Source organism: Mytilus trossulus, chromosome 8 (assembly GCF_036588685.1).
Source record: "Mytilus trossulus isolate FHL-02 chromosome 8, PNRI_Mtr1.1.1.hap1, whole genome shotgun sequence".
Lineage (NCBI taxonomy): Eukaryota > Metazoa > Mollusca > Bivalvia > Mytilida > Mytilidae > Mytilus > Mytilus trossulus.
In genome coordinates, this window is record NC_086380.1 from 68,683,779 (window position 1) to 68,810,974 (window position 127,196).

Consider the following 127,196-nt stretch of genomic DNA (forward strand, 5'->3'; position numbering starts at 1 on the left):
TATCTGAAATAATACCGCTTGTTTTCTTGTTAACTGGTTTGATTATTTTTTCATTTGGCATGTCTTAGCCTTTTTTTTTTATTATACATGTATGTTTAGTTATTGCACAGAGGAAATTTGGCTCGTTTTTATAAGCTGTACGATAACCTGTTGTCGCTTACGCCAACTGAATTGCTCAAACTTCAAACAAATTTGAAATCACATGATGTTGTTTGCACTGGGGAGGAGGGGTAGGGTGACATTTCTATGAATGGTAAGGATGATGCGATGGAAAAGGTTGCTGGTTGATATGTTTTAAGGTAGAAAAATTAAGTTGAGATGTATGAAAAAATCTGACACTTAACTATATTTCGATATTTTATATAGCTTGAACAAAAGAAGATTAACTCAGCTAGCTGAGTATTGGCATTTTTTTTTTAATTCTTTAAATATTCAGACCATTTTTTTCCTATAATTTTTTACATTTTAGTAACAATTTATTTTTTAATCTTTATTTTTTGGTATAATTTTTCTCTTTCTTTTTTTCTAAACCTGTGTTCTGAAATTTCTTGTACATTATTCCCTATTTTGTAAACTTGATTTCTTTATATATTTTAAACACATCTTACTGATACAAAGAGTTATTTCTTTTTAACCACGACGTTTTTCGTTTAAAAGACTTATCAGTGCGGCTCGAAAAAAACCCAGTTGGAAGGCAAAATCAATAACGGGTACCAAAATATCAAAAATATAGAAGACATTGTGCAAAATACTGCTTTGAGAGCCAACGACCTTTGGTAAGAGAACCGATAACCCTAGAGAACTGACAACCCTAGTCAAAAAAAGACTAGAGTCGAAATCATAACCTCAGTTTTAAACATGCTAGTTATAAAAGTAGTTTAGCTGTATAGACCACTAGACCACCGATGTCCCTGATTTAAAAAGAAAACAATTAGAGTATCTTCAGAATCAATAGCAATAACAGAACACGTGGTGTTTATATTCTATAACCATTTTATTCAAACGTATATCACTAAGTTTCTTCTTGTCAACAGATGATCTTGAACCTGAAAATAGAAAATATTTATAAATTATTTAAGTTCAAAATTAATATTCTTATAAAATAACACATGTATAGTGCTTACTCATCATTATAATAGTGTATTGAAGGATAATGAAAACATTGCGTGGAAAGCTCAAAATTCGGCAACACAAACCCCAGCAAACATCGAGGGCGGTATTGAACTCAATTGCTCCGGTAGAGTAACAAGAAGCTGCACCACCAATGACATCCGTCGTATACAAGTATCGAGGGATTTGATTTATAGAACGATTTCTAATTTTATGATTCCGAACATGTGAACATCAAGATGAAAATTCTTATTTATATCAAGTAGGCTTGAGGGAACGACCATTTCACTTCAAATAATCATTTTTTTTTTAATTGAACACTTAAAAACATACCACCTTTTTAAAATTAAATAGTCGTTCCCTTAGCTCTTTTGACTGAGAAACCTTTGTTAACTCTCTCGTGCGATGATGAACTTACTATGTAGATTTGGCTTTGTCGTTTATGTCAATTTTAGTTTTATAGCTCATCAAGATTACAACTCTACATAGATCGTCGTTTAACTTTTAATTAATGTCCGAGTTTCAGCGCTCCTGATGAAATTAAATCCAGAAAAATGCTTCGAAAGCATGGAATTTAAAAAAAGGTTACATTTACTTGTTTGAATTAGTAGCTATTTCATTAAGTGTAAATATATAACGTTACACTTCATCAGAAATATCAAGCCTTTGTAAAACGCGACCAAATTTGATTATTAATAAATAACATTAAGAAGGAATGGCGCATGAAGCACATTACGATAAAAAAGAGTCTTACTTTTTTTTTTATCCTTGTGCTTGGTTCTGATTGTTGGTTAGTAGTTGCATAATGTACTGTAAGATCAGGATAGTCACTACAAAACCTGTAAAAAAGCGCTATCTATGTGAATTGATATAGGGGAATTATGGTATATTACATTTATATATTTAGCTATGAATATATCCTGAGAAATTGACAATATGGCAGAAGAAAAATGTTGCGTTTGAACACCCTTTTTCGTGTAAATTTTTTTATTAACAAGTCGTAAGATTATATTTGTTAAACTGAAATTCAACTTAACTCGATATAAAGGTATAGTTTGCCTCATTTTAAAAAAAACTTTATGTCGAATAACTTTGAAGACAATTAAACGATTTTCAGTAAGGTTCATGAAGTATGAAGCTTATTTAATACTGTATAATATGTATATACAAAAAGTAGTGTCTTACCGAATATGCCATTGCCTCCAAAACCAAGAAAACCGTTGTTTTGAACGCCTTGATCTCTCACGACAAGAACTCTATTCCCATTATTCCCTGCGTGAGATGCAACCGGAACCGGAATTGGATAAGGGTGTGGTACTATCATTTGGTTATAAACACCTGATGCGTATTTATTATATCCTTGGCTATATCCACCTGGTGTATATCTATTATATCCACCATAGTTACTATAACTGTTGGCATTTCTGTTAAATGTTCCAGTGTTGTGAGAACCGACGTAACTTCCGGTGTATTGATAGTTATTTCCGTAGTTGAAGCCATTTCCATAGTTAGCGCCATATGTCATGGCAACGCACACGAGTACAAGAATAGCTTGCGTTTTGACCATGTTGTCTTTGGGTTATAATAAGTTGAAAGACTGTAGTGTGTTGTATGATGATATCTGCAATAACAAATTAAGAAAACAATGACTAAGCTGAATTTTAAATTGACCAAAGCAGGAACATACATATTGATAAAGTGTTCGCAAAGTTAAGGATGTGGTCAATTGAAATTCGAAAAAAAATATCAGAAATTTAGAATTGATACACTTAACTATAAATTAAAAAAGAACTAGTCAAGGAAATATATCAACTTAAAATGTTGATAAGTTATTGAACTCCATTTCAAGATATTTCTTTTTTTTTTGAATGGCGGTAAGGGCCGTTTCTGACTTTTACCTTTTGATATTGGCACATGTGTGTCTCAAATCGTAAGAAAATGAAATCCTTAATCTAATTAAATATTTGTAAATGACCTTTTATAATTTCCCAATTGCTGTTTGAAATATCTGTCAGATTCTCGCCCTTTTTATTATTATTATCGAATTGTATTAAGTAACTCACAAACACATCATATATTTGTTTTAGAGTGAATTGGTCTAGTTTAGAACCTATAAATTAATTTAAAAAGGCGTGTAATCCTATATGAAAGGATGAAATCAATAAATATCAATAAACAGAACATTGCAACTGTTACAAAATATATTACCTTTGGTGACTTTTGGGTACCTTTGGCTAGCTTTGGCTATTGAGTGTTTGAGATCGAAACCGTCTACGACTCTGTATTTATAATTCTGTACAGGAAATGTGGTCAGTGACGTAATTGATACTGGTCTGAATTGATCGGAAACTGCACCGGGAAACATGACTTGTTAAACGTATCTCCTGGCAAAATTATCAAATGGAAATGACATAATCATTATTTTGGGTTTGAAATGTCATTCGAACTGGAAAAAAGTAGAATAATTTATAGATGTATACAAATTTACTTGTTAATGTACCTTACTTTTCTAATAATAAAGATTTTATCATAACACATTTTCAATGGAAGTGCAAAATAAATAACATGTGTTTACCATTCAGACATAATCAGTACTTAAACATTACTGAAAAAATCAGTCCTGGACTAGACTAAGTACTAACAAAATCAGTACTCAATTCATAGAATATTAGTATAATAACAGTTATTGTATACTAATGAACAATACTGAATTAATAGAAAGTAATAACATTATAAGTTTTTACTTTCCTACAAACAATAATGTTATGAACCCACTTTATAAGGGGCCCGTAGGTGCCTCGTGTGAAGAGAGTGCCTTACTGTTTGAACGTTATGAACCCTTTTATAAGGGGTCCGTATGTGCCTCGTGTGAAGAGAGTGCCAAACTGTTTGAACGTTATGAACCCCTTTGTAAGGGGTCCGTAGGTGCCTCGTGTGAAGAGAGTGCCAAACTGTTTGAACGTTATGAACCCCTTTATGATATGGTTCCGTAGGTGCCTCGTGTGAAGAGAGTGCCCTACTGTTTGAACGTTATGAACCCCTTTATGAGAGGTCCGTAGGTACCTCGTGTGAGGAGAGTGCCCTACTGGTGAACGTTATGACCCCCTTTATGAGGGGTCCGTAGGTACCTCGTGTGAGGAGAGTGCCCTACTGGTGAACGTTATGACCCCCTTTATGAGGGGTCCGTAGGTACCTCGTGTGAGGAGAGTGCTCTACTGGTAAACGTTATGACCCCCTTTATGAGGGGTCCGTAGGTACCTCGTGTGAGGAGAGTGCCCTACTGGTCAACGTTATGACCCCCTTTATGAGGGGTCCGTAGGTACCTCGTGTGAGGAGAGTGCCCTACTGGTGAACGTTATGACCCCCTTTATGAGGGATCTGTAGGTACCTCGTGTGAGGAGAGTGCCCTACTGGTGAACGTTATGACCCCCTTTATGAGGGGTCCGTAGGTACCTCGTGTGAGGAGAGTGCTCTACTGGTAAACGTTATGACCCCCTTTATGAGGGGTCCGTAGGTACCTCGTGTGAGGAGAGTGCCCTACTGGTCAACGTTATGACCCCCTTTATGAGGGGTCCGTAGGTACCTCGTGTGAGGAGAGTGCCCTACTGGTGAACGTTATGACCCCCTTTATGAGGGATCTGTAGGTACCTCGTGTGAGGAGAGTGCCCTACTGGTGAACGTTATGACCCCCTTTATGAGGGGTCCGTAGGTACCTCGTGTGAGGAGAGTGCCCTACTGGTGAACGTGATGACCCCCTTTATGAGGGGTCCGTAGGTACCTCGTGTGAGGAGAGTGCTCTACTGGTAAACGTTATGACCCCCTTTATGAGGGGTCCGTAGGTACCTCGTGTGAGGAGAGTGCCCTACTGGTCAACGTTATGACCCCTTTTATGAGGGGTCCGTAGGTACCTCGTGTGAGGAGAGTGCCCTACTGGTGAACGTTATGACCCCCTTTATGAGGGATCTGTAGGTGCCTCGTGTGAAGAGATTGCCAAATTGTTTGAACGTTTTGAACCCCTTTATTAGGGGTCCGAAAGGTGGCATTTTGCACGGCTTAAAATCTGTTCATATCAAAAATACCCTTACTTTCCTGCGGCATCATCATGAAAGACCTCTCTTCTAGGATTTACCTATTGTATTATTTGTTTTAAATATGTTCTCGTCCTGAACACACATGACATGCTTCTAGACATAGTATTTCTTAAATTTTGTTTTTGGGGTCCATCAGAAATATTGCAGTCCCGATCATCCATTGGCAGCCCTATGACATATAATTTTATCTTCAAACTAACATTCTCAATTGTTTTTTCCTGAACAATAGCTCCGTTAATTATGTAGTTTGAGACACAACTGTTATATCCTAGTTGTCACGTGTTAGCCAGCCCACCATGGGTGCGTGAGATCGATGGTTCGACCTAGGCTAGGTAATATAAAAGATTTAAAAAGTAGGATATTCTGCTGCCTCCATGAGTTCGCAGACCTTAAAACATATATTATTATGCTTTTGTTATGACACGCTTGTGTTATTACCACAAACACAAAATCTCCATAAACATCACATATCACTTCCCAAATGGCACAATCTCTTGTTCTAATCATTTATAAAGTGCAACGACATATGTCTTTTCTTTTTGTAGTTGAGTTATTTTTTCGTTCGTCACAACTGTCCTCCGTTTTCACCAACTTTTTAAGGAAAAGAGGTAATAATTATGAGGAAAATAAACAAAAGAGAATTAGATAGTAAAAGGAATCTGAGTAAAATATGAACGCATAAAACAGGTCGTTCGGTATTGTTTTAATCTGTGTTTTAGATTAAAACATTTTTTTAAGAGTTCAAATTCGATAACACTATTATAACAACTGTCAAGAGTAAAGAACTGATTCTATTCAACCGTAAAATCCTTATTAAAACGGGTCGACGTCCGTTTGGCTATGCAGAATAAGAATACATGTCTAGTCGAAATATGGACGTTCATTCAAATATATTTAGTTGGGATCTTGCCATCGTCTCATTATCCTTAACATAAAACTCTAAACAGCCAATAATGGTGTCCACAAGTGGACTGTTGCAATACAAGAGGGGTAAAAGATACCAGAGGAACAGGCAAACTCATAAATCGAAAATAAACTGATAAAGCCATGGGTAAAAATAAAAAAGACAAACAGACAAATAAAAGTACACAAGAAACAACATGGAAAACTAAAGACTTAGCAACACGAACCCCAACCAAAAACTGGGGTGATCTCAGATGCTCCGCCACAGTTCTATTTGCCACTACTTATTAAGCCAATAGTTATTTAACATATATAAATATCAACCAATTAAAGACAGTTTATCAAAATGCAATTTCGGAATAATTTTGTTTGGCTTGTTTCTTTACAGTTGGTTTCTGTACAGTTCCGAACACCTATACTACTTAAAAGCTTTGAATCTTGGTCTTACGGCTTTATTTTCTTTCTGTGTGCCTCGATTTTTTTTCTGTTTGGGATATTCGTGCATTTTATTTTCATTCTACAGACTGGATTTTTCTCATTTTTGTTTTTTTGTTTTTTCCTGCCCCCCCCCCCCTTTTTTTTTTTTGGCTATACCGAGAAATAGAGACAAAGGTAAATACCCTTGGCAGCATGATCATAGACTTGTGCTTTTCAAACGATCGACATAATGTAAATAGAAACTGAATCTAATATAACAAGCGGGTTGCTTGCTGTGGCCATGTAGTTTAACTTCGTTTTCAAATAGGAACGCGGGCAGCCTGTATGTTAAATAGTGGGGATGTGGTATGTAGGAGGTGGAAGGTGAAATCGGGGAAAAAGAAGTGAAACACAGTGGGACGTGGGGGGGGGGGTTAAAAAAGGGGATTTGGGAATCTGTATCCCCTTTTTAACATAAAAGTAGGATGTATATAGATATAGGAAGATGTGGTGTGAGTGCCAATGAGACAACTCTCCATCCAAATAACAATTTAAAAATTAAACCATTATAGGTTAAAGTACGGCCTTCAACAATATGTTTGTTTACTTTTCCGTTTTCAGTTAAATGGAAAAGAACAAGATGGAAAGGTAAAACTTGGTGCAGTGAATGTGCCACAATTTGGAAATCGGAAACAAAATTGTGGTTTTACGGTATTTCTATAATTTTCAGGATGGTCACAGAATATAAATAGTGATGATATCTAAACCAAAACCAACAACAGAGAATCAAATTAGGAATCAGATCTCCCAGGTCAGTGTGTAAACGAATGAAGGGGTATAGTGTATAAGTAATGTTGGGATATTAGATAAATATAAAATACCGGAATTTTAAAGTGAAAAATTTTCCTTTTCTGAAACATATGTTTTTCTTACTGCTGCTGCATGGGTACTTCCCAATTTAATGTATGTAGTAGCTTTTAACTTCTATTTATTGTCCAAAAACACAAACATTGAAGGATGAAATCCATAAAATAGTAAATAATAGTTCATAAAAATAACAAAGCCCATACGCATGGTGGGAACAAAGCTCTGTGTCATCAACATATGTGGCTAAAACATAAAGAGCAAACACTTCTATATTCTATATTGGCCTTATTTTAAAAGCAAAGCAATAAGTTTTATTCTCTCTCTGTACATTGACTGTCTAATGCTGCTCTATAAATCATTTAATTCTCTTCAGAAACTCGTCTTTATGGTGAAATATCTCCTAACATATGATACCTTTTGAGGCAAAAAAATTAAGAATAAAATTAATATATAGTAATCATTAATATTTATGATTGATATGTGTACAGGTAAATTGGCGCAAATGAGTTCCGAATATTGGCGCAATTGATACATTTTGAAAATAAAATTTGGCGCAAATACCCCTGAAAAACAGTAATTGTCGCAAAAGGACTGCTGCTGATAAAACAAAAGAAAAAAAAGTACATACGGTTCTATGATACTATGAATTTAAGAAAATATTGAAATACTTTTTTTTATTCTAGTGTGAAACAGCTTCACTGCTCATTTGTTTTAAGAAATTACCCACATTTTAGAGGGCATCGGATATATGAGCGAACACTTTTTTTTTTGGTTAGGGCTATTTGACTGATACTCTAGAACGGAAACCATTACATTTGATTTTTTTGGAGGTACATATGACTTTTTTCTTCACTACCAATAAATGTCAAATATATTTTAATATTCTCTAAAATATTTGAGATATAGACAATAATTGATATTATGTAAGCCAGTTGGGCCTATCAAGGATAAGATATAGTTTAGGTGGTCGGTTTTTTTCTTTCTTTTTAGATTAATCTCTCTTAAATCTCCTTTTTACAATTTACTACTGCATGGTACCTTAATAATATTACAATATCTACAAACCAAATATATGTATAATCAAATAAACCTAATGTCACCATTTCTACTGTTTGTTATCTTAAGTATCCAAATTATTACAAAAATGTAAAATAATTTCCCCCCTATTTGGTTTTAAACAGGTATGAAATTGATAAATGTCCAATTTGTGCAGTACAGTAACAGATTCGGGGGAGATACAGACGAAAAATATATCATGTGAAAATCATGATACAGAAGGAAATTCCCATATGCACGATCAGAACTCAAGAATTTTACAGAATAAATATTTCTTACAAAATACGAAAAAAAAAGAACCACCCAATTCCCTCCTATCCCTTATAAAAACCCTCAAATATCATTGTGACGGATAGTTTTGTTTGTTCTATTTAACTGTTTTTATTTTTGAAAAAGGATGTTTGAACACTTAATTGGTGTTTTAAAAAAAAATGGGCAATATATGTCATGCCTTCTCGCACGACGTCGTACGTTCAATTTCTTTTCCTGTGCAATATGATATTCACCTCATTATGCTGCTTGCTGAGCAATTTTTATGACTACTTTAATAGTTATTAAATTGCTTTAAATTCTGTATCAAATTTATATTAAAAGTTACATACATGTATCTTCAATATTGATTACAATAAATACTTGCTTTCATATTATAAAAATATCCGGTTTGTTGTTTTTGTTTGTTTGTTTAAAGATCTGAGAAAAAGAAGTAATAAACAATTAACTAAAAAATGTCACGTAGTGTCTTCTAATGTGTCGTCTGAAATCATAATGTATGTTATTGATCCGTCTTAATGTTTATTTGGCATGCCATACTCGATAGAAGTGCGGACGTGAAAGAAAGCACCCTCCGCGTAAACGTCAACGCATATTACATTCCAAGGAGACTACAATTTGAAGATTTCGCCATAATTAATAAAACATCATCATTAAAACGTGTATCTTTAATAGACAGAAGTTGTATGAAAAGAAATATTGGCACCGACATAAATCTGTTGGATGTAGAAATTATCTTCAAACTAGGTGTTTATTTAGAATAGACCATTCCACGGATATTACATGCTTGTAACCAAAGAAAATAAACAATTCAACTTTGTCTAGTTTTCCAGACTGAAATAGTTTGGAATAAATTATGGTATAATCAGAGACATATAATTAAGGAATACCATTATTATGTCTTAATGTGGAATGTTTTAACAGAGACATAATCTTTTAAAAAAACAACAACCTGAAACTCATTAAAAAGTTATGTATATTTATAACAAGCTACGGGTAAATAACTTAAATATTTTGAGGTATTTGTCTTTTATTTCAAACAAATGTCCACAAATTATTTGTGACTTTATATCATTTGACTTTCTGCACGCCATTTACAGATGCTTACATAGCGCGCAGTGTCCATTTATCAATGCTTACAAAATGCTACTTGTCATTTCATCCATCATTGATTTTTTTTTATGTTTTACATTGTTGATAAAGAGATAAAACCTGCGTTTTTGCGAAGTTTGGTACACTTTTTAGTTTTCAAACATCTATTTTACCGCTTACATCACTGAGAAAAAAATTCTCAACTGAGAAAAAAAAATACTCAGCTGAGAATATTCTGAACGTTGAGAATATTTTTTTATGGTGGATAAAAAAGTTCTCATTCTAAGCTGAGTAAAATAATTAATTCTGAGAATATTTTTTTTCTCAGAAAAAAAGTTTTATGGCGCCGGGGCCAGGTATTATAAAACAAAATAAAACTGGACAACATAACCACCAAACACACGATTAATAATAAAAAAAGCAACTATTAAACCAAAAAAATAAACAAACAACGACAATGTACAATACAGTTTTAGATAGCACATAAGTTCATATATGTTATTTATTAATTTAATTAGTTATTGAAATAATAATTACTTTCTGTGTAAGATATGTTTATTTTTTTTAGTTATCTGCTAAAAACAGCGGCTGCATTTAATTTGAATATAGCTAGTAAACTTCAATTTATTGTACATTCATGTGTTTTACATTTTTTTTTCAAATTTATTACGGTCTGACAATACATATTTGAATTATTTGAGGCATTAACGTGATAGAACTTTAAAAACCGTGTGTAAGGAAAATACCACTGGTAAGATGCGATTGGATGAACTTTAAAAACCGTGTGTAAGGAAAAATACCAAGAGCTGGAAAGATGCGATTGGAGAATGATATGAAGAACTGCAATACAATCGATATTCCTTCGTGTTCGGGTTTTAAATACGTGCAGATGCAATTTGTTTTAGAAATCAATAGACGGATGTATTTAACCTTATCAGATTACGAAACAAAAGTCATAATTGAATAATGAGTGAGAGGCTGATGGTCATACATTTCTGTAATTATTTAGATAACTTAACTCAATCCTGTTTATATATGTAAAAAAAAAAGATGTGGTATGATTGCCAATGAGACAATTCTCCACAAAAGATAAAAATGACACAGAAATTAACAACAATAGGTCACCGTACGGCCTTCAACATTGAGCAAAGCCCATACCGCATAGTTAGCTATAAAAGGCTCCTGACAATGTAAAACAATTCGAACGAGGAAACTAACGGCCCTATAAATGAATATGTTTGTCTAATGATTTTATTTCTTTATTTTTTCCCTTATTTTTCTCTTATTTTTATTTTGTTAAAATTTCACACCCTCAATACTGAAGTTTTTCTTCGTGTTCTTTTCAGCGAATTGACAATGGATACCGTCTACAAAATTATCATTCTCGGACTTCTCTGCAACTTTCCATACTGTTATGCTTATTTCAATGGTTACAACGGTGAGAGGAGTTATAATGGAAACGGTGTTTATGGAAGAATAACACCATATGATTATCCTGTACCATCAACTGGATATCTTGCGACCACAGATAATAGATATAACGGATTTCAGGGTGGACTTGCTGGACAGAACGGAATCTTTGGTAAACTGATGTGCTTCATCTTTTTTATTTCCTTCTGGCACCTAGAGCTCGTAGTCCAAATAATTATGACGTCTTGAAAATTTTATTTGTTTTGCCTTGACGCTTAGTCGCAGTAAGGCGTCAAAGCAAAAATGAAAAGTACGTCGCATTGAGGCGTCAAAGCAAAAAAAAAAAGCCTTTCAAGACGTCATTATTTTTTGAACTACCGAAGTTGTTCACGACACTCTCACAATCCGAAAGTCAGGTGCAATGTATTCCGTACATTTATTGCGCCTAAAGCAAATTGTTTATATATTGGGTATATACTATATGGAGGTCCAAGGAATAATTTGTATTTACTATAAAATCCTATGTAATATTTTCTGTGTACTCTTTTACAAAACAGTATGAAATGATGAATGGCAAATATTGGCTTAATACATATTTTGAAATGGGGTTCCCGAAAGGATTTTTGTGGGGTTATACATGTGTTTTATTAATGTTTTGTCTTTCAGTGGAAATACCTTATTTTTCTATTTTAACAATCCGGATATGTATTTGTTTTGCCACTGGACGTACACGGCCGTCAATCAATCAATCATTTATAATGAGCATGCAAGTAACCTCCATATATAGAAGAGAATCGCTGAGGATCTGGGGTGGAGGCTATAGGGTTTTACAGAATATAGAATTATTGGTAAAAAATGTAAATAAATGGGTAAAACAGAATAAAAAAATATATATGCCTTCCCCCGATAAAACCACAAACAGAGAATACAGTTGCTGAAATATAAAGAAAAGAGAAAAATGGTCTAAGGACACCATCCATACCCGTATTGGTTTTTTTTAGTTGATCTGTTAAAATGGTAATTATGGGTGTTCTTTGTTGCATTTGGTTTCATCCGTTTGCCAAAAAAAAAGAGCAATAAATAAACACTTCGTACCTTTTTTTTTAATTCATGATAATCAATTTTATTGATGATTATTTATCAATTATTATTTAATTTTAATATTTCAGGGCTCATCATAGCAGTTGTGGTTGTACAGTATGTGTTGAAACTGATACCTCAATTCCAAGGATAAAAACGGTAAGTTTTTGAATATATAGATGATATTTCTACTTATAATACATATTTAGGTTTAAAAATTTGTTTAATTTAAAATCATTTATTTTGGATTATCATGATTATCGCAGGTAATGTTTCGCGATTCAACGGTTCAATATTTACTACAGTAAAACAACAACAATTTATCAATAAAATACTAATTTGAAGGGAAATGGATATAAAAATCATGTTACAAAATAAAGAATTTTTAACTATATTAAATTTGTCAGTTTTTTTTTTGCTCTGCATTCCAAACGAATCTACTTAAAATGATGTTTCAATTCAAAGTACACACGAAACATGCGAAACATTTGTAATTAAAACGGTTAATTTCATTAACCTAGCATAACATCCGTCATAACAATATATTTTCCTACAGAAATTATCCAATGGTAGAAGCAGAATTCCTCCATTTGATCCGTCATCGTGACAGCCAAAGGCACAGGGAAGACATTGATATAGAAATAAATCATACACATCTAAACAATCGGAAACCCTCGGCAGATTTCGCTATCCAGATCATCAGAGTTATGCCGAATGCACAAGTTTCCTGATTGTGCGCATTTAATCATTAATGTTTTATCTTGGGAATAAACGGAATTTATTAAAACCAGAGTTATTCATTTTTGACGAATATGTTGTCTTAACAAAAAAGTAAGCATGTGATGTGTTTTTTTTCCAACGAAGAACCATGTAAACACATTTTGTGAATATTCCATTAATTTAAAAGGCTATCGATCTGGACAATCAGTTGTTTGTAGCTGTTTCTTATTTCGTCTATATTCACGATAAAGGTTGGTCGTTAGTGGTTTGGATGTTCTGTTAATTTTTCGACATTTTAAGTAATCCATGTTTTCCTCTTTTTTTTTAAAAAAAGTATCTGCCCATCAAAAGTCCCGCTTAACCCATGGTCAAAATATATAGCGAGAAAGTGACCGATATAAACTAGTCTTTTTGTTTTGAACTGTTATTAAATCACACTATTTTTACCAATAACATACATGAACATTTTTTTATTAAACGATGTCCTTCAGGTCGATGTTTCAATCAGTAGACCATAAGGTCAAAGTTCTAATAAAAAAAGACCCCAAGCTTGATGTGTTTGTACTATAGATTACCAGGAATATATTTGACAAATGTCGGATCTCTTTTGCAAACTATATCGAAGGGTAATTGTTGACCATTTGTGATATTCGGCAGGTGTCTTTGGAAGGGTGGGATAAAACAAATGTTCACCATGCACCTGCAAAGAATTGGGACTGATTAAAATTGCCAAAGACAGATTTCAAAAATGTGTATTCTTGCCATACATACATGAAAATAGGGACAGGCGAAAATCAATATTTTGTCTTAAAAAAAGCATCCTTCTCTTTAAAAAATAAAATGATCGTTCCCATTATGTATGTTAAACATTGCATTGGAGACTACCGTATTGTAGCTAAATAGCAGTTTGTTTATGTAATTTATACGTATTTCTCGTTTCTCGTCTTTTATATAGAATATAGACCGTTGTTTTTCCCGTTTGAATGGTTTTACTATAAGACATGTCACGGTACTTATCTATCCAAAATTGATGTAATCTTTGTTATTCTCATAGGATTTTGTCTAATGTTTAGTCCGTTTCTGTGTGTGTTACATTATAATGTTTTGTCGTTGTTCTCCTCTTATATTTAATGCGTTTCACTCAGTTTTAGTTTGTTACCCCGAATTTGTTTTTCGTCCATAGATTTATGAGTTTTGAACAGCGGTATACTACTGTTCCCTTTATTGAACTATAATGGTTTACTTTTATGAATTGTTATTTGGATGGAAAGTTGTCTCATAGGCACTCACACCACATCTTCCTTTATTTATAAAGTATACCGATTTATCTATGTACGTACTACGTACATTGACTTCAGTGTTACTGTTTAAAAGCCAGCTAGGTACATGTAGGCCAATGCAATATTGAGAAACGTGCTAAGTTTAATGTGTATATGCACAACACGACATTTTTGAGTTCGAAATTACCAGAATATTTTCACTCTCAGTTATAAAACTGTTTTATCAAAACTAGTCACTCTTAAGGTACTTTGTGTCGGCTTGAATCAATGACATAATAAAAGTATATTCTCCAGGCAAATAATATTCATTTACAAGATTAGAACAAGATTCAATTTGCAGGTTAAAACTGTGTAAGTACAAGAATTAACGTAAATCAAAGTGTAATATTTATAATAATTTCCCACAATTATAAGCATTGTAATGAAATTACAAAAATGTATATATGTACTTATATACATGACTTGTATAATAAAATGATAGGGAGATTGTGACTATGATTTCTAACCATCCGCCAAAGTCCAAATGACATTTATGTGAACCATGTAGTTCACTGTACAGCATTCATGAGAGAGCAAAGTCAATAAACATGTATACGTTCGGAATTAAAGTATTTTTCCCTCAGACACCAAACATAGGTAATTGTGTACTCTTGCGAATATGTGTAGGTAAATATGTCAGAAAGGTTATAAATTTTAGAAAGGTCATGAATGTTAAAAAGGTTACACATGTCGGATATGGTATACATTTTAAGGAAGATTGTATACTTCATTGACATATTAATTTTGGAAATACTTTCCGAACATGTGATGTACGTTAATTTAGAATGATGTTTTGGAATCTAGGAAGGTGGGCGAGTAGTATGATTTTATGCCAATACTACAAAACTCCCCGTGATTTTTCCTGACCTATTTAAGGTCTTGAGAATTAAAAACAATACACGTTGCCAATAAAAGTTTATGAAAATAGAACTTAGTACATATTAAACAAGATATATATATATAATTCATGTGGTGTACCATTTAGTTTCTAACGCAAATCCTATGAATTAAAATATAAAAAAATATCACTGATTTTATATATTTTTATATATATTCACATTATACACGTACCTGTTCTATGTATAATTGCAAATGCACTACGAAAAGTTTCATTCGGAGCACATCCATGATACATAAATGATATTTCTGCTCATGTAATGCATATGTGTATGTAATTTAAATCATTCATCTTTGATTGTCAAAGGTGTAGGGTCACAAGGCGTCAATATTGAAAAAAATCAATAAATTATCATTTAAAGGGATAACATTATGAAAATCATAGTGAATACTTATTCGTATTTGAGGCTGAAGTTGAAAGTGTGTGTAACTATTAATTTTCTTTTTAAATACTTTTTTCAGACTTTCCAGACTTTTAAATGCTTTAGATTAACTTTTTATTTCATTTTATTTTTATTTTTCCAATGCTTTTACTACTTTCTTGTTTCAATTAGTTTAATCTTTTTAGAAATACATGGTATTAAAATACTTAAAATTATTACTTTATGCATGTTTCAAACAAGAAAGTCAATTTTTACATACAAATAATGATTTTTATTTAATTTCCACAGGTAAATTTACCTTTGACCAAATTAGACACAAATGACTAAAACAACATATTTTGCAATGAAAAAATGTATTGTTCTTCCACTAATCCCCCATGTAGGAATAGCCAGAATAGTAAAATACAAAATGTAGGAATAGCCAGAAGACACCGTGAATACAAAATAAACAATTTCGCCAACATTGAGCAAAGAGTGATTAAAAGGTATGGTCATAGTAATGGACTTTGAGTCTTTAAAAATCTTTTATTTTTGCTGATTAAAGTAAAATTGGGTGGTTTTTGTTTAAAACTTAACCTTGTCTATGAACACAAATATTTTTGTTAGAAGATTTAATATTTATGTGCATGTTTCAATTAAAAAGCCCCTTTTGTTGAAGAAAATAATGTTGCCAATATCATCCAAAGAAAAAATGAGAAACTTTTGATATTCCTTTACATGTGTTGCGAATCAATTGTTAACAGCAAACAGTTGAATTATTTAAAATGAAATACTTAGTTTATTTCATTGGTATGTTTGAATGAAATCAATGATTTCACTACTATAACAGTCTAAATTTTAACACAACGTGATCCTTGTATGTCCAATTCTATTGGTGTTTGTTGCATTCCTCTCAATTTAACCATTCCTATTTTAAACTATAATAATTTGTCAGTTTATTTTTTTTTAAAGAAACTGCTACCCTATATCCCTGTAAATGAATCTGTTTGAATTAATTTTCCTATTTATGTACATGTGTAACATTTAATTTTGTGTTTTAAACGGTTAGTTTCATTAATCTAGAATACCATGTATCATAATAATAAATTTTTTATACAGAAATTATCCAATGGTAGAAGCAGAATTCTTCAAATTGATTCGTCATCGTGACAGCCAAAGGCACCGGGAAGACATTACCATCGAAATAGAATATACACACATAAACAGTCGGCAAACCTCGGCGGTTTTCGGCGGCCAGATCTGCAGACTAGTATGCCGAATGCACATGATTCCTGAGTCTGCGCATTTAATCATTTATGTTTTTATCTTGGGAATAAACGGAATTTATCAAAACCAGAGTTATTATTTTTTTAAATATGCTGTCTTAACAGAAAAATAAATATGTGTTGTGTTTTATGTCATGGAAAAACCATGTAAATACATTTTGTGGATATGACATTCTGTCTGGACACTATAAGTTGTTCGCGGCTGTTTCTTATTTCGTCTATATTCACGGTAAAGTTTGGTCGTTAGAGGTTTGGATGTTCTGTTCAATTGTCGACACTATAAGTTACCCATGTTTTCCTCTTTTAATTTTTTTTTTATCTGCCCATCAAAAGTCCCGCTTAACCCATGGTCACACTATATAGTGATAAAGTGACCGATATAAACTAGTCTATTTGTTTTTAACTGTTCACACTATTTTTACCAATAACATTACTTTTTTTAATTGTATCTGCCCATCAAAAGTCCCGTTTCAACCATAGTCAAAATATATATTGAGAAAGTAGAGTAATTAATTTTTCAAGAATATGTTGTCTTAACAGAAAAGTATGACATTTTATGTGTTTTATTTCAACTAGTCACGAAAAACCATTTAACTTAAATACATTTTGTGAATATTCCATTCAATATAGATTTAGGCTATCTGGAAAATCAGTTGTTTGTGACTGTTTCTTATTCACGGTAAAGTTTGGCCGTTAGTGGTTGGGGTGTTCTGTTTAATTTGTATTCCCTTTAAGTAATTCATGTTGTCCTTTTTTCTCTGCCCATCAAAAGACCCGCTTAAACCATGGTCAAAATATATATATTGAGAAAGTGACCGATATCAGATCCATATGACTTTATATAAGACATGTTCTGTTTTCCATACGTCAAGGCTTTACACATCAATTATTTATTGGCACAAACATTTGTTTTAACTCTGATAAATAGCAAACAGGCTCAAGCTAGCAGTTTCAAAGCACCATTTGTTTCCAATAAATTACATGTATACATACATTATTTTTTTAATTATTAAATGATGTCCGTAAAGTAGACCTGTAGATCGATGTTTCAATAAGTGATCAGTAAGGTCAATGTTCACGTAGAGAAGACCTCAAGCTTAATGTTTGTGTATATAGATGACCAGGAAAATTATTTTATAAATAAATTGTCGGATCATTTTTGCAAATTATATCTAATGGACGACTTTGTATTTGTGATTTTCGGCATTAGTCTGGGGAGGGGTGTGGTGAAATCAAAACCTAGCCACCTGGTAGGAATTTGGACTTACTGAAATAGCCTTAGACAGATTCAGAAATGAATATACTTGGCAAAAAATGCAGAAAAATATTGTTTACAAAATGTTCTAGCTGATGTATACAAGTACAAGTGATATTCAATATTTTGTCTGGGTTCGAACTGACAACTACTCGGCAACCGAGAACCCTAGTTGAATGTGATATTATGCATTTTAAAAGTGTTGAATTGTCGGTTGCAGTGATTTTTCTGGTTTAAGGACCATCAGCATAACCATGTTGTGTAATGTATCTCTGTTTCAAAAGTGACAACAAATTCTTTCTATATCAGGTGTAAGCACGACACTATTTTCTTATGTATGACTTTGTCACTGAATAAAATCTTTCGTAGTTGTAATGTGTTAACCAAGTTTCCCTCGGTTTTAGTTTGTTACCCTGATTTTCTTTTTTGTCCATGGATTTATGAGTTTTGAACAGCAGTATACTACTGTAGCCTTTATTTAATGCATCTTAGTTGTCAAAAGCTATATAAACATAAGGAGATATGTGCTATGATAGCTAACGAGACTACTATCCCTCAGAGACCAATGACCTGGATGTGATCATTTATATGGACCACCTTCAACAATAAACAAAACATTAATTATTTTAAACCGTATAGTAAAATTCATAACACGACACAATGTAAAACAGTTCAAAAGAGAAAATAAGTTGCAAGATTATTGATAAACCACTAAACGAAAAATATGCGAGTATTGCGGTGTAAAACATGTTTCCCAGCACCCTACATCACCCGCGCCTACAACCCTTAACAAACAGTTAGAATAAACAAATACCAATATCAATACGAAAGTAGTCGCATTTATTAAAAACTAGTTAAATGCGAATTTAAACAAATAGATAATTCGTGTATTTCCACTATAAGATATCGATATTGACACATCCAACAAAAAGTTATTGACGCCATAAACAGTCTGAGATAATCACGAGTTGGTGCAATGACAAAATTAAAGTGTAGAATAGACGGGACGAATAACGTGTAAAGCAATACATAATTAATTATTCATAACAACATTGAACATTTTTTATTCCGAGAAAAATAAAAATAAAATAAAAAAAGAAGATGTGATATGATTGCCAATGAGACAACTCTCCACAAGAGACCAAAATGACACAGAAACAATGGTATGTTAAATAGATTCAAAATTTGTGCATTGAATCGGACCCCTAACAGAGTTGATGAAACAGTTCTTTATCATGCAAAGAGCGCAGCACTTTCTACACGAAGAATCATATTCAACGTGATGATCGGACATAACCTCGCATTTATACAACCTAGAAAATGTAGCAGAATGTCCATACATGTATAAGATAAATTTATAAACATGACTAAATATGTATAAAGATATTTGTATGATTTATAACCATCCGCCAAAGTCCAAATGACATTTATGTGAACCATGTAGTTCACTGTACAGCCTTCATGAAAGAGCAAAGTCAATAAACATGTATACGCTCGGAATTAAAGTATTTTTCCCAAAGACACCAAACATATTAAGTAGTTGTGTAAAATTGTGTTGGTAAATATGTCAGAAAGGTTATAAATTTAAGAAAGGTCATAAATGTTAAAAAGGTTACACCTGTCGGAAATGGTTTACATTTTTAGGAAGATTGTATATTTCATTGACATATTAATTTTGGTAATATGTTCTAAACATGTGATTTGCGTTAATTTAGAATGCTGTTTAGGAATCTAGGACGATGGGCGTGTAGTATGATAGTGTGCCAAGACTACAAAATTCCCCGTGATTATTCCTGACCTATTTTAGATACATTCTCTGGAGAATTAAACTAATACACTTCTGTTAATAAAAGTTTATTAAAATGAAACTAAGTACACAAACAATAAATAAAGATATTATTCATTTGGTGTACCTTTGTATCTTACGCAATTCATATAGATGAATTAAGATTTAAAAAAAAATCATTTGTATAATATATATTTATATATACACATTATACATGTTCTATGTATAATTTTAAATACACTAAGAAAAATTCCATTCAAAGCCCATGCATGTTCGTTACCGTACTCAATCAACAATTTTAATGCAACATTGGATAGCGTCGCCAGTAATCTCAATATGCGATCGGATTACGAGGTGTATTTTAATATCTGCAATATCTATAGTTTTTATGATTGCCTGTATCCCCAAATATATATGATGTCATGGAGATGGATTTTATTTTCTGCTTCTAGTTCAAAAGTTCAGTATTAAAACAAAATAAAACTTCTATAAAAACATATATTCAAAATTCCTCTTCCAGAAAAAAAGAAAAAAGAGTAGGTGTTCAATATCGGATTTTGTTTTATTGCATTTTAGACCATACCTTTATTAGAACATTATATTTTAGTAAAACTTAAAATAGGTCTAGAACTAAAGTATTGATTTAATATGCAATATACATGTATATTGAAAAATCAAGCGATATAAAGAAAAGATTAGGAAACTTACAAATGTTCACCTCCCTCGGGCAAATTTGACCTAAATCTTATATATTCTAACGTTTCTACTTATGCTAGATTCCTGGCCTTCGGGTGTTTGGGTTGGAGCGTTCGTGATCAAGATAAATCTAGAAAAACTCTTCGGACGAATAAAATTTGTAGTGATGTTTTGATTTACCAAGAATAAAAAGGCATACATGTACGAACAATAACTTAAACAATGAGAGTACAGAAAGGTCCACCAGAGCACTTACAGACTCCCGCTTCTTACAAACATAAATAACCAATAACCAAATGCGAAAAACCCGAAACAAACAAAAACATATGAGACAATTTGCATCCTGAAAAGAAATCTAGACAGATACCTGTTTATTTGTATGACTATGATAAAATATGTAGTGATCACACAAACATCCCAAATCTTATGTTCAATAGTAATTAAGAAGACACAAATATGTCATCGAAACCTTCAAAACTTCCTGCGGACACTTTCATGCATACTTGGCAATAGTAGAGATGTTTTCAGTTTTTCAATGTCGTGGATAGCAATTCTCTCCCTGAGAAAGGTGTGCATTTTACTAAAAAGTAAAATCACAAAAATACTGAACTCAGAGGAAAATCAATTCGGAAAGTCCATAATCACATGGCAAAATCAAAAACAAAAAACAAAACGCATCAAAAACGAATGGACAAGAACTGTCATATTCCTGACTTGGAACAGGCATTTTCAAATGTAGAAAATGGTGGATTAAACCTGGTTCTATAGCGCTAACCCTCTCACTTTAATAACAGTCTCATCAAATTCCGCTACATTTACATGATGCGTTAAATAAACAGTCACAATTAAATAAAACATATGCATATTAGCAGAATAGGTCACTGTGTCATTCTAAAGGCAATTGAATGTTAGTTCATACAAGGAATTGTTTTGAACTACAGATTTCCGATTAAACCGTTCTTGTATTAATTCAGATGTAAAATGTGTTACTTCTCTTCCTATATAACACAACATGGTGATGTCTCAATTAAGTTAAAAAAGATATGTCAGCTATCGGATGTTAATCGTTAATATGAAAGACAAGTGCATCTCTCTAGCGGCAAAGGAAACACTCAAAATGGTTCCTTTCCATGTTCACGTTTTTTAAGCCATTTGATTGGTTGTTGAGATAGATATCTGCATATATATAAGTGACGGCTAGTATCTGGATTACTGTGTGCAAACTACCACTTACCGCAGCTCCATCTCTGTAAGTTAATAACTAATAATATTACATAGTGAGCCAAGTTAAAAACTAATAATATTACATAGTGAGCTCGGACAAAAGATAGCTAGTTTTAGGGAATTTAAAATTTGACAAAGCTGACATAAAACAAATTTTATTTGTAACTTAAAGTCAAAATTTCTAGTTCTAACATTATTCATATGATTATACCTGAGTGTTAATGAATTTCAAAATTTATTTCATATACGATAAAAACGTAGTTAATCTTAAACAAAATAAAGAGATAACGCATTTAATTTGAAAACGAATTAACTTATTTCGCATCAGCAGTTTTCGAAACTCAAACATACTAGGATTTCAAAGTATCATTTTATATTTTGGTAAGAAAACACGTTTTTGTAGTAACACATTAAAATTTCAAATCTAAATTTTTTTCTTTATTTTTTCTACTAAAATATCGAGACAAAATTCAGACATTAGATAAATTTGGATTATTTTTAAATTCGCACATATGGGCATATATTTTCAGTCAAAATCGCAGTTCAGATTTATAGTGGAAGGAAATACATAAAAAATGAAAATCTCGCTGTTAAAGAATTAACTCTTAACGTACATAAATTTAACAATTTATCTCTGAACGTGTCACTAGTTCAGTGTAGTAATCGCATTGCAATGACAATCGGATCTTACTGTTTTGAAATATTTTCAGAAGTTTAGAAAAATATGTTTTGTTAACAATCATCTGAAGATAATAAAATAGTTTGTAAATATAATTTGAAAGTTCAAAATTATTTATTCAGTATCCATGAAGAGACATTGAATGTCGAAACACGCTTCTGACGCAGAAATGAGGTATTGCTTATATAAATGTTATTATTCGCTCAATTAAAAAATGAAAATTCGGCATATCTTTCCCAATTTTTTCTCTAAACTTTTTTATATTACTTATGAATTTAATCTACTTTATTTCGTAGGTACGAACGACAATGAAAACGGAGATACAATTGTGTGTATGCGTTGCCCTGGCGGCAGTATGCATAGCCGGCGTAAGATCTGCAGGTAATTATGGCGGAGGAAGTTATGGAAGAGGTGTGTATGGACGTAGTGCATCATACGGCGGTGGTGGATACAACAGAGGATACAGCAAAGGATACGGTGGTGGTGGATACAGCAAAGGATATGGCGGAGGTGGTTACGGAAAAGGCTATGGTACATCTAGGCGCCAGGGCGGTACCTTGTATTACCCCTATTACTACCCAGTACCATACTTTGTAGGCGGAAGACGACGGGGAGGAGGAAGAGTGAGAGTTACCCCAGCCATACTTGCAAGAACAGGAGGAAGACGTAGGGGAGGAGGTGTCGGAGGAGGAGGTGGTCTTCTCGGAGGTGGTGGAGGCGGATTCGGAGGCATTTTTAGTTTGATCAGTAAGTTCCATTATACGTATATATATTTTATATTTATGATATTAGAGTAACAGAATAGAACAAATGAGCAAAATAAATATACAAAAGAGAAAAATTATCTTAAAATTATTTGAAAAAAATAGAGGAATGAAGGAACAGCGCCAATCCACGCCCTTTTAACATCCAGGAAGGAATTCCAATAGACTTTATTTGTTTTTAAGAACCGCTGTATATTAGTACTGCATTATATCACGTCGGCTGTCGGCTTATGCAAACCCTTCCGGAGCACTTGATAGCACACCCATTTGTTGGTTGGGTTCGTGTTGCCATGACAATGATAGAATTTTCAAACTTATATCCCTTTTGATATCATTCACTTTTTTTTTTATAGTATTATTGAAATGAGATCACTCCCAATCAGTTTCATTATATTCGACCAGCCAAAGTGTTTCGGGTACCTATTTAGATCAATTATACATATTTTTAAAATTTGATCGAGGTCGTACCCTCATCAGGTACTCAAGCCTTGTATATAGGTTTTATTGTTCTTCCTATATGCAGAAATAAAGTAATCAATTGTTATTACACAGCGAGGTATAAGGAGTTGGTACAGGTGGTCTTATATACATATCTGAAAAGATGTTATACATTTGTTATAACTTTTTAGAGTTATTTCTCTTCTTTCAGTTTAGCAGATGTCAGGTACTCTTTGAGATTTTTGTGTTTTTTGTATGCAATCATGGGGGTCTCTCATAAAGACTCTTAGCGGTTGCATCTCTTTTGATTATATCCCAATGCTTTCTAATTACTCTGTTCAATTTTTTAAACATTGGGTTGTATTTTGTACAAAATACCAAGGGAGCAGTTTTGCTATTGGAGCGTTGTTTATATTTTAAAGCTTCTGATCTTTTAATTGCTCTTGCCTTCGCTATCCAGTTTTTCAATTCTTTGCTTTTATAACCTCTTTCTATTAATTTCTTTTTAAAGAAATTAATTTCGGCATTAGTTTTTGATTCACCACTGGTGCATCTATTATTCTAATAGTTTCGCCTATAACCAGTCCCTTGAAAACTGATTTGGGGTGCGATGAACTTCGATGCAAATATTGATAATTTTCTGTTGTTGTTTTGTATATTTGAAAATCTAAGGTCCTCTCTTTCTTAAATTTCTCTTCATTAAAAACGGTCACATCTAAAAGTGTAATGTGACTCTCGTTAAGGGCAAAAGTAAACTTAAGGAGAGGATGTATGCTATTCGATATGTCAAAGAATTCAGTTAATTCTGCTTTAGTTCCTTTGAAAATCAAGAATGTATCATCACGGTACACTGGTCAGTGCATGATTTTGTCTTTTATCGTAAACTTGTTTAAAATCTCATTGATAATTTAAAACATCCTGATATCTGTGAGAGAAGGCGAGAACGGACTTCCCATCGGAACCCTTATTTTCTGTCGAAACAATTCATCATTGAATTCAAACTCATTACATTTTAGTATGATTCTTATAAGTTCTAACATACTTTGTTTAGGAGGAATTTTTATTTTGCAATTGCATGATCTAAGCTTATTCCAAGCTCTATCAATGGCATTAACAGTTTTGGAATGTTCCATATTTGTGTACATACTTGTTACATCAAATGATGCCATGATAAATGCAAATGGAAGCTTAAGTTCTTTTATTTTATTTATAAACGCTGTGCTGTCTTTCGTGTATGTCCATTGTTGAAAGACTATTTCCCATAATAAATAAGCAATAAAATGTGCAATTGTCTCAGTAGGACTGCCTGACATAGATATAATAGGTCTGCCGGGTATATTTACATCTTTAATAAGATTTTTGTCTTTTTCGATGTCATTTATTTGATTAATATATGTGTTTTTGGAAGCATATATAAACGACCTGGTTTGAACTCCTTGCCAGATGTCAAATAATCTAGAGAATGTTTGTCTATATGACCCATGTTGTGTAGAGGAATAATTATATCAATTATTTTGTTGTAAATATTTTTGCTGTGTGTTTCTGGCAGCTTGTGATAATGGATTTCACTTGAGAGTTGTGTCATTGCCTGTTTGATACACATATGTTTGTCTTATCTACTATCGAGGAGCATTTATCTGCCTTCTTAATAGTATTATTGAAATGGTATCACTCCCAATCCGTTCCAATATATTCGACCAGCCAAAGTGTTTCGTGTAACTATTTAGATTAATTATATATTTGTTTTAAATTTGATCGAGGCTGTACCCTCATGAGCGACTCAAGCCTTGTATATTAGGTTTTATTGTTATTATCATATCATTTAAATTTTCTTGGATTACTATTTTGATAAAAAAATTATTCATTTAAAGATTAAAGTACACGACAACTTGGTTGAAGTGCTATTATAAGCGAATGTTTTTATAAAGCTAAAAATGCAATAAGTGTATGGATAACAGCAAGTAACTTTTGAATGAGTGAAAAAAAAAATCAAAATATTTACTTCAGAAGATATATATTTAGAAAAAAAAGTGCAAGGTTCATTCCTAAAACATCGTGGTTCCTACGTTGTGATTTTGTACACTGTATTAGCATGTATCCAACAAAAATAAATCTGTTGTAAATACGTGGAGTGCAATCATCTAGGGACAACCATAACTTTACATTGTATTTTTTTCTTTTTCAGTCACGCTTTTCTTCCTTCAATTTATTCTTGGTCTCATCGGATAGACTGTATGAATCAGGTAAATTTCATCTATATCATTTCCTTACATGTATATACATATATTCCGAAGTGCATTTAAGCTTTTAGAATTACTCATTCATAGAAAAACAGAATTATTTGAAATAATATAATAGATGACCAACTGATAAAAAAAAAATTAAGATAATACAAGACCTCACTATGAAAACCAAACTATGACCTAAAAAATAAGATAAAAACACGCTTAATTCGCCGTTTCAGAATCTAATGCATCCTGGGTAATATTTTCAAAAGCGTACACCAAAGCGTTTTGATTGGTTTAAAACGTTATAAACAATGGAAATTCAACCAATGACGTAACGTTATTTTCACTTTGGGGAACGAACAATGAAATTACCCATGATGCTTTATATTCTGAAACGGCCACGGTCATATCCACATTTGTTTTTTAAAATACTCACGAATTAATTAGTAAAATTTGTGTGTATTTAGTGTTACATAATTTTAATTTTTTTATTTATGCTTATGAGATGTTACAATCTAAGTTGGATAATTGTGCATGCTGATAACTTTATAAGATATTGATATTTTTTTTAGCGTTTCATATTTGACAATGAACCAAATATATGCAGTTATTTATATGTTTCTTTTGTGTATCTATTTACAGCCAGAAATAAATCTAAGGGAAGAAACCATGGTATTAATATATTAGGAGCACACAAAGCACAGTCGTTGGGTACACACCATGTAATACTGATACAATTTTGTAAATAAAAATGCAGACCCGAATTCAGTTTGTTTATGTTTATTTCAATCAATAAAGATGGTGTCTGATGTTTATACAGCAACATGACAACAAAATTGACCTCATGACATATAGAGTATCTATGTTGTGATGTTTGAATGGTTTTACACTAGTCATTTGTGGGTAGCGTCCGATGTCTGATTGATTGATTGTCTTACTGCTTCGTAATAACACTAGGGACAGTCACACGTTCATCTAGTTTTTGTTTTAAGCCATGTACATATATAAGATTAATGCACATTCTTCCAAGCACATTTTTTTTATGAAATAAACGGTGACCAACAATATGCAGGCAAATTTATTCCTTCTTTTCGAATGATCAGCAAAAGCAAGTGTTCTTTCTCTATGAGGTCATCAGGTATGGTCGCCTTTTTCAAGCCGTCACAATAGGAAATCTGAAAGCAAGAAAATTCGACGTCATGATTGAAATTTGATCAATGAAAAACTGAGATCAAACGAACCACACGTATTGGGTTGAGGGTTTCAAGTTTTTGTTTGTGCTACAAGACTCGAGAGGAAACACAAAAGGTAGTCAGGTTCAACCCACTAGATTTTCTTAAATGTCCTGTACCGGAAATCAGGAATATGACAATTGTGATCAAAGTATCGTTTTTATGATATGTTATCGTTTGTTCCTGTTGTTTCCTTGTTTTCCTTCTATATTTGATATTGTTCCCTCGGTTTTAGTTTGTAACCCGGAATTGTTTTCTCTCAATCGATTTATGACTTTTTAACACTAGTATTATACTATTGCCTTTGTTTGAAAAAAAATGACAATTATAGATAGAAAATTAAATCAATGATTAAACGAATGGTATATATGAAGTTGCTAAATATTGTCCATGTCCTTGAATTTCGATATTTTCCAAAAGGTTTGAGATGTCGTCCGGCGCTCCTCCTTACAGATCAATCTTCGACAATGTATTCAACACCCTTCTTTAAAAACAAAAGTCCTACACCTTCTTGCGGATCAATATATATTCAATGCTACTTTTACTTGGACTAATGCATCAAAAGCGCCTCCTTACAGTTAAATCAAAGACTTATATATCATACGCCACTCCTAACGTATTAATCTCGAAAAACTGCAAAGCACGCTCCTCTCTACAGATCAGTGTATGCATAATACACCCAACGCTCCTCTCTACAGATCAATGTATGCATAATACACCCCACGCTCCTCTCTACAGATCAATGTATGCATAATACACCCAACGCTCCTCTCTACAGATCAATGTAAGCATAATACACCCAACGCTCCTCTCTACAGATCAATGTATGCATAATACACCCCACGCTCCTCTCTACAGATCAATGTATGCATAATACACCCAACGCTCCTCTCTACAGATCAATGTATGCATAATACACCCAACGCTCCTCTCTACAGATCAATGTATGCATAATACACCCAACGCTCCTCTCTACAGATCAATGTATGCATAATACACCCCATGCTCCTCTCTACAGATCAATGTATGCATAATACACCCAACACTTCTCTCTACAGATCAATGTATGCATAATACACCCAACGCTCCTCTCTACAGATCAATGTATGCATAATACACCCCACGCTCCTCTCTACAGATTAATGTATGCATAATACACCCAATGCTCCTCTCTACAGATCAATGTATGCATAATACACCCAACGCTCCTCTCTACAGATCAATGTATGCATAATACACCCCACGCTCCTCTCTACAGATTAATGTATGCATAATACACCCAACGCTCCTCTCTACAGATCAATGTATGCATAATACACCCAACGCTCCTCTCTACGGATCAATGTATGCATAATACACCCAACGCTCCTCTTTACAGACCAATGTATGCATAATACACTCCACGCTCCTCTCTACAGATCAATGTATGCATAATACACCCAACGCTCCTCTCTACAGATCAATGTATGCATAATACACCCAACGCTCCTCTCTACAGATCAATGTATGCATAATACACCCAACGCTCCTCTTTACAGACCAATGTATGCATAATACACCCCACGCTCCTCTCTACAGATCAATGTATGCATAATACACCCCACGCTCCTCTCTACAGATCAATGTATGCATAATACACCCAACGCTCCTCTCTACAGATCAATGTATGCATAATACACCCAACGCTCCTCTCTACAGATCAATGTATGCATAATACACCCAACGCTCCTCTCTACAGATCAATGTATGCATAATACACCCCACGCTCCTCTCTACAGATCAATGTATGCATAATACACCCAACGCTTCTCTCTACAGATCAATGTATGCATAATACACCCAACGCTCCTCTCTACAGATCAATGTATGCATAATACACCCCACGCTCCTCTCTACAGATTAATGTATGCATAATACACCCAACGCTCCTCTCTACAGATCAATGTATGCATAATACACCCAACGCTCCTCTCTACGGATCAATGTATGCATAATACACCCAACGCTCCTCTTTACAGACCAATGTATGCATAATACACCCCACGCTCCTCTCTACAGATCAATGTATGCATAATACACCCCACGCTCCTCTCTACAGATCAATGTATGCATAATACACCCCACGCGCCTCTCTACAGATCAATGTATGCATAATACACCCCACGCTCCTCTTTTGAGGTCTACTTATGACTAATGCGTCCCACACCTTCATTATAATTTATCAATCTAGATCTTGTTCACCAATATCCACTCTTTACATCTATAGTTATCAAAAGTACCAGGATTACAATTAAGTACGCCAGACGCGCGTTTCGTCAACATAAGACTTATCAGTGATGCTCATATCAAAATATTTATAAAGCTAAACAAGTACACAGTTGGAGGGCATTGAGGATCCAAAATTTCAAAAAGTTGCGCCAAATACGACTAAGGCAATCTTTGCCTGGGATAGGAAAATCCTTTGTTTTTCGAAAAATTCAAGGTTTTGTTTACAGGAAAATTTTAAAAATTGACCACATTATTGATATTCATGTCAACACCGAAATGTTGACAAGTATACTGGAAATACCATCGGGGACGAAACGTCCAACAGCTGTGACATCGACCCAGTGTAAATAGTTATCAAAGGTACCAGGATAACAATTTTGTATGCCAGACATGCGTTTCGTCTACATAAGACTCATAAGTGACGCTCATATCAAAATATTTATAAAGCTAAACAAGTACAAAGTTAAAGAGCATTGAGGATCCAAAATTTCAAAAAGTTGTGCCAAATACGACTAAGGCAGTCTTGGCCTTAGGATAAGAAAATCCTTGGTTTTTGAAAAAATTCAAGGTATTGTATACAGGAAATTTATAAAAATGACCACATTATTGACATTCATGTCAACCTCTAAATGTTGACTACTGAGCTGGTGATATCCTCGGGGACGAAACGTCCACCAGCAGTGGCATCGACCCAGTGGTGTGAATAGTTATCAAAGGTACCAGGATTACAATTTATATAAATGCATTCATCGTCTCATCTTTCAGGATTAATGAAAAATAATTTAGGACTGATGCACCCTTTGCCCTTCTTACAGGTCAGGGGTGGATTTATTAATCTGATGCCCCTTCTTATAGATCAAACTCGGAATAATGAATCCCACGTCCCTCATTACAGATCAATCAAGGACTGATGCACCCTTTTCCCTTCCTTGAAGAGCGATCACAGAATGATGAACCTTGCGCCCATCTTTACAGATGAATATTGGACTAATATATGCCACGCCTCTCTTTTCAGATTAATCTCGGACTTATACACCCTAAGCCTCTCTTAAGAGATCTACCCTAGACTAATAAATTCCACACTTCTCGCTTTTCAGGTTAATCATAAACTAATGCACCAACGTCTCCTCTTGAACACATCAATCTCGTCCTAATGTATTTTACATAGTCGCCATTACTACTATACTTAGTCCAGGTTTTATAAACTCATTCAAATAAAGAAGTGATTCATACTTCTATTAGTTTGACCTATTATCATTTGTTTGATTACATCACTAAATAATGATCTGGATTGGCATGATAAAGGTCATATATATTAAAATAAGAAGATATGGTATGGTGGCTAATAAAACAACTCTTCACAGGAGATCATATGACGTAGAACTTAGCAATTATAGGTTACAACATTTTTGCTGTTTCCATGGCAACGGCGGCCATTTTGAAAATTCAAAACTCAAAAGTCAAGCTTACATAAGCTAGGTAACATTTGTTTTAAGTTGTATAAAATTTGAGGCATTTTGAAGTTTTTCATATTTTTGCAGTTTCCATGGTAACGGCGGCCGTTTTAAAAATTCCAAAGTCAATCCTCCGCTGCATTTTTTGTCCATCCATAATTATATACCATCATATACCATTTAATATCTCTAGAATAAATTTAACATTAAGGTTCTGGAATGTTCTATGAAAATTCACCTCCCCCTATAAATTATGCCAAGGAGACCCCCTACTGAAATAAAATAAGTTCCAAATTGGAGCAGACAAGTGTCTCTAAATAGTCATAATAGTAATCATAATTCTATCTACTCTACATAAAGAAGCAAATTTTAGAAATGTAAAAAAAAAATTGACCCCTTCCATCTTTGAGCCCCCCTATTTATGTCAAGATGACACCCTGGTACCATGGACATTGGGTTCTGAAACCCAATGATGCAGACCCATTCACAGAAAAATTATAGAGTTTCCATCCTCTTTTCTTCCAAAAAAATGGTAGGACAGTTTAAGGGATCAGAAAGAGAAGACTAAGAATAATAGTAAGAAACGGGTCAAAAACAATAAGTCCCCAAAACTTTGTTTTGGTGACCTAATAATATCTGTCTATGGCCTACGTATTGAACATTATCATTAAATATATATACAGGGTGTTCCAAGTTTACGATAGTGACATATTCACCAAGATTGGCACATACAACCGAAGGTATCAAAAGAACAACTTTCAATTAAAAATATTTGAAATGTTGTATAAAATCTAATGCTCTGTATCGTGTCGAGTATAAACATAAATATTAAACATTCAATATCAAATTTCTACCACGAACACTACATGTTTTATATTTTTTTCGTTATATGTTATTCTTTCATCTAAATAATCTAGATTGTTAGAACAAGTAACAACTTATCAGCGTGTTGCTAAATTTCGAAGAATAGATGAAACGCCAACAGAGATAAACGGAAAACATGTGCAACTTCATTAAACGTTAATTCCAGAGACTTTGGACCTATGAGATCAGCGGCTTGTATAAATCAAAAGACATCAAGAGGCTATTCAAAACTTTCAAACATATATACATGTATATCACTAAGGAAAAGGTAATAGTATGAGTCAGAAGAATAGATTATAGATGATCAGTAATGATCATTTGAGAGAAATCCAAACATTTATTTGACAATAATTAAAACAGATCTTAAATCAGGACAACATTTTTTATCAAAGATTTTAATCGTTAAATCACAAAATTCGTTTGCATACATGCATTACAATATTTTTTAAATAAACAGAACACGTACAATATCTAACTCGATTGTCAGTATGTTCTCAAATATGCGTCAAAGTTTATACGTTAACATAGATTTATGAGTTTGACTGTCCCTTTGGTATCTTTCGCCCCTCTTTTGTAATAGTTATAACTGTAAATCTGGTTTGTCCATGATATACTTATTGGACAATTGTCGTTCAATATAAGTACAATGAGATGTTTGGTTTAATGTAGTGATACTGCAACCCAAAATATTTACAACATAATTAACAAGCTTAAGTGTCTGTAAACATGTAAAATCCTTTCTCATGTGTATTGTCGAAATGCGCATCTGGTGCAAGAAAATTGGTACCGTTAATTTTATTACTAAAACTGGGTCGATGCCTCTGCTAGTGGACTATAAGTCCCTGAGGGTATCACCAGCCCAGTAGCCAGTACTTCGGTACTGGCATGAAAATACGGATTTTTTGTGTTATTAAAATTTGCTGTTACAAAATATTAGAAATTATTATCATATATGGATGAAACTACCTCATGCAAAGCTCTGATTCCTTTCACGAATTTGGCTACACTTTTTTTTATCTTTTTGATTATAGCTCTTCATCTTTTATATAAGCTTTGGATTTAAAATATTTTGGCCAGGAGCATCAGTTAAGAGACACGTATTGTCGAAATGCGCATCTGGTGCAAGAAAAATGGTACCGTTAATTTTATTGTTCACCCAGAGTTTAAAGAAATGTGAATTAATCAAACGGTCAATATCAAATATCTGCTAGCAATACTTATTTTCTGTTAATCTTGTCGCTCCTTTTGTTATCATATTCTGAATAATGATGACGGTATGCCTTTCAACCTTTTTTTTATGTGGTCCAATCATTCTTGTAAACCACCACTTAAAACAAATCATGTTTTATCTAATTTTACCTTCATATGAAATTCGAACATTGAAGGTATTTAAATGGCTGCATACATACAGTTAATTATAAAGAGTTACTGTATAAAGTATAAAAACACCAGATCAATATATAAATTGAAATTATCTTTTGTAATTGGTATCAAATGCGTGTGTGTGTGTGTGTGTGTGTGTGTGTGTGTGTGTGTGTGTGTGTGTTTCTGTGTGTGTGGGTGTGGGTGTGGGTGCAACAAAACATGTGTTTTTAGATATGAGTCCGAAACAAAATAAAACTCCAGCTGACTCATAACAAGGTAAATGCATACGAAGTTATAATAGTTATCTGAAAATTTATATCTGAAAATCACTGATAAAGAGAGTATGACCTTAGTTTAAAGTTTAAACTCTGCGTAAAGTTTATATATCATACAAACCGACAAAGGTGTTTTATTTAACTACATTATGTTAATACTGTTTTTTGTTTTGCTGGCATCAGTTGATAGCTTTCTCCTGGATAATCCTCAAGAAAATGGAGGAACAGCGACTAACGATCAGTATCTGACATTATCCAAGTTCTATGCGGAGATGGCACTACAGCAAAAAGACACAACAAATGCACATCAAGAAACACAAAAACTTCGGCATGATATGGATAACTCATTTGCATTGCTAACTACACAACTGCAACACAAATTTGATCGTCTTGATGAAAAGTTAGAAGAAATACAAAGGCAAAACGAAACCATTTTGGATACTGTTAATTTGAAACAAATGTATACAGAGTTAGAAAGAAAGTATTTAAATCTTGAACATAATTATAACACTTTAAAGTTCGAAAATAATTTGTTGCTAAACAAGAAAGATGAAATGGAACATACACTCTTCTCCTTATTGAACGAATCTAATCATCAAGGACAAGAATTAACCGTATTGAAAACTAAATCGCTTATGGTGGACCAGAACATTAAAGATCTTAAGCATTTGGGAAATATCAAACCATTACAGGAAATAAAAACTTTACAAAAACAAGTTGAATCAATTTCGGCTCAAACAAGTTCATTAAGTATGAAGGAGCAGGCGAGGAGCCAAGACTTTATTGCGTTATACAGTAAGGTAAAGGCTCAAGGAGCGAACAGTACAAGTTCCATAACGGATTTAAACCTCCAGATGAAGACTATACAGTCAAATCATGATATATCAATTAGAAATTTAGGCAATCAAATTAAGACTTTACAGTCGGATCATAATACCACATTTTCAGATTTACTCACGAAAATAGAGACTTTACAAATGACTGACAATACGTCAACAGAACATTTAGGTGCCCAGTTGAAAATATTGCAGAAGAATCAAAGTATCCTTTTCGCCGAAATGGAGATGAAAGTGCACAACGCTTTTATTCGAGATAACAAAACACATACCCATTTACAGCGACAGATAGACAGTAACACGGAGATAGGTATTTTTCAGTTTAAGCAAACTCTCTTTTAAACATTTATTTTCTTATTTTAACACAAGAATATTTCTCAATGTCAACCAATTGTTCAAAATTATAGAACTAGAGGGGGTACATTTTGTACCTAACACTACAGGGAGATAACTTTGTAAGATCAGCTAAACGTTTTAATTACATTCTGTTGTTTAGGGAATATTAAAGCTTCTAAATGATCAACATTAATGTTTGACAAACTGCTATATGACCAGTATAATATTTCTGATAAATTGGTTTGTTCAAATGTTTTGAATTTTTTATAATTTTGTCAAAGGGTCAAAGTAAATACTTTGTCAAAATTTTATGAAAATTAAACAAACCAAATTAATTTTAGTAAAGGTGTTGTGTACCACCTTAATTCACTTTTCAACACATGTAATTTTTTGCTTGCAGTCATAGGTTGCCTTAGCTACACAACTATTCGAAATTGTTTAAGTTCTCCATTTGCGAAGTTGGTTTAAACTTCAAATTGTTTTGGTTTCGATACCAATGATGAGTTTTAAGTAGACGAATACCGCATCTGGTTCAAATTATAAGACCTGTATCTTTGATGAGTTATTACAAACACTGGGTCGCTATAGCTGTGGACGAGAGTTTCGAAAAAGATGGTATCATCTGACAAATAGTGTTTTATATTGCAATGACATATCGAATGTTTGTCGTTTAATGCTCCTGAACTATGAAGTATGGACTGTTAACGATTTTATTTCGAACGACCCTGATGAGTGTTATGCAGACGATATATAGTTATCAAAAGTACCAGGATTATAATTTTATACGCCAGACGCGCGTTTCGTCTACATAAGACTCATCAGTGACGCTCAGATCGAAATAGTGCGTCTTAGTTATAATAACCAATGTTTAGACAGATGTCTTTAATGATCTATCAATAAAGATAAAAACAACTGTAAATGTATCTTGAAAACACAAGAAACAAATTTAATTAGGTAGCTTTCACGTCTCAAACGCGGCTGTCGTTGGTTTGCATAATGGCCAGGTATTATAATACTAAATGCATGCAAATTGGTATCTACTGCTTCTCCGCTCATCACGCGACATCACCTTAATAATAATTCATTTTTTTTTATCAAGCGCCCTATTTGAAGACTATACTTTATTCAATCAGCATGGTAATGAACCCAAAAAGAGGAAAAAAACATTAAACATGAAATGTATCAGATGCAAATACTGTCATAAGTATATATGATCAAAACAAAATCTACCATAAAAAGGGTTAGTACAGAAAAACATATAAACAAAATGATAAAATATAACCATATTGTCGTCTAAAAGGTTATCGAAACAAACAAAAGCCATAAAGACGAGGTACACAATGATACATGACACTGGTCGTCCTGTGGACGATTTTATTTTGTAAAAAGTAAAATCACAAAAATACTGAACTCAGAGGAAAAACAATTTGGAAAGTCCATAATCACATGGCAAAATCAAAAAACAAAACGCATCAAAAACGAATGGACAAGAACTGTCATATTCCTGACTTGGTACAGGCATTTTCAAATGTCGAAAATGGTGGATTAAACCTGGTTCTATAGCGCTAACCCTCTCACTTTAATAACAGTCTCATCAAATTCCGTTACATTTACATGATGCGTTAAATAAACAGTCACAATCAATAAAATATCATGTCAAAACCTTAGTCAACATGTCAGTCTAGAACATAGCACGGTCTTGAATTATTATCATATTGTTCTTGTCCTGCATTTCACTTGACACTTGATGTTTAACAGCCATCCACTATGATAAATTTTTAGCACTAATTTTGACTGCATTATGTATTTTATTTTTCCTGTACTTTATTTCAGTGACAATGACTGCTCATCCTTTAACTTCTAAGACCTCGCCTGGTATAATTAAGTTTGACGACGTCAGGTCCAGTTTTGGTATTAATAACCTAGCAACGTTTAAAAGTACCGGGAAGTTTGTTGTTGAGAAGCTTGGACTTTATTTGATTTCTACATCCATATTCGCACACACCACTACAGTTCACAGTACAAAATTTACTTAAATGGCAATGTGATTTCACAGACGAGGATTGGTTATATTGCTACAGATGCACATTCTGCTGCTGTTGTTCTAGTGTTACAGTTACTTTCTAATGATAGTCTCTGGGTATCCTCTCCCGGTAGCTATTACATTGGAGGCGGGTTATGGTCAACATTAACAGTTAGTAAATTGAAATAGAACATCATGCAAATGCTGAATAATAAAAAGATATCTTAAATATGTGCAGCGTAGATTTGATCAAGGACAGATGAGTAATATCAAAAATCAATTGTTCAAACGGTAAACAGTGCAATGCAATTTCAACTTTGATATCACAGACGCTTAAGGAATATACAAAATCAATAACCATTAGAAAAACATATGAAACGCATTTGCAAATCACAGCCATGGGTATGACATATCACACTGCGATATGACTTTACTCACAAGTGGCGCATTAACACATTATTTTTCGTGTTAAACAATCCGTTTAGACTATCATTTTATGACATGGATTAATGTACTTCATTTAAGCATAATCTTTGCATATCATTCTTAATTTTGTCATTGCGTAATAAAATAATAAGATTTTTTTCAAATTAATCTCAGATCACTTTAAAAGTAAAGTTTCTTTTGTTACTTATTCTGACACTGGACTCGTCAAAAGTATAACACAATGTTGACTGCTGAAGTACTTTTTTTTTTACATGTTTACATAAATAAAGAATTTGATGCTCTTTGTCGGGTTGTTTGACATGTTCATTACATCTACATTTAGTTACATCGAGAGTACAACAACAATAGAGCTCTAAAATAAGGTGTTACAAACATTGATGAAGAAGCAATTGTTGGTGCTATAATGTTACCAATACTGAAAACTGACCAGACACCGTAAAAAAAAACTGACAAAGACAAAGCAGCTATACAACATTTTTGTATTAACATCTAATTATAAAACAGAAAATAGTATTTATTTTTTCTTGTGGTACGTGCAAACTGCAATATCCTGGTGAAACAGAAACTAAACTCATCATCAGACTTAATAATCACCGGTCATTTAATACCAGAGGTCGAATTGTCAAATCACAAGACACCTCTTAACAATAGGACATTAATTGAAAATATATAATTTCAAACAAAAGAGGTCAACCAAAATTTGGACATTAAAAGTAGAAAATAGAGAGAGAATTAGTTGATGCTTCAGATACGTAGTCTTGGAGAAATGAATTTTGAACTTGGCACCTCAATAATTTTACAAAAAGAAGACTTAAAATCTTAAATGTTTTATCATTACTTTTTCTTTTTATCAAAATCGAAACATGTATTCATTTACATAGATATAGGAAGATGTGGTATGAGTGCCAATGAGGCAACTCTCCGCCCAAATAACAATTCATAAAAGTAAACCATAAAAGGTTAAGATACGGCCTTCAACACGAAGCTTAGTGTCACACCGAACAGGAAGCTATAAAGGACCCCAAAACATGTATTTAAAAAGTATTAAATATCTGTAATATTATAAACACATTAGCACAAGTTAAGTATTTAATTCGTTTATCAGTATTTTATGAAACATTTACGTGTTAATATAAATACTGTACATTACATTGAAAATCTGACCTTTCTATGATCAACTTATCCACGTTATTGGAAAATATTTGTTTTATATAAATTAACGGAAATTTATATACCATACTAGATGTAGGAAGATGTGGTGGGGGTGCTAATGAGACAGCTTTCCATCCAAATAACAAATTTATAAAAGTAAACCATTATAGCTCAATGCACGGCCTTAAAAAAGGGAACATTGGCTCAGACCGAACAAAACTATAAAAAGGACCCCAAAATTACTAGTGTAAAACCATTCAAGTGGGAAAACCAACGGTCTAATCTAATCTATATCAAAATCGAGAAACGAGAAGCACGTATAAATTACATTAATAAACGACAACTACTGTACATTAGATTCCTGACGTAGGACAGGTGCAAACATTTGCAGAGGGATTACACGTTTTAATGATACCAAACTGTGTCCCTTTTTCTTGAAACAATAGTATTACATCACAACATAGAAAGCCACACGATAAAGTATCAATTGGAAGGCTTAGCTCAATCAAAAAACGTAAATTAACATACTATGAACGAATAAAGTTGATATTCGATACCTGAATGCAAATGCACAGTTAATACAATATTATGGACAAACATTCAAGGCAAAAAAAGCAAACCAAAAAAGTCCAAACAAAGTTCAACTTACAATCAAAACCAATATACAAGTGTCACCACAAAACAGAATAAGTTCTTTATCGCTCAGAAGCAACAAAGTCGTGAATAAATAAAGTTAGGCTATTAAAGAACTTCTATAAGTCATATACCTCCGAATATATGATATTTCAGCGACGAAATACAGACATTATAATTATGTGCAAGTTAAGCAGACAACTAATTATTCATTTATAAAAAAAAATTATACGACACTTTGAATCGCAATGATTAATTTGTATAAGAAATATATTGTATAAAAGAAAACACAAAATCATTTTAATAAACTCAAATCTTTGAACAAAGATATCGTACTTTAGAGGGAACTTTTAACACATTTACATATAAATATGCTCATCATGCATCAAAATATCAAGATTGAAATTTGTTCACTGGACGTGAGTTTCGTCTACAAAAGACTCTTTGTGATGCACATATGAAAAATATTTGAAAAGGCCAAATGAATGACCATGTTGAAGAGCATATAAATAGAACAAGTTAAACATTGAACACATTTATCTGTATTTCATCAATTTTATTTATCAATGCAAATACTAGGGACGCAATTTAAAATCATGTCCATCCGTGATCTATTAATTGGACAATGGGCGTTAAAAAGAAGATAAGATGTAACATGTATAAAGTAATTGTCAATGACAGCAGTTGAACCAAATGTTCACATTAAAATTTCAATAGACGAAAACAAATATAAAAAACAGCACCAAACGACAACCACTGAATTACAAGCTTCTCACATTCACGATGAAATGTTGCGGGTAAAACGTGTTTGATTCTTACCACATGGGTGTTAAATATATTTTTTAATTCAAGCAATTACAGATTTTCATGCAAAGGTCTTCCATTTTTTCAATTCTTGTGTTTTCTATCGTTCATGATGACTTAGTGTAAAGGTCTTGGGGACCTGTTAACACTAATTAGTACCTTATCAAAATGCAAAAATAGAATTCTGCAAAAATAGAATTCCCCAGCGAAACAAGAGTAGTTGTTCGACTCAGACACATACTTTAGTGATGAAGTATTTACTTTTTATGTCTTAACACTTCCCTGTTTTTTTCTATTTTCGTTTTTCACTATTTTCCAAAAGTGTTATTAGTCCAACTCCTCTCCGTTTTGTTGTCTACCTATCCCTTAATTTTGTTTTGTCATTTGATTAATGACTTTCTGTTTTGAATTTTCCTCGGTACTCGGTATTTGTCTTTATTATTTACGTCACTATATTCCATAAGGACACATGTAATTTTTGATTCTCAATGCTCTTTATCTTTGTACTTGTTTGGCTTTACAACTATTGTGATCGGAGCGTCACTGATGAGTCTTATGTAGACTTAACGCGCGTCTGGCGTATTAAGTCTACATCATATATGTTATGATGGTATGATACTAAACCCCTAACGGGAAGGATTGTGCCTGATGTTCATATGATGAAATCATAATCTTTCAGTCAGTTTAATTGAAGTCTGGAGCTGGCATGTCAGTTAACTGATAGTAGTCTGTTGTTATTTATGTATTATTGTCATTTTGTTTATTTTCTTTGGTTACATCTTCTGACATCAGACTCGGACTTCTGTTGAACTGAATTTTAATGTGCGTATTGTTATGCATTTACTTTTCTACAGTGATTAGAGGTATAGGGGGAGGGTTGAGATATCACAAACATGTTTAACCCCGCCGCATTTTTGCGCCTGTCCCAAGTCAGGAGCCTCTGGCCTTTGTTAGTCTTGTATTATTTTAATTTTAGTTTCTTGTGTACAATTTGGAAATTAGTATGGCGTTCATTATCACTGAACTAGTTTATATTTGTTTAGGGGCCAGCTGAAGGACGCCTCCGGGTGCGGGAATTTCTCGCTACATTGAAGACCTGTTGGTGACCTTCTGCTGTTGTTTTTTTTTTTTTTTTTATTTGGTCGGGTTGTTGTCTCTTTGACACATTCCCCATTTCCATTCTCAATTTTATAGATTAAAATCCTGAAGTCGATTTCACATAAAATCTTACGACTAAGATTGATCGTAAGTATACTGATTTGTTCATGACTTAACACCAATCTTAGTAGTATTTTTTTTGGTGAAACTGACTACTGGTACCTTTGAGAACTATAATCGAAAAATATATATAAAATTGTCAGTATACAATCAAACCAATACACAAGTATCTTCAGAAAACATAATAAGTTCTTTTTCGCCCAGAGTGCAACAAAGTCGTGAATAAAAATAGAGAGACTTTCAAAGAACCGCTATTTTCTAGATCCCTCCGAAGACATGAAACTTCAGAAATAAACATCTGTGCAAGTTATTAGACACTGAAAAATAATCATTCCTTTCTAAGTCCTGTCAAACGACACTTGGAATCAGAGTATTTGTATAATTTGAAAGACAACAGGAGAGTATTTAAAAAAAGATATTATTTGACAAAAATATCTTCCTTTAGATTGAACTTGTAACACATTTACATATGAATATGCTCATCATACATCTAGATACCAAGATTGAAATTTGTATACTGGACGTGTGATTCGTTTACAAAACACTCTTTGTGACGCACGAATAAAAAATATTAAAAACAGCAAAATAACTTACAAAGTTGAAGAGCATTGATGACTGCAAATACCAGACACAGGAAAGACAATACACTACTGTGTAAAAGCAAACTTTTTTTTTCTTTTTAGAAAAAAACCAGATCACTACAAAACCAATATCTTTAATTGAAAACGGACGTCCAATATTCTGGAGCTGATCGTTACAAAATACTTTTAAAAAGTCGATCTAAATGCTAGGCACAGCAATTTTGTAAAACAATATGTCAATAAATCACAACAATCGTTTGCATACATGTGCATTGTGTAAAATTATATGTTAAAAAAATAATAAATATAACAAGTTAGATGTAGAACTTATTTATTGGTATATTTTTTAGATATGTATCGAAGTTCAAACATACTGTTATATGTCAAGTAATCAGTTTATCCGTGATCACCTGATTGAAAAATGGTGGTTTTATATTAATAAAATGAGTTGTGGGTTTAAAAGTGTCTGTAAAAAGGTGACGCCCTGTGTAGCTTCGAGAAGAAAAGTTCGAAATTATTTTAAAAGTTTATATATCAAGGATTAACCATTAAAACATTAAATATTTTGTTCGTTAAATGGTTAGGATTTTCTTTTGAATAATCTAGGCCCCGGAAATAAGTGTCAGCTTATCAGCTTCTTGTCAAATTTTTACGAGGAGGCGAAACACAAACGATGTCATCTGAATTAAACGTGAAACATTATCTTGAATTTCTAATAACTGTACTACGAGACTGTAACCAATACGATAAGAGGATTGTTTAACATGTATAAATCGAAAAGAAGCTATTTGGTCCGAGAACACAATTATTTCGTAGTGCATTTCTTTTAGACAATAAATTCAAATTAAAAAAAATCCCACCTGCGCTTTCTGAATATTTTGTTTACAGTGTGTTGTACTACTTTTGGGACACATTATATCAAAAGTATAGAAAACTTCATCGGCTCTAACTCAAAATATGGACAATTTTATGTTAAGGGGGTCTTGAAATCTTTTGACAGCTTCCGAAGGGCTAATTTTTTACCTTTTTCAACAGGACCAAATTACTACTTTATTTCAAATTCATGACCCAAATTATTTGACAGTGTCATTCCACCCCTAGACTTGCTATTAGAGGCAAAATAAATAGAGAAATACATGTGGAAGGGGTAAACAAAAAATTGACAAGTAACACACTGTACACATTAGGGACTACCACTTAAAATAGTTTACATTAAAACAAAAATGAACATTTGAGAGAACTTCAAACATTTATGTGATGTGATCTTAAAAGTCAATACTAGATCTTAAAACAAGACAGACTTTTTTTTATCTAATTTGTTTATTACATCACATCACAACAATTGTTTTGTTACATGTATCAGGTAACGTATTTTTATCAATTATGGACTTTTGATGAGGTCAATACGTTATATATAGACATGGTCAGGTTATATAGGTGGAGGACAAAGTTTCACATATTACATTTTAATAGAACAAGTTAAACATTGAACTCATTTATCTGTATTTTATCAAATATATTTATCAAAGCAAATACTACAGACAAATTTCAAAATCATGTCCGTTCGTGATCTATTTATTGGACAATTGGCATTTGACAAGAACGCGAGATGTAAAATTAGCGTTAAGTATACAGCAGTTAAACCAAATGTGCACATTAACAAAATCATCTCAAGGTCAATTTACGAAAAAAAAACGAATATGAAACACAGCACCAAACAGCAACCACAGAATTACAAGCTACTAAATTAGTACATTCAGAATGAAATGTGCAGGGATAAAATATGTTTGGTTCTTATCACCCGATTGTAAAAAAAAATGTATAATTAAAAAATACAGACTTTCATGACTATGATGACTATCAAATGTCTTCAACTTTTTCTTTTGTTATCTTTCGGTCATGATGGTTTTGTATGAAGGGATTGAGGACCTGTTAACCGACTTAGACTATTTACCGAACTTGATATAACATGGGGAACACGGCGGGTGTGCCGCATGTGGTGAAGGGTCTGCTTAACCTTCCGTAGCACCTGATATCATCCCCATTTTTTAAGTGGGGTTCGTGTTGCTTATTCTTTAGTTTTCTATCTTGTGTCTTGTGTACTATTGTTTGTCTGTTTGTCTTTTTTTATGCTAGCCGTAGTAGTCATTTTTTATTATTTATGAGTTTAACTGTCTCTCTTGTGTCTTTCGTCCTTCTTTTGTGAACGCTAAAATTCAAATATATAATTTCCAGCGACGAAACACAGGAAAAATGTGCGAACAGACATTGACATTGCCCTTTGTATGGACAATTGTATTGCTGTTATCACTACTAAAACTGTAACATATTTACGGTACTAATACATCCTTTACTTAAACATGTTTGGCTCTGAGTGTTCCTAATGAAGCAGCATCCAGAAAAGCATTCAGACACACATATATATTTATTTGTTTTGTACTTAGACCTGCGCTTAGAAAAATAGATATGACATAATTGAAACAAAAAGTTCTGTTCTTTTGCGTGCTAAAACTCATAAAACATAGAAATGTGCATGTCTTGAGATTGGTAGTTGCTTTACATATACACATACTTCATATTTACTTATTAAGCCCTGACCCCTTCCCTCCCCCTCCCTTTTCCTTTCTCTGTTTCTATTTACTGATAGTGTCATAAGTCTCCTCCCCGTTTTTATGTATACCTATCTTTATAATTAATAGTGTTATCCATTTCAACATTAAATATTATCACGTGTATATCAGTATATAGAGTAGGTATAAGAAGTAGGCAGTCAGGGGCGCATAAATTTCTGATTAACATGTTTATGTTGTCAGAACTTGACTCCGTACGATTTGATTATTTTTGTTATTTTTGTAAACTCCTTTCAACAACTAATGATTCATACATTAGCAGTGATATGTCATGTACGGCCTTCAACAATAAGTAAGTCTAACACCGCATAATCAGCTATAAAAGGTTTTGGCATGGCAAATGAAAAACAATTACAATAACAAAACTAACGACCTAATTATGTACAAATTAGTGTACGAAAAACAAATATTATATGCGGGAACAAACTACTGAATTAATTTGTTTAGTAATTTTTTTGCCACTCATAGCTTGCTGTTAGGTTTGAGCTAAGACATTCTTGTTGACGGTCGTGCTTCGACTTATAATTGTTTACTTTTTTTACATGTTGACTTTCAAAATAAACAGTTGTCTCATTTATACTCATACCAAATCTTCTTATTCATAATTATTTGCCTTCATTTTTCAGGATGCAATGAATAAAGAAAAGAATAGGTTTCAATTGTAAATAGAAAGATATTTCGAAAGATGGCACCCCTTCAGGAAGAAGAAGAGAATTATGTAAGATTAGCTTTGTTATTGAAAGGAGTTTCACCAAGAGCCGTCCGTACTTATTTTGACAGAGAATTTCCTCCTACTCATCTACCTTCAATACTGAATACAAACTACAACACTCTTTATGACTTGAGGGTAAAGAGAGTTTTGAACCAGGCTCAGTGGAATCTATTGGTTCCAGCAAATGGTATGTTTATATGACCGCAGCATCCCCAAAACATTAAATTTAAGTTGAACATGTTTAATATAGAATGTATGTGTGATTTACATGCATCTATCTTAAGATAGATCAATAATAATTTGTATGAAGTTGCATTACTATCAGTACATATTGTCGATTATTTGAAGGCCCTGTCTACAAGGTCATGGTCAAATGACTTTCAATTAATTAACAATATTTAGTGTTTCAATTTCTGATTAAGTTAGTTTGATAAACTACTTACAATAGACAACAATATTTGACTCTGTACAATTCAGTTTAAAACCATTTAGAGGCCATACACAATAGATCATACTCCAGCCACTTCGAATTAAGTTAATAATTCATTCTAAAACTTTAAATGTAACATGTGTACCATGGTTCTAATACATTAGATGTTACAAGTGTTCTTATGAATTATGCGTTAAAAACCTTACTTTTCAAAAAGATATAAACTATATCTTAATATGATATCTCATATAGTATACAATATATAGTATATACTTTATAAGATATCTTATTTACTTTCTTAGATATCTTGAAATTGGATGAATAAAAAAAAAAATTACGCTGTACCCGATTTTGATATAATGAATGTTACAGGTGTATGTGATTCTAGTACTTTTAATGATTTTTTTATCCAGGCATAGATTACCTTAATCGTATTTGGCACACCTTTTTGGAATTTTGGATCCTCAATGCTCTTCAATTTTGTACTTGTTTGGATTTATAGATATTTTGATATGAGCGTCACTGATGAGTCTAATGTAGACAAAACGCGCCTCTGGCGTACTAAATTATAATCCTGGTACCTTTGATAACTATTTACACCACTGGGTCGATGCCACTGCTGGTGGACGTTTCGTCCCCGAGGGTATCGCCAGCCCAGTAGTCAACATTTCGGTGTTGACATGAATATCAATAATGTTGTCATTTTTATAAATTTCCCGTTTATAAAACTTTAGATTTTCTCAGAAAAACTAAGGATTTTCTTATCCCAGGCATAGATTACCGTAGTCGTATTTGGCACAACTTTTTGGAATTTTGAATCCTCAATGCTCTTCAACTTTGTACTTGTTTGGCTTTATAAATATGAGCGTCACTGATGAGTCTTATGTAGACGAAACGCGCGTCTGGCGTACTTAATTATAATCCTGGTACCTTTGATAACTATTATATGTTCCTGATTCTAACGTTACAGTTGAACCTGGTTCTTTTACTTTTGACGTTGCAGGTGTTATTAATAATGATACTCATGATGTTATAGGTGTACCTGTTTCCACAACTTTTGATGTAACATTAATGATTTGCTTGATCAGAAACTTGACTTCTCTTACTCAGCCAATCAATGGATTTGACAGATTACCACTACCAGTAGAGACAGCTCCAGGACCTGATCTAGCAAGAATTAAATGGTACAGGAATATATTAGCTCACCATGATAGTAACAAAATGGCCACTGCTGATTTCAATACAGCATGGATCAATATATCTGATGTAAGTGCTACATTATATGATTAATATCAGTAATTTTGTATGAAACATTGACAATTTATGAGGGCCAACAAAATCACTGTCAAGCGAAAAATGTAAATGTGAATCTCTTTTTTTCAAACTCATTGATGATGACTTGATCTTTTAGTTGTATTTTCCTCACAATATTCAATGAGCAAGATATAAGAATACAGTTTACTTAAGTGTTTTTGTCAATAAACTGTTATATAAATCAAATGTAAGCATACTTTATTCTATGAATGTTTACACACTCCTTACTTAGTCAGAAAAATATACATTTGAAGTCACATGGGCATTAGAAAGGGAATGTGTTTACAATACATGCCTTGTTTGTTGAATGCTAATAGTTATCAAAGGTACCTGGATTATAAATTAAAACAAAAATATGACGTCTTACCTGTAGACAGCATCTTAGACTTATGGTCGTTTCAAGAAAAATGTGAAGAAAGCAAACAGAATAACTATACTAATTTTTTTTCAAATAAAGCAGCATTACAATTTTTTACCGATTACATAAATCTTTATAGAATGAGCTTTAAAATGCCCATTGGACATCGTATTTCTCAAATTACATCATGCCAGAATACAGAATTTTCTGTGATGGTTCTAACGGCCAAGTGAAATAAACATTAACAAAACTGAACATATTGACATATCATAACATATCTGTTTAATGTATAGAAATACAAACACTGAAGTGCAAACATTTCCTTTTTTCTAATATTCATATATGTGTTCTCCATCTGTTCGTGTCCACACTTACTATATTATGCAGCTTTGTGTGCAGTTTAATGAACAATTCAGAAAATGTTAAGGACATTATGGTCATCATTTTGCTGTGAAATTTTACTTTTTTTCCTTTTAGTGTAGAATGGTTGTAAAAATGTATCATCTCGCATGAGGTTTTAAGATTTAAAGTAATATGTTTTTTCGTCTTTAAAAAACTCTAAATGCAAATATAAAATTGGTTTAAAAAAATAATTTTTATATCTATTAGTTGTCCCTGACCCTTCTGAAAATTTCACATTTTGCTTGAGTTCTATTTACTTCTTTTCCGTGAAAACATTACGTATCTAGCTACCTTAGTATAAACAAATCATATGGTAAAGTTAACAGTATGCGAGGTCCTTTTGACTGGCTTATCGACGTTTAATTGTATTTTCCCCCAATGTTTTTTTATAGACTGTAAGTCGATTAGCTGGTCAGCAAATGAATCAAGAGTGCCCAGAGTTAAAGGTGAAAATCTTAGACCAGTCAAATCAGGAAATCATGCTGGAAATCAAGCACTCACAAGAAAAGATAAAAGAACTGAGACAAACAGTGGATATATTAGGGACAGAGCACTCAGAAGTGACAGAAAATCTGAGGAAGTTACAAGATTCTCACATTACTTTACAGACTGAACACATAGAAGTCACAGGCAATCTAAGGACGTTACAAGATTCCCACAGTACTTTACCGACTGAACACATAGAAGTCACAGGCAATCTGATGACGTTACAAGATTCCCACACTACTTTACAGACTGAACACATAGAAGTCACAGGCAATCTGAGGACGTTACAAGATTCCCACACTACTTTACAGACTGAACACATAGAAGTCACAGGCAATCTGAGAACGTTACAAGATTCCCACACTACTTTACAGACTGAACACATAGAAGTCACAGGCAATCTGAGGACGTTACAAGATTCCCACACTACTTTAAAGACTGAACACATAGAAGTCACAGGCAATCTGAGGACGTTACAAGATTCCCACACTACTTTACAGACTGAACACATAGAAGTCACAGGCAATCTGAGGACGTTACAAGATTCCCACAGTACTTTACAGACTGAACACATAGAAGTCACAGGCAATCTGAGGACGTTACAAGATTCCCACAGTACTTTACAGACTGAACACATAGAAGTCACAGGCAATCAGAGGACGTTACAAGATTCCCACGCTTCTTTACAGACTGAACACTTAGAGATGACAGAAATTTTGAAAGACCCAATACCGTGGAACATCAGAGGTATATTATACTCATTTAGAAAAGAGATGTAAAGTTATAGCTAAGGGGAGTATACATATAATTCTTGCATTTTTCTTCTTTTTACACATCTAATCAAGTCTTTTTCTTGAAAAATCTTCTGTGTAGTTCGTCAACTTAATTGGTTGTGATATCCAACCAGTCTAAGCAATTGATAAGGCCATTGTGGCTACAAATATATCATAGGAGACCAAAAATACTGTGGGGATATTAACATTTGTCCTTTGTTTTTCCTCTTATAGTTGATGTGTATCCCTCAGTTTTAGTTTGTAACCCCGATTTGTTTTTTCTCAAATTATTAATGTCATTTGAACATCGGTATACTAATGTTGCCTTTTTTAAATGATAAAACAATAAACTCAATATATCTTGATTTGTTTAGAAAAATTGCGGTGATTGCCCCTGACTTGTTTATTTAACTTTTTGGTATGTCTTAGCCATTGTTTTTAATATTTTAAGACCGAGGTTGAAAACGTTTGTTTTCAATCTGCCAAAAAATTTAGAATGGAAAGTTCTATCTACCTGAAAAATTTCAGCAAAATATAAAGACCTTTTAGGAATATTTCTCCTAAAATAATAGGTGAAATCCCAGTTTTCATATTTGTTATCTTTTTTTATATAAAAGGAGGTAGGTTAGAACTGTACATTGTAAAGATGATCAGTTCAACAAGTGGTGTATCCTCTTAGAAATTTCTGAAAATCTGTTTTGAGTTCTTGTCCCTTAGATATATTAGATATTTCGTTTCTGCAGAAGTATCTAAATCGATCTAATTTCAAACCTTAAACAATTTAGCCGGAAATTAGATTTGCATGACTATTATTCCTTACATTAGAAATGTTTTCATTTAAAAACAAGTGGTAGTAAATCAGTATACAAGTATGAATTTAACAAAGCAAGTAATATATCACTGTCGGACTCAAGACGAAAAAAAATACAACTGAGATCAATTACATCTGATATATGCAGATTGTTTTTTAATTGAAAATTCCAATTTTCCGTCCAAGATCACTGATACGCTCAGCCGTAAAACGATGTATGAACATGCATTATGTTACTGTGTAATAAAAAGTTTTTTGGTCGGACAGGAAATCGCAGGATTATATGAACGGGTCACCTCGTAATGCCGCTGTCTATAATTACGTGAGCCATAATGATGATCAAATAAGAGGACAGAATAAAACCAATGTATTAAACAAAAGACTTATATGACAAACAAAAATCAAAAACAAATTCACACGGAAACCTGCTGGTAATCAACACAGGGTCTTCAAAGCCTCTACTTTTGTTTAGTTTATATAACAATAACCCCTAGCAAACGCAAACTTCTCTGCTAATGCGGTTCGGTTTAGAGAAAGCTTTCACACTTACTAAGTATTATTATTTGCAATGATGTGTAGTTGACAATATCGTACCACAATTATGAATGGACCAGTTTTAAAAGACGTAATGGACTTTGCTCAATATTTTTATTTGACAACTTGTACAGGAGTGATGATACATCTACCATATGTTGATTCTTGTAGAATAATGACACCTTGTGACAAAAAAATACATGATTTTAATAGTTCGGAGGACATTTGGACAATTGATCACTGTATCTTAACTTCTGGTTCTGGTTTTAATTACATTCTAAAACTGCTTTGGGCAAAATTGATCATGAATTGTATATATTAACTTAGTAGATGTGGTATGGTTGTTAGTCAGACACCTTTCTCCGAAAACCATGATGAATTAGATGTAAGCATCTATAAGTCCTGTAAAGCCTTCACTCATGAGCAAAACCAATACAAAATGTAAAACAGCTCAAATGAAAAAAATGACCTTGTCTGACTAATGTACAAAATATACAAATTACAAACGAATAAAGTATACGATATACTTAGAACAGCAACATACATACTAAGGCAGGGTTAAACATGTTGGTTAGGGTTTTATGAGTTTTATTTCTTTTTAACGATATTTCAGATTTAAAAAATTGCGGGAAAAGGCTGACTCGGACTTTTACATTATATTTGCATTGGTATTATAAGTTAAAAAAACAAAAAAAGAAAATTAAGAATCTTCTTAAATTTTGGTAAATGACCGTTTATGAGCTATTAAGTCTTATATGAAACTAGAGGCTCTAAAGAGCCTGTGTCGCTCACCTTGGTATATGTGAATTAAACAAAGGAAGCAGACAGTTCATGACAAAATTGTGTTTAGGTGATTGTGATGTGTTTGTACATCTTACTTTACTGAACATTCTTGCTGCTTTCAATTATCTCTATCTATAATGAACTTGTCCGTGTAGTTTCAGTGGAAAATGATAGTAAAAATTTACAAATTTTATGAAAATTGTTAAAAATTGATTATAAAGGACAATAACTTCTTAGGGGATCAATTGACCATTTTGGTCATTTTGACTTATTTTTTAGTCTTAAATTGCTGTACATTATTGCTGTTTTACAGTTTATCTCTATCTATAATAATATTCAAGGTAATAACCCAAAACAGCAACATTTCCTTAAAATTACCAATTCAGGGGCAGCAACCCAACAACGGGTTGTCCCATTCATCTTTAAATTACAGGGCAGAAAGATCTTCACCAGATAAACAATTTTACCCACTGTCAGATTTGCTCTAAATGCTTTGGTTTTTGAGTAATAACCAAAAACTGCATTTAACCTCCATGTTCTATTTTTAGCCATGGCAGCCTTCTTGGTTGGTTGGCCAGGTCAAAAAACACAATTTTTAAACTAGATACATCAATTATTATTGTGGCCAAGTTTGGATTAATTTGGTCCGGTTGTTTCAGAGGAGAAGATTTTTGTAAAAGATCATGGAGATTTACGAAAAAAGGTTAAAAATTAACTATAAAGGGCAATAACTCCTAAAGGGGTCAACTGACCATTTTGGTCATGTTGACGTATTTGTAAATCTTACTTTGCTGAACATTATTGCTGTCTACAGTTTATCTCTATCTATAATAATATTCAAGGTAATAACCAAAAACAGTAAAATTTCCTTAGAATTACCAATTTAGGGGCAGCAACCCAACAATGGGTTGTCTGATTCATCTTAATATTTCAGGGCAGATAGATCTTGACCAGATCAACATTTTACCTATGTCAGATTTGCTCTAAATGCTTTGGTTTTTGAGTTATAAGCCAAAAACTGCATTTTACCCCTATGTTCTATTTTTAGCCATGGCGGCCATCTTGGTTGGTTGGCCGGGAAACAAAACACAAATTTTAAACTAAATACATCAATGATGAGTGTGGCCAAGTTTGGATTAATTTGGCCCGGTAGTTTCAGAGGAGAAATTTTTTGTAAAAGATCATGGAGATTTACGAAAAATGGTTAAAAATTTACTATAAAGGGAAATAACTCCTAAAGGGGTCAACTGACAGTTTATCTCCATCTATAATAATATTCAAGATAATAACCAAAGACAGTAAAATTTCCTTAAAATTACCAATTTAGGGGCAGCTACCCAACAATGGGTTGTCTGATTCATCTAAAAATTTCAGGGCAGATAGATCTTAACCAGATAAACAATTTTACCCAATGTCAGATTTGCTCTAAATGCTTTGGTTTTTGAGTTATAAGCCAAAAACTGCATTTTACCCGTATGTTCTATTTTTAGACATGGCGGCCATCTTGGTTGGTTTGGCGGGCCACGCAACACATTTTTAAAATTAGATACCCAAATGATGATTGTGGCCAAGTTTGGTTTAATTTAGCCCAGTAGTTTCAGAGGAGAAGATTTTTGTAAAAGTTAACGACGACGGACGCAGGACGACGACGACGACGACGATGACGACGACGGACGACGGACGACGGACGCCAAGTGATGAGAAAAGCTCACTTGGCCTTTTGGCCAGGTGAGCTAAAAATAAATGGGTGTTATGGGGCAATATATTTTACATTGTATTGTATGGAATAACACCAAGGAGTCCGAACATTTGACAAAAATTCCAAAACCTCACCTAACTACATCCTTAAAGAGGAATTAGAAACTTGGACGGGAGATCAGAAAATGTTTATAGAAACAAATGGAGCAAAGAGTGTATTAAAATGTATCAAGGAAAAGGTTTGTGTAATTGTTACCGGGAGTTCGGGAACAGGAAAATCATCTTTGGTACATCATGTTGCTCTACGAATGCAAGAAAAAGGCTATGCTATTTTACCGATAACACACCCTAAAAACATCATCAAGTGGTACAATCCAAGTAAGAACCTTCTGTTTGTTGTGGATAACTTTTGTGGAACATATACCATAAATCCTATGAAGTTTGAAAGCTGGAAAAATTTGATGGGGAAAATCAAAACATTAGTAGAAAAGAAATCAGTTAAATTAATTCTGGCTTGTAGACTACATGTTTACAAAGATGAAAAAATGAAATCTTTATCATTTTATCAGTCCTGTGAATGCAACCTTTTGTCGGAAGATTTATGTTTATCAAAAACCGAAAAACAATCTATTGCTGAACTTTACCTGAAAACAAACGCCTCTAAGATCATTAAATTTTGTGACTTGTTTGACTGTTTTCCTCTTTTATGTCAATTATACAGCAAAACACAAATCTGAGAATGTTAGATTTCTTTGAGAATCCATTTACAGTTTACAAAGAAGAGATAGATAAATTACAGACAGAGGGAGCACATGGCAAATACTGTGCACTTGCTCTATGTGTAATGTTTAACAATCGCATTAAAGAAAAATGGCTCACAGAGGATGTCGATAAAGATATAAAAACTATCATAAAGAACACATATGAAGCTAGTAAGGTGGTGAAAGGAACATCTCGATTGGTTCTTCGTGATGCGCTGGATTCACTTACTCATACGTTTATCAGAAAGGATGGTGAAGTGTATAGAACTATTCATGACAAGCTGTTTGACTTTCTTGCTTTTTACTTTGGTAATGTTATGATTTCTTGTTTAATAAATAATGCTTCGAGTAAATTCATTCGTGAAAGGTTTGTTTTTGACAAAAAAAGAAAGAGAGATGCATTTTTAATACCTGTGTCAGAAAAATATCAGCAACTGTATATTAAAAGATTATAATGCAATTTGTATGTTACATTCTTTTTCATTGGCTAAAAGTTGCCGTCATATCCACCGTTGATCAGGCGTAACTAAGGAGGAACAACCATTTTGAAAGGATCGAATCAACAAATGTTCGATTACTACTATATAATCGAGAATAAAACAATACCTACCTCAGATTCGCCGTTTTAACGTTATTTTATCCGATTTTGAAGCGTACAGGTAATGTATCAACCTCCAGTTTGTAAGTTTTCATTCGTATGACGTCACGTTTATCCATGACGCTTTTGCGCTAAAATCATTCATGAAGATTCGCGGATTTTTTTTAATTTTTCAAATTTAGACATTTTTCCAAGTTTTATCGTATTATTTCTTTTTGAAATGCATTAGAATCGGAATAACAGTACTGTAGTTGAAGAGTTGCCACCGTCAATTTTGATTTGACGGTCGCAAATCTCCGTTTTACTGTCTCCGCTACGCGTCGCCAGTAAAACTGCATTTGCGAACGTCAAATCTACAATTGACGGTGGCAACTCTTCAACTACAGTACTGTTATTCCTTAATTGGTAGACGACTGGTTTAGAGGAAATATTGTAGATGTATTCGGTAACATCAATATGGACGATAGGATCTTAAGACAAAGAATCCTTGTACATGTAAAAGGTTTAGAAATATCACAACAGAAAAAATTAGCTAGTCTTCAGGACACAAAAAACAAAAGTACTGCATTACTGAATTGTTGTTATTATGGAGATTTAGATCATATTCAGTGGTGCTTAAATAATTGTAACATAAATGTTAATAGTTGTTCTGATGATGGAACATCACCTTTCTTCTGTATTTGTCAGAATGGAAATCCTGAAGCAGTACAGCTGTTAATAACAAATAAAGCTGACATGAATAAATGTACAGATACTGGTGAATCACCTCTGTACATTGCTTGTCAGCAAGGACATACTGAAATAGTACGTATGTTAATAAACAATAAGGCTGACATTGATAAGTGTGGAGATATTGGAGCATCACCTCTGTATGTTGCTTGTCAGAATGGACATACTGAAGTCGTACACATGTTAATAACCAATAAGGCTGACATTAATAAATGCAGATATTTTGGAGTATCACCTCTGTACTATGCTTGTCACCAAGGGCATACTGAAATCGTACAAATGTTAATAAACAATAAAGCTGATATCAATAAGTGTGATGATGAAGGAGTATCACCTCTGGCTGTTGCATGTTTCAAAGCACATAATGAAATAGTACATTTGTTAATAAGCAATAAGGCTAACATTAATAAGTGTGTAGATATCTGTCCATTGCTTGTGAAAAAGGACATACTGAAATAGTTCGTATGTTAATAGAAAATGAGGCTGATGTTGATAAGTGTGATGATTCTGGAACCTCACCTCTGTTGGCAGCGTGTAAGGAAGGACATAGGGAAGTATTACAAATGTTAATAAACAATAAATCTGACATTAATAAGTTTAATGATGATGAAGTAACACCTCTATCTTTGGCTTCGCAGAATGGACATACTGAGATCGTACAGATGTTAATAGATAATAAGGCTGATATAAATAGGTGTGCAGTCAATGGATTATCACCTCTGCACTTTGCTTGTGTGAACGGATATATTGAAGTCGTACAAATGTTAATAATTAATAGGGCTGGTATTGATAAATGTCAAGATATTGGAGCATTAACTCTGTGTGCTGCTTGTTACAAAGGACATACTGAAGTAGTACATACATTAATAATTAATAAGGCTGACATTAATAAGTGTGTAGATACTGGAGCATCTCCTCTGTCCATTGCTTGTGAAGAAGGACATACTGAAATAGTACGTATGTTAATAGAAAATGAGGCTGACATTAATAAGTGTAATGATTCTGGAATGTCACCTCTGTTCACTGCCTGCCATGAAGGACATACTGAAGTTGTACAGAAGTTAGTAAAAAATAAGGCTGAGATTAATAAGTGTCCAGATATAGGAGCATCACCTCTGTTCGCTGCTTGTAAGAGAGGACATACTGAAGTAGTCCAGGTATTTATAGAACATGAGGCTGATATTGATAAGTGTACAGATACTGGAACATCACCTTTGCTCATTGCTTGTCAGGAAGGACATACTGAAGTCGTACACATGTTAATAGAAAATAAGGCTGACATTAATAAGTGTCAAGATAATGGAGCCTCACCTTCTTCTCATTGCTTGTTTGATAGGAAATACTGATTTAGTACAGGTATTAATAGAACATAAGGCTGATATTGATAAGTGTACAGATACTGAATTATCACCTCTTTTCGTTGGTTGTCTGAAAGGACATACCGAAGTCGTGAAAATGTTAATAAACAATAAAGCTGGCATCAATAAGTGTGAAAATGAAGGAGTATCACCTCTGTTCGCTGCATGTTCCGGAGCACATAATAAAGTAGTACATGTGTTAATAAGCAATAAGGCTGACATTAATAAGTGTAACGATTATGGGGCATCGCCTTTGAACATTGCTTGTAAAAAAGGACATACTGAAGTAGTTCGTATGTTAATAGAAAATGAGGCTGACGTTAATAAGTGTGATGATTCTGGAAACTCACCTCTGTTTATTGCTTCTTTTGAAGGCAATGCTAAAGTTGTACAGATGTTAATAAAAAATAAGGCTGAGATTAATAAGTGCCAAAAAATAGGAGCATCACCTCTGTTCGTTGTCTCTAAGGAAGGCCATACTGAAATTGTACAGATGTTGATAAAAAAAATAATGCTGACATTAATAAGTGTCGAGACATTGGAGCATCACCTCTTTTCATAGCTTGTCAGGAAGGACATTCTGAAGTTGTACAGGTGTTAATAAACAATAAGGCTGACATTAATAAGTGTCGAGACATTGGAGCATCACCTCTGTTCATTGCTTGTCAGGAAGGACATAGTGAAGTAGTACAGATATTAATAGAATATGAGGCTGATATTGATAAGTGTATAAACACCTCTGTATATTGCTTGTTGCAAAGGACATACTGAAGTAGTACAGATGTTAATAAACAATAACTCTGACATTAATAAGTGTACAGATACTAGAGAGTCACATCTATACATTGCTGGTGAGAAAGGACATACTGAAGTGGTACAGATGTTAATAAACAATAAGGCAGACATTAATAAGTGTAAAGATACTGGAGAATCACATCTATACATTGCTTGTGAGAAAGGACATACTGAAGTAGTACAGATGTTAATAAACAATAAGGCAGACATTAATAAGTGTAAAGATACTGGAGCATCACCTCTGTTCATTGCCTGTTACAATGAAAACACTGAAGTTGTGCAGATGTTAATAAACAATAAGGCAGACATTAATAAGTGTAAAGATACTGGTGAATCACCTCTGTTCATTGCTTGTGAGAAAGGACATACTGAAGTAGTACAGATGTTATTAAAATATATGGCTGACATCCATAAGTGTAATGATGAAGAAGGATCACCTCTGTGCATTACTTGTCAGGAAGGACATACTGAAGTATTATAGATGTAAATAAACAATAAGGCTGACATTAATAAGTAAACATACATTGAAGAATCACCTCTGTTTATTGCTAGTGAGCAGATTGTAACGTCAAATTGACAGAATTAACACCACTAGATATTGCTAGAAGTAAAAAATCATATCAATATTGTAAATATTTACCAAATCACCAATAATTTGCATCAGAAGTTAGGCGGACATGATATATCAATAAAGTATTCTGATTTTAATACGATTAGATATAAAGAACTGCAATCATTGGATATAGGTAATAGCATATAAAAGCATACCAATATTGTTTTTTTTTATTAATATGCTAAACAGTGTAGTTATGATTTTAAGACACATTAAACTTGTTGAACATAAAAATTAATTAAAACATTTTGTTACTCAATGTCAAAAACTTGAAATATTACCATTTTGTGTAGTTAAATTTTGAAATTAAGATTCTGTCTTATAGCTGATCAAACTGCGTAAGCATGTTTTAGTAAGTTTTGATATTTCTTTTTCATAGGTCATTTTTGTCTTCTATTTTGTATGTAGCTTTATTTTCTAAAGGTAGAAATAATCCATAATCTGGACTGGCAATTAAACAGTTTACCCATTCCATCCTAAATTAAACAATTGTAGTTAAAATATATTTAAAAAAAAAATAATGCACCAATTGATATTTCATTATCACCCGCGTAACATGTTGCGGGGTACATGGAAATAAATAGCGTCCGGTCGTCCATTCGGTCTTGTTAGCGTTCACACAAGTACAAGTCTTGCTAGATTTTTATAAAACTTAAACTTATATTATAGATTAATATCAGTAATATCTCGGACTCGCGAAGTTTCATGATGGTGGCCGATCGATTTTTTAAAAGAGTAATGCCCCTTGAAAATATAAATTTATTGAAAATTGCCTTGTGTGCGCTCTCATGGTAACAATTCTTGCTAGATTTATATAAAAATTATACAAGAGGTTGATATCAGCAATATCTTGGACAAGACATATTATATAATGATGGACGATAGACTTTTTTTTTTTTAAATAAAGACCTTTAAAATACTTAATTGATGAAAATAGCCTCGTTACCACTCTCACTGGTACAATTTCTGCAAGATTTTTATAAAACTTATACTATAGGTTAATATCAGCAATATCTCAAAAAAGTTGTATAATTTTGGACAATCGACTTTTTTTAAAGAGTTATGCCCCTTGGAAATATTTAATGTAAGGAAAATAGCCTCGTTAGCGCTCTCACGAGTACAATTCAATGCAGATTTTAATAAAACTTACACAATAGGTTAGTATCAGCAACACATTTTATTATGGTGGACGATCGACTTTTTAGATATATTACTCACCTGGGCATTATGGTTCTCGGTCTGTGCGTTCGTTCGTTCGTTCCTCCGTCCGTCTGTCCTGCTTCTCATTAAAGTTTTTGATCAATGTAGATTTTTATGAAGTTGAAGTCCACAATAAAACTTGAAACTTATTACACACGTTCCCTATGATATGATCTTTCTAATTCCAATGTCAAATTAGAGTGTTGACTCCCAATCGTACGGTCCACCAAACATAGAACATGATAATGCGCGTGGGACATTCGTGTGCTATGGAAACATTCGCGTTTTAGAGAGTCAGGCCTCTTAAAAATATTAAATTTATTGAAAATGGCCGTGTTCATGTCTCACGGGTACAAATATTGCCAGATTTACATAAAACTTATAAAAAAGAGCTATGCCCCTATGAAATACTAAACCTATCGAAAATTGCCTCGTCAACCCTCTTACTGGTACCATTATTGGCAGATTTTTATTAAACTTATACTATATGTTAAAATCATCAATATCTCAAACAATTTGTGTAATTGTGGCCGACCAACTTTTAAAAAAAATACTTATGTCCCTTGGAAATATATGAATTATGTAAAATGTTTTCACAATATATTCAAGGTATGATCTTTAAAAGAAGATAAATAACGTTACTTCTTTTGACAGCCATTCTGTTGAAACCAGTGTTTATCCTACATTTGACTAGGTTACTTTGGTGAACATTTGATTGTAAACTTTTCGACAATTTCAGATCAATATTTTTTTTTCAGTCCATTCAAGAAATATTTCTATTTTCATAATTATAATGTTATTTTTATTCTCAGAACAAATATATGTTGTGTCAATGCCATTTAGACAATTTTCCACCCGAGACCATATGATAAGGATGAAAACAATAGAGCTTTCAAAAAAGTTTTAATAGTTTTTTTTCAATTTACTTTCATAAGTGTAGATCATTTAAGGAATTCGTTTTTTTAAGAAGGAAAAAAAATAACCAATTTTCATCCGATCAAGGGAAAACAACACGACCATAGATTAAAAAAAAAAAACTTACAAAGGCCACCAATGTGTCTCCCCTGCAGCAGGAAAATCTTACACCTAAAGGCAGACTTTAGCTGGCCCCTTAACAATAACATATACTAGTTCAACAACATGGAAGCCACACTAAACTCGATCACATGGAAATTAGCTTTAAAGTCAGTTTGACAGGATGAATATTTGTAAGCAAATATATCATCAAAATATCTAGATTTATAATAAAATTTGTGTATAAAATTTTGTTTCGATGTTTACGGACCGAAATGTTTGGAGATATATGTTCTCATTCTGAGTCTTTAAATATATATGTTTGAATGGTTTTACACTAGTAATTTTGGGCCCTTTATAGCTTGTTGTTCGGTGTGAGCCAAGGCTCCGTGTTGAAGGCCGTACTATAATGGTTTACTTTTTAAATTGTTATTTGGATGGAGAGTTGTCTCATTGGCACTCACACCACATCTTCCTATATCTATGTAGCTAAATATGTGACTTTATGTTCAACTAGCCCAAAGTGCAAGGTGAGATTTTCTCATCACTCGGTGTCCGTCGTAACTACAGTCGTAACTACAAGACCAAATTTTACAAACTTGATCACAATCATCATTGGGGTATATAGTTTTGAAATGTGTTAGATAACCCCGGTCGCCAACCAAGATGAGTGGTTTGGCTACAAATAGAACAAACGGTGAAACTGCAAATTTTGTCTATTATTTTGAAAACCATGATGAAATAAAACAATTGTGACAATAAAAAAAACCTTCAAAAGTCTGAGTACTATCAATTGTTCAGTGGCGTCAAAACTGTCAGGTGACTTTTTATAAGAGTCATTGTCATTAAATGACAAGTTTTACCAATCTGTCGTGTGTGCTTATTATCTTAAAAACTTTAATATTAAAATAGTGAAAAACTTTAAGTTGCAAAAAAAGTACACACGCTGAAATGCCTGCCATCTTTATTAACCAGATATTATGTTAATAGCCTTAAATATAATGCTTTACTAGAACTTAGATCGTCCAAACTGGAAATACATGTACACCTTACGATCATTCCATACACAAATATGCTCAATTTCATTATTTAGATATAGTTAACTTATTGCAAATCGAAGAAACAAACTTAACCAGGAAAACTTGACATTGATAACCATAATCTTCTGTCTTTAGACATACTTTAATTAAGGTATAAACATGCAAAAATTAATAAAATTTGCATTTACATTAAAGTCACAAGAAACGAGTGGCCGGTGAAAAACATTGATCTTCCAATTCTTGAACCAATGCACACAAACATCATAAAATTAGTCTTCTGTGCACGAAATTATCATTTTTTTCATTAAATTTCGTATAATCATCAATTTGTTTTTCAATCTGTTGACTCAGTGTTGTTGTGAAAATATGGCAGGTAGTTAAACATCATGTTTTAAACCCAAAGTTTAACGATTGCCACCCGTTTGTCAACAATCGACAAAAAATCAACAAAAATGCATGGAAATTGAGCATGTGTTTAACATGTAAATTCAGATAATAGATATAGGAAGATGTGGTGTGAGTGCCAATGAGACAACTCTCCATCCAAATAACAATTTAAAAAGTAAACCATTATAGGTTAAAGTACGGCCTTCTACACGGAGCCTTGGCTCACACCGAACAACAAGCTATAAAGGGCCCCAAAATTACAAGTGTAAAACCATTCAAATGGGAAAACCAATGGTCTAATCTATATAAAAAAAACGAGAAACGAGAAACACGTATATATTACATAAACATTCGACAACTACTGTACATCAGATTCCTGACTTAGGACAGGTGCAAACATTTGCAGCGGGATTAAACGTTTTAATGGATCCAAACCTTCTCCCTTTTTCTGAAACAATAGCATAACATCACAACATAGAAAAACATACGATAAAATATCAATTGGCAGACTTAACTCAATCAAAAACGTAGTTTATTTTCAGGACATCCATGCATATTGTGTTCACCGGATTTTTAAGAGATGGATCACACTGAAGTCACTTTGCATAAGGTAAATATGTCCAGGGAATTATTTCCTGGAAGGAAGCAATTAAAATAAAGTAAACTTCTCCTATATACATGTATGAATAAATTAAAGAATTTTCATCAGAAAAAAGTATATGTACATAAGTTTTATAATGAAAACTATCCATTGAGTTATTTGGCCGAAAACACAATTCTCTTTCTATTTTACATTCTCCAATACAGATTTACTTTTCTTTAGTTTAATTTCAACTGGATATCAGCCTGATCCCTTTTTAAACAAAAATTACTTTTTAAAATCTACTTTTTTCGCTATACAATGAGGAATACGTTTGACGAACAGTGTTTGTTCTTGAACACTTGTAACATTGTCTATAACCACACTTATGAAATTTTGGTATCCAGTTCACCATGACATTGAATGTGATGTACACAATCTAATATAAAAGCAAGAAAGTTTTTGATATTTCAGTTTATTATAGATAAATGCCATGTTAAGACAATTGACATATAATCAACTCTGCTTTAAACAACCTAAGTATAAAACTAACTGGTGATAGTAGCTATGTTCTGATATAAAGTGCAAACAATTCATTTTTTTTATAATTTCATTTCAAGAAACATGCATTATTGTCTATATGATAAAAACTACCCTGTTTTTTTTATTTACCAAGTAAAAGGATAATCCTTCAGTAAATTAATTCTACAGCATAAAAAGTTAATTTCATCTTTACACTTGTGATAATGACTTGCCTCAAATTCTTTTGATTTATACTCTACAAGGCAATTATTTCTTTGATATGAGGAAACTTTTTGAGGTTTCAATTCTCATTCTTTGAACAAAATGAAAACACATTTATATTTCCCTTCTTGCATACTCAGAGGGAATTTGATCATTGATTTAAGTCATGAACTTCATCTTATTAGAAATATTCATATGAATACTGTAAAAATCTCCAGGATACTCTATTTCCCATTAAGATTCACACTGTTCTTTTCACAATTTTTTAATTTTCTTGGTGTCTATATAATTAAGTAAGATACAGTTTTAATATTGGCCACATTTGTGTTCATTCTGAATATCTAAATGTAAGTTGTATTTTTATGATAATATATAACTTATATAACGTTTAAAACATATATAAAGGTTGAGATTGAACATGAATGTGGCAACTTCCATTTTTGACAAAAAAACATCTGAAAAGTGACATATTATGGCATAATTGATAGATTTTTCATATTTCAGCTTGAATAATAGCGTCTTAAATTACTAAATCAGTTCCGATCTTTCTTATAAACTAATTGAATCGACTGGATTAGACATTAAAGTGTTTAAAATGTGTCAAAAATCCTGCATCAGATGAACTTGAACTTTGAGGCCAAAATCTGCCTTTACCGGACCTACTCCTTTTTGTGGATTTTGGCGGGGGTAAGGCTGATCATGGCTTTAAATGTTGAACAAAGTATAAATTTCCTCTAGGCTTGTAAGTAGACTTTGGCAAACCATTAAATCAGATATCTACGAAAATACATTTTTCTCAATCCATGAAAAATTAGTACTCTAAAAAATAAGGAATCTATAGTGTATAATAAAGGAGTAGGGGCATTAAATCCTATTTTTGGCCCAAGAAAATGAAATGTTTGATAACTATTTCAAATTGGCACATAATGTTAAGATATACATATGGTCAAGAAATATAAATGAAAAACATTAAGATTTTTATCTGATGAGGTCACAATTACGTCATAATATGTACTGTTTTCACAAAAACGATGAAAAATACAGAATTTGTGATGTTTTCTTACTTTATTTCCATTGTGGAAACATCCTGCTCAGCTGAGAAACAACAAAATAATTTAACAAAAGCTTTATTATAACTATTGGCATTATCTCTCCAAATATAAAGTTGTTTCTTGGGTGCACACATATTTATTCAGTCTAAAATATACTAAAAATTTGATGAAAAAACAAGGAAAATCACGAAATTTAACAAAATATGCAAATAAGGTTATGATTTGAAGCCATGGTAACTTGTTCGATGTCAAATTTGTTTAGTTTTTCTAAGTACCTAATACTTTAGACAAGTTTTCAGTAATTTCAGAATATGTATGATAACTTTAAAATTTGCAGTAAATTTTGGGCCAAATAAGGGCCTTATTGCCCCTTCTCCTTTGGAACTTAGAATCTAGTTTAGATAAAATCAAAATTAAAAAGAAGCTAGCAAATGCATGTTAAATTAGAGAGATGTTTCATATTCGATTGAAGCTTAAAAATTGGAGAAAACATTCAGCGGTTTTAACTGTTTTTGTGTCCGCTGAAAAAAGAAATTCTCAAACAATGCCAACACTTGTACATATTTCTTCTAACATTTACAATCTCTAGTAGGTCTTGATAAAAATTAAATTGACCACATGTTATAAATAATGGAACAAAAGAGTGATGTCATGTACTATACACATTGTACATGTTTTTGAAATTCTGACACATATACAAAAATTCAGTCCAGCAGGCTTTTTACAAATTTTATAAAAAAAAAAAATGTTTTATACAATCTTTCACAAAAGGCAATAAATAATTCCAATGATTTTGATGTCAATATACAATGAAATATGAACTAATTTGATTTCTTTATCTTTTTTGAACACATTTCATATAATGCTACATTAATCAAGGGTCATATAATGACCTTATTCTTCTCCAATTTCCACCAGCCAAATGTGGCTTAAATTGGGATAACAATTATCATTATTGAGTAGTAATTAGAAAATACATGGGAAAGATCTCATGTCCTTTTATATCTGATACACAATTGTGTGCTGCAGAAAAGGGGTATGGAATCTGATGTACAGTAGTTGTCATTTGTTTATGTAATATATACGTGTTTCTCGTTTCTCGTTTTGTTTATATAGATTAGACCGTTGGTTTTCCCATTTGAATGGTTTTACACTAGTAATTTTGGGGCCCTTTATAGCTTGTTGTTCGGTGTGAGCCAAGGCTCCGTGTTGAAGGCCGTACTTTAACCTATAATGGTTTACTTTTTAAATTGTTATTTGGATGGAGAGTTGTCTCATTAGCACTCACACTACACCCTCCTATATCTATAGAAAATTCAACTTGAATATAATTGTAGTTGCTGAAATTTTAACTTCCTAAATATTCAGTAACTTTGTGTTATATTCATTGTTGTCATAGTGTTGGTACTAAAAGTTTCCAGTAATGCTTTTAAAAAATATCTCTACAACATGTATGCACCATCATTTGTGTCAGAAATTTGAACCAAAAATAAAAACAACATTCCTATGAAAAAAGAACCTTGTGAACAAGTATAGTCAGGTAGATCAGAAAACAAAGACGAAACCAAACCAGGCTTCATTTGACAATTAAATGTGTAATATATACAGCTTTGCTGTAAAACACAAAATTAATAAATAAATAAAATGAAGTATGGTAAATGAGAATAATCTGGTTACATTGCTATCTGTTAAAATGAATGAGAAAAGGTAAAAACATACTTCGAAATATTCCCCACAACAAAAATAACTTTTACTCTTAGTAATGTTGTATACAACAAGTAGATATACAACCATAAATGACCCATCACTAAAATATAAAACAACCGTTCCTACCCTCACACATCGATATTTAGAAAGGCCCTTACCAGATGAATATGTATTTATATTGGTAGAAAGACATTATATACATTTGTAAACTTCAGTGTCATGGGTAAAAAATCAATTTGCAATTGTTTAGACTGGTATCTTGATGAAATATATACATGAATAAGAACCAGAACCAGTCTACATACATTATTCTACATGAAACAACAAATAATAGCACAAATAATATAAATAGCTAGAAAAAGTATTGCACATTATAAAAGCATACTCAATAATAAAATATCAGATCTTGTTATGAAACTAACAGAGCATGAAACTTAACAACAGTATTCACTGCCAAAAATAGCACTTAAAAGATGTGTATCTTGTACACATACCAATCTCAAAAGTCAAAATACCATATTTTGTATTCATATTGGTAAAAAAGGTATCAACATTCCTAAAGCAACTTTGGAGCATGGATAGACATTTTATTACAGTGTCTTAGCTATTAATCAAAAGTAGAGAGGCACAGTTCACCTCTTCCCATTGTGTAGAACTCTCCACCTTTAGGTCACCCATAAGAATTCTGTTTTTTTTTATTGCCAGTTAGAGAAAAAAATCTTTATATAAAAAAATGAACTGATTTGTGTCATATAATTACTTGGGTAGGCTGTTTTTATAGGTGGTTTGAAAGGCAGCAGCAAACAACTGTCATTTTGACCTTATATTCCTGTCCTATATATGGGCTTCTGTTGTCTGGCGGAAAATTAATACTTTTCAATGTGACAAAGATCTTTACAGCCCAAAAAATACTATAAACCACGTAAAAATACAATATCACTTCAAAGAGAGGCTATAGTTTATACCAAAGTGACATCAAACTCGTAGGTCCATAACAAACTAACAATGGCATGGCGACATGTACCCACTAAAACCATGGCAAACTTTTTCATTTCTTTTATATTTAAACATGATAAAGTGTCCCCTTTTTTTACAAGATACCACACATACATGCCCTGTATCTTAGAACTGTGTCCCTCTTCTAAATCTTAGCTCAAACAGGATTACTTATTAATTCCTATGGTCAAATCTTAATATTAAAATTACAATTTCTATAATTGATGCGATTAAAAAGTCATAATAAAAATCATTTTATCTTTAATCAGTCACTTTAAAAAAAAAACTTCATATTTTGGCAGTGTTAGCACAAATATTGACACTTTTCAAGTTTGGTTTCATATATAAACACAAATAACATTATAAAATGTAAAATATAAATATTTCCGTATAAAAATGAAAAACTCATTTCATGTGTGTCCAGGGTCTGGATGGGGTTTACAGAACAGAGAAAATGAACCTGAAATACAGAAAAAAGGCAAAAATACAATAGAGAAAATACAGAATAGAGAATATTTTTTGGGCTAAAATGAAAAAAAATAGAAAACAAGAAAGAATGTGTCCACAGTACACTGATGCCCCTTAAATTAAATCCTACAGAATTCAAGAAACCCCATCCAGACTTTCATATCCCCCTCCCCAATAAAACTTCTATGTATTTTCAACAAAAATTGTGAAAATTTGAAAAGCACTGTTACCATTCTCCATACACATTTATACATTTTAATAGCACATTGTCAAACAACTGTCTAAAAATATGGTTCATTCACAATTTTGTTTCAAATCAAGGTTGTGAATTGTGTTGTTTTCCTGGTCATAAATGTCAGCACAACAAAGGTTCATGCTGTAGTTAATAAATTATTGCTTTTTAAACTTTATAAATACCATTTAAATGCCATTACATGCTTAAAGTTTATTAAGGACACACATTTAATATTTTAAAATTATAAAATATATTCTGGTGGATTATTATCATAATGTCATTTTCAAAGTACTATATCCAACAATTCAACTTGATAATAGCCATGAATCACATCCAATACAAAGAAATACTTTCTGGCACCAAATACTGATTAGTTATATAACGGTTATCATAACTGTTCAAAGAAGGCTACTCTAGACGAAGTTGTATTGGCTTTGGCCTGAAATAGAAGAGTTTAATTAAGATTTAAAGATCAATAAACTTTGTGATGTCGCTAAGTTTTTTTTATTAACATTTATAATGAAAAGTAAAGAAAACCCAAGACATACTGTGGGCTTAGGTGGATTTTTTTTTCAAGACCTGAAGTACTTGTTTTATGGACTTTGCTGGTATTGGTGAGCAACAAGTTTTTAAAGGTTCAACAAAATTCAATAGACAACTTTCAAGTTCGATGCATTTCCGTCAAAAACTCTGGTTTTAGTGAACATCATTCATGCGTTTAGGGGCATCATCGATTCCATTCCAATGTTGAGCGAGTGGTTGGAAAATTATATTATTATATTACATGATTTATTCGGCAAACTAAATTCTCATAATAGTTGACAATCAGCACTGCTGTTATTAGAGAATTATGCTTAAGTACCTACGAAACAAAAAATATTTCTAGTTTATCCTGAACAATGATGATCACTTAGACGCTTGATGAAGGTTAATAGTGCAGGGATACAGGCGACCCCTCTATCTGGTAAATGACGTCACAAAGGTGCGCCTAGTTTTTTCCAGTGACGGATGAACTCGAAAGTGGTCTATTGTATATACTATATGCGCAATCAAACAAGTGAAAAGCTCTATGAGCCTCACTTTTCTCTCTGTTTCTAAAGGTTGTGCAAATAAATTTAATATGTTCCTACAATACAGGGATATTGTTTACTGTATATATTATGTTTACTGAAAATAGATAGTAGATCATTGAAGTAAGTGAAAAAGTGTCACATGTTAACAGATGGAGCTTATTCCAAAAGATCAGGACTCCATAAACTATAGTTGACGAGTAAACTAAGCAATATGTCTTCCCTCTCTGAATACAAACTTTAAAAGTCTAGATGTTGTCAATGGTTGCGCTCTGCAATATTTTTTGTTGTTGATTTCTTTTATCATAACCAGAATGATGTTTTTTTTAAATGTTAAACTTTTTGTCAAATATTTTTTTAAAACTTGACTTCTTTATGATATGGGTTTTGCTCAGTGTTGAAGTGTGTACAGTGAGCTGTAAGTTATTTACACACTCTTCATTATGTCCTGGTAGATCACTCTTCATTATGTCTCTGGTAGATCACTCTTCATTATGTCTCTGGTAGATCACTCTTCATTATGTCTCTGGTAGATCACTCTTCATTATGTCTCTGGTAGATCACTCTTCATTATGTCTCTGGTAGATCACTCTTCATTATGTCTCTGGTAGATCACTCTTCATTATGTCTCTGGTAGATCACTCTTCATTATGTCTCTGGTAGATCACTCTTCATTATGTCCTGGTAGATCACTCTTCATTATGTCTCTGGTAGATCACTCTTCATTATGTCTCTGATAGATATTTGTCTTATTGCCAGTCATACCACATCTCCTTTTAATATATATACACCTTCAAATTGTAAATTTATTTACCTGTCTGAGTGTTGAATATTTACTATCTCCTCTCTGTATACCATCTTCATGTAATCTATCATAATCTGTTTCATTTTCCTCTACTTTTAGCACTTCTATTTCAGTTTTCAGTTCTCGTAGCTGGTCTTGAAGATGTTTAGATTTCTCCATGTATTCCACCCTGTATTTACAAAAATAGTTATAATCATCACATTTAAATTGATCGATGATGTTGATGGCACAACTGGCTATTCATCAGCGGTAAAAAAAATTGGTTGAGGACGCCTGAGTGCCCAAAGAGAATCACTGACTTTCAGCAAAACAACTGACAATCTGTGTCTATTGAAGTTAGAGTAGAGTTCATCCACCATGTGCAGGGTTCTAACTAATAACCTCGGTGTTGACAGGCTAGTGATATAGCAATTATACTTCTATGGCTATCAAAGTTGTCTGTTAAATAACTTCTAGTGATAAATATTTGTGAATACTTAAGTAAAATTCATCACAAAACATTTTTCTTGTGGAAGAAGCATATATACATGACATGATACATTTAGCTTCAATTAAAACATACACAAATCAGTTTCTATGTAGTAACCATCATTATTGCTGTTAAAAATATATATATATTAGTTTAAAATAAATATGAAAAACTGCAATTTTTTTTTTACCTTTCCTTCTCAATTTCAAGTGAGAGTTGATCCATATCACCAACTCCAAACAAATCTCCTCCAAGCTCAGCTTCAGTAAGATCTGTTGTTATATCTGATGTCAATTCTGGCAGTTGATATGAGGGCTGAAATATATCAATTAGATAGTAATAAGCATGATAAGGTCCATTGCTATTATTTTAAGAAATAATATACTGTGTGTAATGTATCTTTTTAAACTAACATATAAAGTTAGAAATGAATCAACTTTATTACATACATGTAGTAGGGGTGAACACAGGGGTTCCTTGATTAATATTACTCCCCTATTCTCTTACCCCCCCCCCCCACCAAGAAAAAATGGACATGTAATTCTGTCTAGCATATTCCTATTTTTATCTGCCCCTCTTCCCCAGTTCCAACCCTCTGCCTGCCACTTCCTTCCCCATACTGATTCCTATGTTCACTTATCCCTGTACAAACCCTCAATTAGGGACAACATCAAAAGCTCTATGTAGGATAAAAAACTTAATTCACATAAGTTTTTTCACTGACCCCCCCCCCCCCCCCCCCCCTCATCCCCCCTATTAACTTAATTTGGGAAAAATTGATTTACCCCCCCCCCCCCCCCCCCCCAAACTATTTGATTTAAGATTTAAGTTTTTTTATCCTACATCGATCTTTTGATGTTGTCCCTTAGAGCCTTCATCTTTACATGTAATGAAAACCTAATATTAAATCACTCTTATCTAAGTAAAACATTGTTTTGGATTGAATAGCAAATTTTATTATAAAAAGGTGTAGTGTTCATTTTGTTAAATAAGTTTTTTTTTCTTCTGTTGTTATCTCTAGGAAGTACACCACTAATTCATGGTCCCATTACTTTCTATGTTAAATTCCTCTATTTCAACCAGGCACACCTCTTTCATTTTAAGTTCAAATAAAGTGGCAATCATTGCATGTCAAAGCAACACTTTATGGTGTCTTCTACTGAAAAAATCAGCATACCTTACATTGCATATAAGAAAGAACTGGTTTCCGGAACTTCAGATGTACCAAAACAGGTTCTTCTGATCTGACAAACAGACCAAATGTACCCTCTTTTTAAAAGTTGCTGCAGTTTTTTAAATATTTAAAATTAAAAGTCCAAAAGTGTTCTACAATGACCACCAGTCCTTCAGCTTTCATTTGATGCCAAAAATACCTAAATATCTTACATATTTTGAAAGTTACACTCATGCGTAGGAACAATTTTGCGTTAAATATGTACTACTTTCTGGTATGTGCTTTCTGGCCGGGCCCGAATTAGTGGTGTTACACCTCTAAGAGTGTTATACTCAGGTCACTTTATGTATGTATTTTTTCTGTGAAACAAAAACACGGTATGATAATATCTGTTCATGTTTTAAAAAAAAATCTACTAAAGTTTTTGTCATGCAGTTTTGAAAAGAGTAAACAAACTAGAAAAAGATCCAAAATAAAACTAACAATACAATTTTTTTAAAAATCAAATCAAAATCCAGAATTGATGCAGTGCAGACAAGCATTTAAGGAAACAAATATATTGGACATATTTTGTTAATTACTTCCTACATAAATGATTCTAATTACTGATAGGATATCTAAATTCAAAACCCTTTGTGAGCATTTATTATTGCAGTTATCAAACATTCGCAATAAAATGCAAGATAAATTATTAAAATTTTAAGAAATGCTGCATACAAACATACAAATAACACTTTCAAATTAAAAATTCTAGGTTTTGATTAAACAGTCACAATTTTTGCAATAATAAAAACATTGCAAACGTTTGGAATTAAAAATCATCTAACGATACATAATTGAAAAAAAAATGAATATATTTCTTCAAGAATCTATAAAATTAAGGCATATACTTAGAAATATAAAACCTGATATTGACAAAATCACTATTTTATAACTTTATACATTCAACCACAAAGTACAAAAAACATTTGGCACATATAATAGCAAATAAAGCAAGAACAGAAAAAATAGATTTATTGAGTATAAAACACTGCAGATTGAATCTTTTGTACAACTGGTACATTATTGGAATTTTATCAAATTAAATTCTGGTCAAATCTTATTTAAATCATAATAGTGGACTCATTATTCTTGGTAGATTTATCAATGTTCATGGATTCTGTGTTTACAGGTAAACCACAAATATAAATGCTGAGAAAGATATAATTCCATGTATTTTTTCAACTCATTCCCAAGTTGTTTTGGTGCAACAGTTGATTGATGTCAGGCGAGTAAAATTATCAGATTAATTTCAAATTCAAAATCATCAGATGATTTTTACTGATATCATAAGGAAATCATGGCATTTCCTTGCTATCAATGTAAAAATTCACTGTAAACAAAGGTTTCTTTAGAGTAGGTTATATAAAAGTTAACTACAGCTTGTCTTGGAGATTAAGAAATGTGTCTACCTTTTTCCTCTTGTATATTTTTTGTAGGAAAGTTCCCCTAAAATATTGATTGATTGATTGATTGATTGAAATCACTTTCAGCACTATTGGCTGTTGGTCAGATTTTTATTGGAGAAATAACTTAATTAAGATAGGAGTCTAGTGACTTGCTACCTGCCTGTATCCTCAGTGGGGGTTTTATTGGGGGGTTTTGATCCCAGATCCCACTTACTGTTTTGTGAGATTCCTGTATCCCGCTTATACTATGTACGTAAGCAAATCTCATTTTTCTTGTAATTTCCCATGCCCTCGAGACTTCATTTCCTGTTTTCATAGCACAATAATTTGATTTTCACGTGTCACGCTTACAAAAAATTGTCAATCCCGCGTAAGGCTTAGACCCCAATGAGACCCACTCAGTGTTGATAGGTTAGTGATACAGATTTGAACTTGTTAGGCCACCTCATAATTTAGAGTATATTTACTTTACTGTATAATATAGGATGGAATAAAGGGATTTTGAGTAATTATCAAACATGTTGACAGCTGAGGGATGGATGGACAGATGGACAATGGTACACCATAATACGTCCTGTAAACGGGCGTTTTAAAAAACATAACATTGAACTATCTGCAGTGCTTTATACAAAACAAATGTCCTAAGTGCATACTTGAACCTGTGTATTATATAACGGAAGACAGAAATCAGTCCAGTATTGCTATAAATGTAAAGATATATGTATAAAGTGTTGGAGAGAATTACACATATAAATATATATAGGAGGAAAGAATCACAGCAAACATGTAGGCATACATAATTACTTCAGTATAAAACTGTTGCTAATTCTACAGTAGAATGTCGTTGTGTCGAAAACTCTGATAACTCGATGTATTTTTCAGTAAAGCTAAATTTCTAGTTTAGACAAAGTGGGTATTTTTCTCTGATAAATCAATCTTGTTCGATTCTGAATCTAAATCTTACTCATAAATATTGAACATACATTTACAATAACCTTGGTGTGTCAAAGTTGTAAGTGCAGGAAAATTTTAAGGACAAGAAAAAAATTAAGACTGATTAGAAATATTTGAATAAGAATGAACATGTCATGTAAACCTTTTATTTGCCAAAATGTTAAAAAAATATGTTTGTAGATGACAGCTTACCTGATAATTTTGGAACAAATTTAAAGACCTAAGTTTGGTCTCTATGACTTTGACTCATTGAGCCTGGACTGTGTATGAATATATATATATAACTCAAAAAGTAGATCCAAATATTCCTTGTACATTTCTTTGTTATGTTATGTGTACAGCAGACTATTTAGAGACTTTTTTAATGGCAAACTTGAAAGCAAAATCAATTATAGTTCAAAGAAACTGCAGTATGGAAAAATATTAAAAAAACAATGGAAGATTAAATGCCTAAATGCTGTTGAAATCAAATTGTTCTCTTATCTTAAAAAAAATATTGGTACATATGTTTCCATACTTCATGTGCCATCAAAGACTCAACTATACTTTTAGTCTTGTTGAATTTCAGAAAAAAGAAAATAAAATTCTACAAAAATGCTAAATGGCTAAAAATAATTATATCTAATTTGAAACCACTATAAGTTCTCATTCAATTTGTATCATATGTATCTACAATAGAAGAATTCTTGCTAAATGCAAGAAAAAAAGCTAATTTTATTAAACCTTAACCATTTTCTTTACAAAAACATGATTAGTAGGTGATCCTAAATTTTTGGAGAATCATAATAAACAAACCTGATAAACATTACTCCTTGTTATTTCCATCAGCCTCTCTTTGGCCATCTTTTCTGCCATCCTGGACTGTAATAAATCTACCTTTAATTGTTCAGCTTCTTTTGCTCTGAAAATAAATATACATAATAAATATGAATATTTTTTTAAATGCATAAAATTAATTAGCTCTTTTTGCTGGAACGGTGACCTATAGTTGTTAATGTCTGTGTCATTTTGGTCTCTTTGGCAATCATTCCACATCTTCTTTTTTTTAAATAACTTCTTTTTGCCATATTGAATTTGATTAACTCCCCTTATGAATAAAGGATCACCTATGATGAGTTTATTTATTTATTTATTATGCATTAAGGATCAAGATCATATTCCTTTATCCACATATTTAGGTAATGTTACGTGAATGTGAAGTTTCATTAATCTCTTAAGATGTTTAAGATGAGTTACTAACATGTAGTTTATATGAGTGCAGTTTTTTTTCACGCTGTCTTGAAAATCTATCAATGGCCATGGGCTGTTTTCAGATGTTAGGTCATATTGTTGTCCCTTTGAAACATTCCCCATTTCCATTCTCAATTTTTCTAACAAAGCACATGGATAGACAGGGGCATTCCTATATACTCTTAAACAAGAATGTGTCCTAAGTACACGGATGCCCCACTCGCACTATCATTTTACATGTTCAATGGAAAGTGAAATTGGGTAAAAATTCTAATTTGGCATTAAAATTAGAAAGATCATACCATATGGAACATATGTACTAAGTTTCAAGTTGTTTGGTCTTCAACTTCATCAAAAACTACCTTGACCCAAAACTTTAACCTGAAGCGGGACGAACAAACAGACGAACAAACGAACGGAGGCACAGACCAGAAAACATAATGCCCCTCTACAAATGCAGGTGGGGCATAAAAACATTGTTTGCATGATGTTTATTGATACAATCAGTTTTTACTTATTCATGTTATTTGAGTTAATGTAAAATACCTTCTTTCTGAGTCCTCTAACAACTTTGTAGCAATCATCTCAGCCTCTCTGGCTCTATACTCCATTAACATTCTCTCTTCCTCTGTCTGAATATAGAGGACATACATAATTACATGATCATTGGTTACTTTAACATATCAGACCAATAATATGTGTGATGCAACATGGAATATACTGCAGTATGAAAATCATAGAAGGGTGATGCTTTTTCAACATAAATTCTTCTAAAAAATAATCCAGCTTTTCTATGAGCACCAGGGTTTCCGCTGGCGGTCGCCATTTTCGCAATTTGCGAAAAAATAATAATTGTGGCGATTAAAATTCGTCATTGGCGAAAGAATTTGGCGAAAGAAATATATTAAACGATTTATTTTCAGCCATCTTGTTTATTTACTTTTTTTCGGGTTTCTCTGACTTGACCGATCAGACAATACTTGGAATTCACCTTGAACTCGTTTAGATTTTGACAGAAAATCAATAATCAGCTGATTGCATTCATAGCTATCGACATCAAAGGACTAATTAATAAAGGTGTTGATTATTTCATATGACAAAATGATATGGTTAAATGACTTCTGTCACATATCACAAAAGGGATTTAAAAACCACTTAGCGACGCACGTGTTTGAAGCAAAATGTGTACGCTTCCTCTCCTTCTTTTACAGATAGTCAAGAAAAGAAAATTGTTGTTATGACGAAAAATGTTGAATAACAAGAAAGGTCTCTGATTTAAAACTTTATCATTTAAATTTTATATAGATCATTGATTTGAGTGGGTACTTCAAAGTCGTTTCAGTTACACACGGGTTTCAAACATATAGTTTGACTAATTTACGATGGTCTAGAAAAGAAACTGTCGTTATGAAGAAATCTATTTAAAAGGTTGGCATGAGAGTAACCCTTCAATGTAATGACTACACCTCACACGAGGGATCAATTCCATGTGATAAGATGCTTCGTTTTGTTGTAAAACCCACTTTTTATTTAGGGGGTGGAGTAAAGGAAAATTTTAAAAGAAAAATATATTTGTGTTACTTGGCGAAAAAAATAATAAAGTGGCGAAAAATATATTGTTTTAGCGAAAGAGGTGGCGAAAAAAATAATTGACCCAGGGGAAACCCTGATGAGCACTTTATACAATTAACATGATTAATACATTTCCAGGACATAAAGAAAATCTGCTCCTGTAAATTCTTTTTTATCATTGTAAAAATTTCAACCAAAATAGGTATGGCAAAAACTTTAAAAAACATGTATTTTAAATCTTGATAGCACTATTTGTATGCAGCATGTACTGAAATCAAAATAAATCATCTCTCATTTTTGATAATTCAATGATAAAATAATTGTGTACAAAAAAATTCTAAATCTACCGTATCAAAATACACAACTTACATGTAATTGTTTTATTGTCCTAAACATGCATGAAATATTTGCCACTGGACGTTAAGCAACCAACAATTAATCAATCAATGTAATTGTTTTAAAACTTAAGTTCAATTCTCTCCAAAAAATATATAGAATTTTTACGGATGAGAATTTTTCATTGAGGAGCCGCCCTTAAGACCCATGCATACTACAGAGGGTCTCTTAACCATTAAGGCCGGCAAACTATACTCTCAGTACAACCTTGGATACCCTTTACATAATGTTTTGTTACCTTAACAGCAGACATTTTAAATCTTTGTATTTCAGCCTCAGTTTCACATGTTTTCTGATTTAACAGGTTTGCCTCTGCTTCTGCCAAATCAGCTTTTTCTGCCAATAATTCTGTTGTTTCCTGGGATCTTTTCTGAAATTAAAGACATTGTGTCAAAATATGCATATGCATTATAGGAATAATTCCTAAGTACGAGAAATTAATCGGATGTGGATTCAGTTTTATTCTACAAAAAAAACTTTTTTTTTTTTTTTTTTTTTTTTTTTATATAGTTTTGCAAAAACATTAATCTAATATCCACTTAAATACAATGTTTCACTAACCTTATGAGAAGGATGACCTTTGAATTGAGGTTCTAAATGCATGATTACTACAGTGGGACAAGATTACAGTGACCTAAAGAGACAGGTTTTTGTTTTATAGAGGTAACTTTTATAGTACATTTAACTATACTAAGAATAGATCCTCTTTGTGAAATTTAAGTGAAACTTGATAAAAATATTCATTCGATGTTTCTTATATATGTAATCACAAGAAAATGTATAAAACTTTGACCAAGATTTCACTGTAGAAACAAGTGACAAATCAAACCATGCCTAAGATTTCACTTTAAAAACAAGTGACCAATCAAACCATGCCTAAGATTTCACTATAAAAACAAGCGACCAATCAAATGATGCCTACCAATTCTTCTTGTGCCTTCCTCACATCATCTTGTAACAGTAAGTACTTTCTTTCCATATCTTCTTTCTCTCTTATAGCTTCTTCTTTCAATTGCTTTTCTTTCGCTAATCGGGCTCTGTCTTGCTGCAAAATACAAATTTTTAAATAAATTCATGTCACATGTATAATACAGATATTTAAAGTCTTTTATTTGTACTTTGTGGATGTATTGTCTGTGAATATGAATATTTTCAAAAACATATTCTCTGCATTATACAACAAAACAAGAATAATTAGGAATACATTCAAGCCCTAATGTATTGAAAAGAACTCTAAAATGGTTTATTTTGGTGGCGTTGAAATTTCACTATTTCAAGGAAAAAATAAGAAGCAGGTTTTATAACTTGTGTCTTGTTCTGATATTAGTAAGAGATCTAACTGATGTGAGTTAATGTTTTCATGATTTTATTGTTAATATGAAATTGGCAAAAAATATCCCTCAGGATATTACTTTTTATTCTTTTTAACTGTACAGGAAAAAATATATTTTAAGTATGAAGGTTCTACTGTACATGAAAATTCTATTTCAGTCCATCAATGTTCAACTGTACATGAACAATAGGGTAAACATTACCTGTCTCCTGACTTTTTCTTCTCTTGCATGAGTCTTCATCTGTTGTATCTCCATTGAATCAGGTCTCCTCCTTCTCATGAATAATTCATGATTGCCTACACACAATTCTAATACCTTAAATAAATATAAAACATCCGTTAACATTTATATTTGTCCTCTTATTTTTCAATATCACAAGGACCATAACTTCTGGACAGTAAAGTGACAATCATTTTATCATCAGTAAAAACATATAAAATTTGAAAAGCTAAGTTGAGCTGTACATTTTTCAATCTCTCAAGAACAACAACTCCTGAAGGGTGTGAAATGAAAATTATCAATATCAAACTTTAACTCAACCTCAATTTTATCATCAGTAACAACATATGAAATTTTTTAAAAGTTTGTTTGAACAATTCATGTCTTAAAGCATGGAAACGACTGGAAACACTATTTTTCAATCTTTCAAGAACCATGAGTCCTAAATGGTGAAAGGAAAAATCAGCAATATAAAACTTGACCTCCATTTTTTATTAGTAACAAAAGTTTCAAGAGTAAATGCAAGGACACTGTTTGGCAGCTGCCCAACATACCTCTAAATTTGGTTAATAACATTTTTCTGTTTAAATTAATTCATCAATTATTAAAGACCGTTTCATCATCATACATTTTTCAAACAAGTTTGTGATGTTGAAACCTATTTAGGAAACCTTGCATAAGGGATTGCATTGTCAATATTGACAATGCAATTTCCCAGCTTTCACGGCTAAAACTGTACCATTTTTACTATGAAGTTTTTGAAAAAATCTTATTCAAGAATTGAAAGTGCATCATGTTCATATGCACTACAATTTTTTTCAAAGGTCAAAACATAGGGCTGTGCAGCATATTTTCAACGTTTATATGCCCTGAACTTTTCAGAGCTTAAATTAACACTAATTTTCTTAACTATTCCTACATCGAATGAAGGGTAACCAAAGATTTCAATGTAAACAATATGCACATGTAAATGTACTGGTAACATTCCCAAGTTATGTCTATGTGAGAAGGAACAAAGAGAGCATAACGAACCAGTATGTAAACAAAATTAATTTTCAATGAATATTCTAAATCTACCCAAAAGAGGCGTGGTTTGAGAAACAGTTATATTTACAAAGTGCAACCTTGAACTACCCAATATCAGTCATAAATAAATGTACCAAATTTACTACCTGTATGCAATATTATACCTGTCATTATCGCTATTTTGTGCATTTTTCCTTTGATCCTTTTTTGTGATAATTTTTCATACCATGCTACTCATTTGAGATTGAAAATTATCGATAGAATCTAAGGAGGCATGTGGTGTTGCTAATGAAATTGACATGAAATTGACTAACGTCCTCATACGCCATTCATAGGTAAAATAGCAATAAACAGATTATCATTTGTCATCTCAACATGATTGCTTTTCTCGCTTTCCCCGTACCAGCTCAAGCAAGAAAATCAATCTCGTTGAGATGATCAACAATAATCTATAAATACTGTCAATACTTACAAGTTTATTGATCCGTAACTTAGGAGCAGTAAAAACAAAATCACTAGTTTTCTTATCTAATGGTTTGATTGTAAACTGAAAAGAAGGAAAAAATACATTAGACATATCTAAGGAGTAAGTAAAACTCTACATAAAGTTGTGGATAAAAAGTGCATGCAGGCAGACAAACAAAAGTGGAAATTAGACTGAGTCATTGACTCTATGGCCAAACAGTTAAGTAAAATGTTTAGAAGTAGTTGTTTGTTGATGTGGGACATAATTGTTTTTCGTTTTTTATATACTGTGGATTCATTTATTTTCATGGGTATCAATTTTCGTTGATTGCAGAAAACTTGCATTTTATTAGGATATTTGATTTCCTGGTTTACTAACATCTACTTGCAAACCTTTATAGCTAGCTGTTTGATGTGAACCAATTCTCTGTGCTGCTAACCACACTTAGCTTAGACCTATAATGGTTTACTTTTACAAATTGAGATTTGGATGGAGAGTTGTCTCATTGGCACTCAAACCACATCTTCTTATAAATATATGCATGTATCTATTATAGGAAAATGTGGTTTAAATGCATAACATAAACCTTCTTAAATATTTTAAAACATTCATAGGGAGTCTCCCCTCAAAGGCCTTTAACCGATCAGAATGTGATAATTCATCTGTGGTCCGATAAATATATAATAACTATCCAAAACCAAATTATATTTGAATTGAAACAATAACAAAAAATAAATAACAACTGCTTTAGCAATATACTTGTTTTCGTTGGAGTACAATAAATAAATATGTAAATTATCTCCCTTATTAATAAGTTTCATAGTTGTAAATAAATTTTGTATAGTAATAATATGATAACAAATTGGTGTTTAATGTCAAGTGTCAAAGTATTTGGTTTAATCTGACCAGGAAATGTGCACGCAACCCACACAGGCAGCTCTAGTAATAAGAAAACTGAAGTGTAAAATTCTTTAAATCTTTCAAATAAATTTATGACAACAAAAATTTGTTCAAATCAATGTGGTTCTTTGTTCTTTTGTGTGTTATCTATACACTGTGTTAAAAAATCACATATAATGCTCTATTAATATCTTACCTTTTTGTCTTTAAATGATATATTCTTTACTTCACTCCACGGGAAAGTTATTTTAGGGGTTAGTTTATTATCACGCTCATAAACATTCAATCCACTGGCATCAACACCCAACCACAAGTCTGTATTACGTTTATTCTGAAAATATAAATTTTGAGGTAAGTTCCAATTAATGACCTAAATCTTGAACTTCATTGGTGGTCGTCTATTGGTGTATCTTAATGTTTATTTTCATTTTGAGATCTTCCACAAGCCTCTGTTAAAGTCATATACAATTTTATCAGACTTTGATGATTAACGGCATGATTGGTACATGTCTATTATTGAAGACTGTATGTTAACCGTTTAGATTTCTTTTGGTCACTGGGTTGCTGTCTCATTGATTTAAACCCCAAATCTCTTTTAATCAATATACATACACAGATTTCTGATTAGACATGCTGCAATAAAGAAAATTTCGATACTGATTTTCTGAATTCTAAATTCTACTTGTACGGCATAAGTTTTTATGAAATTTCTAACGATAGAAAAAAAAACATACCCTGAATAAAATATTTCCACTGATTTGTGATTTGTTATCTCTGAAACACTATTAAAAGACAAAAATCCACATAACACAAAAACTGGAATCCATATGAGAATTTAGGCTGAAAATGACTTTTTTATTGTACTTTTTTTCTTCATGACGGAGGAGATTGGTTGAGAATTGATCAGTACTCAAAGTTTTAACAATTATGTTTATTATGATTTTTCCAAGTCAGACATCTCAAATAATAGATATGGTATGATTATCGATAATTTGTATATTATCCCTTTGATCTTACTGCCTAATATTTTTGAGTATCAACGTACTGGCTGTATCACTAAAAATATTAGGCAATACATTGTGTGACGTCATAATTACCAATAAACAGAATATTATGTAGTTTAGTTTTTGATACTGACTATATCATGTGAAATATCTCAACTTGCCCTAACAGGCTCGTCTAGATATTCCACATGATATAGTCAGTATCTAAAAACAAAACTACCTATTATTCTATATTTATCAGTGACTTCTATCTAAAAGAGTCAAAATACAGTCAAATTAAGCAACTATAAGTCATAGCCTTCAACAATGAGAAAACCCCATAACTTTAAGCTAAAATTAACCCTGATATGATTGTATTTGTTATGGTTACACAGCTATATTGCAACTAGACCTCGACAAAGTTGCTGTTATGGTTACACAGCTATATTGCAACATGCTGACACCTAGGCAGTATATTTTCTAATAGCTTTTAATTGTTCTTGAACTAATCAATTAAAACTATACCATGTAATGTGTATTTGTTTAGCTTACTTTTATTTGGAAATAGTTAACACCATACATTTCTAAGTCTTGAGCAATCTTTAAATATTCCATCTCAGCTTCATCTCTGAAAACAGATTTAAAATATATTATACACGTAACATTTCTTTTATCCATTATCATTGATCCAGCAGTAAACATTTTAATAAAATTTGATCAGGTTTATTAAAGCTTTCATCAATATCTCTTGCGTTAGTAGCAGAACCTGATAAAATTTGGGAAAAATCATTTACTAAATGATTTTTTTTTTTTTTAATAAGCATTGTGTATAAGTTTCATTTATCATTTGGTTGAGGTAAACTACAGTTAGAGAACTGAAAGGGGCATAACTCTAGAATTGTAAAAGTGACGCTACCCAAAATCAAACTTGATCTTTACTTGCTTTATGGTAATAAGCATAGTGCATAAGTTTCATAACATTTAGTTGAGACAAACTTAAGTCAGAGAATGGAAACAAAAAATCCGGCTATATCTGTTGTAAAGTGGTATATTTCTAGAATGGTAAAAGTGACACCACCTAATTTCAAACTTAATCAGGGTTACAAGCATTGTGTACTAGTTTCATAACATTTGGTAGAGGCAAACTAAAGTTAGAGAACAGAAAACCAATTTAGGGACGTATGTACATACAAGGGTTAAACTTAATGCCCCGTTCGCTTCAACAGGGGCATAAATATGTCTACTGTTCAAAATTTGAACACTAAATTTTTCATAAACTAGAGACTTATTCATAGAAAATGGTTTACAGCTTTATGTGTGCAATTAAAATTGTTTTCTACATCACAATCAATATATCATTCCTTTCAAGCCCATAATTTATGTTATAAATTGCTATTTTGTATATTTTTCCTTTGATCTTTTTTTCAGAGAATTTTTGATATCACACTACTTGTCTTCAGATAGAAAATTAATGATTGAAAAAAATAATAGTGCATGTGAGGTTGTCTATAGATGTAAATATCAACGACTTCAATGGCAAAATAATCCTTGATAGTCTGTTTATTATCATCCATGTCCTGTACAGTTTTCGTGTAAGTTATTGAGGGCACTGTCCAATAAAAGAGCGTATCGTAAGCAGTGATATGACTTAAAACTCACCTTGACATCCCCCTATGATCAGCATACCATTCTTTTATTCTTTCTTCCCACATCTCAGCTGTCATATGATACTGGTCTATCACTCGCTGGGGTAACAGATCTTCACTCGCCAAGATACCAGGTTTATATGAACTTGGATCATAATCCCCATACTGAAAATATAATATGATTTATACAGACAAATTCAAAATAATATTCAACATGGAATGCACCCTAAAATTCTGTAAACAAATACTAGTTTGAACTGATTTTACAGGGTGAAGATGTTTAAACATGTCTATATTGTTATATATACAGCGTCATAATATTTTTCAATATGTACAATGATGTAGACTATAATATATTGTGTCAAATAGCAGGTAGAATGAGAGGCTGCATGTACCAAGCATTTTTATCCTGTAACTCAGTGTTCTCCCCAGAGTCTTTTAGCATCATCATGTGATCATGGTAATGTGATGCTATCTGAAATGGTTTTCTTATAGATTACATGTATGTTATGGATATGATGCTATAATTTTTAGAAACAAGATGGTATTTTAATTTGCCCTGTTTACCAGGATGCTAAATGAAATATCTGGGGAGAACACTGACTGTTTCAGACTATACTGTATGAAGTGGTACCAAATACCTTGACCAATTATGATTTGGCTCGTTTATTTTTCATCAAATTTTGACAAAATACTTACTTACTTTGAAACTTTGAACCTTTGACAATATACAACATTTCTGAAAACCTAAACCCAAAATTTTTATGATTTTTTTAAAAATAAAATTGAGAATGGAAATGGGGAATATTGGATACATGTAATAGCAGTTTGACAAACACTGAATTTTGCAGAGTTATTTCCCTGTAGTGATATGTACCACCTCAAACTGTACCAAATCATGAAATGAAATATTCTGAATATAATTCAACTTTGACAAATTTAAAGATTATTTCACAACATCAAAGACTAACTCTATGGAAATACTTGAACATCACTTATAAGAATTTTCAATGGTCAGTGACTGTATCAAAGCCCAAGTTTATACAGTCAGTGCAATTTGACAGGTCAAATAGCACAATACCATTACTAATTGATTGTAAGCAGACTACTGCATATTGTACTGGGAATTCATTTATTATCGAGGGTACCAGTTTTCTACATTTCAGAAAGTTTTAATTTTCGTTGATATGTGATTTCATGGTTATTAAAATTTGTATTCAGTTGAACATATAAATTCAAGGTTCACCTGTACATGTACCCATGAAACCCTCGAAAATTGGTATCCAAAAAATAATAATGAATCCATAGTATATTTTTTAACGATTGTCCATAAATCAAACCTTAGCTTGTACAGCATAAGATGCCAGCAGTACAGAAGCCTCTGGAGGGCAATATATGTCCATGTTCAGTATTGATTGTTTAACTTGGAGGAAGAATAAATGTTGAGTAATCTCTTGTATCAATTCCTCAGAGGCATCTTCAGCATAGAATTTCGCCAGGAATAAAAACTGTACTGGATATTCTTTTGGTATGTCTTGGTCTAGCACCTGAAGTGAAAGAACAAATGATATTATTATTTTACATTCCTTAACTTGAAAATGACTGCCTGTTATTTTGTCAAATGGTAAGACCAAAATAAAATAATATGTATGTTTCCAATTACATCTTTGAAAAAGGTATGATTTTATTTTGTATTTTAGAATTATTTTTTTTTATTGTGAGAAATTCTGACTTAAACAGAGCTTATTGAAAAACAAGAATGAGTCCAAAGTAAACGGATGCTCCACTTCCACTATCATTTCCATGTTCAATGGACCGTGAAATTGGGTAAAAAATCTAAATTGGCACAAAAATTAGAAAGATCCTACCATAGGGAACATGTGTACTAAGTTGCAAGTTGGTTGGACTTCAACTTCATCAAAAACTACCTTGACCAAAAACTTTAACCTGAAACTCCTACTTTCATTTTCTAAGATCAGAGGACTGTGAAATTGGGGTCAAAAGTCTTATTTGGCACTAAAATTAGAAAGATTATATCATAAACAACAAGTGTACTAAGTTTCAAGTTGATTGGACTTTAGCTTCATCAAATACTTCCTTGACCAAAAACTTTAACCTGAAATGTGACAAACGAATGGATGAACAGACGGACAGACAGACCTGTAAACATAATGCCCCTCTACTATCGTTGGTGGGGCATAAAAAACATAATGCCACTCTACTATCATGACTTTTGTAGGTGGGGCATAAAAATTACCCAAAAAGCTTTAAGGTAGGCTATTTCTAAGCTTAGGTATGTAAAACAGAACACATGTTTTTTATTTGACCTACTGAAACCACTAACTTCTTAGGTTTATTACTTTCTACAATTTATGTTTAAATTTTTTAATTGATAAAATCTTTGCTTTCACATGTACATTTATCAAATCTAGAAATATACTGTAAATTCAGAATTTTTTGCCAAAGTTTTTTATCAATGCAAATAATATCATTACTAGTTGGTTTAATACTGCAATAATTAGAATTTACTTGTATTCTGATATCATATATATATATATATATATATGTCGTGTACAAGTTGCGATTTTGTACAGGTAATAACATGTACAAAAATGTTGTACATGTTATAACTTGTATGATGCAAAAATACAAGTTATAACATGTACAAAAGTACCCGATACATGTTATAACCTGTACAAAATATTGCTTAAAAATGGTTCTAACTTGTACAAAATTTTAAAATAAATCTTAAAGAAGTAAAATATACATTTAAATTCACCAATGCATAAAGAACAACAATAAATAGGCCAGAAGAACGTGTCTTTTTCTGTTAAGGACAATGAACACAAAGTTTCATGAATAATGTTGGCAAAATGTGTTTTCATGTTATTGTATGTTTTATGCAGTCCATCATGATTGAAATAAGTGTGAAACTATTTACTAAAAGCTTGCATTCCTCAATGACAATTACATTAGATACTAGTTTCTAAATTCTTCCAAAAATTTAAGAATGATTCTTAATAATTTTGGGAAATACTCCTCCCTCTCTTGTTTATAGCATGCAAAGACTAAAACAATGTCGTATATGCTTACTCTGTAAAAGCAAGAGAGAGCTGAAATAGTTTTCATTGGACCACACTTCATTATCAATATCTTTGGATCTACTCTTTAACATTTTTGGCCTTCAGCATGACTTTTGTAAATTTATAACTCACTTTTTGTTTATAAACTATAAGATCCTTGCATGAGGTGAATGTCATTTTGATGTTTTAAATATATATCCTCTACTTTGAAAGCATTTATTTGTAGCCTTTGGATGTTTTCTGCTCCATTGGCCGGTTGTTGTCGTTAGACACATGCCCCATTTCAATTCCCAATTTTATTTGTTTTTACACATCTATCCTGGCCATCCTCTTATGTCTTTTAGTGTCAACTAAAATAAAAGTATTTTACCATTGCCTTCAAAGTGGACACTCACAATTATAATTCATCAAATAAAGATATGTTCATAGATAGTCATAAGAGGATCATAAGACATGTCCTAAGAAAGATAGGTCTTAGGAATGCTTTGTAATACCAACCCCTGGACATTAACTGTATCAAAAAAGGACAATACACACTAACATGAAGGAATAATACAGTAAAAAAGTTATGAAAATATTATTGAGGTCAATATCATCTGTTATTCCATATTGGTATTATTTTAGTAGTTTTCTCTATATGAATTTGATTTTAAATAAAAAAGCATATTCACCTGAGAAAGTATTATTCACCGCGCTAAACGTCACTCACTTTTACATGCTACGTTATGGTAAAATGTTTCATGTAAAATTTGTTTTGGTATATGTTTGTCATCAAATACATTTTCTTTCCTCGGAAAATGGAATAAAACAATTACTCTCTTTTGTTTCGGCAAATACCGGGTTTTATTGACTTTGAAAAACTGATATTCACTTTTTCAAAAGTCAATAAAACTGCATATTTACCTCATCAAAAGACAGTAGTTGTATATCATTCTGTTGCGATAATAAAAACATATTCTTATTTTTTTATTTTGTACAAGTTAAAACCATTTTTAAGCAATATTTTGTACAGGTTATAACATGTATGAGGTACTTTTGTACATGTTATAACTTGTATTTTTGCATTATACAAGTTATAACATGTACAATATTTTTGTACATGTTATAACCTGTACAAAATCCCAACTTGTACACGACATATATATCTGTAAGCAGCTTTTTTTAAAATTGCAATAATTAAACTTACGTATACATTTTTGTTCACTTTTCAAAAGTTGCAATAATAAATGGGTGCAAGAATTTATTGTAGCACAAACTAAATGTTGCAGCTAGAATACAGTAATTATATGATAATACAATGTAATATGGCTATTCTAATTATCGTAGTTACATTAAAATAATATTTAACTTCTGCACTTCTTGTCTATAATCTTCATCATTTTCATCTTTTCATCATGTTAATGTTTTTGTGTCAATACACAATATACTGCTATTCTAAGAGTGTATACCAGGTGGCTGATTGTTTCAGTTTAAAATATATCTTGTATACCTCTAGCCAATGCAGAAAAGTAAACGCATAACAATATGCACATTAAAATTTGTCTTTGTCTAGACATAGACACAATTTGTTATGGAATAGATGGACAGTTCATTTTTTTAAATAAAAAAGGCCGTTAGTTTTCTCGTTTGAATTGTTTTACATTGTCTTATTGGGGCCTTATACAGCTGACTATGTGGTATGGGCTTTGCTCATTGTTGAAGGCTGTATGGTGACCTACATGTATAGTTGTTAATGTTTGTGTCCTTTTGATCTTTTGTGGATAGTTGTCTCATTGGCAATCATACCACATCTTCTTTTTTATACAGACAGACGCACAGAATGATCACTATAGAGAGTTCACCATTTGGCAGGGCCCTAATTAAATTATACCTTTTTATCAAATTTGAGCCATGCTATATATCCTTTCGTGTCAACATACTGCAGACCAAAGTACCATGTTTCTCTCAGACCGATTGTTCTACACACCAATTCAAATAAATCTTTACCTGTTGCCTTGTGCTAAAAGTAGAATAAAACTTTAGTTACTAAAATATCTAATATGTACTTACACCATGTACACATTGATTAAAGTTGATTTTATATTACTTTAAGGTATCTTTTTTTCATATTTTGTCAATGCTTGTTTGGTTTTTTTAATTCTGAAATAAAGAAGAATCTTTGTTTCCTATTTATTGTTGATTTTCAATTTTTCAACATTGATGATCCTGAGGCCACTACTAAACTTCTTAAAGTATGCATATTTCCAAACTCATTTGCTATGCATATCTGCCAACTTTTCAAAACATCCATGTGGGTTTTATGTTCAAAATGGCTAATTTACTCCTACAAAACCATTAAGGGGCCTGGCCTTCAAATATATAGAGAAGTAACAAATCAAGATATTTTATCTTGAAATTGTAGATATTTTAAGTTTAATATGTATTAATAGAAATACAGGTTTTTTAAAGACAAAGACAAGTATTACAAGAACAGGTGAGAATGTGTCAAGAATTTATACCACACCAAAATCTGAATAAGTTTCATAAATTCGAATGCCATTAGCATAAATTAAAATAAAAGTAGGAAGAACAAACTCATGGCAACACACTATCCAATAATTGAAGGATTGCTAGAAACTGAAAGATTTGACTTTTGTTGTTTTATCGCAACTCTACTTTTAAACACAGCTTTTGATTTATTATGTGACGGCAAGTTTTTATTGGTTGAAGAAGCTGAGGTGCCTAGAAAAAACCCACTGATCCTGACTTTTGATTGGAAAACTGACAATCCAAGTCCATTTAAGATTGGAGCCGGGTTCAACTCACAACCTCATTGTTGACTAGCAGTAATTTACAGTAATATGGAGATGAAGTCCCCAATAACAGTAGAAAATTCAACAACAAAAAATTCAGGAAAATTACCTGAATTTTTCATTGTACTAATAAACTCAAAATCGTTCTATTTTTTTTATGTCATGTTTTGAAATCCCGGACCTGAGTAGAAATCTACAATGTACTTCCTTTTTCCAGTCTTGTTTGTATGAATCTTTCAGTAAAATATATATATTTATCAGTCTAGTATAAATAGGAAGGAATGCAATACCAATTTCATTTTTAATAATTCCTTGATATTGAAAAACGTTACCTGATGATAGCGTTTCTTTGTTTACATTACATATGACGTCATAACTTAAATAACGTCACAACTAAAATCCCTAACAAAAGAACCAAAATCAGAAATGTTACGGTAGTTCCGTTTCTTTTTTTTTAACCGTATTTTAAATAGGTTACAAAAAAATAATTCATACACTGACTTCGTCCCCATTCACAGGTAATGCCTGCCTCATATTAACTACAAAGACAACTCTCATAGATCTCAGAAACTGAAAGAAGGCGAAAGACTCTGCAGGTGAACGAACACTATCTGGGTACGAAATGACTAATTTAAAATAAAATTATGTGTGATTTGACTTCAGTGTGATCTATATGTATTTCCTGTTACTAAATAATTTAGTAGCACAAAATATCATGTTGGAGACGATTTTATCAATCAATACGACACAGTAATGCTCGAAATATTCACCTCCACAGTCGTGAAATCAAGTTCTGCATCCATTGTTGTAACTTTCACAGCAAAACTTTTTGAGCTACCTGAGGCCTGAGCAGCCTTTTTCATATTAACAAAAGGCATTGTGGCGTTTTATAAGTCTATCAACTAATCAAACACTTTTACATGGTGCTCATAAAACGAATAACCGATCCCTTTCATCTTCATCTTTCACATTTCTTCAATGTTTTCATTTTTCATTGAAGTTTTAAATGCTTTACAAGCCAATGCTAATACCGTTCTTGTAAAGCGCTTAGATGATTGCATTTAAAAAACCGGAAAAAGAGGTACAATTAACGCATGCGTAGTAAGCTATATATTTAGCGGGAATAAGCAATCATCAGCAAATAAAGCAGAAAGCAGTCACAGCACTTTCACCAAAAAAACAACACAGAATGGCACCAGATCTAACATCGGGTGCTATTGAGGTGAATCAAATTTTGAAGAGGCGAATAACCATTTAGCAATCCCTGTTTATACTTAATGTTATCATGTCCTTCTTTCAGTTCAATGTATAATTTTAGATCTTATAGGCTATGAGAGAGTCATTTCTCTGCTATGGTTCGAGTTAACCGTTAGGTGAGATGTGTACTATAGGTTAAAGTAAGATTTAACATTCTTGATGTTGGAGGGACACATGATTGTGCCTATACCAGCTGTGCTGTGGAGTCATATATGTCCTTGTTTTAATTGATGCAGGCTTCTTATCATTGCTGTATCAGTTTCATCCCAATTCCTTTATCTTCGGTTCTTAAATTAGCCAATTGCTGCTACTAACCCCGTCTTCTTAGAATTTGGTAATGCAATTTCTCATCGCATAACAATATAATATGAAGCAGGCATAACCTGTGAATGGGGACAAAGTCTGTGTGTATTATTTTTTTTAATTCAATCATGTTGATAAAAAAAAACGAAATACCGTATGTAACGTTCCCCATTTTGGTTCTGTTGTTTAGGGAATTAGCTGTGATGTTCTTTGAGTTATGACGTCATATTCTATGTAAACAAGAGAAACGCTTTCATCAGGTAACGTTTTTTTTTCATATCAAACAATGATCTAATCTTATATTTTACTAGACTGATAAATATAATTTTTATCAAAGTCTAATGCAAACAAGACAGATATCTGTGCAAATGCGGGAAAAACCGGAACAGGAAGTAAATCTGAAAAAAAAGTTAACGATTCTGAGTTCATTAGTAGAATGAAAAATTCTGGAAATTTTCCGGATTTTTTTTTTTTTTTATTGATTTTTCTACCGTAATTTATAGGCACTCACACCACATCTTCCTTTGTCTACATGTTATACTTATTCAGGTGTGTGCAGCATAACAATAAATTTATAAAATTATATAAGTCTTTGCCATCACTGTTAAATCTAACAGGTAATTCCACTGATCAACTACTCTTCATTGAAAAATAGGCAGTCTATATGTTGTCTTACACTGTTTCTTTAAAAGATTTGAGTGACCTCTAGTATTATTTAAAGTGAATAGGCTCATCCAGTTGATATCAATCATATATCTGATATATCTGTAAAACTTATAAACTTAGTACTATGCGGTATGGGCTTTGCTCATTGTTGAGGGCTGTAAGGTGACCTATTGTTGTAAATGTTTGTGTCATTTTGGTCTTTTGTGGATAGCTGGTTTTTACAGAGTTATCTCCCTGTTGTGTGAGCTATCACATTGAAGAAACATCTTTTGGATGAATATCTTAATGTCTTGAAAAATAAACTTAAGCTCCTTCATGCAATTGTAAATCCTATTGTTCTACAACTCATAAAGTCTTGTGTGGTTTCTTTTTGTAGGCTATAGTTGGTGGAAACACATTTGATAGACCTGTCTTGCAGATTATTGTAAGTATGAAGACACACTAGTGACTTCAGGCATTTTTATGCCCTTTTGTCGTTTGACACATTCCCCATTTCATCTAAATCTTATTATTTACTAAAGGGGAGTGGGAAAAAAACAACTGATAACTTCTCTTTTTATGTATTAAAATGTTCTGTATAAATTGGATCTACCAAAAAAATGAGATGTGGTACGATTACTAATTAAACAATGCAACTATCCACCAGAGAAAACAAAAAGGAGGTCAAATAGGTTAATCTATTACACATTTTCCATGAATATGCATATCTTCTATTATAATAATATAAACATTAAATTATCTGACTTCTCTCCCCTTAATTGGCTAAGAAAATGTAACAAAATTTATTTTGTATTTGTGGATAGGACATAATGGAATGTGATTTCTTCATTTTGATGTATCAAAATATTGATTTACTTTCCTTAACTTTATTGTTTTTGTCATGGGATGAACAGAAGTCTGAAATATAAATGAAATCATATGATTACAAATTTTAGTCTTTTATCTTAAAAACTAATTTTGACAAATGAGCAACTCAGATTTTCAGGAGCCTCTTAGTCATGTTAGTCTTATCATAAATACTTTAATATTATATAATTTTGAAATTTTGATTTCATTTCTTCTCATCAATTACATAAATTTCTATTTATGCAGAGCTCAAAGAAGATAACAGCAGCAGGATCCAGTGCAGATAGATACAGGCTCCTTCTATCAGATGGACTACACAGTTATTCACGTAAATATGTGTATATTGCATATGAGTAAAATCACAAAATCATTTTCTTTCTTATCTTGTACAATTTCAAAAGGCTTTGTTAAAATTAGTTTGGAAGAAGTTATATGTACAAAGTATAAGGTAGAGTTTGAAAGGTTCATGCTTTTATCATTTGAATTAAGCTCATTTAAGGTGGTACCCAACACCTTCACTCAAATTAATTTGGCTTGGTTAATTTTCATAAAATTTTGACAAAGTATTTACATGTACTTTGACCCTTTGATAAAAATTTCAAAATTTCAAAAAATTTGAACCAAACATTTTATCAGAAAAAAATACACTGATTACATAGCAGTTTGACAAACACTATTTTTGATCATTGAGAAGCTTTATATTCCCTTAACAACACAACGTGGTTAAAACGTATAGCTTATTTTACAGAGTTATCTCCCTGCAGTGTTAGTTACCACCTTGAAAGGAAGATGAAGAAGGCCATTCTGAAATATTTATAGAAAACTGAATTTTAATTCATATTTCATTAAAAATGATCTGAAAGTTTTGACCACCAAAATGTTACAAAGGATAAACTTTATTTTGATATTTCACTATAGAAATTATAGTGGGGACCAACAGATCTTTTTGAAGGACCACCAGAGAAAAAAAGATTTTGAATAATCTGTTAATTGAGATTGTTTATGGTTTAAAAAAATGCATGTTTAGTTTTCCATCACTATAGTTGTTCATAAGAGTATAATTGGTCAGAAAAGTATTAATGCCCTATATGAAGGACCAGAAACCAGTAAAACCAAGAAAAAAGAAAATCCAAAAAATTACCAGTCTGTAAATCTTGAATTAGGACAAAAATGACATGAGTTCAAGAATGTTACACCTTTGCCATTATACACATTATACATTCATGTACAGTCGATTCCACTTAATTGCATACCACTTAATACCATAATTCGGTTAATTGCATACTTTTCTCCTGCACTAAACCATTTCCCATTCACCTAATGTTAAATTGTCCGGTTATATGCATAGACAAGTGGCATTTCGGTTTATTGCATAGAAAATAATCGCCAGCTAGATATGCTCAGTTAAAACTGACGAGATTTTTGACCGGAAACGGCAATTTGGTAAGTATATTTTTCTTGAATGCATCATAATTTTCATTATTATTTCACATTTACTTGTGTGTTATTCAAATAAAGTTTTAAAACAGTATCTTGCGTGTTTATATGATTATAGAAAAGGCCTCGATGTGTACACAGGTAAAGTTTCCCATATTCTATTTTAAGCCTCGAGGTCATAAAAATGTCAATCAGCTGATTGTTGTAAAAACACAACCATTCTATGATCTTCTATCTCAAAAGGTGTTAATTATTGATTGGATTTCTAACATTGTTCATAGATTATATTTTGGGTGAATTTTTAAAACATTAACGCCTGCTAATTATCGATCATTATCCAATGTGTAATTTCGTAATTCAGCTTGGGTGTTAATTTATGTTAAATATTACAGGGCATTTATATATGGTTGAAGAATTTTATACATCAATCTTTCCTTTTTAATATTTTTCTAAAAGAAAATTAACTTCTGATTATTATATTTTCTCACTTTCAACACTCGTGTCCAGCAAATAACCCGTGCATGGCCCCATCACCTGTTAACTGCCTTTGCATAAACGAAACTAGCGGTGTTAAAGTAACAGTGTAACATCACTGTAATTGGTAAATACTGCATATCAAAGGCAGTTCATTGCAAAATCATTGTTTACAATGATTATAAACTGTGTAGTATTGTTAAACAGTTTATTTTAAACAAAGCTTAACAATTTTATTTGTACATCCGGGTCATAGAAACAAATCTATTTTTAGAACAATTGTATTTTCGTATCTCAGGTAAAGGAAAAGTCGGTACATAAATAAACTAAAACAAAATGTGTTTATAAACTTTATTGAAAGAATACACAATGAAATAAAATGTATGACAGAGACAAATAACTTTTATTAGAATGAATAAGCATTCATTATGTTGTAAGTGGACTATGGACGTACATCTTTCTTCTTTGCTGATTTGCACTATCAATGTTATTTGACTCCGTAATTTGTCATTTCGGATATAAGCATACTCCGCTTTATTGCATAATTTCGTCTGACAAATAGGCTATGCAAATAACCGGAATGTACTGTATACATATATTCATTACACACATGTGAATACACATATATACATTACACACATGTGAATACACATATATACATTACACACATGTAAATACAGGCAATATTTTAATACCAAGACATGTAATCATTTTAGATGCCATGTTGGCCACACAACTGAACAACTTAATGGAGTCGGGGGAGATGGACAACTTAGCAGTGGTACAAGTTGACAAATATTTATGTAATACAATCCAGGGAGACAGGTATTATTTTGAATACTGTAAATTCAGAAATTGATACGAGGTTTTTTTTATAGTGAAAAATGCAACAAAGTTGTAAACACAATAATTTAAACTCTCATTTTGAAATATTTTATATGTTACTGCAAAAGTAAATGGTGAAGATAAAATTTTAATGCCAAATGTTCAGTCCTTACCTTAAACATGTTAAACATGTTAAATGGTAGAATATTGGCCTATATAGCTGTTAGGTAATTTCATTGGATCATTGACACATATATTGTATTAATAGTTGCTAAATTTTAGGTGTTTAATAGCAGAATTGCACTATATAACATTTTTGCAGGTTTAATTGTTTTATAAAAACAGCAGTCATTGTATTACATTCTTTTGGTGTTAGGTTATTGGTCAAATCATGGAACATTGGCTTAACTGCAATTGTGTTAGGTCAAAATAGTTGTTCTTGAATTTCCTTACTCATCATCATACGGGAAAAAAATATTTTTTTAGTTCTGCTAAATACACATACTTTTTTGTTTGGCTGGAGTGAGCAATGACCAGATGAAAAAGTAGATACTGTTTGAATTTTGGTCTTATGTAATCACTTGTGTTAAGATATTGTACTTTATTTTGTAGACGTGTTTTGATACTCCTAGATCTCAATGTTTTAGCCAAAGGTAGTGATGTAGGAGTGAGGCTAGGAAACCCTCAGCAGTTTAAACCTGGGGAAGCAAGAAACGAAAGTAAGATTTGGGTTCAGAAAAAAACAAAGGTCATCCATGGTGGCCTTGCGATGCTTTCTGCTCTCTGGTTGTGTTGTCGTCTCTTTGATATAATTCCCTGCTCCCATTCTTTATTCAATATTTTCCTTCAAAGTCAACAGTAGTATTTTTGGTTTGATGTAACATTGACTAATTCAGAAATAATTCATGGCAGCCGTAGATTTGTTTTTTTATTCATTCTGAGGCGTCCGAGAAGCTTTAAAACACCCAGTATTTACATTTGATTTTTTGTTTACGGAAACATATTTGTGACGTCAACTTCTTTCGTTTTCATACCAAGACAATAACATCATTTCGTTGAATTTTTGTGTTATGAAATTTTACCATGAAAAATAAATTAAAATGGACTGACATGTACAGTCAGAGCTCAGACATAAACAAGTCCATTTTTGTTTTTGACTTATATAAGTCGAAACATGTATTTATTATAAAAATGTAGTTTCAATTTTAGACTTATCTAAGTCAGAAAATGACAGACTTGTTTAGATCTATTTATGTTGGTCAAAAAACTTAATGTTACTTTGTGGCCAAACTACACCACCTATGACAGCAAAAACCTGTATGAGAGTTCACAAGGACTTGGGCTATCTATATTTAACTATCTTATTGAACATCCTTTCTAAACACAGATGTGTAACCTCATTAAGTGTGATTCCAGGTGGTTGCATTGTAAGGTTAATTAACATTATCTCCGATTTTTTAGACTCTCATTCATATTTTTCTTTAGAAGACAAAGCATTGGCTTTCAATGTTGTCATTATTTGATTTAGATGCATGACCTCCTTATCAATATGCGTGGGTCTTGAAGTTAACCAATTTTGATCACTCATCGACTTGTAGGAGTCTATATTTGCAACTTTTTGATTCTGGTCAATTATTTCTTGTTTAACAATATTGGACTTATTCAAGTCGTATTTTGTCTTACATTAAAGGGAGACAAATCCTAAAACTCACAAATTTAGACCTCTATGAGTCAAAAGCAGATTCAGACTTATTTATGTCTGAGCTCTGACGTAGAGATAAATAAAATGGATCTGAATCTTGGCCTTCGTAAACGGGATTTTAATGTCGAAAATTGAGAATATCTGGCAGTAGAAATATGTTGGTCGTAACGCGGAACAGCCATTTTTATGTATAACTGCTTTTGGGCTAAAGGTAGATATATTGCAATTATACTGGTTGACGATAAAAGGTCATCATATTAGAATTCCCAATATCTTATTATTTACATGAATATTTACTTATTATATTAATTTATTGTAGATGCAGCACAACCCAATGGACAGCCTGTAGCACAAGCACAGTCCCCTGTTAAAAAAGAACAATCAAATACATCAAATGGTAAGTCAATTATCACTGAACTAGTATATATTTGTTTAGGGGCCAGCTGAAGGACGCATCCGGGTGCGGGAATTTCTCGCTACATTAAAGACCTGTTGATGACCTTCTGCTGTTGTTTTTTATTTGGTCGGGTTGTTGTCTCTTTGACACATTCCCCATTTCCATTCTCAATTTTAATATTGTATTAGAGCTTCTGCATTCTGTTATGAAATTGTAACAAAAACAATTGTTGCTCCGAACAATTATGGAGGAAGAAGTAATACTTAAATGTTTATAATTTCATTCAAATAAAGGCAAGAAATATATACTTGTGAATAGTTGAATGTTGAATGTGTGATTTAGATTCTACCACTGCATCAATTGCATGAATTACAATTGGAATTCCAGAGTATGTTGCAAGAACATTTGACGTCATAATGTAATTTTGACTAATGAATAACTGAGATCACAAGAACCACACATTGATTAAATAAAAAAAAAATCAACAGGTCAGGAAAAGTATAAATTAAAAAAGATTGGAGAAAATATTTTTTTTACTGTATCTACTGTACCTCCACACTTTAGGTTGTAAATTCAAACCCTGCATGTAGGTTATACCAAATCTTCTTTGTCTAAGATTGACAGTTTTCCTGCTGAAGGTACGTAAGTGGTGGTTCTCTTCGTCTGGCACACAAAAAATGACCACATGATCTACTGTGGATTCATTTATTTTTCTTGGTAACCAATAATTGTAGATTGAGGAAAACTTGCATATTCTGATAGGTTTTGGCAATGTCTGCAAACATTCCTTTAGAGCATATGTAAGTTGTTTCAGGAAATCCATGAGAATTAGTATCCAACGAATATAAGAGATTCCACAGTAACCAAACATGCTGAAACTGATTCTACACCCCAATCAATCACTTTGTAACAACATGGCTTTCGAGTGAAACAAAAGGATATTTTTGCATTGTTTACTTGTTTAAGATTGTGTTTAGTTGGGGTAAAGGGAAACCATTGACATCAAGTCAATGGGTGTTAGTTGCAATAGCATTTGCAAGAGATTGTTTTGCCCTGCCCTTTCAGTTATTCTTTATTGACTTTAAATGTTAAAGTATTATAATTTAAACATTTGCATTATAGTTATACTAAAAAAAATACACTTGCAAGACCTATCTCTGTATCATAGTTTTATGAACTGAATCCCCTGTTGTGTACCTTATTATTTCTATTCCTTGAAATGAAATGGTTTGTTCATTGCAGATTGTGAATTTATCTATTGATTGTATCTTTTTAGGACCCACTTCAGCCTACAATAGTAGACCTCCACAGAACACAGGCTCTAACTTCAAACAAGGTCAGTTACTTAACATGATAAGATTAGCAACTTTAATCAAAATTTTCACAGATGCTACTGGTTACATCCAATCTCCAAATTTCTGGCTTTTTAAGTTTTTGTATTCTAAAAAAAAAAAGAGATAATTGGAAAATGAATCTAGTTTCAAATATTAAAGTAACATATATCATGTATATTACTGTATTCTTTGTAAGAGTTGTTCCGGATTGAAGACACTTTTGAAGACCCCAACCATCCATAGGACTAAATTTTCATTTAACAAAATACTGAAGAAAATGCAACCACCCACAATTGATAGATTGTAGCCCCCATTTCCCAAATGCATTTAAATCTGAAACAGTCCTAACGGATGTCTCTATTTGTCAAAACATTTGTAACAGGAAATATATGTGTTTCCTAAATTGGATATATGTTATAAAACTCTTTGTTAAATATAAAAAAAAACACCCATTATAAATGATTTTATATAGGTAATACTGCACCAGCCAGTAACTATTCAATTAAGGCAGCCCCTGGAACACCAGGAACACCTGGCAGTACAAGAGTCCATTCCATCGCCAGTCTTACACCATACCAAAACAGGTATCTATAGCTACATGAGGCAGTTCTGTTTATTAAAATGTTTTAAATCTTGTGGATAAACAGCAAGTTTAAAGAGTGAATTACAGTCTTATAATTCTTACATGATTTGCATATTAGGAAAAAACGTTTTTAATATGATTGGTAGATCATTCAGGATATGGGTAGACTTCATGTATTTCACACTTCAATTTTTTATACCAATTAGAGCTTATTTCTTACTGCTTGTAGGGTAAGACTTTGGTGGGCTTGCTTGCTTTGTTTGTATAAACCTTAGCTCAAGCATTGTAATTAAGAGTGAAATCTGCAACCATAAGAAATAAGCTCTAAACATAGATTTCCTTTTGTCTTTAAAACATACATGATCAGTAAAATGAAATATGAGGTACATGTAAATTTTGATATGATAGCAGCGAGTTACACAAAAAATATTTGAGAAGACAAAACACAATTCTACATTATCTTCTGATGGTCAACTGGAGGCTCTAAAACAGGTCCACTTTTAATTAAAAAAAAAAAGAATGAACATATTATAATCAACTGTTGCATTTATGAATTTTTATTACAGATGGCGTATCAGAGCTAGGGTAACACAGAAATCTGGAATCAGAACATGGAGTAATTCACGAGGAGAAGGAAGACTGTTTAGTGTTAATTTATTGGACGAGTCTGGAGAAATCAAAGCTACCGGGTTTAATGAGGCTATTGATAAATACTATGACATGTTAGAAGTCAACAAGGTAAACACACATTATATAATTGTTTGTGTTGTATTGTGTTTTTTTGTTTGCAATTTTTGCTATAATTCCTTCTCAATATGCAGGATTTTGCACCTAATTTTTTCAAATTTTCTTTTGGTATGTTTCCAATCCCATAGCAAGTTGCTCACGCCAGCTGTGTGCCCTCTGTATAAACCGTTTTATACATTTTTTACAAACTTTTATTCTTAATTGCATTGGCCCTAGGCCCTGTCTCCTAAATACTTGAAAAATCACTGCTTACAAGTATAACTAATTACAGAAGAAAAGTTTATGACCAAAATAAAGTTAGCAAAGGTGTAAAAAATATCTTGTTCAGTGAGATTGTCTTCTTAAATTACTTTCCTTTTTATTTTGTAGGTTTATTTTGTTGGCAAAGGAACTTTGAAGACAGCAAACAAACAGTACAGTAATATAAATAATGATTATGAAATGACATTTAATAATGATACAACGGTGGAGCTGTGTACAGAAGATGTTGATTTACCGACAGTCAAATTTGAATTTGTAAAAATTAACGAATTAGAGAGTAAAGCACCTGGCAATAATATTGGTAAGTTAAATGAAATCTATTGAATCAAAGCAAAATATGTAAAATAAAAACACATTATTTAATCTGTTTAATACATTAAAAACAACATAAACATAGAGAAGTCATATCATAAATATTAAGTCCTACAAGTCGACTCCGATCATAATTAATTAGGGGTGTCAGTTTCCCTAGATCAGAGGTCAATGTATTCTTGGGGCAATCCATCTATCTCCACCAATAAAAACTGTCCGACATAAAAAGCAAAAATATGGCATTAAAACAACAACAATCAATCTATCATTTAGTCATGCAGACTAGTGCAAAGTAAAGCAGGATGATCATATTCCAAATTTTAAAAGTCACCAGGCATAAATTGTTAGCTCATGATATACAGACATAACATAAGCATTGTTTTCATTTACAAGTTCATAAACATGAATTGGAAATTGGGAATGTGTGAAAGAGACAACAACCCAACCAAAGAGCAGAAAACATCTGAAGGCCATCTATGGATCTTGAACACAGCAAAATAAATCGCACACATGTATGTTTAAATTGTAATTATACAGAAAATTGGTATGAAATAAGCACATAATTTTAAGCTTTAATTTTTCAGATCTGATTGGAGTTATAAGATCTTGTGGGGATGTTGGTACTGTGATTGGTAAGGCCAGTCAGAAGGAGATTACTAAAAGAGAGGTCCAACTTTGTGATCAATCAGGCATGGTTGTTAACTTGACATTGTGGGGAAATGATGTAAGTCGTAAAGGTAGAAAGTTATTGTATGGCTTGTCACTTTAATAAAAAAGAGCCTCTGTGGTCTTGAGTAGTTCAACTATTGTTTAATTAGCCGGTGAACAGGGGGTTGTGAGTTTAAACCCCACACATTGCAGGTGTGTTCTACTCCAATCTTGATTTGTAAGCATTGTCAGTTTCACTTCTAAAAACCAGTGGTTCTCAGGGCACTCCGGCTTCCTGTACCAAATAAGCCTTATATTTCTGAAAGTGGTTTTAAACACTCTCAATTATTAACTTTCATCATGTTCATAAATTGGCTAACTTAGAAATATACAGAGTTTAAGTTCCTATACTGTCACATACATATGTGAACCTCCCGACGGGAGTACAATAATCCCGTTTTCAGGGGTCTCCACCCGTCCTCAGGTTTAGGAGAAAAAACTCTGGTGTATGAAATATTTAATGAATGAAAAAATTTTGACGCCATTTTTGATAATTTCCTACTATCGTACGAGTGTATTAATTGACACCTGTGTTAAATTTCACCTGTAAATCATAGAAGATAAATATAGATTCTCACATTGATACCAGTGGATTATCGGATTTATCCAATCGAGATAGTTAAATTATCAATTTTAAAGTTCGAGCCGCCTCGGCGAGTACTTTAAAATTTATAATTTAACTATCGAGATTGGATAAATCCGATAATCCACGAGTAACTATGTAAGAATCTGTTTCTCTAATGATTAAAAAGACATATTCTTTTTTGTTTACCGAAAACCCCTTCGAGTGCCTTTCACATTGCACGAAGTTGTCAATTTCATTAACACCTGTCATCATATTTTGGTTTATCCAGTCAGCCAAAAAGGTCATGACCCCTAAAATCATCCAATGATCTTCTGAGATCACCAGCAACCACACGTTGATTAAATTTTTTTATATAATGGGTTCGAAAAGGGATAAATTTCCGTAGAATTAGAGAAATAAGTATATGGCTTCACTTGACAGCTTGGGTGTCAAACATACTGGTAATCAACGATGTTTACCTCTGGCTAACAGCCGTTATCACGGTTATGTAATAATAACTTTGTGTATTAAAAATAATTGTTACTTCCCTTTGAATTATCCTATTTTAAGTTATTTTGCTCTTAAAAGTGTAAATTGTAAAAAGACTATAAATGAATAATATTTTAATCAAATTATCATAAAAGGATGGTAATTAAATGAATTCAAATGTTTTGGGACGAATAAAAAAATATAAATTTATAAATTATTTTAGCAATCTAGACTTCTTTTCAAGGATTAAATTAAAGTTTATATTATAAGTCTCTCTACTATTTTGTAAATGGAATTTATAACAAGTACAAGTGAATAAAAGTCCCAGTAAGGTTTATATCTAGTAATCTGAGACTGAGAATTGTTTACAGCACATTTCAGTCAGTATGTAGCTAATGGTAATATCTTTGGTTAGCTTGCTTGTTAGCTGAACCGTGAAGTCATTGTTAGGTCAGGTAAACTTCCCTCCTTTTAAAGTAGCTTAGTCCTACAGAGAGAGATTTTTTATCTGTTGGGCTAGTCTACTATTAAAGGAGTGAAGTTTACCTTACCTAACAATGACTTCACGGTTCAGCTAACAAGCAAGCTAACCAAAGATATTACCATTAGCAACATACTGACTGAAATGTGCTGTAAGTCAGAATATAAGATTTTATTAATTTAGTGAACAAAACATAGCAAAACATTTACACTGTCCGAGTATTTTTTAAAAGTTTTCTAGAAATATGACTTTCATAAAGCTTAAAAACCTTGCAATACTGTTGTTAGTGTTTGTTATTTTTATTATTAATTAATTTATCATGTTGCAAATATAAATCATACATGCATAGCATATTTCTTTCTTATTTGTCTATACTGAGTTACCAATGATAAGGAGATGAAGACATGAATACATATCTATACAGATATAAAGATAAATAAATATAATGATCTATTTGCAAGCAGTGAATACTCAATTATCAAAAACAAAACCAAAAAGAAACAGATTCTTCTTTATAATATTTTATTTTCATTCAAATAGAAAGGCAATAAGGGTACTATAAACATATTACAATTTGATGGAAATTTGAAGAAAAACACCATTTCTACATCATATAGTTACATTTATGACAAAATTAATGTCGATAAGAAACTCCTGATCTGAGTCCTAATCTCCTGACCAAAATTTCCAAATCTCCTGATCTGAGTTGCACAGTCCATCACATGTATGCTGTCATCAATTAATAATTTATTTATTTTTATCTTATTTCAGTTGATACAACTGTAAAGCTTTATCTAAATGATCTTGTGGTCACAAAAGAATATCTGATTTATCAGCTCAAATACTTGTAGCCATTTAAAGCTTAGTTAGCAACTGCCAAATGAGCAATTGGTAGTGGCAGCCATTCAAATCTCTAATTTTAGATGAATGAATGAATGAATTCAATAATGAGTTATAAACATGCATGTATTTGTTAAAATATAATGATTTGTTTTATTGCAGGCCCAGACTTTTGATGGCTCTGGTTGTCCAGTATTAGCAGTAAAAGGAGCAAAGCTGTCAGATTACGGTGGTGAGTTTAGAAATAAATTCCTGTCATGATCTTATAAATATGTTTATTGGAACAAATCAATGGAGATAAATACTACAAATAAAAAAAAACTTTTCCCCTTTAGATTTTTCTTTTGTATATCTACCCAGTTTGATAAAAAATAGACTATCCATCAAGAATGAAAATAGTATTTTTGAAATGTCAAGATTTTCTGAGAAAACAAATTTACTTAACCTTAATTAGTTCTTTGATGAAAGTCCAGAATGGTCACCATTGTGGAACACCATTGACACTTTTCTTAATTAAAACTTGTAGTTGGGTTGGAAAGAATAGTAACACTGTCATTTAAAGATAGACGTTTTACAGTCAGTAGCAGGGGTTAAAATTTAGTTCATATCATTACAGGACGTTCAGCATCAGTGTTGGCATCAAGTCAAATGTTGATAAACCCAGACATCAAAGAAGCTCACATATTACGAGGATGGTATGATCGTGACGGACAGTCGTCAGAGTTCCAGACTTACCGTAATGAAGGTGGTGGAGCAGGAGGGGGAGGTAATGGTACTTGTACAAATTAGTCAATGTTTTGGAAGACAGGGAATGTACTGTTACTTGTAGGGAGTGTTTTCGGTCAATGGTTAGTCAGACAGGCAGGGGAGGTAATTATACCCCCGCTTTAAAAAAAGGGGGGGGTATACTGTTTTACCTCTGTCCTTCCGTCAGTCAGTCCGTCCTTCCCATGAATATTTTTCGTAGCATTTTTCTCAGGAACTACAATACAAGGATTTCTGAAATTTGGTTTCAGGGTTTATCTAAGTCAGCTATACTGTGTAATGCGTTTTCAGATTGATCACTTGACAACTTATGTTAACCAAACACTTGTATGATTTTACACATGATAGCCAAGTTTAAAATTTTCGTCACATTTTTCTCAGGAACTACAATACAAGGATTTCTGAAATTTGGTTTCAGGATTTATATAAGTCAGCTATACCTTGTGATGGGTTTTCAGATTCATCACTCGTCAACTTCCTGTTTACAGAACACTTGCATATTTTTACACTATTAATATTATCCACTTGCAGCAGGGGTATCATCAGTGAGCAGTAGCTCGCAGTTGCACTTAATTTGATATGATAGAGTGTTGGGTTAGTTATGAATACTTTTTAGATCTTAAAAGTTTTATGAAGCGAACTTTGCAGCCATGGTGATGTAATTTAGGGTCAAAAGGGGTGTAAAATATGGCATAGATTATGCTGAACTCTATGTGTTTGGTAGCAAAACTTGAAAAAGGAAAGGCTTATATATATAATTCCTCTTATATGGTAGTAAAATAAATTACTTGAAACATTTCCATTTTAGGTTCCTCTACAAACTGGAAATGTTTCAGTGAAATTAAGGCTGACAACAATATTGGCCAAGGAGATAAGGCTGATTATTTCACCAGTAAAGGAACAGTCATATTCTTACGTAAAGAGAATTGTATGTATAGGGTAAGTATTCTTGTTAAACAGGGGCCAAGGATAACAAAATGACATCCTAACTCTAGTTATAAATAAATTAACAATACCATGGCAAAAAAATAAAAAAATAAAAAGACAAACTACTATTTTAGGATCAAACTGGTAGTGGTATACTCAGGAGACAATTGCTTATGAAGAATAATATGGTGTAGGGTTTTAAAAATTTCCTCTGTATTCAAAGTACGAAATTTGTACTCAAAACACAGAATCCAGTATTTTGTCTTGTTGAGTAGGTCTTGAGTTTGAAAGTAGTACCTCAATTTTTTATAACCTCATAGCAAGGATAAAATAAACATATGTTTCAGGAAATTGCATTATCCCATTAAATCCATTTTGTACTTGTTGTACTTGATAAATTCTATGTATAACTTTTGGACTAGTTCGATTTCTGTAATTTATTCTTACATACTTTTGATTTTTTAACCCTGTCTGCGCTCATTGCCTATGTAAAATTTAAAATTGTTTATAATCCAGGTACTTTTGATAACTATTGTATGCACATTGAACGACAAATTTATGTGACGTATATAATTTTTCTGACGTCAGACACTCAAATCAATCCATGTGTTCGTAGATAGTAGATGTTGTTGTGTCCTGTTAAATTGTTATACGATGATGACTGATGTTCCCATATTTTGACTATTTTATTGATTGTGACTGTTTATTTAACGCATCATGTAAATGTAACGGAATTTGATGAGACTGTTATTAAAGTGAGAGGGTTAGCGCTATAGAACCAGGTTTAATCCACCATTTTCTACATTTGAAAATGCCTGTACCAAGTCAGGAATATGACAGTTCTTGTCCATTCGTTTTTGATGTGTTTTGTTTTTTGATTTTGCCATGTGATTATGGACTTTCCAAATTGATTTTCCTCTGAGTTCAGTATTTTTTGTGATTTTACTTTTTTTCAATACAAGTTTGATCAGCAGCTGTTAAAAATATTACTATCGTCCACAATTATTCACTCTGGTTTAAAGTTTTTTAACTTTCTCAAACTATCCTGAATTTCTACCAAACTTGGACAGTTTATCGTCATAAGATAGTAATAGTATCCAGAAGTAAATTATGAAAAAAATCATTAACCATCCTGACTTTTTACCAAACTTGGTCAAAAGCTTCTTACAATCAAAAGATAATTTTCTAGAGGATAATTTTCCCCCCATAAACAACAGCAAAAGAAGGCAAGACACTTGGTTTTGTGGAACTCTTACAAATTTTTAAATGTGATTGTAGGTTTGTTGCTATATTTGTATGCCCCATCTACGATAGTAGAGGGGCATTATGTTTTCTGGTCTGTTCGTCGGTCTGTTCGTTCGTCCGTCTGTCCCCCTTCAGATTAAAGTTTTTGGTCAAGGTAGTTTTTGATGAAGTTGAAGTCCAATCAACTTGAAACTTAGTACACATGTTCCTTATGATATGATCTTTCTAATTGTAAAGCCAAATTAAACTTTTGACCCCAATTTCACGGTCCACTGAACATAGAAATGAAAGTGAATGTTTCAGGTTAAAGTTTTTGGTCAAGTTAGTTTTTGATGAAGTTGAAGTCCAATCAACTTGAAACTTAGTACACATGTTCCCTATGATATTATCTTTCTAATTTTAATGCCTAATTATATTTTTTATCCAATTTCATGGTCCATTGAACATGGAAAATGATAGTGGGGCATCCATGTACTTTGGACACATTCTTGTCCAATGTCATTTAATATATGTGTTGTAGTCTTGAAATATTATTTTATCAATATGATTGTAGGCTTGCCCCAAAGAAGCTTGTAATAAGAAACTCATTGACCAAGGAAATGGTATGTTTAGATGTGAAAAATGTAATCATGAAGTGCCAAACTTTAAATGGAGGATGATTCTATCTGTAAGTATTTATTACTGATCTCAGTCATCAGTGAATTATGTAAATATAAAAAAGAAGATGTTGTATGATTGCCAATGAGACAACTCTCCACAAGAGACCAAAATAACACAACGAGAAAACAAAGTCTAATTTATTTATGTACAAAAGATAAATGAAAAACAAATATTTAACGCATTAACAAATGACCACCACTATACAACAGGCTTCTGACTTGGGACAGGCTCATACATACAGAATGAGATGGGGTTAAACATGTTAGCACAGTCGCAACCCTGGGCCTAACCTGGGACAGTGCTGTAATCATGTATTATTTTTTCTGCATATTAATATAAGAAGGTGCAAGAGGATTTTCCTTATTTTAATGTGAGTTACATCATGCACTCTTCAACGTTACAGGGTGTGGAAAAAATACATAAGATGTGAATAAAATGGTTAGAAAACATTTCCCATGTTTTTTTTCCTTCTGATCAGAAAGAACAAAAATAGATTTAATGCAAACCAGGCCACCAACAACATGACATAATTTCCAAAAGAAGTAATATGGAGTAGATTGTTTTACTGCACAGCAAAAATAACCATGGTTTGAAGGAACTATGCAACAGGGTTATAATCGCAATAATTTAAAATCGCATTTAGCAGTTTATGAAATGAATTAAACTGGATTTTTCTTAATATTGTAAAAAATTGAAATTGCATTCAAGTCTAAATTGACAAAATCGCAATAATAAATGCATGAAGTACTTTCTGAATGTACAGTACACATTTTTATCAGGTTTGATTTTCACCATTGTATAGAACATTTATCCTTAAGTGAAATTTGCTGAGGCATTTTGTTGGATGTGGTGCATATTTTCTTCAATATTGTAGGCAAATCTGGCCGACTTCTCTGACAACCAATGGGTGACTTGTTTCCAGGAATCAGCAGAACTTATACTAGGAAAATCAGCCGATGAGTTAGGGGATCTGAAAGATTCAGTAAGTCTGCAATTTATCAATTGGTTGTTGCAAATAGTTCATGCATGTTCAGGACATGAACAAATTACTAATTAATCATTACGTAGGTTAGTTTAAACTTATTTATTTATGGTGGCATGTTATTCCACTTTGCGGGTGCGCATGCTGCCTTAGGTAGGTCTTGCGACATCCCTTCAAAAGAGTTGTTGCAATGGTTCTTTAACGTGCCTGTGGCTATCTCTTTACACGAATAATCAGATGTAACATCCCCATTCTAAACCAGATAGTAAGTAATTTTTGAAACAAATGTATATTTTGTAGTATACTAGTTATCTAATTTTCCCCATTTTATGGGATGGATGTATAAAGACTAAAGTTGATAAATATCTTTTGGTTGTTAACTGTTTCATGATTACTAGATAATAAAATAGATTTACAGGATTACAAAGTTATGTGTAAAAGTAAAAATTTTGTAAAATGAGAAAAGATGTAGTTGTGAAACATTAACACTGTATTCCAATATGACATAGAATGTTTGGAATTAAACAATATTCTTTAAAAAGGACCATCTAGGTATAAGTAACTTATAAACTAAATTTAAGTAAACATTTGAAAAATACAACTGTACAATTTATTACTAATTCATTACCCACGGAAGATATCAAGTTCTTAAAAAACATAATGACATCCGTTTTGCTGACTGCTATCTTAGTTTGTCCTGTATGTTAATTCTTAAGTTATTTTAAGGAAAAGAATGGGCTAAAAGTACAAACAAACTGCAAGTCTTGATAGTTTATTATTGAAGTTGAATTTTAAATTGACAAGTATAAAAGTTGTCTGTTTGCTTCCTGGAATATGCTGGTCAGTCTAGTATCATCATAAGTATAGTAGGAATTTATAATGATTACTACATTGTTGGACTAATTGAACTTTTATTTCAGAATGAGGCAGCATATGATCAGGCATTTCAAGATGCAATGTTCAAATCCTATATCTTCCGATTGCGAGCAAAGATTGAAACATATAATGTAAGTGTTTATATAGATATTCTAAGTTCTTATGTTAAATGTTTGGTTGTCTTAAAATTAACGCTGTTCATTTTAAAAGTTGCATGAAGTTGCATATTAAGAAAAAAAATATGTAGAAGTGTTCTTATGCATGTTAACATGTGTGTTTCATAGAAGAAACGAATTATGAATTGAATTGACCAATTTTAACTTATGGATATACCACTTTCAAAACTAATTATTCTACAAATTGTGAAGGTGTTAAGTCACCCTATCAAATCAAATTTGTACCTGTTTATAGTAGCAGTATTATAGAATGTTGTCCAATACATTGATGAAGAGATAAAAGAAAAAACTAATTAAGTACTGTGAAATCCTTATTATTTTTTAGATACCAATTTTCGTGGATTTCTTGGATAACAACAAATTTTTAAAAATGTTGAACGAATACAACTTTTCTATTCAACTGAATGCAGACTTATGCAAAACCATTAATTCAAGAATCCACAAATTCAATTCTATGCAATACAAGAAAAATTGGTACCCAGGAAAATATAAGAATTCATAGTATAATATTGTTGATTCCTAATAGATCTTCCAATGCTTCAATAGATATTTCTTATTTTCAGGATGAAAGCAGACTAAAGACAATATGTGTTAATGCTACTCCTGTGGACTGGGCGGAACAAAGCAGGCGATTGATAGAAGATATTGAGAAACTACAGGCATCGTGAAATATATGTGCTGCTTTAGACTCTTAAAGAACTATTAAGTTATTCCTTGACAGATGGATGTCAGTTTTAAATGTACAATGTAGATATCGGTATATGATAAAACTTATTGATCAAGTATTCAGCATGATTGTCCACAATTATAATAGTTAACACATTCTTGTAGATTACTTTTGAATTAAGAAAATATATTTATGCAAAATTTTACCAGAGTAGCTAACTAGTTTGAAATTTACTGTGTGATACAGCTTAAGCATTTGGAAATCTGTCTGTTGTAAACTCAAAAACTTTATCTGTATATCTTATAATCTTTTTATTTATTTTTTTGTGGTCAATTTCTACTAAATAATGTACAAAACCTTAAAAGTACTGTACATTATTCAGACATGGTGTCGCTCTGTTTTTATTGTCCAAACTTGTTTTGCAGAAATGAAAATTTGCATTTAAAATTTTGATAGCATTATTTGTATAGAGATTTTTCTGAAATCTCAATAATAAACTACCATTTTTTTTTACAGATTAAAATTGGCTACAATAAATTTACAGAAATTTTTCTTAAAGCTTGTAAGCTTAAAGGCATTATTGGACAAACTCTGTAAAATAAGAATATATATTCTAAGTGCTGATTATTCATGTGTGTGCTATATAAATTGCTGTAAACTTATGTTGTTTTAAAGTGCAGACAGTAAAATGTGGTGGGTTTTTTTTTTTTTTAATTTGGGGGGGGGGGGGGGGGGGGTTTAACAGCATACCTTTGTGACCTTAGTACCATAGATGAAAATGAAGAAAATCGATTTCTGTTCGATTAAAACTAATAGATAGACAGTAATAGCTGTATTCAACCAAAAACTATAAAATATGTTGGCTGTATATGTCTTTAATGTAGTAATGTATATGTTACAGAATTCACAGATCCAACAATAACAAGAATAAGTCCTAAAACTATTATGAGATCTCATCCATATTTTTTAATTTCAGAAAGGATTTTGAATTAAATTATTGTTCAATTCTCTAAACGGTTAGGAATTTCAAAGAATTACTTTCAATTTTTTATAATTATGATAAAAATGGTTAAATTATTAAAAATAGATGAAGGTTGAGAAATTAGAAATTTTGATGATCTGTAAAATCTCTACTTAATGTAGAACTTTGAGAACAAGGCGCAATTGTAAAAATAAAAAGAGCATAGAAATTGTTGAGAATGTCAGTGAATTATGTTATACACCAGATAAATCATGTTATACTATTAATTTACAATGGTATGTAGTTGCTATTATAGACATCATTTTTCATGACTGTATTGAATAAAAATCATAAAAGTCAACATATTTTTGTTTGCATCTGTCCTAATTCAGGAACCTGTTTTTCAGTGGTTGTCGTTTGTTAATATGGTTCATAAGTGTTTCACGTTTAATATATAGATTTTACTGTTGATTTTCATGTTTTAATGGTTTACACTTGTCATTTTTGGGGCACTTGCTGTTGGGTATGAGCCAAGACCCCATGTTGAAGTCCATACCTATTGGGGTTTTTTTTTTGCAAATTATGGCTTGGATGGAGAGTTGTCTCATTGTCACTCGTTCCACATATTGATATCTTTGTATTCATGTATTGTATATACTTTTTTAGGTGACGGCATCTTTGTATATACTTTTTTAGGTGACGGCATCAACAATTGTTAATTTTTCTGCTCAAGTTAGTTTGACAGGAACTACTTGTGATAGATCATTGATATATGATATAAAGATGCTATCAGTTGCAGACTATTTTGAGACCTTGTTCCCAAGGACATGGGCCAGTGACTAAACTAATGAGAAATTTTAAATGTTAGAGTTCTGTATAAGTTAGTTTGGTAGAATCAAATTGTGATAAATCAAAGATATTTTGTATAAAGTTAAATTACTATCAGTTTGTTGACCATTATCAGGCCCTGATTAGCAATTTGCAATGTTGGGTTTTTTTTTCTAAATTGTATGCTGATAGGCAAGACATATCTCGGTGTCAACAGTTCATTGTTTGCTCACCTTGCCCAAAGGGCCAAGTGAGCTTTTCTCATCACTTGGCGTCCGGCGTCGTTCGGCTTCCGTAAACTTTTACAAAAATCTTCTCCTCTGAAACTACTAGGCAAAATTCAACCAAACTTAGCCACAATCATCATTGGGGTATCTAGTTTAAAATTGTGTCCGGTGACCCGGCATACCAACCAAGATGGCCGCCACGGCTAATAATAGAACATAGGGGTAAAATGCAGTTTTTAGCTTATAACTCAGAAACCAGAGCATTTAGAGCAAATCTGACAGGGTTAAAGTGTTTATCAGGTCAAGATTTATCTGCCCTGAAAGTTTCAGATGAATCAGAAAACCCGTTGTTAGGTTGCTGCCCCTGAATTAGAAATTTTAAGGAAATTTTGCTGTTTTTTGGTTATTAGGCCAGGATTTTTTAATTTGTTGGTTTACGGATCCGCCGACCCGATTTTGCCGAATCCTAAAATAAAAATAAAATTGATTTTTCATGCTTTTTTATTGCCGCCGACCCAAACAAATACATTATCCCTGAAAAATAATTAAATTCTTCTTTTTTTATGAAATGAAATACATGAATCACTATCAAAATTGATATTACCAATGTTATTTCAACTGATCGGGCGGAGCTTACGTTTTAATTTGCATAAGGACAGTCTATTTGAAGATGTGTGTGATAAGGATGATTACCGTTATAATTATAACTGATTTCTAATCACCTATCAGTGTCATTAAAGGAATTTACAAAAGAATGACTGGACACTTCATTGATGAGTTTATTCTAAAACACCTATCTATAGATGGACTGGTTTATTATGAGCGAACCGGTTAAACTCCGCCCAGTCAAGTGAAATAAATTGAGTAATAACACTCTCTGTTGTGAAAAAATAAAACTTCCAGTTTACGTTTCTAAAAATAGACAAATCAATTATAACTGACCTTGAAATGTCGTTTACGCAAATAATTTTGCGGAACGAAATCTGTGTTTAAAACCCATTACACAATAAGTTTGTTTCCCTTATTTGTCATCAGTCTGTAAGATGCATAATCTCATAGAAATAGACTTGTCCAAATGTGGACAGGTGGAAATCACCTTGGAAGTTAAAGTTCTGAATATCAACAAGTCATTTAGAATTTTCTTGTTTCATGGATAATATAAAAAAAAATATTGTCCATTTGGATTAAAAACGGGAATGCATGACACTAGACTAACCCGATATTCTCGTTTTTTTCCGTGGACGAGTCTATTATGTTTTTGACACGTGTGTTGAATCTTATTTTCGTACGTTTTTTACATTTTTTTCTTCATCAGTTTTCGTTTTTGAAGATCATTACTCACCAAGTTTTCTGGAATTGATTAAGAGCTACGCGAATTTGTTTTTCTTGTTTGTGAAAAGACGATTTAATTTCATCTTTAATTGTCTGTGAACACCCCCCTTTTTTATGGCAAATCATTAGACAATGTCATGCGATATTTATGACAGCTGAGCAAGAATATTTCATCAACTAAAATTTGAAATGATGACAAAATAGCATAAAAACATGTTGTAAGAAAGGTGAAATGTATATTTATTTTGCATTTTTTTTTGTCTTGAAAGATTTTTTTGTCTTTTTTTTCCCTACCGACCGACACGACTTTTTCATGGGGAAAATCCGTAAACCAACAAATTAAAAAAACGTGGCCTTATCTTGAATATTATTATAGATAGGGATAAACTGTAAACTACAAAAATGTTCAGCAAAATAAGATCTACAAATAATTCAACATTACCACAATGGACAATTGACCCCTGTAGGAGTTATTGCCCTTTATAGTCAATTTTTAACAATTTTTCGTAAATTTTAGTTATCTTTTAGAAAAATCTTCTCCTCTGAAACTACTGGGACAAATTAAACCAAACTTGGCCACAATCATCATTAGGGTATTTAGTTTTAAAATTGTGTCGGGTGACCAGGCATACCAACAAAGATGTCTACTAACCTCATGCAAAAGATCCCACGGCTTTATCATGTATAAAATGTTAAAATCTAGAATGTCAATTTTACATTTGACCTTGAACTCAATTTCAAGGTCATTAACCAAGGACATCAAATCAGAAGACCAAAGGTCTTTATTATATATGGTTAATGAGTTATATTACTATATGCATAATTCTAAATATATGGTGGGCTAAGACTCTCACTTAATGTCTACAAACCCTTTCAACCAAATTTTAGTTTTGCGACATGTTGCAACTAACAATTTAGTTAAAATTATTTGTTGATATCTGATACGGTTATTGTAAAGAGCGAAAGTATGCCAAAATCAAAATTTAGAACATGACCTTGATCTTTGACCTTGACCTTAGTTTTAATTTTTTTGGACCAATGACTTTAAATCAAAAGGTCTATCACTCATGGTTTACCAATTACAAGTGCATATCCCTTATATCTAATGCATAAGGGGGATTAACTCTCATATGGAGTCTCCGGATGTCTTCGCTCAAATTACATTTCAAATTTTAAGGATATAACAAGCAAATTGGTGAAATAATTTTGTTGTAATCTTTTACAGATGCGAAGGAGATGCACACACGTGAAAAACAGTGTTTGGGGAGATAACTCTTACAATAAAAAGTTCGCTTTAACTGAGTCAGTCTTAAAAGCGAAATAACTGCTCGATATCATATAAAAAAATATTTTAGCGACATACTTCGAAACAAACATTTATTGCAAGAAAAAAGTTTGGCGGAGGGGGAATAAAAAGAATTATAATCAGAACAAATACAAAATGCTTTTCTGTGGAAAGAACTAATTACCAATTTTCCAGGATGAACAACGGTTTTACACTAGTAATTTTGGGGCCCTTTATAGCTTGTTGTTCGGTGTGAGCCAAGGCTCCGTGTTGAAGGCCGTACTTTAACCTATAATGGTTTACTTTTTAAATTGTAACTTGGATGGAGAGTTGTCTCATTGGCACTCACACCACATTTTCCTATATCTATTCATCAGAACTTTAAAAACCAAAAACTTTAGAAAGCCAAAGATTAATACATGAACATTATATCTCAACTTGTACGATTCGCTCGTGTATGTAACAATGTTTTAGATTTTGACAAGAGAAATTTATGTATTACTGACAAAATTATATACCAGGGTTTTCGATATCACAAACTAGTCAAAACATTACTAAATTTTATCATCGGTATAAGGACATCATTCGTAAATATAGCTCAACATGCAGACTTCTTATACCTTCGGGTATTTCACATCCAATTTTTTATGGAAATATTCTTTATAAAGCACAAAAATGTCAGTATTCACCTCAGAAACTAACAAAACCTTTATATCGACTTATCAAGAAGGGATATAGTTACGATACTGTTGTAAGGTCATTAAAGATTGTTTATTTTGTCGTTAATATTGATTCACTTATAGGGTCTTTGCATCGAAACTAAACACATTTATTCAAAAAACAGTTGTTGGCATGGCACGGGTTATGTTCTTCTCATATATGTTATGATGGTATGATACTGAACCACTAACGGGAAGGATTGTGCCTGATATGCATATGATGAAATCATAATCTTTCAATCAGTTTAACTGAAGTCTGGAGCTGGCATGTCAGTTAACTGCTAGTTGTCTGTTGTTATTTATGTATTATTGTCATTTTGTTTATTCTCTTTGGTTACATCTTCTGACATCAGATTCGGACTTCTCTTGAATTGAATTTTTAAATATGCGTATTGTTGTACATTTATTTATCTACTTTAGTTAGAGGTATAGGGGAAGGGTTGAGATCTCATAAACATGTTTAACCCTGCCGCATTTTTGCGCCTGTCCCAAGTCAGGAGCCTCTGGCCTTTGTTAGTCTTGTATTTTTTTTAATTTTAGTTTCTTGTGTACAATTTGGAAATTAGGGGCCAGCTGAAGCACGCCTCCGGGTGCGGGAATTTTTCGCTACATTGAAGACTTGCTGGTGACCTTCTGCTGTTGTATTTTATATGGTCGGGTTGTTGTCTCTTTGACACATTCCCCATTTCCATTATCAATTTTATGATAAGAAAATATTACCAAAAGACATTATGAAATAGTTAACAGTTGTGTTAAAGAAAAGAAAAATTATTAAGATATGATAGACAAACACGTGTTACGTTAGGACAGACACTGGATAAAGTATCAACTTACTTTTCCCAATTCATATAAAATCCTAGTCTAATTGTGGTGTTTCCTTAAATGTATCATCTCCTTCTCAAAATTCTTTTTTCTCTGGCTAATTCTATTGATAGTGAAAACTGATGGCCAAGTGATTGAAGTGGCATTAGCATCCCATAATCCTGTATTTCTTATTTTAAATGACTTTTTCTAATGTTATTTATGTTTCTTGCTCATTTTTAGCTCACCTGCCCCGAAGGGCCAAGTGAGCTTTTCTCACCACTTGGCGTCCGTCGTCCGTCGTCGTCGTCGTCGTCCGTCGTCGTTAACTTTTACAAAAATCTTCTCCTCTGAAACTACCAAGCCAAATTTAAACAAACTTGGCCACAATCATCATTGGGGTATCTAGTTTAAAAAATGTGTGGCATGACCCGCCAAACCAACCAAGATGGCCGCCATGGCTAAAAATAGAACATAGGGGTAAAATGCAGTTTTTAGCTTATAACTCAAAAACCAAAGCATTCAGAGCAAATCTGACATGACGTAAAATTGTTTATCAGGTCAAGATCTATCTGCCCTGAAATTTTCAGATGAATCGGACAACCCGTTGTTGGGTTGCTCCCCCTGAATTGGTAATTTTAGGGAAATTTTGCTGTTTTTGGTTATTTTCTTGAATATTATTATCGATAGAGATAAACTGTGAACAGCAATAATGTTTAGCAAAGTAAGATCTACAAATAAGTCAACATAACCAAAATGGTCAATTGACCCCTTTAGGAGTTATTGCCCTTTATAGTCAATTTTTAACCATTTTTTGTAAATCTTAGTAATCTTTTACAAAAATCTTCTCTTCTGAAACTACCAAGCCAAATTAAAACAAACTTGGCCACAATCATCATTGGGGTATCTAGTTTAAAAAATGTGTGGCGTGACCCAGCCAATCAACCAAGATGGCCGCCATGGCTAAAAGTAGAACATAGGGGTAAAATGCAGTTTTTGGCTTATAACTCAAAAACCAAAGCATTTAGAGCAAATCTGACAGGGAGTAAAATTGTTTAACAGTTCAAGATCTATCTGCCCTGAAATTTTCAGATGAATTGGACAACACGTTGTTGGGTTGCTGCCCCTGAATTGGTAATTTTAGGGAAATTTTGCTGTTTTTCGTTATTATCTTGAATATTATTATCGATAGAGATAAACTGTAAACAGAAATAATGTTCATCAAAGTAAGATCTACAAATAAGTCAACATGATCAAAATGGTCAGTTGACCCCTTTATGAGCTATTGCTCTTTACAGTCAATTTTTAACCATTTTACGTAAATCTTAGTAATCTTTTACAAAAATCTTCTCCTCTAAAACTACCAGGATAAATTAAAACAGACTTGGCCGCAATCATTATTGGGGTACCTAGTTTAAAAAATGTGTGGCATGACCTGGCCAACCAACCAACATGGCCGCCATGGCTAAAAATAGAACAAAGGGGTAAAATGCAGTTTTTGGCTAAAACTCAAAAACCAAAGCATTTAGAGCAAATCTGACAGGGAGTAAAATTGTTTATCAGGTCAAGATCAATCTGCCATGAAATTTGGAGATGGATCAGACAACCTGCTGTTAAGTTGCTGCCCCTGAATTAGTCATTTAAAGGAAATTTTGCTGTTTTTTGTTATTATCTTGAATATTATTATAGATAGAGATAAACTTTAAACAGCAACAATGTACAGCAAAGTAAGACCCAAAAATAAGTTAACTTGACCAAAATGGTCAATTGACCCCTTAAGGAGTTTTGTCCTATATAGTGCATTTTTAACAATTTTCATAAAATTTGTAAATTTTAACTAACATTTTCGACTAAAACTTTTAGGCCAAGTTCAATATAGATAGAAATAATTGTAAGCAGCAAGAATGTTCAGTAAAGTAAGATGTACAAACACATCACCATCACCAAAACACAATTTTGTCATGAATTCAAATGCGTCCTTTGTTTAATATTCACATAGACCAAGGTGAGCGACACAGGCTCTTTGGAGCCTCTAGTTCTCTATGCAGTAAACCGCATCCAGATCCTCATGTTAAAAAACCATCCTAAATCTATACACACAATAAAACATCGCAAATCTATACACACAATAAAACATCCCAAATCTATACGCACAATAAACATCCCAAATCTATACACACAATAAGACAATCCAAATCTATACGCACAATAAAACATCCCAAATCTTTACACACAATAAGACATCCCAAATCTATACGCACAATAAGACATCCCAAATCTATACGCACAATAAGACATCCCAAATCTATACACACAATAAGACATCCCAAATCTATACACACAATAAGACATCCCAAATCTATACACGCAATAAAACAACCCAAATCTATACACACAATAAAACATCCCAAATCTATACACACAATAAAACATCCCAAATCTATACACACAATAAAACATCCCAAATCTATACACACAATAAAACATCCCAAATCTATACACACAAAAAAACATCCCAAATCTATACACACAATAAAACATCCCAAATCTATACACACAATAAGACATCCCAAATCTATACACACAATAAAACATCCCAAATCTTTACACACAATAAAACATCCCAAATCTTTACACACAATAAAACATCCCAAATCTATACACACAATAAGACATCCCAAATCTATACACAAAATAAAACATCCCAAATCTATACACACAATAAGACATCCCAAATCTATACACACAATAAAACATCCCAAATCTATACACACAATAAAACATCCCAAATCTATACACACAATAAAACATCCCAAATCTATACACACAATAAGACATCCCAAATCTATACACACAATAAAACATCCCAAATCTATACACACAATAAAACATCCCAAATCTTTACACACAATAAGACATCTCAAATCTATACACACAATAAGACATCCCAAATCTATACACACAATAAAACATCCCAAATTTATACACACAATAAGACATCCCAAATCTATACACACAATAAAACAACCCAAATCTATACACACAATAAAACATCCCAAATCTATACACACAATAAGACATCCCAAATCTATACACAAAATAAAACATCCCAAATCTATACACACAATAAGACATCCCAAATCTATACACACAATAAAACATCCCAAATCTTTACACACAATAATACATCCCAAATCTATACACACAATAAAACATCCCAAATCTATACACAAAATAAAACATCCCAAATCTATACACACAATAAGACATCCCAAATCTATACACAAAATAAAACATCCCAAATCTATACACACAATAAGACATCCCAAATCTATACACACAATAAAACATCCCAAATCTATACACACAATAAGACATCCCAAATCTATACACACAATAAGACATCCCAAATCTATACACACAATAAAACATCCCAAATCTATACACACAATAAGACATCCCAAATCTATACACAAAATAAAACATCTCAAATCTATACACACAATAAGACATCCCAAATCTATACACACAATAAGACATCCCAAATCTATACACACAATAAAACATCCCTAATCTATACACACAATAAGACATCCCAAATCTATACACACAATAAGACATCCCAAATCTATACACACAATAAAACATCCCAAATCTATACACACAATAAGACATCCCAAATCTATACACAAAATAAAACATCCCAAATCTATACATACAATAAAACATCCCAAATCTATACACATAATAAGACAACCCAAATCTATACACACAATAAGACATCATGCATTTTGGATTGACTTGTATGATTCATTGAGACTAAACTTTACCCACCATGAGTAAGAAGCTATTGAATTTTATTTATACACTATGTAATAATTATACAAGAAGAGTATTGGTACAATTAAAGGTGCATCAATCCTATGAAGATCATCTGATTGCTCAGGTAAAGAATATATAACGAATTGACAGAACAACTAATATATTGTAAAGCCGAATATGCGCGTATGGGCTTTGATCATTGTTGAAGACCATACAGGGATATATTGTTGGTTTTTTCTGTGTCCTTTGGTCTCTGGTGGAGATATGTCTCTTTGACAATCATGCCACATCTTTTTTATATATTTTCCAAATTGAAACAAACGATTGATTTATCTTCTTTTCGTTCATTTATTAATGTTTCAACGTTTCAAGTGGGTTTGGTTTTCAAATATTTTTTTCACGTGAACAATAATGGAAATATTAATTGTTATAGTAAACATCTGGTGTAGTACAATTCTTACTGTTTAACATGTGTATTCACTTATTTTGTCGTTTCTTTTTAGTTCCCTAACGACTTTAGGTTTGCATTCCGTCGTCCATCCCTTCGTCTGTCTGTCTGTCCATCTGTCTATCTGTCAGTCATTAAGACAGTCGGTCAGTCCAGCAAATCAGTTTTCCACACTATTTTTAAACAAGTGCGAACATAATTTCTTACGGACGGACTGACATGGGCTTGTCAACTGAACCAAAGTTTTTGACCTTTGACCTAGGAAGTTGTACAAACATTATGACACACCCTCTGGTGTTGGTTTATATACATGTCAAGTATAAAGTATGAAATTGTAACGGTTTTCTAGGTATAGAGCGGACATAATTTCTTACGAACGGACTGACATGGGGTTGTCAACTGAACCAAAGTTTTTGACCTTGACTTTTGACCTAAGAAGTTGTACAAACATTATGACACACCCTCTGGTGTTTGTTAATATACATGTCAAGTATAAAATATGAATTAATAAACGGTTCTCTTGATAAAGAGGACACAATGTCTTACAGACGGATGGACATGGAGTTGTCAACTGACACCAAAGTTTATGACCTTGACCTTTGACCTAGGAAGTTGTACATACATTATGAAACACTATTTGATGTTGGTTAATATACATATCAAGTATTAACTTTGAAATCGTAACGGTTTTCAAGATATACAGCAGACACAACTTAACCATAGGACAAGGTGTTTCCAACTGAAACAACAGTATTTGACCTAGAACTTTGACCTATGAAGTTGAACAAACATTGTGACACACCATCTGGTGTTGGTTAATATACATGTCAAGTATAAAGTATAAGATTTTAACGGTTCACTAGATAAAGAGCGGACACAAATTGTTACGAACGGATGGACAAACCTGAAACCAAAGTTTTTCTTCCATGAACTTTGATCTAGGAAGTTGTAAAAAAATTATGACACGACCTCTGGTGTTGGTAAATATGCATGTCAAGTATAAAGTATGAAATTAAAACGGTTCTCTAGACATAGAGCGGACGCAATTTCTTACGGACGGACGGACTGACATGTGGTTGTCAACTGAAACCAAGTTTTTGACCTTGACCTTTGACCTAGGAAGCTGTAGAAACAATATAACACACCCTCTAGTGTTGGTTAACATACACGTCAAGTATGAAGTATGATATTATAACGGTTATCTTGATATAGAGGATACATTTTCTTACAGACGGACAAGGGGTTGTTTACTGAAACCAAATTTTTGACCTTGACCTTTGACCTAGGAAGTTGTACAAACATTATGGCACACCCTCTAGTGTTGGTTTACATGCATGTCAAGTATAAAGTATGAACTAGATATGGAGCGGACACAATTTCTTACGTACAGACGGACATAGGGTTGTCAACTGAAACCAAAGTTTTTGACCTTGACCTTTGACCTAGAAAGCTGTACAAACCATATAGCACACCCTCTGCTGTTGGTTAATATACATGTCAAGAGTAAAGTATGAAATTATAACGGTTCTCTAGATATAGAGCGGCCACAATTTTTTACCGACGGACGGACATATCTGAAAAGAAAGTTTTTAAAGTTGGACTTCGACTTACGAAATTGTACCAACATAATGACACACCTTTTGGTGTTGGTTAATATACATGTTAAGTATAAAGTATAAAATTATAACGGTTCTGTAGATATAGAGCGGACACAATTTGTTACGGACGGACTGGCAGACCTGAAACCAAAGTGTTTCTACCTTGAACTTTGAACTAGGAAGTTGTAAAAAAATTATGACACGACCTCTGGTGTTGGTAAATATGCATGTCAAGTATAAAGTTTGCAATTAAAACGGTTCTCTAGAAATAGAGCGGACACAATTTCTTACGGACGGACGGACTGACATGCGGTTTGCAACTGAAACCAAGTTTTTGACCTTGACCTTTGACCTAGGAAGCTGTATAACAATATAACACACCCTCTTGTGTTGGTTAACATACACGTCAAGTATTAAGTATGATATTATAACGGTTATCTTGATATAGAGGATACATGTTCTTACGGACGGACAGACAAGGGGTTGTCTACTGAACAAAATGTATGACCTTGACCTTTGACCTAGGCAGTTATTCAAACATTATGCCACACCCTCTGGTGTTGATTTATATACATGTCAAGTATAAAGTATGAAATTATAACGGTTCTTTAGATATAGAGCGGACACAATGTCGCACGGACGGACAGATATGGGGTCGTTCACTGAAACCAAGTTTTTGACCTTGACCTTTGACCTAGGAAGCTGTACAAACAATATAACACACCATCTGATGTTGGTTTATATACATGTGAAGAATAAAGTATGAGATTATAACGTGCTGTAAACATAGAGCGGACACAATTTGTTAAAGACGGACGGACACACCTGAAAGCAAAGTTTTTTTACCTCGAACTTTGACCTAGGAAGTTGTACAAACATTCCCTCTGGTGTTGGTTAATATACATGTCAAGTACAGGATCCGGAAATTTTTCACCTAATTTTCTGTCATTTTGAGATATCTTAAAAGTTTTTTTCAAAAAAAGATTGTCAAAATCACATTACTGTAATACGGAGTATGCTCATACTCGTAGCCTCAACGAACTTGTTTTAGGCGGTCAACTGTCCTGTCACTATCCGGGCAATCGTTTGTCATTAGCGTCACCCAAATATGTGTTTTGTGGTAATTAGCATTGTTTATAAGGTTCATAACTATTTAGTTGGGAATAAACGAAAACGAAAAATTCAGCATTTCTTTCATTTGTAAAGGGGCATAACTCTAGAATGTTACAAATGACGCCACCAATATATTTAAGCTTGATCTGTGTGTAATGGTAATAAGGATTGTGTATAAGTTTCATAACATTTGGTTAAGGCAAACTAATGTTAGAGAACAGAAACGAAAAAATAAGCAATTTTTCCATTTGTAAAGGAGCATAACTCTAGAACGGTAAAAGAGACATCACCCAAATTCAAACTTGGTTTGTGTTTAGTGGTATTGGTATTAAGCATTGTGTATAAGTTTTATAACATTTGGTTCAGGCAAACTAAAGTTAGAGAACGGAAACCAATTTTGGGACGTACAGGCGGATAAGGGTAAAATTTAATGCCCCCTCCGCTACGGTGGGGGCATAAAAATCTGGCAAGAGTTGTACTCGTGAGAGTGCTTATAAGACCAGATGGACGCACACCTGGTATTTCCTTGTCCCATACAAGGCTTTACACTGTGGACGAACAAAAACACCGCTAAAACTTTTTTGCAATCTACAAACATGCTAATGCATTACAAAGCTACAAAAACATATGTTGTAGTGTTGTTTTTCATTTAGGGTTCTGAATTTTACCTATTGTTTTCATCATCATCCTTTGGTGTCTGGTGGATAATTGTCTTAATGGCAAATCCACAACATATCTTGATTCTGATAATACAATAATTATTGAAAAGTGCATCATTTGTTAAAAATAATCATTAGGGTTCAGAGGAACCCATAGTTTCGCCTACTTTTGCTGTTAGTTGCAGGCTCATCAAAAATGGGGAAAAAGTAGTAAAAAATTTCCTCTAGATACTATCTTATGATTTTAAAAAGCTTCTGTCCAAGTTTGGTAACAAGAGGCTCTCAAAAGCCTTAATCGCTCAACTGTAATTTTTTGCTTAATCTTTCATCAATGATTATTTTCGCTTTTCAATATGTATTAATGAGTGGCTTAAAAATCCATTTAAATTTTCTTTGTATCTGTCATATTTTTTTCAAAAGCAAAAATTGCAATTTAGCCATAGTGGCTTTGTTCCTTGAAGTACAAGGAAATAAAATACAAAATTTATACTACGGAGATACTCTGAAACTCATTCAGCACCAAGTTTGGGTGAAATTGATTCAGCAGTTTCAAAGGAGAAGATTTTTTAAAGTAAGAAAACTAGATGAACAAATTGTGAAAAAATGTCTTTAAAGGGCAATGACTGCTTAAGAGGTCAATTGACAATTTTGGTCATACAAAACTTATTTGTAGATCTTACTTTGCTGAACATTTTGGATGTTTACAGTTTATCTTTATCATTAATAATATTCATAATAACCAAAAACTGCAAAATTTCCTTAAAATTACCAATTGAGTGGCAGCAACCTAACAACGGGTTGTTAGATTCATCTGAAAATTTCATGGCTGATAGAACTTGACCTAATGAACATTTTCACCTCACATTAGATTTTCTCTAAATGCTTTAGTGTTTGAGATAAAACCAGATGCTCCGCAGGGCGCAGCTTTATACGAACGCACAGGTCGAACCCTGAACGGTTGGGGCAAGTATGGACACAATATTCAAGCTGGATACAGCTCTGAATTTGGATTGTGATTAAAAAGTTGACACATTTTAGGTTTCTGACACAGATATATATGAAGAAATTTTCTTTTTAAATTCTGAAATGAGAAAAAAAAATTGACCCCCACCCCAATTTTTGTTCTCTTCCCCTTTTCCCTTATTCCAAAAATGATCTCAATTCAAATTTCTAATGGAGTTTGCAACAATAACTACTCATTTAAATACATCATAAAATATTGAAATATAAAATGTCATACAGCCATGGTTAAAATTAATATTGATTAATAGTAACTTCTAAAAAAATAAATGGGGAACTGTAAAATTTAAGCTGCCAAAAATTGAACTTGAACTTAGTTTAGAGGTTATAAGCACTTACTTAAGACAAACTTTAGTTAAGAGAACAGAAACTAAAAAAATCTTCAATTTTTCCACTTGTAAAGGGGCATAACCCTAGAATGGTAATTAAAAAGAGCTTGTTATCACTGAATGGTAAAGATTGCTTTAATTTATCAGTTGGTAGTAAAGTGAATATTGCATTGTATATTGTATATAGCATTGATTTAAGTTGATTCAACTTCTATTCTTGACATAGAGTGATAACTCTAATTTTCAAAGAAGATTATATAAAGCAGTGGTTTAAGGTGATTCAACAACCATTCTGGAAAAAGAAAGTTTACTCCAATGTATTGGCTTGAAACTACAAAAATGCTTGTTTTTGGTCCCTTTTTGGCCCTTTATTCCAAGACTGTTTGTCCCATAACCCTTAAAATATATCTCAACCTTCTACTTATGGTATTAAACATGGTGGTACAATTTCAGAACAATTGAAATACTTATACACAACTTATTGTTCCGACACTAGATAAATGCTGTTTTTGGGCTTTTCGGGCCCCTAATTCCTAAACTTTAGGGACCATAACCCCCAAAATCAATTACAAGCTTCCTTTGGTGGTTATAAACATTGTGTAAAATGTTTATTGATTTCTGTTTACTCATACTAAAGTTATTATCCGGAAACCATCCGTCTTCGGACGACGACGATGGGATACCAATATACGACCTCCATTTTTTTAGGTCGTATAATAAAACTGCCAAAAACTGCATTTACCCCTATGTTCTATTTTTAGCCATGGCGGCTATGATTTTTGGCGAAACAGAAAATAAAACACAAACTTTATTCAAGATACTCTAAGGATCATTTAGCTAAAGTTTGGTAGGATCTGGTTTAGTAGTTTCAGAGAAGGAGTTGTTTGAAATAGTTTACATCAGACGGACGACGACTGACGACGACGATGAGCTAAAAATCAAGGATGGTATATGAATCTAATAAATGTTTTAAAAACTTTAAACTGCAGACTGTATGTAATGTTCACTGGAAGAATAAACAGCTGCGCCATGAGCACATGATTTGCCCGTCACGTTTTCAAAGAATAAAGTTCAATAACTAAAGGGAGGTTATCTTTACAAATATAAATCAGTCACTAAAGTTTAATGAAAATTGCTCAAAGCACTTTAAGGATATTGTCCGAAAACTGGAAAATCCCCTTTTTGTAATGAATAAAACCCCAAAACTCAGAAACGTAAAATCTAAAATTTATAAAAAAACCGTCAATAGATATAAACATTTCACCAAAGTTTCATACAAATTGGTTAAAGCGTTTTTGAGTTAATATCTGACATATTGATGACAGACGTACAGATAGACGGATGGAGGGACAACTGTATACCATAATACGTTCAGGGCCGTAACTACATTGAGGCAAATGAGACAAATGCCTCATGTTAGAAATTTAAAGAAAAAAAAAACTGAAACAAAAGATTTTCTTTATATCAAATTGTTTTCACGGAAAGTGTCTAGCAGGAAGCAAGTTCTCTTCGCTCTCTGGTGTCGTCCCTGTATGTTTTTCGCGTGGTCCATGTTTCTATTTTACTTTTAGTTTTCAGAGTTGATGGTCTATTGTTTGTACTTCTGTGTCCCGGGTTTGTCTTTTGTCCATTTATTGTCCTACTTCATGACTATAGTCTGAGTGTTGAGTTTCATTTGTAAACGTGTGGTTTTGCAATGTTGCATGCCCACCCGATGTCCAGACCAGATATTGTGCGAGAAAATAGTTTAAGAATAGACGATGCTACAAGACACAGAATCAAATGGTGGTTTCTGCAAGGAGACTGATTGAACTAGATATCGAAGAATACAAAACTGACTCTTTTTTTTGTAAAAAAAACTAGATAGCTGACATGGTTTAAATTAAAGTAAGGTCACCAATTTCCTGGTATCAGAAAAAAAAACAATAATGTATTGCCATATGACCTTTTACATTGAAGGGTTAAACTTGCATTAAGTCATGTTCAGACCCTTTCAGAAAATAAAGGAATATGGAGTAAGTGTGCACGATACCTAATCGCACACAAAGTCAATGCATAGAAGTACTAAAGATCAATGGTCAAAGTTGCTGGAGGGTCTTCAACAATAAAAGAATCATTAATACCGTAAACCAGGGTCAATATGGTCCCTAGTGTTGACTTAATCAGTATACTAGTACTTAAAGTATAATACTGCACTGTCACTATATTTAAATCTAGTCATAAAAAAATCACCAAATTCTAAGCACATTGGCAATATAAGACAAGAACAGACAGACAGATCCGGAATTAATGATTATGAGAATTACGATGTTTACTTTATCCTACTTTTCTACATTGACTAAAGGTATAAGGGGAGGGTTGTGATCTCATAAACATGTTTAACCCCGCCGCATTTTTGCGCCTGTCCCAAGTCCGGAGCCTCTAGCCTTTGTTTAAGTCTTGTTTTATTTTTAATTTTAGTTTCGTGTGTACAATTTGGAGTTTAGTATGGCGTTCATTATCACTGAACTAGTATATATATTTGTTTAGGGGTCAGCTGAAGAACGCCTACGGGTGCGGGAATTTCTCGCTGCTTTGAAGACCTGTTGGTGACCTTCTGCTGTTGTCTGTTCTATGGTCGGGTTGTTGTCTCTTTGACACATTCCCCATTTCCATTCTCAATTTTATATCGGTCTTTTAATGTTGTCCATAAACCTATAAGTCTTAAATTACAATGAATCTATGTTTTTGCTTTGAGACCAGATTATTGTCGGAAAAATAGCTAAACTGAATTAATTGCGTTTCAATGTTATATTCCGGGAAACGCTCAGAATGCACGAGTTTGCGTTATTTTTTCTCAGAGCTTCTGGGGGTCTTGAGCGGCCCCCAGACCCCTCGCCAAAAAAATTTTCGGGAACATTTGCCTCACTGTTAGAAGAGGCTGGTTACGGCCCTGACGTTAAAACGGACGTATAAAAACTAAGTCCATTTATAAGTAATATACAGGAAAACAGGAAATATTTTTTTACCAAATTTCCTTCTAGATACTAGCTTTTCATCATAAACAAGCTTCATTTAAGCAGAGACATATATGTGTATATATGTCTCTGATTTAAGAAAGGTATTATTAAAATTTTCAAGACTTTAACCAGAGTGAATGAAATGTTAACTGGCAGAAAATCTAAGTGCATTTAAAAGTAAAATACGGATAAACAGGGTTTTTTTTTTTACAAATTTCTTATTTCTGGATACTATCTTAATATGATCATAAACAAGCTTCTGTCCAAGTGTGGTAGACTAAGTTCATTTATAAGTAAAATACGGATAAACAAGATTT

The 127,196-nt window shown here is 32.4% G+C and overlaps 6 protein-coding genes and 2 long non-coding RNA genes across 10 annotated transcripts; 6 read left to right on the top strand and 2 right to left on the bottom strand.

The window, feature by feature from the left end:
- Nucleotides 1-1,866: 1,866 nt before the first annotated feature.
- LOC134682084 (uncharacterized) lies at nt 1,867-3,462 on the bottom strand. Its single transcript, XR_010100775.1, has 3 exons — nt 3,319-3,462; nt 2,296-2,731; nt 1,867-1,949 (listed from the first exon to the last, which is right to left on the bottom strand). It is a non-coding gene; the product is annotated as an uncharacterized LOC134682084 (long non-coding RNA).
- A 7,697-nt stretch (nt 3,463-11,159) lies between these two features.
- LOC134682085 (uncharacterized) lies at nt 11,160-13,059 on the top strand. The gene is made up of 3 exons (XR_010100776.1): nt 11,160-11,388; nt 12,386-12,455; nt 12,870-13,059. It is a non-coding gene; the product is annotated as an uncharacterized LOC134682085 (long non-coding RNA).
- Nucleotides 13,060-21,757: 8,698 nt separating this feature from the next.
- LOC134682086 (ctenidin-1-like) lies at nt 21,758-26,714 on the top strand. Of its 2 annotated transcripts, XR_010100777.1 has the most exons (5): nt 21,758-21,866; nt 22,817-23,267; nt 23,934-23,948; nt 25,908-25,965; nt 26,593-26,714. XR_010100777.1 is itself a non-coding variant. In XM_063541685.1 (4 exons), the coding sequence occupies exons 2-3, from the start codon at nt 22,829-22,831 to the stop codon at nt 25,949-25,951; spliced, it is 483 nt and encodes a 160-aa protein (XP_063397755.1). In that variant the 5' UTR covers nt 21,758-21,866; nt 22,817-22,828; the 3' UTR covers nt 25,952-25,965; nt 26,593-26,714. The 2 variants fall into 2 exon arrangements, 1 of the variants encoding a protein (XP_063397755.1); XM_063541685.1 differs by lacking the exon at nt 23,934-23,948.
- Nucleotides 26,715-54,921: 28,207 nt separating this feature from the next.
- On the top strand, nt 54,922-55,803 carry LOC134727911 (ankyrin repeat domain-containing protein 50-like). Its single transcript, XM_063592306.1, has one exon. It carries the CDS (start codon nt 54,922-54,924, stop codon nt 55,801-55,803), a length of 882 nt encoding a protein of 293 aa, XP_063448376.1.
- A 109-nt stretch (nt 55,804-55,912) lies between these two features.
- On the top strand, nt 55,913-56,586 carry LOC134727913 (ankyrin repeat domain-containing protein 50-like). Its single transcript, XM_063592307.1, has 2 exons — nt 55,913-56,203; nt 56,344-56,586. The coding sequence occupies exons 1-2, from the start codon at nt 55,913-55,915 to the stop codon at nt 56,584-56,586; spliced, it is 534 nt and encodes a 177-aa protein (XP_063448377.1).
- A 10-nt stretch (nt 56,587-56,596) lies between these two features.
- LOC134727914 (ankyrin repeat domain-containing protein 29-like) lies at nt 56,597-57,091 on the top strand. The gene has a single exon (XM_063592308.1). It carries the CDS (start codon nt 56,597-56,599, stop codon nt 57,089-57,091), a length of 495 nt encoding a protein of 164 aa, XP_063448378.1.
- Nucleotides 57,092-61,911: 4,820 nt separating this feature from the next.
- Nucleotides 61,912-89,265, bottom strand: LOC134681330 (merlin-like). Of its 2 annotated transcripts, XM_063540910.1 has the most exons (16): nt 88,984-89,265; nt 87,292-87,420; nt 83,679-83,885; nt 82,352-82,503; nt 81,245-81,320; nt 79,906-80,040; nt 78,816-78,890; nt 77,300-77,413; nt 76,687-76,809; nt 76,003-76,134; nt 74,343-74,428; nt 73,362-73,467; nt 72,266-72,313; nt 69,181-69,305; nt 68,531-68,690; nt 61,912-67,085 (listed from the first exon to the last, which is right to left on the bottom strand). In XM_063540910.1, exons 1-16 carry the CDS (start codon nt 89,089-89,091, stop codon nt 67,035-67,037), a joined length of 1,827 nt encoding a protein of 608 aa, XP_063396980.1. In that variant the 5' UTR covers nt 89,092-89,265; the 3' UTR covers nt 61,912-67,034. The 2 variants fall into 2 exon arrangements, with proteins under 2 accessions (XP_063396980.1, XP_063396981.1); XM_063540911.1 differs by lacking the exon at nt 72,266-72,313 and having other exon boundaries at nt 61,913-67,085; nt 88,984-89,264.
- A 21-nt stretch (nt 89,266-89,286) lies between these two features.
- Nucleotides 89,287-109,444, top strand: LOC134681329 (replication protein A 70 kDa DNA-binding subunit-like). Its single transcript, XM_063540909.1, has 18 exons — nt 89,287-89,435; nt 90,816-90,863; nt 91,532-91,613; nt 93,913-94,021; nt 94,634-94,740; nt 96,043-96,120; nt 97,397-97,456; nt 97,927-98,038; nt 98,604-98,775; nt 99,154-99,346; nt 99,942-100,081; nt 102,603-102,672; nt 103,057-103,206; nt 104,014-104,144; nt 105,931-106,044; nt 106,912-107,019; nt 107,940-108,026; nt 108,635-109,444. Exons 1-18 carry the CDS (start codon nt 89,403-89,405, stop codon nt 108,737-108,739), a joined length of 1,899 nt encoding a protein of 632 aa, XP_063396979.1. The 5' UTR covers nt 89,287-89,402; the 3' UTR covers nt 108,740-109,444.
- Nucleotides 109,445-127,196: the final 17,752 nt, after the last annotated feature.

Coding starts and splice junctions, on each gene's coding strand:
- LOC134682086 (XM_063541685.1), top strand. CDS start 22,829: ATGAAAACGGAGATACAATTGTGTGTATGCGTTGCCCTGGCGGCAGTA. Junction 23,268..25,907: donor AGGCATTTTTAGTTTGATCA/GTAAGTTCCATT, acceptor TTTCTTTTTCAG/TCACGCTTTTCTTCCTTCAA.
- LOC134727911 (XM_063592306.1), top strand. CDS start 54,922: ATGTTAATAGAAAATGAGGCTGATGTTGATAAGTGTGATGATTCTGGA.
- LOC134727913 (XM_063592307.1), top strand. CDS start 55,913: ATGTTAATAAACAATAAAGCTGGCATCAATAAGTGTGAAAATGAAGGA. Junction 56,204..56,343: donor TTGAAGGCAATGCTAAAGTT/GTACAGATGTTA, acceptor GACATTAATAAG/TGTCGAGACATTGGAGCATC.
- LOC134727914 (XM_063592308.1), top strand. CDS start 56,597: ATGTTAATAAACAATAACTCTGACATTAATAAGTGTACAGATACTAGA.
- LOC134681330 (XM_063540910.1), bottom strand. CDS start 89,091: ATGCCTTTTGTTAATATGAAAAAGGCTGCTCAGGCCTCAGGTAGCTCA. Junction 72,314..73,361: donor CAAGGAGTAATGTTTATCAG/GTTTGTTTATTA, acceptor TTACATTTATAG/CAATACTGGACTGATTTCTG. Junction 69,306..72,265: donor TATATAATACACAGGTTCAA/GTATGCACTTAG, acceptor GATATATTTCAG/CCCTCATATCAACTGCCAGA.
- LOC134681329 (XM_063540909.1), top strand. CDS start 89,403: ATGGCACCAGATCTAACATCGGGTGCTATTGAG. Junction 89,436..90,815: donor TAACATCGGGTGCTATTGAG/GTGAATCAAATT, acceptor TTCTTTTTGTAG/GCTATAGTTGGTGGAAACAC. Junction 104,145..105,930: donor AAGAGAATTGTATGTATAGG/GTAAGTATTCTT, acceptor ATATGATTGTAG/GCTTGCCCCAAAGAAGCTTG.